Source organism: Miniopterus schreibersii (assembly GCF_964146895.1).
Source record: "Miniopterus schreibersii genome assembly, chromosome: X".
Lineage (NCBI taxonomy): Eukaryota > Metazoa > Chordata > Mammalia > Chiroptera > Miniopteridae > Miniopterus > Miniopterus schreibersii.
Window position 1 is genome coordinate 88,864,207 of NC_138104.1, and position 144,179 is coordinate 89,008,385.

Genomic DNA, 144,179 nt, shown 5'->3' on the forward strand with positions numbered 1-144,179 from the left:
TTTTTACTAAATGGCTGCAGAAAGTGTGGTGCGTGCCTACGGCAGAGTAGTATTAAGCTTTGAAAAAGGAAATCCTACCATTTTAACACGGATGGGCCCGGAATGCGTCATGCTGGGTTGTTCAGTGGGTATAAGGTTGGTTATACAGGGTGAATAGATCCTGGCGATCCCTGAACAACACAGCGCCCACAGTAACAATACGGTGCTGCGCCCTTAAAAATTTAAGAGGGTAGATCTGGGGTTAAGCATTCTTACCCCCCTCCCCCCACACACACAGCAAAGGGACTCAGGAAGCTTTGGAGGTGCTGGATGTATTTATTACCTTGATGGCACTGACGGTATGTTAGGTGTGTGCATATGTCCAAACTCATCCAATTGCACACATGAAATATATGCAGTTTCCTATAAATATCAGTTATGCTTCATTAAAGCTGTAAAAATAATTTTGGTACTTCTTTTTACTATTAGGAAGACACTATGAGGTAAGTACCACCTCCTCTACTGTCAACGTTTTAGTTTCCTTGCTGTGACACCTCTCATCTGGTGGTTTCTCCGAAACAGCTAGCATTCTTCATTCCTGCATGATATAAAACACCCATAAACCAAAGAACTGGGCCCTGGGGCACTTCAAAGAAACACACTAAGATATCATTACAGAAGCAAAGATGCGTCATTTATTTCACCGATTAGTTGGAGAGCAAAAGATTAAGGTGTTGGCTGTTGACTCCACCAACTCGGCCAGGTAGAGGAAAAAGGGAATGAGAGCAGAGGCCTCGGGGAGTCGGGCGAGGCCCTATCGCTGACGGCGCTGCCCTCGCCGGGCCTCTCCTGGATGCTGAACTAGGACAGCGCAGCCTTTCGCAATAAAACGACTGAGGTGCTCGACACTCCAGAAACGACTTTCTGGGCGAGTAAATTCTTCAGAATGTGCCCGATCAAGTGCTAACGGCCGAGCTTCCCGGTTCCTAAACATCTCTCTTAATTTAACTTAGATCTAAGTTATAGTCTGTAAATGAGCGATGCCAGTAAGAATGAGGGGTCGATTTATTTTAAGTACATTTATCATGAAATATCAATGTGTACAATTTCAAACATTTATAAATATTGCCATTGATAGAAAGTTGATGTATTCTTAGAATTTTTTGAACAGTGATTTTCACAATTCTTTACAATGAACTTACCCTACCTTTGTAGAGACATAATTATGTTGCAAAGTACCCTGCCACAAAGTAGTAATTTCACAGTACCTTTCTATAATATTTATGTCACTAAAGTGGCAGCAGCATCAATAAAACCCAGAAGATTCAACAATTTAGAAACAGCACAATGAGAACTGCAAATCCAAGTTAGCATTAACTCCAAACAAAACTTTTTATATTAACATATAAATATTTTTCCATTTTCAGCACTGATTGAATAAAATAATTAAGAGGCAATATATTGTTTGTAGTAAACAGCAATTAATTTTAAGATGCTCTTAAAATCGACATCAAGAAGCTAGATTAGGCACACGTAATACTAAATATTTTGAGAAATTCTTGGTTTCACTGGAAGCATTTCTAATAGTAAACCTTTTTTAGTTGTGATAGTAAGCAGAGGTAATTCTGTCATCCCAAATAGAAATTATAATTGCTTATCAGCAATTAATAACATATTTGGATGGAAAGTGATCTTGGCTTTATTCCTAAGGTTGTTGTTTTTTTACTTAATCTTTAACCATTTTTGACATCCTCTCAAAAGGATCCCAAATATGTTTAAAATTATGTCAAAGGAAAATAACTTTATAGGGACTAGTCCTTGTGTTTCAAAACAACACTTACTGTAGTATTCCACAAAATTTTAAATAAAAATGTAAGGTATAAAAATATAGTTGAAGTCACAATAAAGTATATTTTCTTTTATTGACATAGGACACATACTTTAAGTTTCAAATGTTGGCTCTTTAAGAAAAAATTTCTCCTGGTAAATAATATGTATAATTGTTGCCCCAAAACATATACAGCCGTCTTCCCCAAGATACTTATACACATAGCGGTCTGCTTAAGACCAGTCCCATTATACCCTAATGAATACAATGTGCTCTTAATTTATAAATGGGCTACCTTCAGCATATAAAATATATAGGCATGTATGTAATACATACAAAGTAAGAAATATAAAAAGAAAAAAAAGTGTTCTTCTCTATAAGATCTGGACACAAATTCAGTGTAATTAGTGAAGCCATGTAAAATGTACCCTTAATTTATAAATGGGCTACCCTCAGTATATAAAATATATAGGCATGTATGTTATACATATAAAGTAAAAAATTTAAAAAGGAGAGATGGGGGGAAAGGGGGGAAAATGTCCTTCCCTAGAAGATCCGGACAGCAATTCAGTGTAATTAGTGAGACGGTGTAAAATGTCTGAAGAATTTTGGTTTTGGCAAATACTTTCCAGAAAAACATCTAAGCTATGAGAATACGAAATTTTCATTTTAAGAATTTAGTAGAGGATTCCATTTAAACATTCAGTGAAGATTCTGTGGTCTCCCTCATCAGGAAAGAGAACTTTGGGGGCCTGCTCATTTTGAGGCGGTTAGCAATCCCCTTGATCGCATGTGTGTAGTGCAGGGAATCAAACCCTGGCCCATGAGCATGGGGCTGTGCTGGAGGAAAGCTGCCAATGGACAGGGCCTGGATTCTTCCTAGATCTTAGAGGAACTGGGGCGGGAGTGATGCCAAAGGAGGGCTCAGCTCCAAAGGTGGCCGGTCCAATCTTACGGTTGATGTTAAAAAACACACCAAATGTTTCTATAGCATTCTTTCTGCTGCATTTTCTTTATTTCGAGCCACAGGTCTACTTCGAGGGTCATGCAGCAAGTGGCTTATAAATAAAATCAGAGTCTATTAATAGTGTCATCAGATTAAGAGAGAATCGCTGGAGTCTCTTGTTAGGTAAAGAGCTCCCATTGCTGGAATCCGTGAGTTGGTATTATTTATGGGACACCTAAAATGGGGGGCAAAAACCAAATATGTCAATAACAACATACATGCAGTTCAGGAGTTAAAGCAATGAAGACTATTTAAGCATTTACAGAGTTAGAAATTCCATATGGTTTCTAAACATTGCTTCACGGTTAAAAATGCAACGAATATAATGGCCAGTTCCAAAATTAGCAAATAGTAACAATTTTGCTATTTGTTTACCAAGGCAAACAATTTCCACTGTTCTCAAATCTCAGCATATGGTACCAACAGAGAACCTAAGATGGTAACCATACCCATTTTGGAAGCCTAGGAATTTGGAAACTTAATGCATCTTTTGGCTTAGAGACAGGCTGCATGTCACAGTTTTCATCCTGTCTTGGTGGCAAAGGGGAAACAGAGAGTGGGAAAGAAAGTCAATGGGAACATTTAGCTGCAATGTTCTTTCCTTTCCTTTTCCAGATGATCATTGTGCAGCCAAAAACACCCGAGGATACTGAAAAGCTAATAGAACTTTCCCCAAAACGGCATATAAATTTCTTTACAAATTTAAATTCCAGTTCTTCTGGGGAATATCTGGCCTCTTCCAAGAAAACAGACATCTGCTACTTAGCTATAGATTTACATACACAGAAGCGCTTTGTAAGGTGTAAAGCACTAATACCAACGTAAAGTGTGGTTATTAGGGAAGCAGAAGATTTTAACAAATTCACCCTAAATACGGAGAATACAGAAAAAGGTAGTCTTAGTTTTAAATTTTCATGCAAGTAACCCATATTTTATCATTAATAAAAAGATAATCTAATTTCCTGTTGATGTAAATAATTTTCAGTCCATATTTATATACAGCACTAAACTGAAAATGGCAAGCTGAATTAAGGCCTGTCAGATTTCTACACACACGTTTCCCCCATATCAATAAAGTTTAAATTTTACATTTGAAAACCAGGCCATCATCTAATTAATTAAGAGAAAGAATTTAACTATCCCTAATCATGAAGATTTTTAAAATGTTTCACTCTCTTGGCAACATATGGAACAAGTTACTTCCATTTTAGCCAATCAATTTGAAGAAAAATTGAGCTATCATCAGGAACAGCTTCCAAAATGATGATTATATTTATATTAATATAGGTTATGCAACGTATTTCATCACATGCTGAGCAAGTTTACTTTCATAAGAATATTCAGTAGAAGTTAAGGTACAAAAATAATAATTCAGTTCTAATACAACCCCGATTTATTTAAGCAATAGTTTTAAAAACTTCAGTTCACAAAATGTATTCTTTTAACTAAAGCAAAAGTGATTATAAATTTCCCCCAGTTTTAGAATTTTGTAGAAACTCTGCTAACACACTCTGGCCAAAACTCTTACCAGAATTAAAATCTTAAGCCATTCATAGCAAATTTTCGTAGTATGAAAAACATCTTATGTACATTTGAAAGCCAATTTCATTAATGTCCAAAATTATACTTTTTCACCTGCCACTCTGAAAGTCCTGGCAGGTGGCATTAACAGTAGACTTTCACTTTGGCTCATGGCTGTAGCTGAGAGCAGAATGCAGCCCCTCAGATAGATTGTCTACTAAAAATAAGAGGTTGAGCAGAGCCACAGTCTTTAATTCTGACTGCCACAAAAGAGTCATTAGGCTAATTAGACCTTTAATGGATTTTCCAGGTTCCTAAGCATAGGAAAAATGAAAAAAACACTGAAAACTTCCTGCGGAGTTATATACAAATACATTCACGCTAACTAATAAAATTGTCTAATTGAAAGAGTAACTGACCTGAGATGTACCTTGCTCCGATAAACATTACCATGCTACTCATTATAAAAAAGCCCAAGGGTAGACTACAGAAGATACTAGGGTCACCTGTGGTCATCCAAGTAGAAGGGAATTCCCGTCAAGCAAACCAAAAGAGAGACACATAATTACAATATTTGTGTTAAGAATCACATGATAGCAAAACAAGTTATAAAAATAGTATATTCATAAAAGCTAGCAAAGAGTTATTACTTCCAATCAAAAATATAATCAATATTGAAGGCTTGTGACAATCAACAAACAATACAGGTAGCATGCCACAGGTAGCCAAGGACATAAAGCACACGGGCCATCCGCCTTCCGCTGCCAAAGCCGGAGGAAGCCGATGGAGAGCTTTTTGGGAGGCCGTTGACTTTAGCTTTATCCCCCCAAACACACAAAGTAAGCAACCGGACCCCTCCCCAGTTCAAAGTATAGATCCTCTGGATATCAGAAAAATTATATTAACGTACTGAAAACAGATTTCAACCCTTATTGGTTTTGTTTGCTTTTTTCAAATAGAATTTGGTATATAAGGAAATGCACCCGACTGTTCATATTACTCTCATTTGAAAACTAAGTTGTATTTTAATCTGCATTCTGAAAAATTGCCTGAGAACATGGCTGTCTTGATGCTTTCTGACTGAGTCTCAGAATAAAAGATTGAAAGAAAAAAAGATAGTGCCCTGGCCGGTTGGGCTCAGTGGTTAGAGGGTTGGCCCGCAGGCTGAAGGGTCGTGGGTTCGATTCCAGCCAAGGGCGTGGACCTCGGTTGCAGGCTCGATCCGGGCCCTGGTCGGCATGTGTGTCTCTCTCACATCGATGCCCCCCCCCCCCGTTCCACCCTCTGAAAAAGCAAGGGGAAAAAAATCCTTGGGTGAAAATTAAAAAAAAAAAAAAAAGATATTAAGCTTACTTAGGAGAAAAAACAAAAGCTTCAAGTAGGAACAGCCCGGGCTAAAAATACAGATCACAGTGACCTGTGGTAGTGGATGGTTCCAGAAGCTTCTCCTAAAAGCCAGATACATCAAAACTGGCCCTGGCCGGGTAGCCGAGTTGTTTAGAGCACCAAGGTTGCAGGTTTGATCCCCAGTCAGGGCACATATAAGAATCAACCAATGAAAGCAGAACAACAAATTGATGTCTCTCTCTCGAATCAATAAATAAAAAGATAAGAAATAAATAAAAGTGGTTCTGGAGGGGGGGAAAGTGGTTCTGCCCCCACTTTGGGATTGGAAGGCAGGTTATGCTTCAATATATTACTGGTCATTGTTCCATTCATTATGTTCCAAATCTTGCATTGAGCAAATAATTAAAATATTATGTTATATGAAAGTCCTGTTTAAATAGCACAGGCATGTTGAAGAAGCTTAAGGCCTTTTTTAACTAAATATCTACTTAAGCTGAATACTATCCTACCTAAAAGATTAGAAAAAACAGTCCTGTTTTCTTCCAAGAGCATTTCCTTACTTATTATGACACTTCTAATTTACTATGTTTGGTACCTTTCTTCCTCTCTGAGTCCAATGAATTCCCATAATATACACTTGCTAAGAACCTGGAATCAGCTTAGGAAGTTGTGAAATATATTCCGAAATCAATATAGCTTTTGGTTGGTTCAGGTCATGAAGACGGCCTCCCAAAAAGTAAAGTAAGACATTAAGAGAGAAGAAAACAACAAAGGCTGCAGTTGATTATTTTTTTTCATTAAGAAGAAACTAGACAAAAGAAGAAACTAGAAATAATTTTACTTTTAGAAAACTAAGCAATCAATCGAATAAACTAATAAGGAACGACATGGCAGGATGTATGCACATCAACCTGACAATTTACAACTCATGTTTAGAACTTTAAAGTGTTTTTAAACTGTTAGAAACTGGATATATGGCAATGCTTTCCTTCAGAGCAGCTTTGCTAAGTAGAAATGGGCAGATACTTAAATAAGCTACTTAACATACAAAGACAGTGGCAGTGACGATAAAAACATAGTTACCACTTCCCGAAGACTCGGTTGTAACCCAACCCATTGACTTCATCACCGCTTTCTTCCAGGTAGAATAACGAATTTCGCTTTCTAGAAACAGAAGGCAGGCAACACACACACATGAAAGGCAGGTTCCTGAGCTGTTCGAAGCACCGTACTTAGGTTCACTCTTGACAAATTGTTACACATGATGTGATGTGGGGCTTTACCAGGGCTCAGGGTTGAGCCAGTGTGGTTGCTGGTGACGGCCAGTGGCTGGGGGACAAGCCTGTTTGGAGGCTGGGGGGAAATCCAGCACGATCTGCAGGGTGACAGGAGAATGGGACACAGGCCGCCTGCTCAGCCCAGGCCCTTTGCAAGCAAGTGGTGACAAATGAGAAAGGGGAATCTCATTTCATCTGATTTCTCTTTTTTTTTTTTGGGGGGGGGGCGGGGTGTTGTTTGGGATACAGGGAGGGGTATGCTATAATGTGGAAAGACTAGAATTATTTTTGGTCCAGCCAAAGGATTTAACAAGCATTGATTTCTCACAGGGTTCAAATTGCATTCCTGCCAGACAGGATTTCTTTAGGCGGAAGCCCACACTAAGAGGACTAGACAGAAATGGGCACGGGCGCGTCTACACATACCCTGCACCCCTGATAGGCAACATGCATGAAGCTGCCCTTCTTTCGAGCTCCCCAGCCTTCTCACAGCACCCCGAGCCTGCAGCTCCTGCGAGGCACTGCTCAAATGTCACTCGATTCAGAAAGCTTTCCACTGGCCCACTGCTGGCCCTCATCCGACTCCCACAGCACCTCACACACACCTCAGATCAGCGTCTACACTGACTCTTCATGGTTTGTCTGCCTCTCCCAGTATCCTTGAGTCTCCTGGAGGGCAAGGACTGGTCTTTTTTCATCTCTATATTCCCACATAATGACAGTTTCTGGCCTGTAGTCAGCTCTAAACAAACATTTGCTCTAAGAACTATCTACATCTAGTGGCTGATTCCTGTGTGTGTGCATTTGTGTGTTGTCGGGAGAGAGAGGGGCTGGTGAATGGAAGGACAATTGACATAACTGATCAACTCTGGGCCAGAGCCTTAAAAACCTCAAAGATACTTCTCAGGAGACAGTGATCCTTAACTTTTTGCATAAAACTTCCTTGATTTCGGAGTGGGATTAGCATCTCAAGACCATATACTTGCTGTGAACATTATTTGCTTATTAAAAAGTTGATTTTTTTCAGAACATGAAAAAAAATTGAACTTCATGTTTGATCCAATATTGCAAAAGTGAAAAATTATTTCCAGATAGACTATTAACTTTTGAAACACATTTCTGCATCAAGGTACATGGCATACTGTCTGACTTTAAAGTCATTAGTATTACAATCCACTCTCTTGTATATGGGAAAGAATGAATTAAATTAAGAAGCGCTGGCATAGTCTTCCAGAAAATTAAAAATGCAGTTGAAGCTTATTTCCCAATAGCTCAAAATTCACTTTCATGCTATTTTTATGCATAGGTTTTTAAAGTTAGAAAACCAAATTCAGTGCACATAAAACCTTATTTTTGTACTCAAATTTGCTTCAACTTAAGAGATGCAGCACTATTTTTTTTTTTTTTTTAGCACTATACTATTATAATAAAGGTGTCAGTCAGAGCTTGGACCTTAGTTTAGTTTGTTGAAAAGTGAATATTTAATACTCATTTATTTAAACTGTTGCTGCTTTTGTCAGGCTAGCCCTGCTGTGCTTCAAATTTACCAGACTATCCCTTAGTCCAGCTAATCATGTCCTAAAACTTGTCCATTGGCACCAAAGACAATCCTGTGTAGACATTAGGGGTGGGTCACTGATATGTCTCCCTTCTCCCTTTTAAAAATGGCTATTCAGCCTGTCAGGTGTGGCTCAGCGGTTGAGCATCGACCTAGGATCCAGGAGATCGCGGTTCGATTCCCGGTCAGGGCACAGGCCCGGGTTGCGGGCTCGATCCCCAGCAGGGGGCGTGCAGGAGGCAGCCGGTCAATGACTCTCATCATTGATGTTTCTCTCCCCCCCCTAAAATTAATAAAAACACATTTAAAAAAATTCTTTAAAAGCTATTCAAACAAGCTAGAACTGATAGTGTGGCAGTGTTATCCTACACAAAAGGACTGTAACACGTGAGCAGTAAAAATGTGATCCTAGAAGTTTGTTTCTTTTAAAATAAGGAACAATTTCTCTCATCCACACTCATCCAGAGTAGCCCAACATGCTTAGTAGCCAAACCTGAAACAGTAGCATTTGCTATTGTCCCGAGTCCCTTAACTTATAAACAGAAAGGCAAGCTCTCTCTCGCCGAGGTTGTGTTCACACTATACCATGAAAAGTTTCATTTTCCCTTCCCCAGTACCTAGCACAGTGTCTGGCACATGGTCAATGGACTCAAGGGTCTCTATGGTCAATTATAAGGTCCCTGAATTAAAAATAACACCTCCCAGAACACATAAGAATGAGTGGGGTGAGAGTGCCAACCTCGACATAAAGGAAGCCTGAGAGGGGAGTCTCACGGAGTCTCGGGGCCTCACCAAACGCCTCCTAGTTCTAGAACGCAGCAGTTTTCAATGCCCACCTGCTAATACAGCCCCATGCCTCCTATTTAGACACGGCTGGATATGTGTATAAGTAATGAAGAGAAATGCTATCTTTTAAATCACGGGCTCACACCACAAATAAATAAAAAGTTTCATTTTTCAAACGTACCCTCAGCATTGATCTGGGGTTCAAAGCGCTCCATCGTGACGGCTGACAGGTCCTCGGGCTCCAGGCTCCAGACGCCAACTCCTTCTGCGGCCCCTGCTGCCATGGCAGCCCCCAGGGCGGTCGTCTCCGGCATGGAGGGCTTCACTGAGGACAGAGCGACATCAGTCAGGGCAGACCTCCGTACCTGCCTCTGTGTCTATGCTTTAACACACGCCCGACACCCAGTGCTCCCGCAGGAAACAGTGCCGGAGGGGCGGGCGAAGGCCCACTCACCCACGGGGATGTACAGAATGTCCGCCTGCAGCTGCATGAGGATCTTGTTGTTGGTCATTCCTCCATCCACCTGCAGGTGGCTCAGCGGAATCCCACAGTCGCGGTTCATGGCATCCAGGATCTTAAATAAGCCAACGCAGTGAACATAAACTACTTCACAGTAACGTTCCCCGGGAGCGGTGATCTACGAAAGGAATGCTCAAGGGCTTCCCAAAGCCTACAGGATGAAGTTTACACTCCTCACACAGGTCCTCTAAGCGCTCCTGGGCCTGCTCACAACCAGCTTTTTGTCCCCTAACACCTCGGTCCTCATACTTCTAGCCAAAAGGTCCGGTGAAACCGAACAAGTGTGTTTTATACTCGGGTTTCCCGCCCCAAGGCCTGTTGGTGCGATTCCCTTTGCCTGACGTGTCCCACTCAGCATGTCCCCAACCATAAAGTGCCCAGTGCCTGGCAGATGACAGGAACTCAGAAGGTAATGCCAGCTGGAAAAAGAACAAACCCTTACACTTCTCAGATTAGTGTTTAGGCAGGTTTAGTTTTCGATTAAGTATTTAATAGATGTATTAAGCAGTCAATAAATTTCTGACACTCATGTAATTTGTTTAAGAATGATAAAAGCAGGTGAAGTGTAAGAAAGCAAGTCCATATTTATTACCTCTCGGGTTTGGAAACAAACAGCTTCTAATGCAGCAAAAGCAATATGGCATTTATTGGTGAACTGAGTGAGCCCACAGATGATCCTAAAAATTCAAGGATTTTTGAGGTTAGAGTGATGAGAGTGATAAGAAACAAGTCATCAATCTGAAATGCCCTGAATATAGAAAGGTTCAATTTGGTAGATAGAAATGTTCAGGGGGGAAAATAGAAACAAAAAAACTAAAAAAAAAAAAAAACTAAAAAAAAAAAAAAAACACCGAAAAACTAGACATAAACGTTAAGTAGTTTAGAAAGTCCTTGTGGTCCACAATCCTGCATCCACATATGAAAAAGTTCAAGATCCATCTGAATAGATGACAAAAATATAAAACCAAATCAGCATCGATCTCGATGATGTCCCTTTGCAGATGCCTTGAAGATAAAAGATAAAACACTAATATGAATGTGGACATAGTAGGGGCTTATTGTCAGATGATTTGTAACTTCTTGGAGATAAAAGGATATGAAACTATACTCTCCAAATAGAAAAGGTTTCCTCAATACTTTAGAATCACTTGACAATAGACAGGAAAGTACTGACTTGTAAATTATTAGACCCACGAAAGCATACCTTATTTTTAATTCTTACCCTCTTGCACTGGGCTCCCAGTAAGGTGCATATAACCCTGAGAACGCTGGGACGAAATAGCAGCCATAAGAAGTACCTACTTCTTTAGCAAGCTTTTCTGACAGTGAAAAAGAAAAACAAAACTAAAAATCATTCTATATATCCCACTTACTTTAGTCAATAAACATGTCTATTTAAAAAATCTTAGGACAGGGCTTTTGGTTTCCTACTCATTAGTACAATAAAATGTTCCTAATTATAGCAGTATGCTAGGAACAACCAAAATAAATCACCCCACACTGAATACCACCACTAAAATGTAACCCAGTCCCTCAAATAAAAGAACTGGATTAGTTTCGTTAAGGTACTTTAGCTCATTTCCACTATTTTTAATGTTGCCGACTAAAATATGAAGTGGCCTCCAGTGCATCTCTAATCAGAAATGTGATTAGACAGTAGGCAAAATTAAACAAGTAGATGAAAGAGTGGGTAGGTGAGCTCAAAATAATGATCCATAAATGGAAAATAGCCACATTAATACCTAAATTATAGGTGCTGGAGTTGTAATGCTCACTCTAATCCAAGAGTTAAAGCTCTTTCTCATCAGATAAATTTAACTGGACTACATCCCCTGCAGGTTCTGGCAATCTTTGGTGTTCAATTTTACACTTGGGTAATTTTTATGCCCTACCTTGCCAGTTTATTAATAACCACCACTAAATATGTCAATTCGCTGTTTTATAAATCTTCACAAACTAGTCTTTTATGTATAAATCAAACTCGTAATAGGGATCCATAGAATTTAATGTTGCACATGGGGCAAAAGCACAAGTAACTAACGGATTGCGAAGGTAAAATACTAAAAATTTTCATTATTTAGATGAGAACCTTTCATTAGAACATACTCACCAATTTCATCTGAGCTGTTTATAATTCCCAGATTGTCTCTTAGCCAGCGGATAACAGCACCGGCTATAGCCACAGAGCCCTATGGAAAAAAGGAAGCCAAGAGAAGTATATGTTATCACTATGAAAACTTTTCCTGTGCAGTCTCCGCGTGTGGCACTACCAGATGGCTAGAATTGAAAAATTTCAGCTTTGGGACTTCTACAAATATCATGCCCTAGGTCTTCTAACACAAGCATAGTTTAATCTAGGTTCTTATAGAAGTCCTTCATGAGACATGGAAAAGAGAACCCTCCAGCGCACCCCTGGACCTGTCCCCACAGGTGGACATCAACGTGTTGAGCAGTTTGCTGCTTGTACAACTGTTCTATCTGTTGCTAGGCTACTGAGGTATATTAGCACCTGGAACACATTCCCATCTTATCCGCAAAGTTATTGAGAGAGGTCGCATTAAAAGTTCTTTTCAAGTCCATTTCCTGTATCTAACAACAGTAGGTTAAATCAAGAAACAACAACAGAAAAGTTAGCAAAGACGATAACTACGAAGTAATTATTCTGCGCAGCAGTGTCACCAAGGGATGGGCGAGGCAGCTGTGGCAATAAGGGAGGAAGCGTGTGACTCGAAGTCAGATGAACCAGGTCTGAGTGTGAGTTCTGGTTCTTCAAGGCTGTGATCTTAGACACACTGGTCAGGCTTTCTGAGCCTCTACTTCTTCACCTATAAAAAGGTGGTGGCGATAGCAACACCTACTTGAACAAACTGCTAGGAGGCCCAATATGAGAACATTTGGGAAGGTTTTTACTGAATGTAAATAGTAGCTTCATTAAGTTTTTAAATGTTAAAAAGTTTCCACTGACTGATGAATGGATACATAAAATGTAGTGTACCCACACAATGGGATATTTGGCCACGAAAAGGAATGAAGTTCTACAACACAGATGAACCCTGAGAACATGGGAAGAAAAAAAAGCCAGTCACAAAAGACCATGTATTGTATGACTCCATTTATATGAAATAGCCAGAATAAGCAAATCCGTAGAGCAAAAGAGTAAATTAGTGTCTGCTTAGGACTGTGGTGATGGTTGCATGACTTTGAATATACTCAGACCATTGAATTGTACACCTTTATTTTTAAATCTATCTTTATTGATTTCAGAGAGAGGAAGGGAGAGGGAGAGAGAGAGAAACATCAATGATGAGAGTCATTGATCGGCTGCCCCCCGCACACCCCCTGCTGGGGATGGAGCCCACAACCTGGGCATGTGCCCTGACCGGGAATCGAACCCCCATCTCCTGGATCCTAGTTCAATGCTCAACTGCTGAGTCAAGTCCAGCCAGGCAACAGACAGATTCTGAACTAAGGTGACCCCCAGAATCCCTGCCTCCTGGTGTTCATACCCTTGCGCGATCCGTGCCCCTTGAACATGGTGGGACCTCTGATGTGCTTCTAACCAAGAGCACTAGTCAAAGGCGAGGGGATGCGTGTGTTTACGTTGCTCATTAGCACACCTGTCTTCTGGACTCTGTCCCTCCCTTGCTGGCTTTGAGGACGCAAAGGGCCATGTTAGCAGTCTTCAGGTGAAAAGGGACTGCAGGTGGCCTCTGGAAACGGAGGGCGGGCTACGGCTGACAGCAAGCAGGGAACTGAAGTCCTCAGTCCTACCACCACAAGGAACTCAGTTCAGCCAGAAAGCTGCGTGAATGTGGAACAGGATGGAGCTAAACAGGAGACTGCATCCGCGGCAACACCTTGACCGCTGCCTGAGCAGAGGGCCCAGCGAGGCTGTGCCCATGGGAACTGTGGGATAATAAATAAATGGGCATGGTTTTAAGCCACTGACACTTGTGGTAATGTTGTTATATAGCAGTAGTTAACTAATACTCCTATTTTAGGTATAAGCCTGGCTTGAGAGGGATGAAAAACTCTAAAAAGAAAATCTTAACACTATAGTCATAAATCAAACAAAAGAAGAGATGGGAGAAAGGACATTTAAATAAACCAAGGTGGGGGGATACAGGGAACCCTCTTTGAAGCTCATTTAAATAGACACAGTGGCATAACATAGGATGGTGTGTAAACAATATTTATTGAGTGTTTACTGCATGTCAGCTGGCTGAGATGGAGTGGAGGAAAAGAAAGACAAGTACCCTGGCCTCAGGGTACAGTATCCTAGCAACAGAATACAGAAGTCTCAAGTCCTAAATAACCTCAAGTTCCTAATCCTATTAAAGGCCCCCAAGGGATTCTGTTTTGTGAAATAACATTTAGAAAAAGATGAACAAGGAAAGAAAAAAACCCAACTTCGGGAAGACAGTGCACTATTAATAGATGGCAGAAGGAAAGCAGAACCAACCAGCCACTCTATTTCATGTCAGTCTCTTCCAGCGCTCAGAAAAAAAATCTCAACTAGAAAGAGTGGGAAACATTTCAGCAGTGAAATGAGTTTTAAGCCTTAGAGCGAGCGAAGGATCATGTGACCCAATTCCTGTTCACTGAGAATGAAAAGGGGAACCTAGAGACGTCACCATGTCTGGTCTAGATGGGTCACATGCCAGGGCGCAGGGGGAAATGAAAGATTATTTTGGCGATGAAAAAGAAGTCGATGTTCACATCAACGGAGGTGGTGAGTTTGCACTTTAAAAAAAAAAAATCCTCTCTGTTCTAAACACAGCGGATTACAGGAAAAATGGAAAAAAGAGAAAAGTGGAATAGCACATGCTGAGTCAAAACCAGAAACGCTGGATGGAGCAGGAGTGGCAGGCCCAGCATGCCGGGCTCTGTATGTGTCGCGGGGCAGGAGCAGTGGCCTCTGGAGGAAAAGGGATCCAGAACGTTTTGGATGGAACAAGGGACAGGATGGGCCTCGGTGCTTGAAGCCGGGCCTAGGTGGCACTGTCCCACCAGCGGACGGAGGCTCGCAGCCCAGACCGGCTCCTTGCGGCCTAAGGCTGCTGCTCCCATGGAAGAGGCAGGGTGACAACCCCAACACACAGGCCGCAATCTGTTAAACCATCAGCCGGCAAAACCTGGCGGCTCGAGCAGAATTCAGCCCAGTCCGACAAAGACTTGAGAATGAGTGTGTGCTAAAAGTCATCAGAGAGAGAAATGAAATCATGATTTCCATTAAAAGAAAAAAAATCATGAAATCAGGAGTCGAAAGAGAAATAGAAATAACCAATTAAAAATCCTACAAAGGAAATTAGTGAGTGAAATGAAAAAAAAAAGCGATAGATGAGGCAAACTGTAGAAAAGAGAGACGGTGAGTAAATTAATGTTCCTGTACACTGCTGGTGGTATTTTCATACGCTAATAAAAAAGAATGAAATAATAGCTATATTTAACAGCATGGATGAATCTCACAAATACAATGTTAAGAGAAACACACCAGATCAAAGTATACATACTGTATGACTCAATCTCTCACTTTTCTTTTTCTTACATTTTTAATATATAGTGTACTGAAAACATGCAAAACTAAACTCTAGTGCTTAGGGTTGCACATGTAACTGTTATCACTATAAAGAAAAGTAAGGAAATATTTTAATAACTATATATGGTGTCAAATGGGTACGACATTTATTGGGATGATTACCTATTAAGTTATATAATGTCAAATCACTGGGGCGTACACCTGAAACTAATATAATATTGTATGTCAACTGTAATTGAAAAATAAAAAATGATTTAAATTAAAAAAAAAAAAAAGTAAGGAAATGCTTATAGTAAAAATCAGGGCAGTGGTTGCCTTAGGGGGAGGGAGGAGCATGTGATCCAGAGCAGCACATAAGGGGTTTCTGTGTGTTGACAGTGCTCTGTTTCCTGGCCCTGGGTGAGGTTACAAGGGTCTTCTCTTGATAATAATTGGTTAAGCTGTACACGATGCATTTTTCTGTATGTCTCATATTTCACAATAAAAAAGGTTTTTTTCTGTTTTATTTGTTTTAAAGAGAGAATTTGGAAAAGTAAGGTAGATACAGAGAAACTCACCAGGATTATAACATAGAGAAATAGAGATTAAAAAGGGCAGTTAAGAGACAGGGAGGGTGGGGGGAAAGGTTGCAATATCCACACAATAGCAATTTCAGAAGACAATGGCAACAATGGTAGAGAAGCAATATTGGAAGAGATAATTGCTGAGACTTTTCCAGAATTGAAGACAGACTTGTATCCAAGTCCTAACAGGATAAGTAAAAATAAATCCAAACCCAGGCACATCCTAGTAAAACTATAGAACATCAACGATAAGGAGAGAATGTTAACTCCCAGACGACAAACAAGATTATCTACAAAGGACCCACAGTTAGAACAGAGCAGCAGAGGTCTCATCAGCATCAAAAATGGCAACTAAGATAATACTGTATGTCAACTAATAGGAAAATTTTAAAAATGGTTTAAAAAAAACAAAAACAATGGTTAATCAAAGATTTTTTTTACTCGTCCCAGAGAGATTTGCCACCACAGACTCTTATAAATACGATTTACTATCGACTGAAAATAGTACTAGTTATTGCATGTTTAAGAAAAAGGGGAAATGAAAAACTAAACATTCAAGGTCCTCATCTTGGCTGGGTAGTTAAAAACAGTAAACTATAAACACTCTTAAGAAAATGTGTAATTAAATAATACCTTAAAAATGGAAAGGCACTACAAAAGAAAAAAAAAACACCCAAAACAACAACAAAAAAATTAGAAATGCATTTCTTGCTTCCAAATCAGCAGAGGAAGAATAAAAACTAAGATGGATAGCTCTAGTTTCAGTTTTTAAAAGGCGTAGAAAGTAAAATTTTAATACCGCAGATTGCCAAGCCTAACAATAATCTGTCAAATTAAAGAAATGAGTGCTGCCCGGCCGGGCGTGGCTCAGCGGTTGAGCATCGACCTAGGATCCAGGTGATTAGGGTTCGATTCCCGCTCAGGGCACAGGCCCGGGTTGGGGGCTCCATCCCCAGCAGGGGGCGTGCGGGAGGCAGCCGATCAATGACTCTCATCATTGATGTTTCTCTCTCTCTCCCTCTCCCTTCCTCTCTCTGAAATCAATAAAGACATATTTTAAAAAAGAAAAAGAAACGAGTGTTGAATATATGCTTTGTAAGCACTTACAGAAAAAAGGAAGCACTGTGACCAAGTGCAAGTAGCAGGAACTTACTGAGAAAATGTTTTAACAATCTAACTTTATTTCCTGCTTTCTGTTTGTGGTTTGGTTTAATTTTAAAAAATTGTTTGTTACTTTAAAAAAATTAGAAAAATATGGGAAAGAAAAAATCGTATACTATTGTTAACATGTGTGTGTGGTGTGGGTGAGTTGCTAGGTTAGCAGTTTAAGGAAGTGACATGAGAGATGCCGCGAAAAGAACACTGGACTTGGGCCCTGGCCAAGCAGCTCAGTTGGTTAGACCGTTGTCCCAATACACCAAGGTTGCGGGTTCAATCTCTGGTCAGGGCACATACAAGAAGCCAACCAGTGAATGAATAAATAAGTGGAACAATAAATCTCTCCTCCCCTTCCTCTCTCAATAAATAAAAAATTAAAAACCAAACAGACAAAAAGTACTGGACTTGGGAGAGTAGAGTCCTGACTATCCAGTGGGGTGGTCTAGGCATCTAGACTCTGAAGACCAATAACTTGGATATTTGCCTCCTGGATCAGCTACTTACTAGCTGTCAAAAGTTTCTTTGGCCAAGTGACTCCAATTTCACTTGTCTACTCTCACATTCCTCGTGTGTAAAACAAGGGGGGAGCAGGGGGAAGCAAAGCCTGTTGTCATAGAATCTAGTGTCCCTGCCTGCTTTTAAAAATGTTATGAATCTAAACAAAGTTATATGAATTGAAACAAAATCAGAAAGCATATGCTTGTTAAGTCTCCAGATGAGACAAAACTGGAAGAGTAGCAAAATAGAAAAAGAATTCAGTCTGCATTGGCATAGGCTGAAATCACTATCGCGGAAGGTAACAGGAAAAAAAAAAAGAACTTTATTTAGAGGAACAAAAGATCGGTGCAAACACAGAATGGAGTAGACTTGGCTTGACAATGATTCATTTGGAAAAAGCGCTAGATATTTTAACATGAGCTCCTGGAGCCAATGATGCGATGAGGTTATCAGGCTAAATGAATGAACTCTCAGGCTAGAGCAGCCGAAGCAGCGTTTACGCCCAAATCACTCTAGAGAGCACACGCCAGGCTGCATATGGAATATTCTATTTTCTTCTGGAAGACACTGGCAAATGACCGAAGTCAGAAGGATATAGACAAAGGATAGAAGAGAAGGCTTTTCATTTTGGGAGGGAAGCTAAGGCCAGGTAACCTGTATCCCTCAGACCCTTTCCAGGCCTAAGGCAGCTGTAATTCCAAATGACTGGTTGTCTCCCATACAAGGAAAAAAGAGCAGCTTCCTATTATTGTTATAGATACCACATATCTGAGTGCCTATTGCTGTACCAAGTCCTTTCTATGGGGTGGGGGGGGGCGGCGACAGAGGGAGAGAGCCTGTAAGAGTTTAAGTTCCGAGAAGTATTAGGACACCTTTAATACACAGACCAAGTGTTTCACAAATGCTCCTATTATCCATAGAAAAGGGGTTGGGGCAGAGGTTACAGTGCTTATAAGGGAGAGGGCAAGAAATAACTGAAATAAACTAAAGATCCTTATGCTCTACGCTTACTAACTAATAAAATGTTTTAACTAAAAGCAAATCTAACACTTCTGAGAAAATTATTAGGTACTCCAGGAAACAAGACTCAATAAGTTTTCAGATCATACCCTATATTTGTATATTACAAGGGAGCCATTTAAAATTCATTGTAAAGAAATGCTTTTAAGAAATGTATCTGATTTTACCAAGAGTACTGCTTCTTTGACTTTTGAAGTAAATGTTTCTAAGGTTTTTAATGCAAACTTACCATGCTCTATAGACTTAGGCTGACATATTCCTATAGGAATTTACAAACAGTTTAAAACAAATGATTTCGGCGAAATATGGCCTAAATCTCACTTCATCTCCCACATCAAAATGTAACACACACTATTTTGATGAAGAGACACATGAAGAGAGCTGCTCTGCCTTTCTGTGCCCACTGTTTCTCTTTGGAACACTGGGGTACTGTGGTCATAAAAACAGAATTTTCAAGCTGAAAGAGATATTAGAGCAAATCAATGCCTCATTATACGTTAGAAATAGAAAAACTTTACTTTGTGAAGCAGCTAGATAATAGCAATGTGGTTAAGGTCCCACAATTAATTGGTAAAAGAACTGAGGAACCAATATACTCAAGGTTTTCTGGGACCCCTGACCCCCAGCTCAGTCCCAGGCTCCTTCCACTCAACCAAATGTCAAGAAGAAAACTGAGGTTTTTCAGTCCTATATATTATGATTTGCCAGAACAGGTGTTAGAAAACGCTGTGATTTTCTTAGTTTTGAATGTTTGTCATATTTTCCATATTGATTGGGAAGTACTTACTTCCAGTGCATAATACACGGGTTTGTCTCTGCCGAGCTTGTAAGCCACTGTGGTCAGAAGGCCATGCTCAGAAAATACACACTATAGGAAAGAGAAAAAGACTTCAGTAGTCAGGAAAATAAAAAAGATAGCTCATTATTTAAAGCTAAAATAACCTAGGTGCAAAATAATTCAATAAGTATAACAATTTTAAAAATCAACCTTAGTCAAAATTACCAGTATTAGGAACAATACACTTAAACAGTACAAGGAGTTCATCCCTTGTTCCAAATTACATTTGCATTAAGAATCTAACAAGGTCGCCCGCATGGACCTAGGATCCAGGAGATCGGGGTTCGATCCCTGGTCAGGGCACAGGCCCGGGTTTCGGGCTCCATCCCCAGCAGGGGGCGTGCGGGAGGCAGCCCATCAATGACTCATCATTGATGTTTCTTTCTCTCTCCCTTCCTCTCTCTGAAATCAATAAAGACATATTAAAAAAAAAAATCTAACAAGGTAAAAGAAAAAAAATCTAACAAGGCCCTAGTTTACATATCTCTCCAGCACAATTAAAACCTATAAAATGCAAAGAATGTAGAATGGTGTAAGAACCATTCAAGTTTCGTGACATCATTGAGCTCTTAATTAGCCCCCGATAAAGATTAAATAAGAGCAACTTAATAGCAAATTATGCTAAAGCATCATTTATATGAAGTTAAAGAAGACTTTCACCAATTTTTTTTTTTTTTTTTGTCTTCACCCAAGGAGTGAGGATATTTTTTCCCACTGATTTTAGAGAGTGGAATGGAGGGAAGGGGGAAAAGAGAGAGAGAGAGAGAGAGAGAGAGAGGGAGAGAGAGAAACACTGATGTGAGAGAGACACATCAATTGCCTCCCTCATGTGCCCCACCTGGGGGAGGGGACGGGACCTGCAACCCAGGTACGTGCCCTTGACCAGGAACCAAACCCTCCTGTGCGCAGGCCGACGCTCTAACCATTGAGCCACACCAGCCAGGGAACCAATCTTTTGATTTGAAAAGACCCACCTTCCGGCCTGTATTACATAGTAAGAAGCAGCCTGTTCCATACCTATAACGGAGGGAGAATAAACAGCATGACGATTTTATTAAAAGTGGTGAAACATTAATAATACGAATTACTTAAACTGACACTTAACTTAGTACAGTAAAAGTTATTAGATTAAAATTTTAGAAAAGTTCTAAAAGCTAACCAATGTCCCATACTCCTTTTGGAGTCATGTTTTAAAGATCAGCCTAGAAGAAAATGTGCTTAGGGCAATCTTAATGGAAAAGTGCAGGTAAGGTACCCAGTGCTTAGCCAGTCATAGCTCAGGGCTGTTTTTATAAAATATCACTGAATTAAAACCAATCTACCTTTAGCTACAGTGATGTTGCTGCTCATTCATGTGAACCGAAGCACTGTGACCACGAGCCATTCACCAGTGGGGCACCAGCTTAGCTCTGTCACTAGAACAGTCACAAGCAGAGACGCCACTCTCTCCTGGCACAAAGGGAAGGCCAAGTCCAGGGTGTGGGAAAGTGGAGCTGGACCATGGGGACGAGAGTGGCACAGAGGGCAAAGCTACTTCAGGCCTAGCTTTCCTGTCCCCTCGGCAGGGCTGGGCACTGTCACAGCGCTGGGCGAGTCAGGGCCGGAATGTGACAGTTTCCATGGAAGAAGGGAATTTATTCTGTGGCAGCTTTATCAGCATAAACTTCGGACTCTGCAACAAGCCTGGCATGTGGACGTGAGTAGTTCTGACTTGTGCCAGGCAGATAAGCAGCCCAAAATGATACCAATAAGGGTCACAGGGAAACACTTTTCAACCGAGTTGGCTGTGATTGTCACCTTTGGCTTTCCACAAGCTGCCCTGCCTGAGGTCAGGATTCCCTCCCCATGAGCCCCGCTGCTATGCTCTGTGACATCCCGCAGGTGGGAGAAGGGACAGCACTCAGGCTAGGGGAGGGCAGAGGGCCCTCATGAAGCTACTGGCAGTCAGCACCCTGTCAGCAGACCCCATCCGCTGCGCCTCTGTCTCGTGGAGCAAACAGAAACTGAGGGCAATTTTTTCCGATCAACATTTTTCCAGGTACCGGTTTTAAATAAGAATTAGCCCAATACATTCTATCTCTTCTCACCCAAATATATTCTCGGCCTGCTTGATGTACAGCTGACACACTGGGGGAGCACGGGATTAATGAATACAAGTTTAAAAAGACACCAGTCAAATAACATTAGGTACAGGTAATAATATATTTACAAAGTAAAACACCTAAATTACTTATACCTTTTTACTTCTGCAACGCCGAAAAGGCTATATATTTGAAGTTATACGTTTCAGTAAATATTCATAAAATGGAAGTTAATGATTTGTTTCACACTTTTAAAAGAACTAACCTGTATCAATTTAGCACTCATATAAACATCACTCATGTGAACTGTGGTGCACAAAGTTCATGTGAACTTTGTTCCAAAGCACAAAGCTGATGCGAAGGCTCGAGGCACTTAGTCAAAGTGAGTCCTTAAGTTAGTATACTTACTAAGTAATTAATGAGCATTAGCAATGTATGAACAGACTCCCCTGCTACAGTGAGGCCACAGCTTTCAAGGCAGTACACAGGCAACTGTTTTTCTCATAAATTTTATTACTTTCTTCCCACTCATCCAACGGATCTGGTGCCTTCAGCATTTATATGGTCTGCCTCTCCTTCCTCAAACATCACAGAAAGATGTCTGGCTTTCCTAACCTCTCTGAAGGTAAAGGTTGCTTGCTGTCCTTCAGAGAGAAGTGTGCTGAAGACGGTGCAGTGGGAGGGGGGTGGCCCTGGCCGAAGCTGTGAAGGGGTAAAAGCCTCATTTATTAGTGTCTCTGGGGAGAGGAGGCACCTACCTTAGGTTCTTTTTCTTAAAAGCAAAATTAATGTTCAAATGATCCATGTGCATTCTAAAGAAATTAAAAATACAGAAAAACTAAAAGAAAAATTAGAGTCACCCATAATCTGTTCCTCCACCTAAGAACAGAGATGGGCTTTCCACAGAATTCTGAGCTGTCACTGGCTCCCCGCTGAGTTTCAGAGAGATTAACTAAATTCTCAGTCCAAATCTCTCCAAATTCTTAAGAGTTTGTTCTGCTCATCACTTATCTCCCTTTAGTTTTACAGCCTCCATCTGTTCTCTGTTCAGAGCCTTCTCTGGTCTTGCTGTGACTAAAAACACAAACAAAATTCTCCAAACTTGGTATGATCCTGTTAACCTAACAAACTACCTACTTCACTCACCATTCTGGATGGTTGATTTTTACAAAGCACGTTCTGTCTTCTTGTCTCTATTTTTTTTTTACCTACCCACAACACATATTTGACCATTTGCAACCTGGCTTTCATCTCAAGCATTCTAAAAGCTTCATTGTTGGAGGTCCCGCTGAAGACCTAATTTCTATGTACAACAATCTGTTCTCATTCTCAGCCTCCACGACCTTTTTAGTCTTTTGCACTGCTGACCAAGTCTCCCTCTTAAATCTCTCTACCCTGGATTTCCACATTCTATTTTCCTGAATTCTCTATCTCTGTGTTTCTTACTTCTCCTAAATATCCCCTCTACCTGTATATATACTTTTTTTTTTCTTGGTAATTTCATCTATTCCTATTGCTTCCAAAACATGACTTCTAAATAGGGGAAATTCAAAATTTCTACTTTTATACTAAACTCATTCCACATTTACAAATATGTGCAATATATAGCCTACCGGTATCACAAACATTTCCCAAACAGAAATTCTTCTACTTGAACCCGTTCCTTATTTTGGCTAAGCCTAACCAGTGGGTGCAGGTGAGTAGACTCCATACCTAGGCTCCTGTATCTTCTGCTTCTGCAGTGCCAAGGACATCCACCGGCAGCCTTCCTCTCTGTGCCCCAAAGGGAACCAAACCCACAGCCTTCTGGTGGATGGGAGGATGCTCCAACTGAGCCACCCGGCCAGGGCCCCATCCTTCTTGGTCCCTGATCTCATTATGAGCACACTGTCGTAGCCTCCCCATGGCCTCTTTGCCTCTAGCCTCTCCTCACTTTGACCTAGGACTGCTCTATGATTAAACAAACAGCCCCAGTCATCTCTGAACACCAGCTCACAAACCTTCAGAAGTGTCCCACTGCCTATCAAGAAAAGAAGTCCTCAGGCTCTTTCTGCCATCTCGGAGCCTGTGGAGGCTGCTGGGGACAGGACCTCTATAAGGACAACTATGTCTGCAAGGCTGTGGCCCAAGGCCACGTTTGCTGGTTATAAGCAGGGTCTCTGGAACCAGAAGGAGCACACAGATCTTAAAACTGAGGGTGATTATGCTCGAGACGAAAATGAATGCTGTCTGGGCAAGAGATGTGCTCATGTGCACAAAGCCAAGGACAACACAGTGACTTCTGGTGGCAAACCGGACAAACCCAGAGTCACCTGGGGAAAGGTAACTTGTGCGCATGGAAACAGTGGCATGGTTCCTGCCAAATTCCCAAGCAACCCTCCTGCTAAGGCCACTGGACACAGAATCTGTGTAACGCTGGCCTTAAACTTACTGAAAACTAACTAAATAAAATGGGTTTGTTCTCGTTAGAAAAAAGAAAAAGAAGAAAACTCCTCAGTCTGAAATCTAGGGCTTCACGCCATGATCCTGGCCTTCTTTCCTACCACTTTCTCCCCAAGTGTTCTCTAGAGTCTCTCAACAAAGCCTCCGTTTCCCCACCTGCATCTCTGTTCAGTGCTCTGCGCACTCGCCAATACCGCTCATTCCTCAGAGCACCTTGTTACTAATAGTCTTTTGTGATTTTTCTTCCCTCCCTTTGGAACCTAACAGCTGTACCCTAAAGTTTCTTAAGGCACCCGAAGTTCCCATTTATAATATGATTAACTGCCTATTTGTGCTCTTCCCCTCAGGACGAGGGCCAAAGACCTTCTAATTTGCTGCCCCCTCCTCCGAGCTGCAGACCTACGCCACGAGCCCTCCCTTACCTCAATCCATCATTTCAGGGCTTGCTGATAATGCTTAAGCAGAAAGAGGAACCCCAGGCAATTTTATTGGGTACCGTGTTAAGTACTTGACAAATGGGGTTAGCATCTCATAGACTAGCATTAGTGTTCCTGCCAAAGAGGAAAGAAGGAGGGGGGAAGAGCCCAGCTTTCTATCATTTGCCTTATTAAGCTGCCTGGAAGCCAGAATTCAAAGAGCATGTTTCCAGATCCATGCTGACTCAAGCTCTCTTGTTCATGGCAACCTCAGGATACCATGACCTGCAAACAATTTTTATTACCCCCTCTCCTCCCCCCCGCAAAAAAAACCTCTCATACTCTCGTAGGAGGACTGCTGACCCTGCCAGACTACAAGAACATGTACTCTAAAATGTTAGGCATTCCACAGAAGAACTTAATCACCGAAGTTAAACACTGACGAAAGATTTAGGAAATTCTCAAGAAAAGAACAATAAAATGTAGATAGTCTCTTGCCAGGCCTATGGAAATCTTTATCACACTGGGGACTATAAAAGTGCAAGAGTCTGGCTAAGTCAAAGCAGATGGATCTGGGTGCAAAGATTGCTTCTGTCACTTACTAGCTTAACCTCCCTGAGCATGTTTTTTTCACCCTGAAGTGGGAGTAATCTTAGTACTCTTAGATGTGGGGCTTGTTAAGACTCTACGCGTGTTAGTAAGGAGATGAGATTAGGAGAAAAATGCACCAAATCTCGACTTTTATCATTCCTTCTGCATCTTGTCAAAGGGGAAACTCCATGTAATGGAGAGAATGCAGTGCCAGGAGAATAGCATTGAAAGGTCCACAAAAATATGACTTTCTAGTTATAGTGAGAAAGTCTAGGGCAGGAACAATATGTCGAAAATTGTAGTTTAAAACATGGCTCTTCCTCCCCTCTGTTCAGCCCTCCCCTGCCGACCACCCCAAAAAAGGCATGGATACTGTAAACCAAAATTTAGTTTCTGGATTGGAAAAGGTATTGAATTTTATAAATGAAGGTTTTCACAAGCCTCACCAATGTGTTTCCATGTGGCATAGTGTATTTTATTTGAAGGAGCTAAAGAAAAGCAAGTGGAAAAAATGTGTATATTCCTATTGGAACTCTTAAGCTATTGATTTTCAGCCCGGATGAACATCAAAAGCTTTTCCTCATTCAAAGCACCTAAGGGAAAAACAAAGCACCATTGGTTTTTAGGCCTGTTTCTTAAACTCACGTATTTTTGGCTTGTCCATCTCGGAAGCACATTTGTCCCACCAATGCCGCAGACTGGTCCCCCAAACACTGGAAGTGTAAATGACAATAAAGAACACTGAGACAATATTACTAATTTCCTTTTGAGACGAGCCATAGGACTTCATTTTCCTTTTCTATTTATCAAGGAATGAATTGGTCTATGTTTTTTGCATTGCCTCCATTTGGCCAGTTTCTTATTTGTTAATACCCCATGAGATGATAGGTATGTGAAGGGAGTGTCAGAATTAACTTCTTCAAAAGATTCTCAACCCACGTAAGAAAGAAAATGCGCCGATTTTGCTGCTCTTACGTCTTTCCCAGGGTTTGAAAAGGGGCAGGTTGATTGAGATCTAGAAGGAAAGCCTTCCCGTGGAAGGGGTGAGGGCGGGGAGGCAGCAGGGAGAGGTCAGGTGGGGAGACTTACCCCAGATATTGGCACACCTTCCAAGGCCCCAGCTTTCTAATAAAAATGTAAAAAAGAATGATGAATACCCGCAAATGGGTGGCTCTACTCACATAACTGCAATAGGAACGAGCGTGAATGGCGACATGCCAGAGCATGTGGGGCAGACAAGACAAAGCCAGTGTTTCAACTACATGAGGGGCTCAGAGACAGATATTAGAAGTAGCCCTAAAATGACAAGAAGAGACATGGCGCTGGAGAATGGACACGAGACATCGGACTGGGGCTCTATTCCTGGTTAGTCAGAATTAAGCCACTGAGCAGGCCGCTGCAACTTCTCTGTGCCTTGATCTATTTATCTGCGAAATGGGGCCTGGGTTCTACGAAGACCGTTAATTCTTTGCTATTATCGCCATTACTGAGAAAAGACTAACACGTTCTTTAAAATGAACATATTAATCATAGCTATCAAGCCAGCATGGAACTGATTTCTTTTGGAAGGCTGCATTTTACCAACCCTTCCTCCTACCCGAACTGCTCTTCAGATGAGAAACACGACAGTGTTCAGGTATTGGGTAGTATTTGTTCATAGCTAACGTCATTCTTCAAGTTTAGATAAGCAAGAGTGAATTTATGTCACGAGGAGTGGTTTTTATTTTGATCAAGTATGGCCAGCATTCCAGGGAGAAAAGCAAGATTTAAGTGGCTGACTGTGTACTTCAACAGACTTATTTTTTTAAAGAAACATACACTGACACAAAGCAATCTGTACTAGTATTAAGGGATTAAGGGGAAGGTAGGTGATCCCTGAGCTGGGTGTGATGTACCAGGAAGCGCCCCAAACAAAAGCCGTGGACCCACCCGCAGCCTGTTATCTGTGGGCCAGGCTCCTGGCCTCTGGGAGCTGTAGGCCCCCTTGCCCGTCAGAGCGAGGGCAGGAATAGAAGCCACCTCGCTGGCTCTGATGATACAGAAATCATAGCATGTGCGTGGGAACCCTTTAAAAGAAGCCTTTTCTTAGACCATTGACGCTGTTATCAAACTACCGGCAGGATCTACTGTGTGAGGTCAGGCAGGGAAAGAGTTCCTTTCTCTTCACAGGGAGGGGTCTCTGGAAGATTCCTGGGAACATCCTCCGATGAAGCATGCAGAAAAAGTGACAGTGCATTTCCAGCTAACTGGTCTCCAAGGCTGGTCAAGGTAGATGTTTGGAACACTTGAAAGTCACGTCTGATTTCCCTACTATGCTAAAGCCCAAAGCACATCACAACTGTACTTTGTAACTGGGACATCAGAAGTCCTCAGGCCAGGAAACTTAGCGCAGTCTTTCGTTTGGAAACATCACTTAAAAGAAACCCTAAAGCTTGACTAGAGCTTATCATAATTTGAAGAGAGTCACGATTCTAAAGAAATCTGTTTGGTAAATGGACTTCTGCTTATTTAAAACTAAATGGAAATGCACTGTATCTTTTCCGAATGAATGGGTAGAATAATTGGTGGGCAACCTACTCACCAGGCTATGAGAGATTTTCTATAGTCAGCAAGGGGGAAAAAGGGGGACAGAAGCATAATATTTTAAACGCAAGAGAAAACTAAGCCAGTTAAATGTTTTTTTCAAGCATCCTCTGAAACGGTTTCTCAAGAGTAGTTTTTTCTCTCTGACATGACTCAGTTTGTAGAGAGCTATAAAATCATCTACACGCTTTCACTATAGATAAGCAGTGACTACCCCTTAAACAACTCCCTGTTGCCTTAAAAGGCTTTATTATGAACAAAACATTTAAGAATTCTTGCTCAAGCTTTATCCAGAGCACTTAGTGTTCAACTTGATTACTGCTAACACTATAGAGTTTCTAATATTCGCCATGAAATGTCTAAATAATTTTCTTGCAATTTTTTCTTAGATGTACTTTTAAGTTTTATCATTAATTCCAGATTTTCGTGTTCAAACATCAGTACAAGTCCTCCTAGAGCTTTTCATCCCTGATGTGTAATCAAATACTCAATGATGCTAAGCACATTTTTTGCTAAAACTACTTTTTCTCTGAGTTTCAGTGAAAGCAACAGTAAAAATGTCCATTATGGAACCCAGTTTAATGAGCAATCACATATCAGAAATAGACTCTTTGCTTTCAGTTTTTTTTTACTAGAGTTTTGCTCAGGCTGACAAAGAATGTAATCTAAAACATGGTTTGACCATTAAAAGAGGCTGTATACCAACAGTATTTAAATAAAAAATAAATTTAAAAAGGTTAGATTATCCCAGTAATACTTCAAAAATATAATACTCACAGAAAAGCCAATTAAAGTTTAAAAAATATAAAATGAATTGGTAAGGACTCTACAATTTTTAAGTTATAAAACGATTTAAATACTAAAATCTTATTTTATATACTACCAACATTCACAGAGAAGTCACAAACCTCAAACTATCAAATGTAACACAACTGATTTTTAAATTCTGAACAGTAAAGTTCTTAAAATGAAAATTTGTATTTACCATTAAGCCATAGATCTCAGAAGAACTCCGGACATTTGGAAGAATTTTCATTGGAATTTCAAAAAATCTGAAAACAATAAGATTGTGTATTTAACACTTTGAAATAAATACCTAGAAAATTTACATGCACTTAAAGGTAAAAAAATGTAAATAGCAATTAGTAAATGGATGTACTTGAGTATAAAATTAAATAGTAACAAATAAAGAAAGCAGCAGAACACAGTTGTATGACTAGATATTTAACATTAGAATTTTATACAAACCAATCAATAAAAAATAAAAAGCACACAGAAACCAAAGTACTTTTCTATAGGAACCTAATCTTCCTTGGAGAATAACTGAGGCAATTGCGTAATTTGGCATGTTTATTGTATACGCAACAATAGTCTCTCTTAAAAGATTACACAACAGCCCTGCAGGACGTGGCTCAAAGGTTGAGCTTCGACCTAGGATCTGGGAGATGGAGGTTCGATCCCCGGGCAGCTGATCAATGACTCTCTCACCATTGATGTTTCTGTCTCTCTCTCCCTCTCTCTGAAATCAATAGACATATCTAAAAAAATAAATAAATAAAAAATAATAAAAAAATTACACAGCACAGGCCTGTGTGTCGTAGCTGAAATACCAGCATTTAAAGTTTGGTGCTCCACTGACTTTGGAAAAAAAATACAATTTTGGTCACAAATAGGTAACATATTTGGAAAACTGTTTTTAGGGGAAATACGACTCACTCGCAGAGCTCCTTATCCCATTCCAAAGAATGAATGTTGAAAAGCATCGTCCTGCTTGCGTTCGTTACATCCGTACAGTGGACGCCTCCATTGGTTCCTCCTGTCAAACACTGGACAGAATAAATAGGACATGCGAAATTCGTACTGGTTTGCAATTTAATTTACATTTCGCCAAGGGCCATAATCAGCAGCAGAGCATATAAAGCAGAGCGGCACCTTTCCACTACTTAATTTGCTAGTTTTCAGCAGTGTTCAATAGAAATGCAAAGCGAGCTACATTTGGAATTGAAAATTTTCTAGTAGCTACATTTAAAAAGCATCAAGAAGCAGGTAAAATTAATTCTAATAATACTACATATTTCATTTAACCCAATATATCCAAATATCCTTTCAACATAGAAATGACTAGAGACATTTTACCCTTTTTTGGATACTAACTCTTTGAAATTCAGTGTGTGTTCTACACCCACCACATGCCTCGATTCAGACTAGGCGCATTTCAAGGCTAAGCGGCTACCGTATTAGACAGCACGGCTCTAGTTAACTGATAGCTGAACAAAAAACCAGCCTTGTTTTCACCCTCTAATCTTTGGAAAGTGCAGTGTCTTACTAAATCTGGCAAAGTGGAAAACATTGAAATGTCTGCCTCTTCAGGATCTTCCTCAACCTTGTCTTGCTGTTCTTTTCGGTTTGCTTTGGAATAATTCTCCCTGGGCTGTGCCTGCACTGACCCAAGCTCAATCTTGAAAGCAGAGTTTTAAAATCTCTGATGTTAATGTCCCTAGACTGGAACTGAAAGCACCGATGCCTTCTTCTATAAAAGAAAATTTTTTTAATTACTTAATTTATTATCATCGTTATTACTAATTTTTAGTGCTGCTTTCTTTTATGTGGAAGCAATGAGGTAAGAAAGGAAGAAAAGTGGAGAAAGACATCACAGGGGGCACACAGGGAATGCGCGCCCTTGGGTTCCCTGCAGCTCCCAGCTCCCACATCCTGCCTGACTCTGGTTCCAGGTCACTGTCAAAGTGTCAGAACTAGTTCCACTGCGGCTGACACGTGTGAAAACTGCTGGCCATGACCACAGGGCACGGCCTGCTAACATGGTGTGTGTAAGGTGAGCCTCTGGACCCTGGTTTTCAAGGCCAGCTGTGGGGATCTGGCTGGTAGTAGGGACAATATTCCCTTGAAGCTCCCTGGATGTTGAAAACTGCTGAAGTATTTACAAGTGAAATTCTGTGTCTGGGATTTGCTTTACAGTGATCTGTGGGGAGAAAGAGTGTGTGAGTCTAGTTGAAACAAGATTGGCCATAGTCGATTGCTGTAGCTGTAGCTGGCTCACTGCTGCTTTGGGTATGTTTGAAAATACTTATAATAAAAATGAGACAGAGACAGAGACAGAGAGAGAGCATGTACTTTAAAGACATATCTGGGAAATGTTTGAAATGTTACTTTTACTTATTCATGTCCAGCTTAGGCAAAAAGATTATATATCAGAAATTTCCACTACAATTTTTCATTCTATAGCTTAATTAAATAAGAGACAGCTGTGTACTGTTGAAAGCAAATGATAAAAGTTAGCCCAGGCGTTTTAGCATGATAAATAGTGTTTCTTCTAAGAAATAGCTAGTGGAAAACTTTATGAAAGGCAAGAGAGAAAGACGACCTAAATTACCAATTACTAATTACTGAAATTACTTAAAGATAATACATGAGATGTGGTTTTGGTAATCATACTCCATTTTTACTGAAATAAGGCAAGAAAAATGGAGGCCGAACTCTTAGTAAACAGATAGTAGGCATGGCAGTCCAAAACTGTTCTTTAAAAAATTTCTCCATAAATGCATTCTATTTAAACGTACCCAAATAAGCCATGAATCAATAGTCCCAAAAAGAGCTCGATCTTCTTCAACAGCCTTTTGAACTTTTTTCACGTTGTCAAGAAGCCAACGAAGTTTCACAGCACTGAAGTAAGTGCTAAGTGGGAGGCCTGTTTTGGACTAAAAAGAATTGCAAATTAAATTCATGACAGTTGTAAATAATACAAGACACCAAACAAAAAACCTCCACAAATCACAAAATATTCAGTGGCCCTAAAGGCACGGTATTATGGATAAAAATACCTTACCTATCTCATGGCACAGGAAGGCATGTTCATGAACAAAGATCAGAGGAACACGTTTGCAGTTCAAAGAGCATCCACGTAGCATAGTAAAAAGGAAATCAAATGGCACGATGCCCTGTAATCTAGATTTTTGCGATGACTTGGATTAACCTAGTCCAAAGCTCTGCTTTTTTATTTTATATTCCATGAAAGTGATAAACTACTGACAATCGGAGAGTATATGAAATTATAAACTAATGACCAAAACCAGAAAAGTTTGTTTTAAAACATAGGACTTAACACTACATTCATGTGTATAAAAACAAGTACAATATAAATATATATTGACACACATTCATATTCAAATAATTTAAAATCAATGGAGAATTAAACTTGATTTTTATTGTTGACACTATTACAGATGTCCCCATCCCCCCCCTTTCCCTCTGGCCATCACCACACTGTTGACCGTATCTATGGGTTACGCATATATGTTCTTTGGCGAATTGCCTCGCCTTCTGTTATCCAGTCCCCCCCTCCCCTCCCCGCCGACAGCTATCAGTCAGTTCCATATATCCTGTAATAAATACGATTTGAACACCAGTTTCAAAACCAAGAACCACAAAAAATTGTCCTAAGAGTCCCACTGAAAAATATAAGGGAGATGACAATACCTTGCCTGTTTCAAAAATTCCCTCTCCCTTCATTTATCTGAAGAGGCCTCCAAACCAGGCAATTCTTTATTAGCTGTATTCAGATCAAGAGAGCGGGAGTGTTTAATAAAGAGGTCGATGAAATGGCCCTGGCCGCTGTGGCTCAGCTGGTTGGAGCCTTGTCCAGCGCACCAGAAGGTGGTGGGTTCGAGTCCTGGTCGGGACATGTGTGGGAGGCAATCGATGTTTCTCACACCGATGTTTCTCTCTCACTCCCTTCCTCTTTCTAAAGTCAATAAAGACAGAGGTCAATAAAATGTCTCCTACTTCCTTTCCCTGAATCCCGGGGCCGAAACACTCAAAAGCACCCAGAACTTTCTTTGATGGATAGTAGAAAACAAGAGAAATGGATTTGAAAGTCAGGGTTCAGTGACAAGAAGCACCCCCTGGGGAAGACGGCTGAAACCATGGGGATACTTTATAATCCCCTCCAGCCAACCAACCTTAGGATATTATTCCTCCAAGTAGGGCAAGGAAGACAGAAAAGACTTGAGATGTCCTCAGTTACCTGTGCAGAAACGCTTTACAAATTGTATGACATGACTATTGTGCAATAACATGTAAGGCCTGAATAGTCTTTCCGGTGAAACCTCTGCATTTTTAAACAAGCATTCACATAGTGTTACTTTTGAAGAGTTCTCTTACCTTGACAAAGTTATTATTTCCTGGGATTCTTTTACTAAGATGCTCAACGGTAGACTGGGTTCTTAGATCAAGCCACACTATAGACCAAAATATAACAACATATATATATGAAAAACTTCATTAAAAACAAATCAGATCTTAATGAAATCACTGCCAAGGATAGGAGACTGATTAGTTTCCATAAGCAATTAAAATGCTTTAGCTTTCAAAAGACAGAAATTAGAAAATTAGAAATGAATGGGCATACTGTTAGAGGAGAATAAATTTATGAGGGAGAATTTAAAGTTTTATGCAAAATCACAAACCAAGTTAGGAGAGCAATACAAACCTTACGGTGTTTATTTTGTATCCATTTTAGAGAGAGAGAAAAAAAACCAAAGGTGTTTTGGATATGGATTTTCTAAGCATACATGAATGCAGAGAAAATCTAAATGCTAGCCAGGCTAGTGGCCAGGGCAGAATGCACAGCCCAGAATCACCATACAGTGTATAAAGCACGTATGTTTGAAAACCTGGGAGCAATCTGTTACAAAGTAGAGATCCTGATACTATTATTGAGGGGGAAAACAAGATTCAGTCTCTCATGTATGAAATGCTTATTTACATTAAATTCTTTCAAAGTAGATAAGAACCTGGAATCATTAAAAGAATTATTTCACCATTATTCTCCATGCTGGATTATAAAAAAAAAAACACCTCCATTTTTAACAGATCAACATTATTTTTAACTAAATAATTATTGTCCACTTTCTAATCCCCTAGTAGAAAGTATTTCTGTTCTGCTTCATGAAAGGCTTGAGAAAGAGAAAGCATGAAATGGTACATAGAGCAATTGTGAAAGGTAACCAATAGATCAACCGAGCTTTATTTGCCAGATTTAAGTTTTATACCTAACTTTTATAACTTTTAATGTGTTAGTGGTCACTAGGTATTTTTAGGCACTGACTGCGCTCAAATTACTCCTGAAAAGACTCAGGCCTATTTGAAAAGTCTATTCAAAGGACACCAGGGAAAATTACACAGGCTGGTCCACTATCCTTGTGAATACCAACAGTTATTGTCTAGTTTGGGTCACCATAAGTATACTTCTTCCTCTTCATTTATAAACCAGTAAAATGCTGGTAGTGAATTTAAACCAATTATTTCAAATTACTTAAACTGTCATTTCCCTTGTGCTTGATTTTGACAGTGGCTACTGCACATGAGATTTAAATCAGGAACTTCGGGACACTCTACTGGCTTCCACAGGTGTGAAAAGCCGCAAGAAAAGGCTTGTCACAACCAAGGAAATGGGAGGCAAAGAGGAAGCCCATGGACATGCATGGCCCATAGAGGACATCTGCTGCCCAGCATCCATTAATCTTGCTCCTGGGGCAGTATCTCAAATTCTCCTTAGGTAATCATCCTTCTCAACCTTAGCCATGAGGTGTGCCTGAGATTTGACCCTAGTTACAGCTCCAGTAGCCCGTCCTGACCCCAGTGGTAAATTCAGGAGAGAGCATGTGGTCTAATCAGCCCAACTAGATCCGCGCTCAGTATGCAGGAGTCGTTCTCAGCTCAGATGGCAGCGTGTAGCTGGGGCCTGCTGCCCTCATGAAGAGAGAACTTAATTGGCCATATTCGGAGCCACCCCAGGAAAGAGAGATTTGTGGGGATCCAGGTGGCTGTCTGAGTCTGGAATAAATCAGCACCTGAACTAAGCTACTCTTGGATGGCTGGTTCCATGAACAAAATAATGTCTTTTTTCAAAAATTTCTTTTACTGTAGCTGAGTTTTCTATTACTTGCACCGTGATTGATACAAGCCATTAGCAGCAGCATTGTGGAGTTGGCAAGATGTCCCATGTCCAGGGAACAAGGGCAGTCCACTTTTTACACAGTGGAAGTATTGTATGACTGTGACAAAAGTGGGTTTTCCTCACGAGGCAAGTAGGTATTAATGCTTAACAGGAGTAATTGGGAAAAGTAGAGCAATTTGAGAGAAAAGTTTTAAATCTCTGATAGTTAGAATTAACAAGCACATCTCACCCCTCAGTTTTTCAAACTACAGTGGGGGTTAGGGGTTTAAAAGCAATTTAATGAGTTTTGATGACCTACTTTTAAAAAATGAAATAGGATGGATTAGAATGGAAAATATCAGAGGTCACTGAACTTGGTAAGAAGCCATTGCTCTAGGTCTTTTGTTGAACGACTCAAAACCTTCTAGATCAGCATTCTTCTACATTTTAATGGACATAACAATCACTAAGGAGCTTAAAGATGACCTCATTCCCAGAAATTCTAGGATAATAGGTCTGGGGAGGGGGCCCAGAAATACACCTTTTAAATACACCTCTTTTAAGAAACACTGCTAGACTCCATGGCAGTTGTTCTTACCCAGAAAGCACACCAGAACCACCAGGAAAACTTTGAAATCACACATCTCAGGCCCTACCTTGCAGGATTCTGGTTGCAGGTCTAGGCAAGGAAGGCCTGAGTCTTTCTACTTTAGTTATAAGCATCCCAGGTTCTTCAGTATTATACTAGAACTTGAGGACCTCTTTTCTAGGGCATGTTCTTTAGGATACTGGATTTGTTTCAATCATTTATTAAAAAAACAAAACTAAAGACAAACTGATGATCAGGTAATTTTCCCCGAGTCCCAGTGGCTCTGTTGCTCCTTGAAAAGGACCACTCAAGTAACTGGGCACTTTACTCCTCATTTGAAAGCTTCCAAGTATCCACAGTGGTATCCGCAGAAGTAACCCCTCACCAGAAAGAGTCAAAACACTGGGTGTGAAACCATCAGGCCAAAGTTCTATGTCTTCTGGCTTTGCCACCAAGAAGCTATGTGACTCCAGCAAGTCATGTTACCCTTTGTGGCCTGGATTTCCTGAATAAAAATAAGGCAGTTGAACTACATGCTCTCTAAGGTCCCTCTCCTCCCATTATTCCATGACCACAGAGGACTGGCCTAATATTTACTCTGTTTTTTTACGGTCCACAAGTTTAAGACAATTAGAATACATACAATGAATTAGTAAGACTGCCAAAGAGGGGGGGGAAATGTAAGTGGCTGGTACACTACCAAGCAATTCACAAATGCTCAAAATTAATTCAATTAAGAGCACACAAAAAATTAGAAAACTCATTAAAGAAGCTAAGATGGCAGAATTAGATTTGCAGAGTAAGAGACCAAAAGCCAAAGAGAAGACCCCAAGCTGGAAGACTAAGCCCCTTGTGGAGGTAATTTCTGAGAACAATCAGAAGGAGTGTGAGATCCAGATCCAGCGGCAGTGGTCATTTCCCCCAGCACGTCTGAGTGGGAAGGCCGGGCAGTGAGCAAGAGCCAGTGCACCAATACCTGAGGAAGGGCCAGCAGCTGGAACTGAAGAGCCAGAGGGAACAACGGCAACTGGATCTGAAGGGCCAGGAGAAACTGGAGCAGCTGGAGCATTAGGAGAAATAATGGCAATTCATGCTAGAGATGGCCAGGTTTAAGGTCTGTGTTCCCTTGTTGACCACTTAGGAAATGGGAGCTTACTCACTTGGGCAAGTTCATCACAGTGAACATTGTTTTTTCTACACAATTAAGCGTAGAGAGACATGGAGCAGAAGGGGAACAAAAGCAGTCCAGTCAGTCTCCGGTTCAAGAATGTGTCCATTTGAACAAGGCCAGGTGGAGGCCTGTATTTTGTTCGGGGTGACTCTTCCCTACCTTGCCACATATCTGTGACCTCTTTAGAAAAGTGACTGCGTTGGGCCCTGGCGCTCACCCAAGCACTGAAATGGAAAGGCTGCGTGATGCAGGGAGTGAGCGCACCCACAGGGGACGCTGGAAAGGGTGCTAAGGAAGCGGCCCGGTCTCTGTCGGGGCACCTGCGGGAAGGCGGGAAAGGGCTGCTGCGGGAAGGCGTGGAGGCGAAGGCCAGGGCCACAGAAAGGCACAGCCCGTCCAGAGGGACAGGGAAGAGCGAAGTTCCAAAGTGATCGTTCAAAAAAGACGCTAGGGAGTCCAGAATATCATCCGGCCTGCTTCTGGAAGGCATTTCCCTTGTTTAGACCAAGTAAATTGGATTTCAATGGCTCAGACCACCGAATTAATAGGTTACAAAAACAACCTGGATGATCTGAAACTTTCATTTGTATTAAATAAAGCGACTTCCAGGGTATCTGGTAGATTTTGGTTTGTGCTGCAAAACAAAGTGTTAAGAGTGAAGAGAAATGCAGTTGCCTAAGTGCCCGTGGACCAGGGTTAGTTTAGTGGCGCAGTAACAGCACAGAGGAAAAAAATTAATTTAGAAGACACTTAAGAAATTTGTGTTATTTTCGGTTAGCCATAATAGAAGGGGAAAGTACGTAAGGAAAAAATACACTAGAGATCATCTAAATTATTTTTAGCTGACTAGAAGCCAAGGGAAGTAATGTGTCATCTCTGAGATGGTTTGTTACGAGGAGCCAGTGGCCTGACAAAGGAAGTGAGATGAATGGGAGGCTCCAGGTTATGGGGCACACCCTAGGCAAGGGCTGCTGACAGCTACACAAAGTGTCATCCAGTCTCCCTCACAAGCGACACAACAGTAAACCAGATTTAATTGCCGTGTGTTACCACTGCCAAATGTTAAGCTATTAATTAAGCTGGGCAAGAGGTCATGTGGAAAGAGGAAGAGATTATATTTGATGACTGTCCCTGATGACATTTTCAGAAATCAGGTGGGGGCCAGAGGAAATATGGAGTGGGGGGGGGGAGATGAATTAAAATACATATATGTTTATGCCAAAACATGGGGGCTGAGACCTATTGCAGCTGTTAGGTGTATAAATGCCAAAATGCCAATGACTGGGACGAGTGTGTGGCCCCGGGTAGGCTCTGCATTTCCCCTAAGAACATCTGTCGTGTATAAATCAATCTTTCCATCTGGCATTCCTGGATTAAGAATGCCACCAGCCAGTTCAGAAGAGTGGCCGTGGCCAACACTCACCGAAGCCTCGCAGCTGGCCGCACTGTTATACGCCCTATATGTTAACACATGATCTTCGCTCCCCTCAAGCCTATGAGGGCCACACTTTAAATTGCTCTCCTTTAACTGCCGAGGAGACAGGCGCAGAATGGTAGCAAGTGGAAAAGCCCAGATTCGAACCCAGAGTCGGAATCTAGAATTAAACCTCTATGACATAGGTATAGCCAAGGTGACCTCACAGTCTTAAAGAGAACATAGGGAAATACTGAAGATCGGAGACCTCAAAGTTGAGATCTAATTTGGTTATTTTACTTCACATTTTTTAATTTAAATTTTATTTTTCAATTACAGTTTATATTCAGTATTATTTTAATTCAGTCACTTTAAATGTAAACTGGCCAGAGTTAAAGAAGCCAATCATTGCAAAATACGGCAGTATTTCTTTATCCAGGATTGGGAGACATCAAGCATTCAAAGAACTGTGCCATAAAAGACCCAAAACAATGAAAAGTAAGTAGATTTTGATAAAGCTGGATATTCTACATTTTACAAAAGTAAAGAATCTGCAAAACAATAAAAATAAAATCACACTTTTGTTGTTTAAGGCCAAGTGTACTTAGGAGTTTTAGGTCATTTGTCATCTACGGTTCTTTCATGCCAACACTTTGAAACACAACCTAATCCAGGAAAGATTTAAAAAACCTGAGCTCAAGTTTCTTTCAGATCTCAACAGATGATTACACAGGTTTAATCATTGGCCCAGGGCTAACCAATATGTAAAAATTTAAAAAGGCAAAGAGGATGAGCCATGTTTAAAATTGCGCACTCCACCTAAAAAGTTATGTGTCATAGGGAACTTTAAATGCAACACCTTATGAAAAAATGTTTGCAATACAATTTAAATAAGGAAAATTGTTTCAGAGACAAATGTTTTTGTTGGTGGTTCTCTTTAATACACTGAAGGTCTCATATCAGTGGCTCTTGCCTCCCTGGACATGAGTCCTGACTATGTTCTATCCTAGTTAGACCAGGACATTTCACTGGTGGCATCAGTGAAACGTGCATATGAACACGCTACAGTCATTGATTCCAGCCTTCCCCCACTCGACACTGGAACCACTTGGGTAATTTTGTACTTCTTTATCAGTTTAGTCTGTGGTGTATTTATAAACCCAAACCTTTTCTCAATACTACTTAGATACCGAGGTATGTAGACCGCTAATAAAGTTGGTTTTGGAGGAAAGGGGCTTAGAAAAGTGGCAGAGTGGGGGTGGTGGGAACACTTTGGAAAAGAAAATTGATGAAAATAATGCTGAGAGGGAGAGAGGAAAGTACCAGCCAAGGGTAACTGAGAGGCCTGCTTCAGATCTGGGGCCACAAAGCTCCGGCAATGCACCTGCGAGGTCATAATCGGAAACGGCAGCATCATGGCACAGCGACTGGGAAGCAGGGATGCAAAGCGACACTTCTTTGTTTCAGATACCACACCAGTGTTTACCTTGCTCAGGGGATTAACACACACATTTTAAGACTAAAACTACTAACGGGGGCCATCTGTGCCTCAGTGGGCCCATTTCAACTTTTGCCTATGCTTTGAAATGTATCTGTTATAAAAGATGTCAGTGCACAAACACCTTCATCGCAAGCAAAACCAAATAAATAGCCTTTCTCAGTCTTCAGCTTCTTCAAGTGTATCTCATGTCCACTAAGAGTGCTCTGAAATTCCCCTACTTGAAAATGCCTTTTTACCTTCAGGTTTCAGCACATGTTCAGGTATGGCTTTCTGCATTCACCTTGCCTGGGGATCAAAGTGCTTCTTGATTTTGTGACTTGTTATCTTTCATCTCTTTTCAAAAATTTTTACCATCCCTCTTTCCTTTTCTTCTGGAAATAGGGCCCCCTCTACCCTCATCGGCCCTCATCTATCCAAATTAGAACACAGGCTTTGGGGTTGGAGAATTTCATGTTCAAACTCTAGTTACAAGTATGTTGAACTTCCTCACCTTACTCCATATTTCTCTTAGTTTTTTTCCTATATTTTCTAAACCTTTGTCTCTCTGTGCATCACTCTGGATATTTACCTATATGTCTCTTCTGGTTCACGAATTCATCTTTAGCTCTGCCTAATGTGATGTAAAATTCATCAACTGAGTTTTTAATACGGTTCTAGAATTTCCACTTTTAAATTTCTAAATTTTTTTTGCTAAGGTTATCAAGCTTGTCAATGAATTGCCTGAACATGCTGATTGTGATTATTTTAAAGTCTGATAACTCTAATATCAGGGTTTCCTATGGGTCTGTTTCTAGTGCCACTTGTTTCTGTTGGTTTTTAGCCATGGCTTGTTTTATATGCCCGACTGTTCTTTTACAGAAAGCTAGAAATTGTGTATGAAAACTCTAAAAGGAAGTTACACTAGGAGCGTTAGCAATCTCAGAACATCTGAATCGAACTGCGGTTTAAAATGATCTGAATCTGGGCTTCAGTTCCTGGGGAGGTTGGAATAGTTTCAGTTTACCCTGCTCCTAGGATTGACCCTTCACGGTCCCAATCAAAAGTCTGTGATTTGACCAATTGTCACCCCCATCCTTGGCAGCCCCTGACTCCATCTTTTGCCTTCCTCTCTTCATAACCTCTGAGAGCGCTGCTTGGCCTCTCAGAATCTACAGATACCTCTAGGAAATCACCACCACCAAATGCCAGGCCCACCGCCCTGGCCTGCCTTCCCTCCTAGACATTGGTCCCACCATTCCTCACTGCTTTGGTAGCCTTCTGGTCCTTCAGGTAGCTTCTGTTCTTGTCATTGCTCCACTTCTCTAGCTGTTCTCAGCAGACAGGTGCATTTGAAAGAACCCATTCCACCCGCTTCGGTCCCATTTTGCCCCATGTTACCCAGGGCATGGTTTCCAGGGCCCTCTCTATCTTCATCAGCCCCCATGTATCCAAATTAGGACGCAGGCTTTGGGGTTGGAGAGGTTCATGTTCAAACTGGCTTTACCTCTACTTATAGCTATAGGGCATGTATAGCTTTTCCATAATTAATCTAGAAAACAAGGCTAGTAAAACCTACTTCAGGGTCACTGAGATGAAATAATATGGGTAAAGTGCTTATTGAGCATTATTATCACTGCTAGTCCTATTAAAACCCTTAAATAAGTCACCCTGTGCTCGATTTGGACCCATCTCTTCACTCTTTGGTGAAATAAGTGTATACATTTTCGCCTTCATAGCTTGTTTACATTTTCCTCCAATTCGCTCTTCTCCTAATGTAATTCAATACATTCTTCAAGGCCTAAAGTGAAGTCTAACCTTCCCCAAAGGCATGCCAAAAATTCAAAATCCACACTAAACTGTACTTATTCTAATTCTTCAACTTAGCAACACACAATTTATCAACTATTCCCTACTTTTGTGTTAGTCTCTTTCCAAAACTAGATTATAAAGTGTTTTAGAAAACAGCCAATAATTCCTATCCTCCATAACACACCCAGTATAGCACAAGACATGCAAGGAGTTCTCAAAACATGCATTTGGTTCAGTTTGGAGAAGAAGTTCTTCATATAGGTATGGGTGGAATTAATACTCCAAAGCCCAGAGAATGGGGAGGGGTGCAGGGGGACACAGGTAGAAGACAAGGGATTGCATACAGAAGTGCGTAACAAACAGAAACTTCTCCTGGTAAAATATTGACTTGATATTCTTCAGTATAAGTATAATTTCAACTGACTTCGTTACATTATTTTAAAATGACAACTCAAAGTCCAAAGTTGCACTTTTACAATTAGACTTTAGAGTTTAACAGGAACTTTCTGGTTCCTTTGAGTAGGCTCTTCTTTTCACTAGAAAAAAATAGGACCTTTGGTTGCAGTTTTTTGACAGTTTTGGAGTCCTTTTAAATCATAAATAACAGAAGACATACTAAATGCTATCTTATAACACAATAACATTAAATGCCTTATTTTTTATAAAGATGATTTCCAAAGGATTCATGCTACTCTTATAAGGCACGTTTTTAGTATATTTTCTGCTCAAATATCACTTTCTTCCAATTAATACTAAAGTAACTAGATTATTCAAGTCACTGTAAAGTAAAAAGACTTCACTCTATAAATCATCCCATTTCTGACAATTTCTGCCTCCATTCCCCTCCCCACACTGTTATTTTATTGACAAAAATTGTGCTTTGCTATTTGTGACAGAATAATGCCTTTTGTGATTATATATTTAGAATGAAATTTTCCTTTTAGCAAGTGACAGTATCATTCGGTGCTCAAATGTCACGTGTTAAGAGTGATGCTAAAATATATCCACGGTCATTTACATTTAATAAGCTGTGATATCTAATGGTGGTATATTTGAGACTTTGGGTGAGTTTTTGAACTCCTTTTGAAACAGCCTAATTTGTAGCAGAAGGAGCTGAAATTGTGAGATTTTCATAACCTCAGAAGAATCGATTCAAATTCCTAGGTGGGAAGACCAGGTACACAAGTGCTTTACAGAGAGATGACTACGAACATTTGTAATTTTGATTTCTGAGGGGAGGAGGAATGGAGATCTCTTTTAGGTATCAGAAACAGCAGGGATTATAAAACAGTTCTGGCAACATCAACTCGCTTGTATAATAGAAATCATCAGAAAAAGGGGAGAGCATGGGAAAGAGTGAATTCAAGATGTGAATAAATTGCTAAAAAATGGGGCATATATAACAATGATTTTCTTAGAGGACCCTTCTGTCCATCCCATCGAATTGCAGGAATCACGACCACGTGCTGTCTTAGCCAGGTATTTTAGTATGACAGCATTTGCAAGCGGAGAAAGGCCTTGCATTTGACATCCATGCACAACAGCTTACCTACAGCATTATAGAGAGGCTCTCCAGTTATCTTGTCCCAGACCACAGTGGTTTCCCTCTGGTTACTGACGCCAATAGCTTTAAAGAGAAAGTTAAACAGAAGGGAACAGAAAATTAAACAAGAAGGAAACTACTTCAGAATAGTTCTCATTTTTCTCACAGGCACAGCTAAACATAACAATTCAAAAGAATATCTGCAACATTTGTAGTGGTATTGAGTTTATTTTCCTTAAGTGGCCCCAGGAAAAGGGAACACTCAATGTCAAGTGTTTCTTTTTATTGCTACATACCCCTTCCTGCTTCCTTCTCAGCATACAATGACAAGAACCCAGACTGATATCCACATGAAAGGCTCCAAGGATGCCTTATAAAAACGGGATGCATTACCTTTCCAAATCTATACTACCCAATTTATTATTCTAAGGAGACCAACAATCGCCTCATTCATTTATTTACTAGCTGCTCCAAGAAATTTCCTTTGGTGTGTGCACTTGTGTGTGTGTGTACCTGCATTTTAGGAAAATAGCCACAGATAAGATCCCTCATGCTGGGCAAATGCATTTTATGGTCAGTTAGAAATTCAGTTTCATTTCTGTATTTTAATAATACGACATAAGACGTATGCATTTAGATCAGGCATAAGTACAATATGTGATGGTACTTACATTATACTGACCGACATACAACTCAAGTGCTACAGTTACAGTAAGTTACTGTAAGTAAAATACGAATCCATATCATCTTATGTAATTCAGCTTGTTTCAGCTAAATTAGTTCTCAGATTTGGTTGTACATCAGAATCGGCTGCAGGGCTTTTTAAGAAATACCAATGCCCAGGCCCTGGCCCAAACATTCTGATTTAACTGATCTAGGGTGGGATCTGAGCATTAATATTTTTTCTTAAAATTCCCCAGGTGATTCTACTGTACAGCCCAGGTTGAACACACTGGGCTAAAAAAAAAATGGAGCTCATCCAGAATTTAAGACCAGACAGACGTCAGAGGCTATGTATAATCAACAAAGTATCTAATGCTCAAATCTCCTCTAGAATCGCCTGTCATGTGACCTTCCAGACAGCACTTCTAGTGACAAGGTACTCACTACCTCTCTCCAGGCAGACAATCTCTATTGCATAGCTTTGCTATTAAAAATAAAATCCTTAAAAGAAAATAAACAAGCCCGGCCGGGCGTGGCTCAGCGGTTGAGCATTGACCCAGGATCCAGGAGATCGAGGTTCGATTCCCGGTCAGGGCACAGGCCCGGGTTGTGGGCTCGATCCCCAGTCAGGGGGCGTGCAGGAGGCAGCCGATCAATCACTCATCACTGATGTTTCTCTCTCCCTTTCCCTGCCTCTCTGAAATCAATAAAAATATATTAAGAAATAAAAAATTAAAAAAAAATAAAGTAACCAATATTTAAAATAAATAAAATACACAAAAACTAAAATAAAAATAAAATCTTTTTCCTTGTAGCTTCCACCTTTAGATCTTAGCTAGTCTTTGGAGATACACAGGAGAAGGTTAATTCTTCTTCCACATGTCACTCTTTCATACTTGAAGCAGCTCTTTTGTCCCTCAAGTCTTCTCTTCCCTTGTCTAGGCTAAATGATCCAACTTCCTTCCACTGCCTCCATATGGAATATTCCTCCTCTCCTAGGAACATGCAATTATCTGTATTACTCAAATTGTACACCCAGAATAAAACACAATAGGAACATCTGACCAACACAGACCTGAGGGGGACCAGCACTCCCCTTGTTCTAAATAATCTTTATCCAATGCAGATTTATTTACTTTATTTAACACCTTTTCTAGAGGTACAAAGATGATTGAGATTCTACTCCAAGGAAACTTAGAGGACATTTGGGGGGAGTGTTTTTCAAAAAAAATAGAAGGCACAAATGTTTGTAGGACTAAAGAGAAAGGAGAATTGGGGGGGGGTGAGGCTGGGAATCAATGGGACATGGTAGTGACAGGAGGGGATGAGATCAATACACAGGCGGAGGAAGGAACCTCAAGTAGGACAGAAAGCTACAGCTTCCCTTGTGATGGGAGGAAGGTGGCAAGAGGTCCAGACATTAAGTAACGAAACAAGAAGTTGGGGAATTAAGGCCCCAGAGCTTCAACTTACTCTGTGAAGCACACAAGGTTATTTGCTGAAATGGGGCCTAGAAAAAGTTGAACCGCAAGTTTGGGGCACTATTTAGTAGAGCTCAGAAGCCAGACTGCTGGGGTTCAAATGCTAATTCCTCTGCTTCCTAGCAGCTCGACTCTGGGTCTAAGTTTTACCTTCTGTAAAATGGGCATAAGAGTTCTCACCTTACAGGGTTACAGTGAGGAATCCCTAAGATCATGCAGATTAAAACAGTGCCTGGCACACAGTAAGCACTCAGGAAATGTTACTTACTGCTGCCTCTGAATTTTTCCAGTGTTCTAACATCTTGTCATTTTTACCCTGAAACCCTGTTTTGTTTTTTTCTTTTAAGTTTTCTGATTGCTAATCCCAGCACATGTGCCTCTCTTAATAGTTATTTTCTCTTTCTCAGAATAACACATTCAGGTTTTGTAATCTCCACCCTAGTCCATCTACCATTTAAGAACATGTGAGCCCTAGCTGGTTTGGCTCAGTGGCCCCAGACTGAAGGTCTCGGGTTCTATACAGGTCAAGGGCATGTACCCCGGGTGCAGGCTCAATCCCCACCCCAGCTGGGGTGCGTGCGGGAGGCAACCAATCCATGTGTCTCTCTCACATCTCTCTCTCTCTCTCACATCTCTCTCCTCTCTCTCTCTCTCCCACTCTCTGAAAAGCAATGGAAAACATGTCCTCTGGTGCAGGTTAAAAAAAAAAAATAGAGCATATGAAAGTTATAGGCATAAACTCTATTATTTCCTGGCCCCAAAGAGACTTTTGTATCTAGCAGGTTCATGCTTCACCTACATATTCTTTCTCAGGGGGTATTTTTCTTAACATTGAGTATCTCAGTGAAATAACTAGTTAAATGCTACATTCAACCCCTCTGGTTCAATTTTGCTTAAAAGTGCCTGTGAAAAGTTATCACCACCATCATAGTTAAGGAAACAAGGCTTAGAAAAAAGCCTTTGGAAATACTCCAGGATGTTATAATTGTTGTCTTGGAAGAATTATGGATAACATGCATCCTTAGTTAAAAAGAAAATCATAATTTATAACTGGAATACATTTAAAAAAAAAACACCCAGAGCAAAATAATCAAAGTGCCCTGTGGGAGGAGGTATAAAGCTTTTTAAGGAAACTGTGTCTGCAAGGTGTGTGCTTGAGCAAGGTTGTAACAATCGCAAATGAGATGGTGGCCACTGCTGGGAAGTTCTTTAGGGGAATGAGGTGCCCGAGACCCCCAAGAGTCGCAGGTGGTGGAAATGCATGTGACTAAGTAGGGCAGGGCGAGGCAGTAGAGGAATGCATGCAGCGCTTTCCCTTTTCTCCAACACTGAGACAACTATTTTTTTTTTAAAAAAAAAAAATGTTTTTATTGATTTCAGAGAAAGGAAGGAGAAGGAGAGAGATAGAAACATCAGTGATGAGAGTCATTGATGGGCCACCTCCTACATGCCCCCTGCTGGGGGTCAAGCCCGCAACCCGGGCCTGTGCCCTGACCCGGAATCGAACCGCGATCTCCTGGATCCTAGGTCGATGCTCAACCGCTGAGCCACACTGGCCGGGTGAGTACTACTTTTGATATAAGAGAATCTAATTGCTGAGAATGCTATGCCCTTAACTTTTAGACAGTCTATACTGTGTTGATTATATCACATGAGAGAGGATGAGTGAAGAGTATCTGGCACTGTAGTTTTTGTTCTTCTGAAGAATAAGTATTTAAAATTATCTAGATCAGTGACTCCCCGATTCAAACACTACTATAATTTAATCATGCCATATGGGCCTAATGGTTAGAAACGCTACTTTAGATGCAAAAATTATAAATTAAGAATATCAACATAATGTAAATGTAAATTTTAGTTTATTTTCTTTTGAATCTGGCATCATTTTCTCATGGATAATATTATAAGCTTTGATTAGCGTAATTATGTACTCTCTCTTCAAATAAAGTGAATAATTTCCTTATACAGGGGTGGGCAAAAGTAGATTCACAGTTGTTCTTAATGGAAAAATAATAAATGAATAATAATACAGTAAATTGTGTTTCATGTACTGACAATTGGAAACCTACCAAAAAAGCCCACCCTTGTACTTCACAGTTCCTTGGGCCCAATGAGAGGCAAACAGAGCTGGCCGACCCTCTAAGTCAGGGAGGAAAGCAGGAGCCTATTTACTTGTCTTGTGCTTACACGTGCTGCTCAGCTAGAAAGTGAACTTTCATTTTGGAGGCATTGTTCCTAGAAACCTGAAGTCAACCAACTTTCTAACAAACAAGGACAACTAAAACCAATGGAGCTGGAATTTGCAAAAGAAATCCAAGCAGCTCTAATGAACTCTTAATGATTATAGGTTAAGACTATATAAATAACAAATCGCTTTCCTGCAGGGGCGGTGGGAATCATTATTTGCAACATTGGAACTGAAAACTGGTTTGTGAGGTTATCATCAGTGTCACAGGATCAGCAGACAGGAGAGCTGTGCTTGAATGTCACCTACCACTGCGCGGCTCTCTGACCTGCACTAAGGCTCTTCCCCTCATTTGCAGCTAGGCCTAGGTGACCAAAGGTCGCTTACAGCATTAGCGTTCAGTGACGCAGAGGTCTATACAGGCAAGCAAAAGCTTGGCCCTTGGCACAGACAATAAATTACCTGCGGGGGGGGGGGGGGGGCAATTTGGCACAGCTGGCAAACCGCATCTGAACCTTGGTGAACGCAACTCTAAAAGAAGTTTGAGATGCTCCCACTTAGGTGGAGGGGTAAAACGAGGGCAGGGTATGAAAAAATTGTCAACAAATATCCAATCTACACATGGCTGTTTGTTACTCTCAAAAATCTGCAATAACAGAAAGAACTGTATTATTGTTACCATTCTCCATTAATTTGCAGTTATTGTGGTTATTGGGTTAACATCGGTCTTCCACTTTGTTAGCTGCACAACCTTATCTGTGCTCCACTGTTTCCCAGCACACAGTAGGCACTCAGGTTTGCTGGTTTTGATTATGCTTAGTCTTTTATTAAGTGATTTATACAAATAGGGGAAAGTCTCAAAAAAATCAAAGCTTCATCTCAGGAGGGTGGGTAAATCTCAGAGCCAAGAAAGATGATGTGAATCTCAAGGCACTGCCATCACCAATCTATGGTTTCCCCCTACCCTGAGTCAAACTACCTAATGAAGAAAAAAACAGCCCTCGAATGATGTACTTGAAAAGCTTAAACTATAAAGATATGGCGATTACCACATCATGCTTCTACCTCTTACACCACCTTATCAGTTTTGGATGGCTAGGTTATTTTTTCTCTCCTTGTATAAATAAATGATACAAAGCCAAACTTAGGTAGATATTCCATTAAAAGTACTAGGAATTAACAGAGAGATTCATAATAGTCTAACACTCTCAAACATTTATTTCCAGGGAGATTTTACTAGTGAAGTGTCTTGATTTCGAACAGCCTCCTCTCCCCTGCTGTCCCTTATTCTAGCCTTTCTGCCCTCAGGGAAAGGCACCCCTGCCTACCCAGGAACTCCAGCAAAACCCCAAGCAGCACCTTTCACCCATCCTGTCTTTACTACTCCCACATCCAATCCACCAGGACATTCTTGCCCTTTCTCCCCACCCTCACTGCCATCGTCATTCCACTCTCCACAGGGCTCCACACTGCAGTCAGGAAGCTGTCTTTAAAACACAAGTCAGATCCTGTCATCCCTTGTTGTCTGGCTTATAACCGTTTCACGGCTCTCTGTGATACTGAGAACAACATTCAGACTCCTACCTACTTCCCTGGCTCCAGCTCCTATTGAACCCTCTTACCTACCTACCCACTCTCACCCCGTGCCCTTCTTTTACTCTACTTTTGACACGCTTGCTTGCTTTCTGATCCAAGCTCACTCCTACCTCAGGACCTTTGCACATGCTGCTTCCTTTTCTTCAAATACTCTTTCCCCAGATACCCGTATGGCTGGTGCCTTTGAGACCTCAGGAACAGTGTCACCTCCTCAAAGAGGCCTTTTCTGGCCACCCAATCTAAAGCAAGCCTGTCTAGGCACACCCTACCATATAACTCAGTTTCATTTTCTGCATGGAACTTAGCGATATCTGAAATTAGCCTGTATTTGTCTACTCTTATTGTTGGTCTCAAACCTACCAAAATAAAAGCTTCATGAGAATAGGGACCCGATCTTCCTGTTTATTATCATATCCTCAATTCTCACGGAAATGCTTGGTGCTGCACAGGCACTCAATTATGTGCTGAATGACTGAATGACATTGATTGAGATAATTGTACCATGGACAAAAATATTCTATTAAAAATACCTTTTATGTTGGAAATGTCAATATTGAGTTGTTCGAGTTTCTCACATGTTTTCTCTATACACTCATAGACAGACATCAGAATTTCCTTAGGGTCTTGTTCCACCCATCTTTGAACAAAAAAAATGCATTTGGTTAGTCCACAAGAAAGCAATACAACTGTAATTTATAGCTCTAGAAATGTTCACTCATGAGGCTGCGGCTGTCATATAAACTAAAATCAGATGAGCAAAGCAAAGCATATTCAATACTCTAAAGAAATGATTGAAAGGAAAGCCTATTTTATTTCCCTTACATTATTATTCTTCATACAGTAATCGATCGTTTGAATGGAGGCAAGTAATAACAGGTCACAAAACAGCAAATAGTCTATTTTTAAACCCAGTAAGAAATTAGTTCCCAGAGTCTTTATATCCCATGGATTTGATAAATTGATAAACTATCTGATGTTTCACTAGTCACTATTTATTTATTTCTAAGTAGACCGATATCTATCTAACTATCTAGCAAAAGGAATTCTGAAAAGTCAAAAAGCATACTAATCTATTTTGCCATTTTTCTCAAAATGTTTTGTTAGTATTTAGGGGGTAATTTAAATTTGTTCTAATAACTATTTCAAGTAGACAAGCAATTGGTCCCAAGTTTTCAGACCCAGTCCCAGTGCAATTTGGTAAGATACCAGGGCCTCAGAAAGAAGGCTGAAAGGCTCATAAATGATGACACAGAGAAACCTGGGGAAACTGAGGAAACCCCCAAACCAGAAATGACACAAGCTAAGAGAATCCTACCCTCGGATCTGCAAGTATTGAGAGAATTCCAAATGCCTTTCTCCTCTGCCTTCCTCAGGCCTGCCTGGCTCTCCGGAGCTTTGAGTTCTGTCTCTAAACTCCCTTTTTCCAAAAACCCAATCTCCCTCCACATATTTCTCATTTTCATCCTTCCAAGCCACAGGTATCCTCTCTCCAAATTGCACTGGGATCTGGCCTGTGGACAGTTATTCTAATGCTGCTAACATATCAATAGCTTTTATTACTAAACAAATGAATTCTTTAAAACAGAACATTTTTCCTAGAAAGAAATTATAAAATTTGGTAGGACACCAATCCTTTTCTTAAATCGAAGTGAACTTTACAGTGAAATGAACAGATCTAAAGTGCACAATTTGTTGAGTGTTAACAAATGTATATACTCATGGAACCAACACCCCGGTCAAATTATGGAATATTTCCATCATTCTAGAAAGTTCGTTGATGCCTCTCTCATGTCAATCACATACTCCACGGCAACCAATTTTTGGATCTGTCATTCTAAATCAGTTTAGCCTCCTGAATTTCAGATAGAGCCATGCAGTATGCATTCTTTCGTGTCCAGTCTCTTCCACTTTCCATGATATCGAGGAGATTTATCTATGTTGCTGAATGTACCAGTTCAGTTTAAAAATTGCTGAACAGTATTTCATTGTTACCCACTCTACTGGTGACAGCCATTTGGGTTGTTTCCAGTTGGGTTATTATGAATAAAGCTGCTATAAACATTCATGTATAAGTCTTTCTTTAGACATATGATTTCACTGCCCTTGGATTAATTCCTAAGGGTGCAATGCTACAGAAGTATGGTTAATTTTATAAGAAACTGCCACACAGTTTTGCAAAGTGCTTGTATCATACATGTCATTAAATTTTAAATCAGTGATTTTCAACCTTTTGCATCTCACGGCGCATATAAACTAATTACTAAAATTCCGCAGCACACCAAAAAAGAATATATTTTTGGCCGATCTGACAAAAAAATTAGGTATAATTTTCACTCACTTACACCCGACGGCTATTATTGTGCCGGCTGTTGTCACTTTTTAATTTGACAATCTAAGGGAAAAGAGGTCCGTGGCCCTGACTAGTCAGGTATTGCATGCTTTAATAACTTTTGCAGCACACAGGTTGAAAATGGCTCTTTTAAATAATATACTTAACATTCTATTTTAATCACAATTACTACATATAAACATTATTGTCAAAAAAGATGATTTCAGCATTAGATGATAGGTGAATGCTTTTTAGGAAAACGTATCTTTGAGAAAGAAGAGCACACTCAAATCATCAAACAGTTAATGTAGAATTTCTGATATTTAATACATCTGTGCTTTATTACTTTATCATTGCCTTCTTTTCTGGCACTGAATTCTTAAGCCATCAAATACCCAGATATTTTGCGGAGCTACCAAGCTACTGCTCCTTTTCTTGACTAATAAACACCTATCCCATCCCTCAAGTCTTCTCAGGAGGGTGTTTGATCAAGTTTATTTTAAAAAGCCCCTGAGCAGGTGGGGTGAGACAGCCTCATAAATGTAATATGTTTACATATTAAATTAGGAAACATACCCTTCTCTTGGAAACTCTTGTTTTATTTCCACTTGATGGTGACTAAGTAGTTCAGCTGTTTTTGAATTGAAAACCTGAAAAATATATTGCAATACCGTGGTCAAAATGCAGGCCGAGAGCAAAGATGTTTAATTTCTTTAAAGTCATTCAGCAACTGAAGTTCTTATTTACTGATAGAATAAGTCCAATCGGATGAAATGCCATAAGATGTAGTACCTTCTCTGCAGATAGAAACGTAAAAGTTATAAGGTAGCTTCAGAAATAATAAGTTTCCTTTAGATTAAAAAAACCCACAAACCTATTGAAGAGAAAGCTACAGAAGCAATCCCTTAATCTTTAAAAAACCAAAATGGCTCCAGATGTAGGAGCCAGCCAATTAATAGTATAGATTTCTTTTTGAGAATAGGAAAGATCAAGAATAAAAGAGGGCTGGCAAGACGCTGAGAGTGGTGGCACAGTGCCCCTTCCCCCTGGCATCGGCCTTGGAGTGGAGACAGGCCCGGTGCCTAAGCAGGGAAGCGCGCGGTGGGCATTCCCTTAGCGGGAAACGCAGCAACGCCACGAGCTCGCAGGAGAGGCAACTGGGAGAAGTGTCCCCTGGCACCCAGCTCCGGGCTCTGTGACACTTGTCAGGAATTGCTGACCCTTGATATAAAACTTTAAAACCCAGGGGGTGAAAGCTAACGAAGAAGGGCTTTACAATCCCCCACACATTGAATACTACTAAAACAGCACTTTTCAAAACTTATCAACCTCTTTTCAAATTCTGTGGATCCTTGAATAACGTTCCCCCCACCCCCATCGAAAACCCACGGAGAACTACTCCCACATACTCGGATTTTGCAACCACGGAGTTGACCGTTGAACAACGTGGGTTTGAATAGCACCGGCCAATTGAACTCCTGCCCCCTTACAAAAAAAATCCGTGTTGCTCAAGAGTCAACAGTATATTGTTTTTCACCCGGGAGCACCTATACTCGAGGACCAAAGTACATAGTCTTTCAGAGTCTGTAATTGCGTCTGGCTGGCGTTGGCTCAGTGGTTGAGCATCCAAGAGATCCAGGTTCGATCCCCGGTCAGGGTACATGCCCAGGTTGTGGGTTCGATCCCCATGTCAGGGGTGTGCAGGAGGCAGCCGATCATTGTCTCTCTCATTATTGATGTTTCTCTCTCTCTCCCTCTCCCTGAAATCAACAGAAACATATATATAAAAAACAAAACTAAATCGGTGCAATTGCAGCGGTGGAGTCACATCCAATCAGGCAAGGCCGTGTTTCCATGCCTAGGCTTCCAGTGGGAGCCAGTTACCTGCTCAGTGGAGACTAAGAAAGGGAAAGAAATAGGAGAAAACACACTGTGCGTTGCTGCCCCGCTCCCTAACCACACACACACCTCTCCTTTTGGGGAGGAAGTGATAACACAGTGAAAGCACGAAGGCAAATTCTCAAGCCCTTTGAGGAGATAAAATATCTTACAAGTCAAAGGTTAACTTAACACAACGTAAGTAAAGGGCACTTGGCAGAAAGCCATGTAATTCACAACTTAGCATTAGGTTCCTCGGTATATCTGCTCCATTTGTCCTATTTTATTTGCTGAAGCATCTCTAGGGCCTAGACTAGTGCCTAGCAGAGCCCTAGCACACTCTGCCTGGGAAGCCCAGGTAGAATGAAAGATGATACTCTTGCCCGGCCGGTGTGGCTCAGCGGTTGAGCATCGACCTAGGATCCAGGAGATTGGGGTTCGATTCCGGGTCAGGGCACAGGCCCGGGTTGCGGGCTCCATCCCCAGCAGGGGGTGTGCAGGAGACAGCCGATGTTTCTCTCTCTCTCTCCCTTCCTCTCTCTAATAGATATATATATATAGATATATATATTTTTAAAAAAGATACTTTTTTCCCTCTCCATGTGATTTCCCCCCTAGCCGACTCTTTTTATGCCACACTCAAGGCTACCAGGTAGCCCACTGAGCAATGGGCAGCTCAATAAATATTTGTTGTATGTCTGAAAAAATATGGTCTATCAGGTACTTATTAGGAGAAAAATTATCAAATAAAATGAGAAATGGTGATGTGGCCTAAACCCTAATAGGAAACCAGCTGTATTCCTTTATTATATCACTGCTGCTCCCAGGGTCTACTCTCAGATCCCAAGGGACACTGGTGTCATAACAATGTGTTCCTTTTTGCTGCCTGGATTTATGAAAACCTTGATGGCAGACCTATAGGGCTATGAATGGAGTGCAACCGTTCTTCCATCACCTAGTTTTAACTAGGCTAACTTTAGGACCCTCACACTAAAAATGGATTTATAGGCCTTTGAAATAGGCAGAGAAAAGGGAAAGATTTTGATAAATTCTGTTTGTTACATCAGAGCATGATTCCATCTGATCACACAGCATTTGGATATAACAGGATGGAGCCTGGGTCTCCCCTACTTCTTCAGAGCGCTAAATCGAAGCAGAAAGCAGACACCATCTTTAGCTGTTTAGGATTTGACCCTGTGCCCCACTCCTAGGCTTGTCGACACGGTTTAGATTTAATGTTTTTAGAATCTGTGACTTTTTTAGTGCAGCACCATCCAATAGCAATATAATAATGCAAATCACAAATGCAAGTCACATGTAATTTTAAATGTTCTCATTAAAAAAAAAAAAACAGTTAAAAGGAACAGGTGAAATTAATTTTAATAACACATTTTATTTAAGCCAATATAAAATTATTTCAACATGTGATTAATATAAAAATTATTAATGAGAGCTTTTACATTTTTGTTTAGTACTAAGTCTTTGAAGTCTGGTCACAGAATGGGTTCAATTGACATCTGGTCACCCACTAATCTCAAGAAAAATTTCTGTGCATCCAGGAATGCTGTTATATGGCACACAATCCCCAAACCCAAGGCACATCCCCCTTAGGTATTAGTGTGGCTCCAAGAGACCCAAGGCCTAGCTAAACCTGCTAATGTGCATGTAAAAAACAAAAACAAGTGTTATTTTCTCATCCCGAGAGTTGACTTTTTGATCCCTGCAATCAAACTACTTGGGGCTTTTATTGTCATTCCTTTTGTTTATTTGGGGTCCCCTGACAGCTTTCAGGGGAATTTGTCTTTAACATGGGATCTTCACCCTCTAAAAGTTCCCCAAAAGTTCCTTCCATGGGAACTCTAGCTAGTTATACGTACAAACATTTTGGTCCCTCCTCTTTTGCCTTTTTAAGGAAAATGGACCAATTTAGCCAAAATAATTGAAAACTTAAAGGAAAACCTCTAAGTTGACCTCAAGGCACTTCCCCCCCACCCCCAAAGAGGATTCCAAACCTCTAAGGGACAATAGACTGTATTCTTTGATTGATATGCAGAAGCTTCTCAGAGACATGATGGCTTTAAAAAACAAAACAGCTCTAAAAGAATCCCAAAAGAAAAGTTTAGCATCTGAGCTGGTACTTTAAAATTTTCTTACTGTTTCACCTGCCCCAAACCTGACAAGATATTTGAGAGGACTTAATAACTTTTAATCAGAAACTTGTCAAAATTGGAAGCTAAAGATTCAGAGCCTAATAGAAATTTTTTTTACAAAGCCTCCTCCCCTAAGGTAAAATAAATTATGTGTCCAGAGGGAAAGGAGCAAATTTGGAATGACGCAGTTGGGACGTCAGGTCAACCTACGATGTCACATAACTTACAACCAAATTCTTTGGGGAATAGAGAGCAGTTGTCACAAATCTTACAAGTCTTTGTGAAACCAGAAATGCAACTCAAAGGAGTCCAAAGCCCACCTATTGTTACCATCCTCAAGTCCTAAGGCTGAAAAGAAAAAAATAGCAAAGGATGGTTATTTGTGTGTTTGTTTTTGAAAGCCCAAACTGCTGCTCTGGCCCCAAGGCTCCTTGCCAAGAACAAATACAAATCTTAATCATCTTCTCCACAAATATTAATAAGAAAAAGCCATCTGAACGAATAAACTTAACTTACTCCAACTGCTATAAATTAGTGGCGTTTCCCCCTTGTTGTACTTGTCTCATGGCTAAAATTGTATTTATGGCTAAAATGATAAAAACAAAACTATCAGGTTTCTGGTTACATCTAGTATTAGTGTATGTATGTCTACTTGCAGAGAATATTACCAGAATTGGTTTGTAAATGTTATAGCATGGTATGAAGCTAGGAAAATGGCAGGACAAGCGGAACAGGGAAACTAAGACAGTGAAACAGCAGTTTGCAGCCGCCCTAAACCAAGGGCACTCGAGAGGAAATGGTTTGCACGTCTCCTCCCCAGCCAGAGGGTAAATAGCTTGAATCACTCTACTCAGGGAGACAGAAAACAGAAATAACAGAAATCCAGTTAGTGCCATTTGCCAACCACACCCAAAGACAGACAAATTAAGAATAAATCTCATTTTAAGTACATCAGCATAAAGCTGATGATTATTCTACTGATCCACCCCTAAGACCTCCCCTCCCCTAAATGCCTAGCCTTTAAAACCTTTGAAAATAAAGGTCCCAATGAGCTCCCCCCTAGGGGAGCATGCCAGCACCATCTCCTTCCCCTTCTTCCCTCCGAGGGGACCCTCGAGACTTGCAACCAGGGGAGCAGTGGGCAGCGGCAGCTCGTCCTGGGTTAACCCCTGAACCTGTCTCTGGGCCCCCTTTTCTTTGGCTTCTCAGTGAGCCAGGGCAGCCCAGCCTGGGCTCTTCTGTCGCTCCTTCTGTGCCCTTCCTTGTTTCCCTGTCCTAAGTGTGTTTTTGCTGCGATCAGTTCTATACTTTGTCTCTCTCTCTTTTTTTGATACACAAATATGTATCTGTACTTTGTCTCTTGACTGAAATCTTTCCTTCAAGAAGACCAGACCTGAGGTCTCCTCGTCTCCCTGTAACATAAAGAGCTCTGTTTAATTGGCTTAAAGGAATTAAGTGCTTACATAAAAATCCTCAAAAATATAACAGAAAACTAAACCAAACGCTATTTCAGGATGATGTGATATGAGAAAAAATATATATATAGAATTTAACCCTCACTCAAGGATATGCTTATTGATTTTAGAGAGAGTAGGAGAGAGAGAAACACATTGACATGAGAGAGAAACATCTATCTGTTGACTCCCGTAAACTCCCCGATCAGGATTGAACCCGAAATGTAGGTGTGTGCCCTGGTAAGGAATCGAACCCACAACCTTCTGATATATGGGACAATGCTCTGACCAATTGAGCCACACCGGCCAGGTTGAGAAAATATTTGATATTAAAACTGGTTTGAGTTTGCTTTGGTTAAATAGGCATGTCTTCAGTGTATCATCTTTTATTCTACCTGGGCTTACTGGTCAAATAAGTCCATGTTTTCTCTGTTGCAAAATTTGTCAGCAGGAAGAAAAAAAAAACTCAGCATGATGAAATTTCATAAGTAACCTAAACATAATTACTGAGAACAAGTAAAATAAATAGACGTGGATGGGCTAAAACGTTTTTTTAGGTAAACTCAACAATGTTTATGTCTTATGGTAAGTCTACTTAAAATAGTTTCCCAAACTCTTTTGGTAACTTGAAACCTTAGAGTTTTGCCAAGTTTAATGATGAGTCAAGTTAAATTCACTGAATGTGTGGATCATTTCCAAATATGATAAAATACTCAGACATTGTTAAAGAAAGAAGGAAAATTATTTTTATAAAAGGTTGTTTAAAAAGAACTTTCTGAAACAACACATGTCCTCTGTCTTAGAAGAGCAGTGGAGAGACAAAAAAAAAAAGTGGTCCTTACCAAGTAACTGTTCTTTAGGCTTGCCTCGCTCATCCTAAACCGAATTCAGCTACCCCCCCATAAACATGCACGTTCATTTCCCTCTGCATGTGATTTCCCCAACTAGCACACTCTTTTTCATGCCACACTCAACTTTAGGTGCGATAAGACAATTCTCAGGAATGTAAATTCCCTCTCTAGGACACTATATTACATAAATTTAAATGACCAAAAATAAAAGTATGTTATATTGCAAATTTCACCACAAAAGGGGTAACAGCATCTTCCAACCAACCACAGAAAACATAGCAAACAGCACTGTAGTTTTCTTCAATATGAAAGTTATCAAATAGCTTATATATACATCCAATGCATCTATAGTTGCCGAATTTCAGTCTTTCCAAGACCCCACAAGGTTCACCCTTCCTAGCCTTCCAAACCAGGAGGTCTAGTCATCACCTCTGAGCCCTGTAGGCCCGTCTCTGCTGAGGTCTATTCATGTGATGAGCACCTACCACGAGTCAGATGCTGTATTAGGCTTTGGGGAGGGGGGGAAAAAGGCACCATTCTGCCACTCAAGGAGCTCAAAATGGAAAGCTCTTGACACTTCTGCTTGTGAGAAACAAGAGGACAAAAGAGGGTGGCAGCTCTCTGGTGAGAAAGTGCTCTTGCGATTTGTGTAATGTGCCGGGCAAGTAAACAAACCAACTCAGTGGGGGAAAAGATCCCACAAAAGAATCCCATCTATAGTTGTCACAAGAGTGGCCTCATTCCAGCTAGGAATCAAATGAATTTTCACCAAATTTACTTGCCCCTAAAGGGTGCTTAATAAATGTGTTGAATAAATAAATGAAAGAAAGAAGCAGATATTTGTCCCTGAGCCTCATGAGGTCTCTAAGTATAATGAGATAACTGGGGCCAAGGCAGTCTTTCCTGCCAAAACAAGCAGGGAACTACAATTCTACTCCTTCTTCCTAGATGCTGGCTATTGTAGTGAAGTGGTTACACAACCATTATCCATGGTGACTACACCTGAGGCCAGCCCAGGGCCCGATGAGTCACAAGAAGGTCAAACCAGCAGTGCTTATTCAAAGGCAAATTTTGGGACAGATTGCAAAACCAACCTGTGAGTATATATTTCTTGGTGAAGATTCGTTTATGGCCACAACTAGAGCCGACACTTGAGTGAAAGCTGGGCAAGTGGCCTTTTCCAGCCTCCCATCTTCCCTTCAACGTACTCCAGGCAGTGAGGGAGCCAAGGCAGGAGTTAGGACAGGCTTCTGAGTGCTACACACCTGGACTTGAATCCTAGTTCCACCAGTTACTCTGTGACCTTCGGCACAATCTCCAGCGCAGTCTAATTACCTGTGTAAAGGAGCTTAATAATACTCCCAGCATCAGAGTTGTTATAAAGATTAAATGAGCCAGGCCGGGCGTGGCCCAGCGGTTGAGCATCGACCTAGGATCCAGGAGATCGCTGTTCGATTCGGGGTCAGGGTGCAGGAGCAGGTTGTGGGCTCCATCCCCGGCAGGGGGTACGCAGGAGGCAGCCGATCAATGACTCATCATTGATGTTCCTCTCTCTCTCTCTCTCTTCCTCTCTCTCTCTCTCCTCCTTCCTCTCTCTGAAATCAATACGTATGTTTAAAAAAAAAAGATTAAATGAGATAATGCTGGAAAAGTCCTCTACATAGTACCAGACTCATTTCAAGTCACAACACATTCTAAGCCTCTGTTTTTTCTTTAACATTCAACTTAACGGGGGGAAAAACAAAGCTACCAAATGAGAGAAGGAAGTTGACTGTTTAAGCTGCAACTTTTGTCTTATAAAGAAATGGCCCCTCCTTAAAACCTGTTACAGTAATTACCTTTCCAAGAAGTTGTTACTCTGCAATCTGAGTAACCATGTGCCAACCACAGTTCACTTTCCTATGGGACAAGTTGGAAATTTCCCTTTAGCACAAAGCATATTCATTCATAGGTTGCCAAGAGTAATTCTTTTGACAACTGGAGGAAGAAATGAATATGTTCTTAAAATTTCAGATCTACTACTACTAAAATAAAAGAAATTAAGAAATTAAACATACCCAAGTTAGAAAGTTTTAAGATTTTCCTACTAGGTAAAAAAGATAACCAGAATTAAATTCAGCTGCCCTATTAAAGGTCAATCTGTATAAAATGCTCCCTGTAGACAAAACACGTGTTCATTTGTTATGTTGAGCAAGACGTTTTAAAGAATACAATGAACTAGACTTGAAAGGAGGTCCCTGCCCTCAAGTATAGCAGGAATAGAATTATAATACAAAGTAGCTCATAATCAGAAAAGTGCTATAGGAAGTGGGAGAAATCCTGACAAAGGGGTTGAGGAAGACTTCTCCTAAGAGTTGGCAGTTGAGCCACTATTTGGAGGCAGAGTAGAATTTCAAGAAGGTATGGGGAATAAGGGAGGAGGCATTTCCTTTGGATGAAAGACCATGAGTTAATATCACTAGCAGAGAAAAGGAGAGAAGAAAGCTTGGAGAGGTTATTGGTCTTGTGAAAGTTGAACTGGATATGCAAATTGAATGAATAATGTCCAGGAAATCATTTAAATACCTTCAACTTTATAAGCTTCCTTATGACAGTTCTTATCCACTGAAATCTTTGTGAGAAAGTAAGCAATTATTTTTGAGTCATAATTACAACGTGGAACAATATGACTGGAACAACTCCTGGGAATCACCTTGTGATTGAAGCACTTATTCAGCACATCTACTATCTGCATTTTGCAGGAAGTGGCTTAACAAGCTCTTTCCTTGTAACCAAGGGAAAAAAGACTTTGCTAAACCATTCCTAAGTTGTGGTGTTTGTTTTTTTGACTTTGCACAGGACCTCTAAGTCCTTTATTTCCCTCTGAAGCATTCTCTCCTAGTTTCTCAAGGATAGGAAAGCTGTATTGATCGACTTTCACACATCAGCCTATAAGCAGGACGGGTATCTGCTGAATTTGTACCTTAGCTTACTCATGGAGATCATGCCATACAGAGATCAATAAACAGAAACTAATTTTCAAAGGCTCATGCTGTTCATGTCACATACTGAACAAATGACCGAGAATGTGAAGTTGACTTAATTATTCCTTCCCCAGCAGAGCAGAAAGATGTCCCCTGGGCAGCAGAATCTGAGGGACCAGGTACAACCTGTAGTGGATAAAGATCGCTGGGCTACATGGAGAGCAAGAGTGAAGAGATGGAAGGAAGAGCACAGTCAGGCTGGCTCCTAAAAAGCCTATGAAGTTATGAAATATTTTACCGACTTCCCTAGAAGGCAATGGCTGGAAAACAATCTCCACGTTTGATTTGTCCCCCACGGTGCTTTATGAACTAGTTGTCAACATTCAAGAACAGGAAGATTACAGAAGATTACACTGAAAACTTGAGAGGACCACCTTTTTAAAAAAAAGTTGAAGATCTGGCAACACTGGTCTTGTGTTCTTGCTTGGCAGCTATAGACTATCCCCTTGGCTGGTCCGGGTCTGCTGTCTCCATTCCACCCTCAAACCTCTCTATCTGCCTGGCCCCTGGAGGCATTCATGGGGGCAGTTTTTTGTTTTTTAAATATGTCTTTATTGATTTCAGAGAGAGGAAGGGAAAGAGAGAAACATCAATGATGAGAGTCATTGATCAGCTGCCTCCTGCAAGCCCCCAATTGGGGATTGAGCCCGAAACCTGGGCATGTGCCCTGACCGGAAATCGAACTGGGATCTACTGGATCCTAGGTCAATGCTCAACAGCTGAGCCACTCCGGCAGGGCTTCATGCACTTTGGTCAGGACGTGTGTCTTAATGGTCTTCATTTTAAATATACAATGATGATTGTATATTTCATATGTTAATGAAATCCAGTTAGGCAGACTTTCTTAATGATTCAGGATTACTTTATGAAAATAAGACAAAGTGAAACCTGTTTTGGGTGATCAAAAGATAAACAATGTAAGAGATTGGAGAACCATGTCTTGGCAGCTGAAACTGAAATCAGATTCAAACTAAAACTGCACCGAAAGCTTTCCAGTGCAGACAACAGAGAGGAGCATCCAAATGAAGGCACAAATGAAGGTTTTAGTCCAGTGGTCAGCTAAACAGAAGTTTGGAATAACATATATTCTGCATGTACAATATATATATAAAGTATATTCCCACATACGTATGCATGCTAAATAATGCATGAAAAAATGATTTGAGGTAAAGCAGTGAAGATGGAGCTAAATAATCATCAAATATTTACATCAACTTGTCAGGTTAGTCAAATGTCCAATTGTTTATTTAAATTATTTCTAAATTACCTTAATGAGCTCAGTGCTAGATCACTTTAAGAGCAGATTCCTCGCAGAGAGTCACTTTAAATAGGACTGTTACGATAAGTAAAAAGAGAAACAGAATTTCCCTGTCACTTTTCTCCGTGAAGCACGAAGTGTTTGTAATAGGCAAAGTAGCAGAACTGAAATTAGCTAGTGCTCGACATCAAGCAAAGGTTCTGCTGGTAAAGGCAGAGCACCGTCTTTTTCCTAATGTGTTCTGCGCCCCCCGCCCCCCGCCGTCGCATTCTACCTTCTACAATTTCTGTGGGAGAGGATGACAACGCATCATCGCTAATACTATATTTGTTCTACTGCTCCAAAGGACGTTGTGTTAGGCTATCACAGCCGTGACACAGCTTTCCCCCCATCCAAGGACGTCCTGAGCCCCGCAGGCCAAACGATCCGGGGGAAGACCGCAGCAGCGGTCAATGTGACCACCTGTCCCTGGCTGCAGGCGGAAGGCTCAGCACGGATGCTCGCCGGTTCCTAGTTCCCTTTGGAGAAGGAGTTCCCCCCTTAGTAGGTGACCCGGCTGCACCACCGAGGCCGGGGCTCCGAGCTCGGCCGCCGGGGTCTCGAGAGGCCGAGGTTCCCCAAGTCCGGGCGGGACAGCTCCAGCGTGGCAGGTCCTGCTCTGGGGGGCCTTGGCCTCCTTCCCTTGTCTAGAGGGGCCGGGGGAGGCGCGGGATGGGGACGCGACAACCAGCGCCAGCTCCCGCCCTGGCTCAGCTCCTCAAATGTCACCCCGGGCTCACCAAAAAGCGCGTCGAGCTGGTGCCCTGGTCCACTGCCCCAACCAATGGCCCCAACACTGCTTTCTTCGTGGCTGCCATGAAACCAGCTTCGGGTCGGCTGGAGATCGCGGTCGGTTTCCCGGGTGACGGCGGCCAGCGGAGGAGGCGCAGACACCCAGTGCAAAGACTAGGCGGCGTGTGACCGCAAAACGATCGCACGGTGCTCCAGGCAGCCCCTTTACCCGCGCGGAGTCTTCTCGCTCCGCCCCTTCGGCCCGAGCCCGCCCCCAATCGCGTTCCCCAGGACTCCGGAGGCGTGGCGGGAGGGGCGCTGTCTGCCGGGCCGGCCAATGGGCGAGCGCAGAAAGACGCCGAGAGGCCAGACAATCCCAGGGCTCTGTGACGTCACGGGGCGGGGCCTGGGCGCGGCGGGGGCGGTGGCCGGCGCGGTAGGTCACGTGGGGCCTGGCGACCCGGCGGCGGAGCCAACCTGAAGCAGCGCCGGCGGCGGAGGCGGGTGCTGCCCGCTGGCAGGGAGGGCCCGCGGCCCCGGGCAAGGGCACATCCCCACCCGCGTCCTGGGCGCCGGGGTTTACTGCCTGCGGATGCGTGCCACAGAGCAGAGCCGCGCGTTCCTCCGAGCGCTCCCGGGCCGACGGGGCCCCGCCTTCCCGCGCTCCCTGCGCCCCGCCCACCTTCCCAGCTCCCCGCCCTACAGAATAATAATAACGACCCCCTCTGCGGGAACCGACCCCCACGGAGTGTCACCTCCAGAAGCAACGCGAACCCCTCACCTTGTAGGCTTTTCTGGGACGAGGAACGCGGAAGTTCTTTCGATTTCGCATTTAAAGGAAACGCTCCAAATGAACTTCTCCATGTCCCTGAATTTACTGTCCAGCAGAAAGCACCTCCCAGCCCGGATGCGCCGTCCCTTGTCGCTGGACCTCGCTGCGCGGCGCCCTCCCTCACGCCCCATTTCCTCTCCCTCCCTTCACTTCTCTTGGCGGCCAACGGAGAGAAAAGGGGCTTTCTCATCTGACCTTGAATTTACCTTCCCTGGATCCTTCCCGGTCCAGTGTTTCAGGGGCTTTCAAACTTTGCAACAAGACCCACTACGTAGGAAATAGTTTACAAAACAGTCCCAGGCATGGATGTGCACGTTCACTTATTTATAACATATATTACAGTTACATATATAAAAATACATTTTATATATAGCTATGTGGGTGACAAAGAAACTTTACTCTTGTAGGTTCTTTCGGCTGATCTTATAATTAAATCCACAAGAAAGATTAACAAGAGAAAATTTAATTTAGTTACATGTGTATTAATAGGAACCCCCCACACATGAGAGGGTTCAAAGACAGAAAGAGAAAATGAGGTATATATGGCATTTTGAGCTAAGGATGAGATAACGTGCTGGAGGCTTCAAAGGGAGGCCAAACTTTGCCCTGCCTTAGAGATAGTCATTAAAAGTTATTTCTGATAACTCATAATGGGCAAGACCCCCCAATTTGAATTCTTGAAGGGAAGGGAGAGGTAAAAGTTTCTCCTGCACTGGCAGGGTCTCCTTCAGGCAAAAATAATTCACATGTCAGGTAAAGACAAATGCCATATGGTTTCATTTATATATGTGAAATCTAAAACAAACAAATGAACAAACAAAATGAAACAAAACGAGACTCATAGAAACAGAGATCCTGTTGAGGGTTGCCAGGGAGAAAGGTGATTGGGGGGTGGGTGAAAAGAGTGAAGAGGAGTGTAGTCAATAATATTGTGACAGATTTGCAGTGACAGATGGTTACCAGACTGAGTGTGGTAATTACACTGTAAGGTATATAAGTGTCAAATTACTATATTTTACACCTGAAACTAATATAATATTGTATACCACCTATACTTAAAAATAGGTAAATAAAATTTTAAAAATTAAGGTAAAAAGTAATGCACGGGCCAAAGTGGCAAACCTTGTGGAAGACTGGTCTGAACCCCTTAATTGACATATATTGAAAAATGTTTCCAAAACAATATTTATTCTTCCATGCTATGCATTTTACATTGTTTTATTCCATTACTTAGCATTTTTATTTTAAAAATTATTTCTCCCCCTCTCTCCTCTTGTTTTTCTTTTTCTTTTTTTTTAAAAAAGATCCCTCCCCCTTTTTATTTCATGTAGCATTTTAAAAATATGCTGGTTGAAAACCACTAAACTGGTTTTGTAAACCTCCATGCTCTCTATCAATTTCTAAAGCAGTCTACTATTCCCACTCTGTCACTTTTTTCATTCCTTTGCCCAATCTTTCCATGTTCTGAAATATCAATTCTGTCTTTCCCTCCTCTAGCCTTACTCTATAGTACCCCACTTATTCATTTCTGTGTTTATAGTTTTACCACATTTGCTCTGGAAATAAATTTTCCTGTATTATGTTTAGAAATCAGATTCTGGTGTTTCATATGAGGCCTGCTTATGGAGATGCTGGATTTGATAACTACAGATAAACTGGCTTGCTTTAGGACAGGGATGCAGATGAATCAGTATTTCTAAATTTCCTGGAAGAGGAAAAGACACAGGCAGGCATACAGATAAATGTAAAGGAACTAGGCGAGCGTGCCTCTCAACACCGTGAAAGGCATTAATTGAGTGAAAACACATAAGGATTTCTGAGACTCCGCAGGCAGGAAAAAGAAAGCCACCAAACTTACCACATTGATTCATTTAAAAATATTCCTGCCCTGGCCAGTTTGGCTCAGTGGTTAGAGCATTGGCCTGGGGACTGAAGGGTCCTGGGTTCGGTTCTGACCCAGGGCATGTAGCTCCATTACAGACTCCATCCCCGGCCCTGGTCAGGGAGAGTTCAGGAGGCAACCAATCACTGTGTCTCTCTCACATCAAGGTTCCTCTCTCTCTCTCTCTCTCCCCCTCCTTCCACTCTCTCTGAAAAGCAATGGAAAAAATATCCTTGGGTGAGGATTGGAAAAAAAAAAATCCTGACCATGTTTGACCTTTTACATACTTTTGACTCTCAGATTCTAACAGGACAGCAAATTATTTGTTTGGAAGTAGAGTGAGATTGGAATTCAGACATTTCAGAACAAGTAGGGCTAGATATGCATGAGAGATTCTCAAATGTATTGGTCCTGTGGTCTGTACTCCACATCTTCATTTCTTTCACAGAAACAAAATTGAAAGACTGAAATATTTGAGCTTTCAGGAATTGCACACATCTAAGCTTTGTTTTAGAGATCAGGGAAAGTCAAAGGGAAGAGTCTTAAATGTAAGAGTCTAGCTCAGCCTGTGAGGACCCACCAAGACAGAGGCAGGCCCCTAGGCCCCGGGGCAGGGCAAAAGGCTTACATGAGTGACTCAGTAAACTGCAGAGGGTGGAGGCAGTTCCAGGAATTAACTTAAACCGGTGCGTTTGACAAATACCAGGTTCACCCAAGCCTCAGGCGCCTGTGGTTGAGGAACACCCTGAGCCCACCCTTCCTGCAGAATTTACAACCCTTGCAAGGACAATGATTGCTTGCTCACTGTAACCCTATATAAGCTTGTTGTAAATTTAGATCAGGGTTCGAGTCAGAATTCCACTGCGTTGGATACGACCGAACCCCAGCGAGCTGGAATAAAAGTCCCTTTTGCTGTTACATTATCGACTCTGGAGTGATTGTCTTTCCGCCGCATTGGGGATCTGATTCTCGGACATAACAAGCCTATCTTAACTTCACACCATATATATATATATTTATATATATATATATGATATATATATGTGTATACACACACACACACACACACATGTGTATATATATGTGTATATATTTTTAATTCTCACCGGAGGATATTTCCCCCATTGCTTTTCAGAAAGAGTGGAAGGGAGGAGGGAAAGGGGGAGAGAGAGGGAAACACCAGCTTGAGAGAGACACACCAAATGGTTGCCTCCTGCACGCACCCACACCAGCACCAGGGCCAAGGAGCCTGTAACCGAGGTACTTGCCCTTGGCCGCAGTGGAACCTGGGACCCTTCAGTCCACAGGTCGACACTCAACCACTGAGTTCAACCAGCTAGTGCCACACTTTAAATATTTACTCTGACTCTCATAGACCTACAGTGTATTTTTTCTTTTTCTTCTGGAATTACTCCCATTTGTCTGCTCTTATCATTCTAGCCACAGCTGCAGTCTGAAAATTCAAATTTAAATAAATGCAAAAACCAGTCAATCGATATTCTGACTTCATTTATCATACCCCCATTGAGACTGAGTTGGAAGTAACAATAGGGCCCCCCGAGGCCCAGAGAGCCTGAATGACTTGTCTAAGACCGGCCAGTCCTCTGTGGCAGAACCAGGATTAGAATTTCAATCTCCTGACATCAAGCCTAGTGCCCTTTTACAGCTGCCTGAGGGAATGGAAGCTGAGGAGAATTAAGAAGGACAATGAATAAAAACAAAGAAAGCAGGGTGCTGGCCCACCTTCATCTCCCCACCACCCGCTCTAGACCTGAAGGCAAAGCAGTGGAAGAAACACTGGATCTGAAAGCTAAGGCCATTGGTCTGATCTTGGCCCTGCCTTTCACCACTTGATCTTCCTGACCTTAAGTAACTGATTTGCTCCCATGGCTTCCTTTTGCTTATTTGTAAAATAGGGAAAATGTCACTGACGTGGATGGGTTAATGTGAGGCAAGTGATGTAATGCCTGTGAAAGCACTCTACAAGCAGCATGGCTAATCATGAAAGGCAAGATGCAGTCTCACTGGCAAGTCTGTTTCCACCAAAGAAACTCAATGGTGAAGACCAAGGTCTTTCATGCAACTGATTTAAGGAGCTTGAGTCATCTGAAGCTCACTGTGATGATTTCCGACTGGTAGAGCAAGAAAGTAATGTTAACCCCCATTTATTTCTCCTCTGGTTTTTCCTGCTCTTTGTTAATTTACAGAGAATTTATATAAGCAGGAAGACTGACTACATTTCCCTAGAGAATCTTTAGAGAATTTTTTTGTCTTGTCCAGTAATGCTTCTTGGTCTTCTTATACTTGCCTGACTTATTCTCTCTAGTCTAGACTATTTGGAAAGTTAGCCTTTCCTAATCTCTCCTTGCTATTATAATGACAACTTGGCTATGGATTGACATGGATGTGAAAAGCATAACATGGTGCTGGAAAAGATTACAGTAAATAGCACAGGCACTCCTTTATTTTATGGGATTGGGATGATTTAGGCAGATATAAGAAGTGATTTGCCAAGGTAGCAGAGGGAGCTAAAGACAGATTAAGAATTTAAGCATACTTGATGAAAATAGCCAAGTTGGGAGCTTCCCCTCCTGGTATGCAAACTGGAGAGCCCACTCACATGTATGTTAAAAATCTCACAGTAACTACCTAGAATTATGTGTCACTTTATGTAATGTTGCAGTTGTAATCGAGTTAGAATACAGCAATGATTCCCAAACTTTACCTACATCAGAACCACCTAGAGGATTTGTTAAAACCCAGGTTGCTGGGCCCCAGCTCCAGAATTTTTATTTAGTAGGTGAGATCTGAGAATGTGCATTTCTAACAAGTTCCCGAGTGATGCTGATAACTGCTGGTAGAGGGATTGCACTTCGAGAACCACTGGGCTATGGGTCTGCTGGAATCTGTTTCTAGGAGTTAACAAAATTGCGTGGTGAGAGATCTGTCTTATGATTTGTGTTAGTGCTCTTTTCTTGAAAATGTATTTCTCTAACAATCAAGTGATCCATTTAGAATACTGATGGAGAAAAGCTTAAGGCAGAGGCTCTCAAACAGTCTATATCAGAACCACCTAGGGTACTTATTAAGGATGCAGATTCTTTCTCCCTTCTTCCTACCCCAGCCCCTCAAATGCAAGGAGTTAGGCTCCTTGATGCCAAGGATTTTGTCCCATTATTATTATATCCCTAGGGTGTGGGTGTCCTGTAAGTGATTGTTGAATAAATGAATGAGTGAATGTGACAGACTGTTACACAGGTGGTTCCTGGTGAATTATGCCTTCTGGTAACAATGCCCTTGTGTTGTACCTTCCCACATTTTAAAAAATTGTTTTAAAGTTTTATTGTAGGCTTTGCTGCTGGATACAAAAGGAAGGCATACGACTGTCACAAGCAGGGCAGTAGCTACAAAGTCTAAGCTGTAAAAACCATTTCAAAACATAAACTTGATTTTTTGGAAATACATTGTGTCATAGGCTGCCTCTAGGAATATTTTTGGTACAAAACAGTAACATTTCCCTTGGTAAACAGACAAAACCCATCCATTACTTTACACACATTCCCATCTCCTTGTAACTACTCTACCTGGTCTAGTCTCAACCACCCTTCTTAGTCAAAACTCACTGCTGTCCCTTTACAGGCACAGATAGGACTGGGCTTGTGCTACATGACTTGCGCGGCCAATAGGATGTTAGCAAACATGATGCAAGCAGAGACTTGATAGGTGCGTGTGCAAAAGTGGCTCTTTTTTTTAAAAAAAAAATTATCTTTATTGTTGAAAGCATTACAGATGCCTCTTTCCCCCCTCATTGACTGCCCCCCCCCCCAGCCCAGGCCTACCACACTATTGTTTATGTCCATGGGTTATGCATATATGCATTTAAATTCTTAGGTTAATCTCTCCCTACCCACCCATCCATCCACCCCCACCTTCCCTCTGAGATCCCTCAGTCTGTGCCACGCTTCCATATCTCTGGATCTATTTTGTTTTTCAGTTTACTTTGTTCATTAGATTCCACATATAAGTGAGATCATGTGCTACTTTCTCTGATTGGCTTATTTCGCTTAGCATAATACTCCCCAGGTCCCTCCATGCCCAAAGTGGGTCTTTACCCCTTGGAGACAGCTGCCATGCTGTAAGAAAGTCGATCTAATCTGCTGGCAAACGAGAAGCCATGCGAAGGAGAACAATGGCACTCTAGCTGACCGACAGGCGCTTCCAGATCTGTGAATGAAACCATCTGGGGTGTTTCAGCCCCAGCAGAGCTCCTGGTTGATTATAGCTGCTAAATGAGTAACTTAGTTAAATGAGTGACCTTAGGCAGTATTACCTAGAGCGCTGCAAAATCACTCAGCTGACTGAGCCCAGCTTGTGCACAGAGTCAAGAGAAATAATAAATGGTTGTTGTTTCTGGCCACTTGGTTTTGGAGTGGCTTGTTATTCAGCAACAGATAAATGACACAATGAGCACATTCTGCTGTGATCTCTAGTCTTTTTTAAAAAAATATATTTTTATTGACTTCAGAGAGAGAGGAAGGGAGGGGGAGAGAGAGAAACTTCAATGATGAGAGTCAGTGATCGGATGCCTCCTGCACGCCCCCTACTAAGGATCGAGCCCCCAACCCGGGCATGTGCCCTGACCGGGAATCTAACCGGTGACCTTCTGAGCCACACTGGCCAGGCTATGTTTCTTTTTATTTTCTGCATTTTGCCACTGTATATAAAGATATAAAAAATATGAATACTAACAAAAATGAAGTCAAAGTAACCACAATTATGTTCAAAATTATGTTCATCCAGGCCAACATGACTCAGTGGTTGGGAGTAGGCCTATGAACCATGAGGTCATGGTTCAGTTCCCAAGCAGGGCACACACCCGGGTTGTGGGCTCGATCCACAGTAGGGGGTGTGCAGGAGGCAGCTGATGGATGATTTTCTCTCATCATTGATGTTTCTCTCTCTCTCTCCCTATCCCTGAAATCAATAAAAACATATTTAAAAAATAAAAAAAAATATGTTCAATTATGTGTGATTTCATTTATAATCTTAGGGCACTGACCTTTCAAGTGCTCCATTCACACATTATATCATACAAAAATTATTTAGTGCCTTCTCTGACAAGTCACAGAATAGGCACAAAATGTATGTTGAATGTGTGAAGGAAATTCACTAATCTCAATGAGATTACAATCATTCATTTGCTGATTCCTTAAAAAAATGGGTGTTCTTTAGGCTCCATACTTAAACTTGATTAGAAAAAATTGGAAGAAAATCTATCATTTATCATTCAGTAATGGCATGTAAGGAGAGAAGAACAATGATCTTAATTGAACTATATTCATTGTCTTCTTAATGGGAAACTCTACTCATTTTTGAAACACTTCACTAAAATCACATGTATCTTTGGGGGCACTTTTTATTTGTGAAGGAACCTGTAGATTTCATATTTTAAATTAAAGCATTGGAAAGAACATTACAGATTGTCTAGCTCAAAGTCACTTATTAGAGCTGAAGAAAATAAAGGCAAGAATAGGTAACTTGTCCAAGGTCACTCAAATGTATGACATTGCTCACGAAGCGCTGAGATGTTAATGTGTTATGAATTTATCGCTATTTATGAAAAGAAGACCTCAGAGTAAAATCCAATCTACAATGAATCAATAGTATTCTTTTAGCAAAGATACTGTAAACATATAAACATTATATGTATAAACAATTAAGCCATCACTGAAACCTCAAATACTAGTGAGAACGTTGAACAACAGGAACTCTCATTCATTGCTGGTGGGAATGCAAAACGATGCAGCCCCTTTGGAAGACACTCTGGCAGTTTCTTACAAAGCTAAACATATTCTTACCATACAACCCAGTAATTGCACTACTTGGTATTTACCCAAAGGACTTGAAAACTTATGTTTACACAGAAAACGTGCACCAGATGTTTATAGTACCTTTTTCCATAATTGCCGAAGCTGGAAGCAACCAGGATGTCTTTCAGTAGATAAATGGATAAACTAACTGGGGTGCATCCAGACAATGGAGTATTATTCAGTGCTAAAAAGAAATGAACTATCAAGCCATGAAAAGACATGGAGGAATCTTAAAGTGCATATGACTAAGTGAAAGAAGGTAATCTGGAAAGGCTGCATACTGTCTGATTCCAACTATATGACATTCTGGGAAAGGCAAAACTATTGGGAACAGTAAAAAGACCAGTGCTTGCCAGGGGTTGTTTTGCGGTGAGGGTGGGGGTGAATAGGTGGAGCACGGAGGAGTTTTAGGACAGTGAAACTACTCTGTGTTGATACTACAAAGGTGGGTCTGTATCTCCTTATGCATTTGCCTAAGCCCATAGAATGCCAGCGCGAAGAATGGACTCCAGCGCTGGCTGTGGACTCTGGGTGGTAATGAAGTGTCAGTGTGCAGGTTCATGAGCTGTGACAAATGCGCGGCCCTGGGAGAGGATGCTGATAGCGGCGGAGGCGTCTGTACGGGGGTTGGGGTCATGTGGGAATTCTCTGACATTTCCATTCAACTTTGCTGGGAACCTAAAATGGCTCTAAAAAAATAAAATCTATTTTAAAAAACTATCAAGATAGTTTTGATAGATTTGGATGGGTCTGTCCTGTACTTACTCTCTCCAGCTGACTGCACGTTACGGGGCCTTCATTACCTTGGTGGAGATAACACCGCCCTTTCCCTTCCATGGCCATTTCAATGGTCTGCTCTCAACCTCCTTTACTTTTCACCACACTGCTTTTATTGGTATATGTCCTTTCACTGCGAGAAAATAAACTTCATTAGAATTCTTTTGAGTTGTACTTATATAAGCTTATAAATTTAATGATTTTTTAAAGCTAAGCTTCTTTTAAATATTTTGTAAAATACTGGCACAGCATGAAAGCACTAACTTATGGAGAATAGAATTTTTTCTCTTTTTAAAAACAGTTGGCCCCAAAATTCCTGCTCTTCAGTAAAATTTCACGTACACCTTGTGCTAACATTTTCAAATATACCTTAACTTCTCTACTCTCCTTCATGTCCTTTCCCCTAATTGCTGGTTAACGACACTACAGTTTACGAATGGAAATTTTTTCTTTGTAGTTTGTGTCTGCCTGGCTGCTTGGAAATGATGGTAGTGTCACAATCGTTGGTTGGCAGTTAGGCAACACAGCAAGAGGAACCTTGTTAAAGGGGAAGTAACTTCTACTGGTAAATTAGTGTTTGTACAGTGAAGAAACCATAAGTTTGTATGACTCTTCTCATGACTCCATCTTCTTCTGGATGGGGTAATATGACATCTCTGCCTATTAAAGAGAATTGGCTTTGATTTAGTGCCTATGTCTAGACACTTTGGGATGCCTGCATATCCCACAGGTGTGACAAAGTCCATATTGCTTTGACCTATGGAGATCTCTAGTCTGCCAATTTTGCATATATGGGCACCCAAACTGGCACACTCATTCAGGAAAAGGGGACAGAGTGATTACTTTCAACTTATCATTCACAAGTCTGTGATTTTGAAGCTTAAAGGAACAAGCCCCATTTCAAGTAAGGGTTTTGTGCCTTCTGTGGTACCCCCAGTGAAATGTTTTGCAGCAGAATAGTTTTTCCCCCCTATAATTATGTTTACTATTTGGGAACTTTTTCTGTTATCAAGTATAAGAGAGCTTGTTATGAGGATTATATTCAGGAAATACTCTATTTTCATTCTTTTGCTATTTTCCCCCCGTTAATTCTACTGAAATTCTTTTTTTTCTAAAAGTGGAAAAGCATATTATATATTCCAACAAGAGTGAAAATACTACAGATACTTATTGTATATTTTATAACTATTTAGCCCAGTATTTCTACGGCTTTAGAGTCATGAGTCCCTGAATTAAAGTCTGTACTCTTTCAAAGGTAGGTAGGTCAAGCTAAAGCAAATTAAAGGTTTTCTTAGACTCACTTCCTTAAAAATACCACTCCTCTGCCCAGCCAGGGATGGCCTAGAGGTTGAGCATCGACCTGTGATCCAGGAGATCGCGGTTTGCTTCCCGGTCAGGGCACAGGCCCGGGTTGCGGGCTGGATCCCCAGCAGGGGGCGTGCAGGAGGCAGCCGATCAATGACTCTCATCATTGATGTTTCTCTCTCCCTCCCTCCCCCTCCCTCCCCCTCTCTGAAATCAATAAAGATAGATTTAAAAAAAATCTCAAAACTTGATGTAAAATAAAATGTATAATTTGAAATCTATTTAAAAAAAAGAAAAAAAAGAAAAAAAAGAAAAAGCAACCATGGACTGATCCTGCTAGCTCACAGTGCCTGTTCTGTCTTGAAAACCCATTGCCTCCCACCCCTATGCCGTCACACCACTTGTCTAAATGACTCAGTTGGCAATTCATCATGTTTCCCCTTATCTGTTTCCTTAATTTGTCATATGTGGATCATCTGGAAAATCACATAACTATTACTAAAAATAAAATTCAGAGGAGGCCCATGTCCATATAGTCGATTCTGATGGTTTAAGGAGTAGAAGTCAGGGTGACAAGGTGAGAAGACCGAATGGGTGTAAACTGATGGTGGGGGGAGAGGCCTGAAATGCAAGCTGGTTACTGATGGTAGGAAAGGAGGCGGGGGCCTGCCCGTAAGTGTTGGGGAAGCGGGGGAGGCGCTCGTTCCAAGCTCTTAGGGGAAGAACTCTGTAAACTTCCTCATGCCTGAATTCAGAGTAAGCGCTTGTTTACCTTGCCAGGCCCATCTCTGGCAACTTCCCTGTCTGTATTGTACGTGTTGCCGAGCGAGCGTGCTTTTCATTCTCCAAAGTCATCCTGCTCTTTCCCCATTCTGTGCCTGTCACTGTGCTGTTCCCGCCGCCTGAGATGGCGTCTTTTCCATTGCCGCCTGTCAGATTAGACTTGTCCTTCCAGGCCGATCTCCAGATCCACTCCTTCCATAAAGTGGATTACTCAAGCAAACGTGACCTGTTCCTACTCGAACTCCCATCATCCATTTCACAGTCTGCTTTGTGTTATCATTTTACCTGTGCTTGTTTTATCCGTCCTTTCCTTCCTCTCCCCTCTGTTATCTATTGGACACCATCCTATATTTTATCTAGGCCTATAAAAATGCATGTCCTCAGGGCCTCTTCTCTCAAAAGACTAGTTGGTCTAAAGGGAGATGCGGACAGGTAAATGGGAATTGTAACATGTGGTAATCTGAGCCTCTAAACAGCAAAATCTCCTTCAAAATTTTTATTTATTGATTTGAGAGAGAGATTTGTTGTTCTACTTATTTATGCATTCATTGGCTGATTCTTGTATATGCCCTGACCGGGAATCGGACCCACAACCTTGGCATATTGGGACAGCGTGCCAACCAACTGAGCTACCCGGCCAGGGCCAAGAAGGGAAATGTTAACCAGCTGTTTAGCGTCAGGATCCTGAGGGTAAAGGGAAGAAGTCATCCCAGCAGAGTCAGTAGCACAAGCAAAGACACTGGGTTATTCACAGATTGCTGGAAGGAGCAACATATTAAACATGTATGTTTAGATCTTGGGTAAATTAATAACCTAAATGTATATATTCCATGAATGCTTGCCTATTTGTTATAGCTTCTGACAACCTTCAAAAAGCTATCATTCATCCCAATTTATAAATGAGGAAACCAGGCTCGGGGCTTAATCATTAATCTGGAGTCAATGAAATTCGAAGTAGAAGAAGAAGGGTGACAACATAGGTTCCCTGATGCCAAAGCCATGCTCTTTCCTCTACATTCTGCTTCTCAGATCTGGCTCCTCCTGGTGGGAGAGAACTGGGCAAAAGGTCAAGGACAGGTTATAAAAGAAAAGTTAGGAGCTGGAGGGTAAATGACATAACCCTCACAGTTTTTGCCCAAGACGAGCTCTGCTTAGTCAAGTACACAAAATTCAATGTCCAGCGGGGAGACCACAGTGCATTAGTTCCTGCCCATGGATTCTCCTCTACTTTCAATGGTTGGCATTGCCATTAACAGAGGTAATAAAAAGGGGGACATGCAGGGTGACCTCTAACCTACCTAAAGAACTGATGCGTATGCAGTGATGGGAGCCCACAAGGATTTCATAACATTCAAGTGTAAAGGATTGGTTTGGAGTTGCACAAATCACCAGAGTGAAATTCTGACCTCAGTGACATCCCAATGATGCACCATTTAAAAAAAAAAAAGCTAGTACTATATTCTAATTTAAAGCAAAGTTTCACTTAATTTCCACTTAAAAATATGCATGTGCTATATATCACATTTAGGAGAATTAATAAGAGTTTTGTAAAAGCAAAGATCACTGGAACTCTAAAAATTTTGCTTTCTACAGAGACCAGCACTGCCACCCTCAGTAAAAGGTGGAAATTGCATAATCAAGTACGACTATTGGATCCTTAAATTAAGTGTAAGTCGCTCCCTTAAATTAACAGCCTTGGATGGTGGAATATTTGTGTTGGAAGAAAGCTTGGAGGTCACTCCTTATTTTCTACATTAAAAATTAAATTAAGGGAAACGTGGTGACTTTGCCAAGTAACATTTCTTTGGGATTTTCATGTACTTGATGCCATTTTATCTTTGAAACTTTGTGAAGTAGACATGATAGGTGGGATTCCAATTTTACAAGAAAACCAAGCTCAAAGAGTTTAAGCCTTGGTCATTAGCATAAGGGCAGTAAGTGATCATGCCAGGATTTTTGTGGTTTTTCCTGTACCACGTGACACTTCATGAATTTTTAATCTGAAGGAAATGATAGCAAGGAACAATAACAAAAAAGCACTTGGCATTTCACTGTTTTCTCATGTAACCCAATAAGGACGTGGAAAGTGTTTTAGATCGGAGCTTGAGGCTTACTTCCAGCAGCGACTGGCTGAGTGACCTTGGGCTACCTTCTTACATGTGTTCATCTCTGAAGTCACAAGCCTGAAACTTGACCTGTCTTACAGGGTTGGTGTGAGGCTCAAATGAGATAATGGTTGGGAAGGTGCTGTGTGAACAATAAAATGCTAAGTGATTATACGGTGAAAGCAAATTCTGGACCATCCAAGCTTTAGGAATGCAGGGTGCTAATCTAATGAGGGACACCTCTAACCTATAAGGGAGGATTCGACAACTTCAACAGCAGAAACGATAATCCTGAACACAAGAAGAGGCATTTAGGCTCTTGTTCAGGAAGACAATATAATAAGGAAGGCATTTCACAAGGGAATTTACAGATTCAATACATTACCAGTTAAAATCCCAACAGAGTACTTAACAGAACTTGACTATCTGTAAACTTTTTATGGAAAAACACTCAACCAAGCAATATTTTTAGCAAATACGATAACAGCAGAGTATTAACTCTGCCAAACTTTGAAATGATTTTCTCATTTTTCTGGTACTATTTTTTTTTTTAAATATCTTTATTGATTTCAGAGAGAGGAAGGGAGAGGGAGAGAGAGAGAAACATCAATGATGAGAGTCATTGATCGGCTGCCTCCCGCACGCCCCTGCTGGGGATTGAGACCCAAACCCGGGCCTGTGTCCTGACCGGGAATTGAACCCCGATCTCCTAAATCCTAGGTCGATGCTCAACCGCTGAGCCACGCCCGGCTGGGCTCTGGTACTATTTTAAGTAGAGAACATAGAATGATGAAGTAGAATAGATATAAAAAAAGACTAATAACATTTTAAAAGATCAATATATGGCAAGTCAAATGACACAAAGTAATACAATTAAGTCACTGGTAAATGTGTTAAAGAAAACATATGAATATGGAGAAAAAGAAATTTACAGCAATATCTTGTATCACATTCTAAATATAATTCAAATTAGTTATAGAGTTAAATGTTAAAAAGCCATCTACAAACAAATCTAGAAGAAAGTGGAATCGTAGATCTTAAGTAGGTTGCAGAAGGGAGATAATTTCTTGATAATTAGAGAAATAAAAATATTTGTGGTAAAATGGAGATAATAAGAAATGCAATGTTTTCCCACAACGATGAATAATAAAATCAAAACAAATGAGTGAGGAAGATATTTGTAATTCCTATGTAGGAACAGAAATTTTAGCCCTAAAATATGTAAGCAAGAGCGATATGGGTTTATAAAAGCAGTAACTACTTTTGATAGAAGCATAGTCAAAGAATGTAAATGTACATTTATGTAAGAAGAAATGTATGGAGTAATCAAATGTTATTCAAGAGTTTAGCTTTGAGAAGAATTAAAAATTTTGTGAATTAGAGCAACTATAAGGTGTCATCTTAACTATATTTAATTAGTGAAAATAAATCAATTCGAGTAGATCATTGTTGACAGGGTTGTGGGGAAAAAAGATGTTCTTATATATTGCTGGTAGAATGTGAGCAATCATTAGCAAGGAAATACTTCAAAAGAAAGGAAAAAGACCCACTTGTACAAAGACATACAAAGACACTTACATTTGTGTATTGTATTCCAGAAGGAACTAGAAAGTATCTGAAATGCCACTGTGGAGAAATTACTAAGCAAATTGTGATGTGTTTGGGCAATGCATTAATATTCCGATTATAAATGACAAATGGTAGGAGCATATAAATATGTGGAAAGAAATATATAAAAGGATAGTAAGTAAAATAAATAAACAATGTACATACGTTGATGCCAGCCTTATAAAATTTATAGCATAAACAGTAGGGTTGGAAGGGACCCTATTGCTAAATAGGAAATAATGTTTAAACAAAGGCTTGCCCCCTCATTTAAATATTTTGGTTTGACTTTATTTTATACTATGTACCTAAAAAGTTAAAACATAAAAATAGGAAAGTACATTAAAGTCCTGCCCAGGTGTGGCTCAGCGGTTGAGCATCGACCTAGGATCCAGGAGATCGCGGTTCGATCCCCGGTCAGGGCACATGCCCGGGTTGCGGGCTCCATCCCCAGCAGGGGGCGTGCGGGAGGCAGCCGATCAATGACTCTCATCATTGATGTTTCTCTCTCTCTCCCTCTTCCTTCCTCTCTCTGAAATCAATAAACATATTTTTTTAAAAAAAGAAAATACATTAAAAAGTCAGAGATAAATAAAATTCTCCCCGGGGCTGTGCATTATTATCTTTAATTTTTTTTCACATCTGCACATTGTGATTTATTTACTGCTATAGATTGAATATTTGTGTACCCCCAAATTCACGTGCTGAAACCTAATCCCCAAAGTGGTGGTGTTTGGAGATGGTGTTTGCCAAGTGATTAGGTTGTAAGGGGAGAGCTTTCACGAATGGGATCAGTGACCTTATAAAAGTCCCCGGAGAGCTCCTGTCCCTTCTTCCATATATGGCTATAGTGAGAAGACAGCTATATGAACCAGGAAAGGGGCCTTCACCAGCCATCAAATCTGCTGGTGCCTTGGTCTTCCCAGCCTCCAGAACTCTGAGAAATTTGTGTTGTGCAAAAGCCACCCAGTCTATGGGATTTTGTTATAGCAGCCCAACTGGACTAAGACATTCACTATTTATAATTGTGATACCTTTTGATACTTTTTTTTTGGAAAATATGGTTTTTTATTGATTTCAGAGAGGAAGAGAGAGGGCAAGAGAGATAGAAACATCAATGATGAATTATCGATGGGCTGCCTTCTGCATGCCCCCTACTGGGGATCGAGCTCACAACACAAGCATGTGCCCTGAACAGTAACCTCTTGGTTCATAGGTCGACACTCAACCACTGAGCCACGTCGGCCGGGCCATGGGTCACATTTTTATGGCATTCTTGAATGTGCATTTGGATCAAACTTGGACATTTTCTCCTGTTAATCTGTCTCTGTTCATTTCATTATTAACCCAGCTTGAATAACTCAGAATTTGAAAGCCAGGTCAGAAAAAAAAAATCACCATCTGAAATGCAGCTAAAATGAATCAAAATGAGGGAGATTAATCATGAACAAGAGGGAGATTAATCATACCTAGAGAGGTGGTTTGGGTTATGAGGGTTATGAGGGTTATGAGGGAACTAAGCCAGAACTTAAGTGCAGGTCTTCTGACTTTCAGTTCTAGAAGTTTTACTCATTAAAGTGGAGATAAAATGCTGATTTGTTGAATTTTGGAGGGATGGGCAAAACTTCAAGGCTGAGGTGGCTTTCCAAATAGGAGAATCTGTCATTGTGGGCACAGGACCCGGTTAGTGTCCTGTTTGGCAGGGCACTTCTTGTATTTGCTCTACCTGGTGTTGGGTAAAGGTGTGGGCCCAGAGCAGGCTCTCAGCAAGGGTTTGCTTGCTGCTCCACATGGCCTCTTCTCCAGTGTAATGTTCTTTTTAACCTGGTTGAAAAGTGCACACTATTAGAAACCAGGTGACAGCCTCCACAATGGTCGGCTCACAAGGAAATGTAAGGAGAGAGCGAGATGAAGAGGCGTTTGGGTGGGGTAAGAAGAGGAAATGATGCATCACTTTGGGCTTGTAAATACAGGTAAAGGCAGCTGAGAGACACAGTTGCTGTGCCATTTTCAAGGCATTATAAAGAGCTTCATTCAGCTGCATGGGCTCCTTATGTACTGTGGGGGGGTGTGTGTGCTGGGTTGGGGGGACAAATAGGGAACACAGGAGTGCCCTTCTCCAAGCAAGCTTATAAAACATTCCTGTCACCCTGCTTCTCTATCTCTACTCACCAAGAGGAAAGACAGGAACATGGAAGCCCACTTCAACTACATCAACTAAAAAGCCAAGTGCCATTGTGTAGTTAGCATATGTTATTCAACTACGTTGTTGCTTCTGATGACATATTCTGAAAAGGTTATGAAATCTGCTTGAGAAATGTACAACGAAGAAAGGTAATATCTTCACTGGCAATTGGACGTTGCACGCCCATCCTTTCCCCCCTTCACTCTGAGTGTGTATCAACTTGCCCATCAACTTTGGAATCCAGAAAAAAAGGCACGTCAACTGAAAGACAGAACAGTTTTTATTCTGTTAAAATTCAAAAAAGGTCAACCCTAGTGACTTTTACAAAGCTCTGTTTCCTGAGTTAATGGGGGGGAAAAATCACTAGCATTAGACATTTCATGGTGCCATGATTTATTTTCTCTCTTCCAAATAAGGTTTATGTCATGGCTTATCTTTCCTGTCTGTATGTCTCTATTGTTGGAAATTTAAAGTTTGCACTATGTTTATCCTGACTATAGATCAAAAGTAGTTAAATGACCTTCAGCAAGGAAGAACATATTGCAAAATCACAGATCATTGCTCTGTTTACATTTTTATTAAATATTTGTTTTAAGTGAAAGGGTATTCTTTTTAGTCACCTCTTTTAATGAAAGTTAGCAAAGCCACTTCAGAGCTATCAGAACATAAATATTTGTTTTCTTATTGTGTTTTATAGCAGGAGTCAGAGCTCAGTCAACACTCTAACTTGTAGAGACCCCTAACTTAATAAAGAACTAGATTTTATTGGTGTATTTTTTCTTTGTTGAGCAATATTTAATGACTTTGTTAATTGTTTTCTGGAAAGTAATAGGTAGTTATAGGAGACCAAGTGGGGGATGAAGAAAACAATTACTTAGGTAAGAAAGTCCAAAAACTTAGTTTTAAGGCCATAACTTATTAACTGAAACCTTGAGAAACAGGTTGATCTGAATCATATGAGTTGCACATGAATTGAGGAAATGGTAGCTGTAAAAGCCTAACGTGGAATAATTAGTATACTAATTAGGTCTTGAGAAAGGGCTCTGGAGTTAGACTGCGTAGGTTCAAATCCCAGCTCAGTTGCTTATTGCACTGTAACTTGGAGTAAGTTACTTAACTTTTCTGTATATCACTTGGCCATATATAAACTGTGGATGAAAACAGCCCCTACCTCACAGTTATGATGATTAAATGAGCTAGTATGTGACGAACACATAAAAAGAACTATGTAAAAGTTAGTTATTATGTTAAGAGTGGTGGTCTCAATATTGAAACTTGTGAATGATCAATTCATTAAGAATTTGTCACATATCATGCTTGAACTCGATCAAGAAGAAAAATAAACGTATGGATGACAACCAGAAGCATCTATACCCACAGAGCTCACTGTCTATAATCATTAGTGTCACTTTATTACTCTATTTCCCACTGTCTTCATCACCATAACTACTAATCTCAGCAGACTCTTGCCCAAGAAGATAACAGTCGCAAGTAACTTTATTATTCATTCTGAAAACTTTCTGAAAGACACACTACACCCCCAGGCTCTTTGAATTCCTTGCCTTAAAAATCCTCACCTTGCTCTGTTCACCACCAATCCTAAATTATTATATCACTGTCCCTGCCTAATCCTAACCAAGGTTACTTACTGAACGGCCTTCCGTAACCCAGCTTTCAAAAGACTGTATCCTGACTTTCCCCTCCCTATGCAAGATTCTTTCCAGGTCATTCTCTGAGTAAGAATGAACTCAGCTTTGTCTTATCAACAAATGGTTTTGGTGATATTTATCGGGGGAGGGAGCAGTATTGCATAGGAATTAGTCGACTGAACTCTAGAACTCGAGTTAGAAGGTATGAGTTGAAGTCACAGCTCTGTCACTAGGCCAAGTCACTAATTTTCAGATGCCTTTTCTGCAAAATGTATGCATATATATATACACACATATATATTTAAAATCCTCACTTGAGGGTATTTTTTCCATTGCTTTTCAGAGAGAGTGGAAGGGAGAGAGAGAAGCATCGATGTGAGAGCGACACATCCATTGGGTGCCTCCTGCACATGCCCCAAGCAGGGCAGGGGATCGAGCCTGCAACCGAGGTATGTGCCCTTGGCTAGAATTGAACCCGGGACCCTTCAGTTCGCAGGCTGACGCTCTAACCACTGAACCAAACCAGCCAGGGCTACATATGGCATATATAAAAGTACCTATATAGTGTGTGGTATAGAGTGCTTAATAAATGTTTCTTATATTACCCTTCTTTTTCTTTTTGGTTGCCTATAATAGGTTACCTGTAACTGGGGAAGGGTAAGCTGGAGAAATGACAATATTATTAGTCTGCTGAAACCATCATCTTTGGGTAAATGTTCCTTGGCCCTCAGTAACACCTTGTAAATGCAGCCAGTGCAAGTTGAAGACCCTGGAGAACGAGGGTACATCTTTCTTCATGAGACACCCTAGTTTTCTGAAGGAAATGCACATAGACCCAGAGCAAATATTAAAGTGTTTTTATCTGCAGAGATCTAGTAGCTGATCCCAAACCTTATGGGTGGAGGGCTGAGGAGGGCCAGCAGTCAGCTCCTTTGATCCTCAGATCCTTGTGGGTATGTGAGAGGTGTCCTATGTGGCCATTCCTAGGCCTTCATCACCTTGCTCACTGAGTCCTCTCCTTTCTCACCTCCTGTGCCCATTATGGGTTTATTGACTCTCTTTACCCTTTTGGCCTACTATGGGAAAATGGGTCAAGACCCTTTAAATCTTGTTTTGCTAGCTGCACAATGCTAACCTTTGTCAGTAGAAGGTGTCGGAGAGACATTGCAGGAGGGAAGGATACATATGGTCTGATGTGCTCGCTCCGCAGGCTCCTTTGGGATGCTGGGCTTCACCAGTGCAGCTTCTTCAGTGTCCAGGTTCCACAGTGCACAGAAGGCAGCAGCTTCTATCGTCCAGAAGCTTCCCCTGGCACCCACCTTGAGTGGTTTTATAGCAGAGCGCCTCTCAGGAGACACCTGTCTGAACAGCTCCTCAGGAATTCCAGAGGACTGATTTTTCTCAGCAAGATACTGTTGCTAACTCTTTTATTTGAACAACAAACTAAATATATTTTATAAGGAAAGCAGAAATAGCTTGTCTTTCATTGGTATGATCCATGTTTCTATTCTAAGAGAAGATATTGGTGAGTGTGTATACACACACACACACACACACACACACACACAGAGGAATGGGAAAGTGCAGTGAAAGTAAAATAAGAAAAAATCTTTATGTCAGTTGGTATACCTCATGCTGAAATCCTTTAAATTGAACCAAGGGCCTCCAAAAAAGTCAATCAAGGGTGGTATCTTCTTATAGGTTAAAAGGACATTTCATATTCATAGACTTGCTCATCCACAAAATTTCAACTTTTTAAAAAATATATCTTTATTGATTTCAGAGAGGGGAAGGGAGAGGGAGAGAGAGGGGAACATCAATGATGAGAGTCATTGATCGGCTGCCTCCCGCACACCCCCTGCTGGGGATCGAGCCCGCAACCCGGGCCTGTGCCCTGACCGGGAATCGAACCTCAGTCTCCTGGATCCTAGGTTGATGCTCAACCGCTGAGCCACGCCCGGCTGGGAATAGACTATTCATTTTCTTTTCCCAGGGATCTTTAGTTTAATTTTAATTTTCAATGGTTTCTTTGTTAACTGACATAATGGTTCTTTTAGAATGGTCTTGATATACTGTCTCTGACTCTGTTTGAAGGCTCAGGCCCAACAGGAAAAAGACACGATTACAATTGCTTCCTCTAGACACATCTCTTTTCATTTCTGCAGTAATGCAGTTTTAACAATGTGAACCGAGCACCCTCTGGGGGAAGTGTGTGAATGAACTCTCTTTGCTTCAGTCATACTCGACAGTTTTATTAGACACAGATCCAAGTGTAGGCTATGATTATTTCTTTTTTTAAAATTGATTTTAGAAACAGAGTGGAAGAGATAGATAGAGAGCTTTGTTGTTCCACTTATTTATGCATTCATTGGTTGCTTCTTGTATGTGCCCTGATTGAAGATCGAACCCGAACCTTGATGTATTGAGACAGCACTCTAATCAACTGAGCTACCCAGCCAGAGCCTGATTATGATTTCTTAAAAATCTTAAATTCTATCTCCGAATAGAATGGAATCTCAGCTACCAGAGCACATTAATTGATACAGCACTTTATATGCATGACAGTTGCCTGTATCAATCTGAGCTCTTCTGCCTCACATTTTCCTTAATGGACTTTCCATTTTTCCAGAATTTAATATTTATGAAGCAGCTAAATTTCTCTGCTCAAAAGACTATTAGTAGAATGACAATATAGTTTATAGAGGTATTAACAAGATAGCATACTTTGAACTCTGGTTTTAAATTGACCTGAATTTAAATCTTGGTTTTATTATTTGCCTCAGTTTCCTCATTAAAAAAAAAAAAAAAAAGGGCTATGACTAGTATCTAACTCATGGGGCCATGCAAATTAATAACTCAGATGACACACGTAAAGGGCTTAGTAGTATGTCCAACACATGGCAAGTGCTTAAGGAATTATATTTTTGCCTCATGTTAAAACTAGAACACTGGGGATGTTTTCAAGGGAATGTAGAACTATCAAAAGGACAGAAAATTTCTGAATTTCCTGAGGAAATAAAAAATTCAAGTGGGCTATTGTTTGGTGACCTTGGACCTCTGAGGATGACTGTCTTCTCTTAAACCATAGTCTCCCTTGCTCCCTTTTGAGGCCCTATCCAGCATGGCCTTTGCTCATGCCTTAAGCACAGCATACTTTCTCTCTCGCAGCTTTGAGCTGGTGAGCATCTAGTAATTCTCGGTTAGTTTCTTCACTCCCAAGCCTTTGCCTGGCAAAACGCTTCTCATTCAAGCTACAGTTGAAAAGTCATTTCTGGGGAGGCCCTGCCTCACCCGGATGAGGTCAAGTTCCCTCTTATTATCCACTTCTGCATCATCTGTATTTCTTCTTTTCTTACATTTGTCATATTTGTTTAGGGTCTGGCTTTCATATGACTCCAGAAGATCCCTGATGCTAGGGACCTACAGCTCTACTTCTCATACCTAGCACAGGACCTACACAAGAATAGATGCTCAAAAGTATTTGTTGAAATTATTGGGGAGAGGCCCCATGATTAATAGTGCAACTGGCACATCGAGTGTACAAGTTTTCTACACAAAGTGTATATTTCTACAAAGTGTATATTGGTTTAAAGCAATAGTCATTTTACTTGCTCACTATTTGGTGTGTCAGCAACTTGGGGTCGGTTCAGCTGGCTTTCACTAATTCATATTCACCTATGAGCAGTCCTGAATAATTTATGATGTAGACCGTGAGAGAAATAGCATTCCTTCAGTAGTTCAGTATAATAATCTGTACTTGGTAGAGCTCTTCCCAATATCTATCCATTCTTTTTTCATCCCTAAATTTCAAAGTTCAGACTCCTTGAATTGTAGCTGAGTAAATAGACACCAAAGTAGACTTTTTTCAGGTTCCATTATAACTGTGCCTATGTAACTAAATTTTAGACCATGTGTATAAGACATGTGAAACTTCCAGGAAGTACCTTTAAAGTGAGCTAGATGCTGTTCTCCTTTCCTCCCCCCTCTTCCTGCAAACTTGAATGAGATTGTGATAGCTCAGGCTGAAACAGTCATCTTGGGACATGAGGCAGAAGCTATGTGTTGAGGACAGTGGAGAAACAACCTAGAATGGGCCTGAACCCATCATCTGACTGTTGGGTTGGGTGGAATGGAGAACTGGTGTCCTGGGTGCTCATGCCCAGATGCCCACCATCAGGATCTTAAGGGAGTTTTCGAGACCCTGTCACAGTTGTACACCAAGGGGCAGGCCTTCTCCACCTTGGCCTGTGTAGCTGGATCTTAGCATCAGGAATTTGCTAGCTAGTGGAATATGTCTTGTCCTTGACCCAAATAGCAGTCTATGCTTTAGGACTATTTCTATCACCTCTCTTTGTTATGAAGAGACTACTTAAAAACAAACAAAAACCACTTCTCTTATATGATGTATTCCACATCCATAATTATCAATATTTGGAGCTTTGCCTCACTGTGTTTGTGCCACCCTCAAACTCCTTTTGTTACAGGGCTTTGATTACCTTTATCTGTCTAGACTCCAGTACTCTGTTATACGCAGCATCATCATCTAGTCTTCTGTTAGCATTGGTTTCTGCCACATAAATGCCTTAATTATTCCTCACTCAACACTGAGTGGAATAGTCTTCCTCACTACGCCATCCCTAAAACTAATTATGCACCCATCACACTAAATCTCTTATTCTCTGGGTATCTCGCTCTTTGGTATCCCTCCTGGGACTATCTGTGTGTTTTTTCTTGTATATACATGTTTCTAATTACTGTAATATCTCCTAAGCAGAATGTCTTTTGCAGGGGAAATCTGGGTTTTAGCTTGTTTAATCTTAGGTATAATTGTCACCCTTGTTTGTCAGGCCATTCATGCCATGGGTAAGAGGTTAAGGGCCATCTCTTGAAAATCGTATTTGGAACAAGCCTGCAACAGTTTCTAAAATTAAGTTTTTTTTTGGTAATAGTTAATATAGACACATGTTACAAAAGGGTAGAATGTTACCAAAATTATGTTTCATGTAAATTCTTCCAGAGACGTACTAGCATTTAAAAGAGAGATTGCATACATATTATGCAAGTACTTTTTTTACTTAATATATCTTTAATATTGTTTTATATCAGTATACATACTGCAACTTCATTCTTTTAAATAGATGCATTATTTATTTATCAAGTTCCTTACTGGGTAATTTCTAATCTCTTACTATAATAATAAAAATGCTGCAATGAATATCCTTATGCATACATCATTTCACACACATGTGATAATATCTCTGTGATAAATAACTAAGAATAAAACTGCTTAGTCAGAGGGTTTGTCTAATTAATTTTTTTGTAGATATCTTTGACCATTTGTGTGAGGGAAAAATGAAATCATTTTCTAGTTCCAATTTACACTTCTCTGATTACAGTGAAGTTGAACATCTCTCAGCAAATTTTACAATGACTGTATGTCGACTGTTTCATCTGATATTCAGCTGCAGTCATTACCACTCTGAACACACTCTCCAACGTTCTAGATCAGCAATTTTCAACTGGTGTGCCACAAAAAATTTTAAAACATGCAATACCTGACTATTTACTCTGGGGCACTTACCTCTTTTCCATTAGATTGTCAAATAAAAACATGACAACAGCCTAGCCGGGCGTGGCTCAGCGGTTGAGCATCGACCTAGGATCCAGGAGATCGCGGTTCGATTCCCAGTCAGGGCACAGGCCCGGGTTTCGGGCTCGATCCCCAGCAGGGGGTGTGCGGGAGGCAGCCGATCAATGACTCTCATCATTGATGTTCCTCTCTCTCCCTCTTCCTTCCTCTCTTTGAAATCAATAAGGATATTAAAAAAAAAACAAAAACATGACAACAGCCAATGCAACAATAGTGCAAATGAATCAAATTATACCTATTTTTTTTGTTGGATCAGCAAAAAAGATATTTTTTTTTGTGTGCCACAGAATTTTACTAATTAGCTTATGTGTGTCATGAGATGAAAAAGGTTGAAAATCGCTATTCTAGAATATCTTTCTCCCTGCAATGTCCACTTAGGGAAGTGCGAAGAGGCTGGTTGTTCTTAGGCTGAAGGGTCCCTCGGAGTGAGACCCTAGATGGTACAGCACCACGACTGCTTGTGTTCTCTGTATTTCCTCTTCTGATTCACTGATAATTATCTCAGTTTTTCCACTCGGGGGCTATGGTATTTTCAGCTTCCTGTGGAAGGAAGCCACTCGAAGTTCCTTGTACTCATCTTGGCTGGCCAAGGTCTTCAGTGTCTTACTGAAGGTTCCAGGAGGCAGTTGGGAAGAAAAAACACATGAAGGGGGAGAAACAAGAATAAGCTGGAACGCGCGGGGCTGAGCTGGAATCCAGGAAGGTGGACTGGAACCGGTGTCAGTTTCTCACACCCTTTAGCTTCTGACTTTGATGATGGGGTTGTCCCTTTGGCACAGAGTTAAAGGCACTTGGCCTGGGAGTCAGAGGAGCTGGAAGAGCTGTCGCCCTGCTGCCACGCGCCAACCAGGGAATCCAGCAGATAGGTGACACACGCATGAGCTGCAAAAGCACTTCACATCCCCCTCCAACCTTCTGAATTAAAGAAAAATGCCTGCTATTCTATTTCCACCTTCTGAATGACGTGCGGAATGTCCTATGATTCCAGCTAAACTGGAACTATGCCGGGAAGGAAGTTCTGGGAAATGTAGTTTCAGCTTAGCTAAGTTAGACACCATACAAATCCTCCACACCCTTCGAAGTGTCCTTGTCATTCAGGTTTATGCTCCCTGCATTTGGAGACCTGGACCAAGCTGTTGACCATATTTGAATAGCTTTCCCCACCAATTCTCATCCTGGGCCTTTATAAGTTTTTATTGTATAACAAGACATTTCAACACTTAGTGGTTTAAAGCAACAAATATTTATTGTTTATAAGTTCTCATGATTCGATGTGCTTGTTGGGCAGTTGTTCTTTCTCTGGCCAGGATCTGCTGGAAGCTGAGTGGTCTAGGATGTCTTCACTTACTGGTAGTGGGCAGGCTTTTGTTCAAGTGGCCTCTCAGCTGGGATGGCTTGTCTCTGCTCTATTATGCATTACCTCATTAATTCAAATTGCACTGACTCTGCCCTTTCCCACATAGCAAAGGCCTCTAGCACCCTTCCATAATCTTAAGTGTACATCCACTTATTCACTTTTTGAGCCTTGGTTGGGGTCTCACATCAGCTCATCACTTGTCCTCTCAAGTTCTTCCTCTTCAGTACTCTTGTGGATATCTGTTCCCACAAAGGCCACTGCAGGTTGGCGTCTACACCTTAACACAGACGGTGACATCCCCACTCCATGAGAACACTGCTGTTTGCATCGAGGGAACTCTCTTCTCAGGCTCTTAATGCTGCAAGCCCTGAAGGTATCAATACCCCTTCTCACTCCTTGGAGTCCTTGACACACCGAAGAGAGGTGCTTTTTACATGCAGAAGTGGCGAGAATGTCCACCCTCCTCCACTCAGTGTTGTACTTTATCTCCTGGGCATTGACCCAGGCCTGTTTGTGCCTCTGTGCCAACATTTCCTTTTTTAAAATACTGATTTTAGAGAGAGAGTAGGGAAGAGAGAGAGAGAGAAACATCGATGTGAGAAACACTGATCAGAGGCCTCCCTTACGTACCCCAACGGGGAATAGAACTGCAACTTGGGTAAGTGTCCTGACCCGGAATTGAGCCCATGACCTTTTGGTGTATGGGACAATGCTCCAACCGAGTCACCTGGCCAAGGTCAACATTTCCTTTTAAAATTAACTCCTCAGCTCCTGTCTGCCAGCCACATTCCCAATGGTAAGTCAGGAGTCCAGGGGTAGGAAAGTCATATGTGGGACAGACGTCAGGCTGTCCTTTTCAATGACCAAAGGTATTCTTGTACAAAGAGTGTCTTCGTGACCTTACTCACCAGTATGTGAGGTCAGCCTGAATCCCAGGTCAGGTGAGGCTGGGGTCATGCGTCCACAAGGCATGCTAGGTCATTCCCAGTGGGGGCCCCTACCCCTCTTTCCTGGCTCTTCTCCTGTTCCCTTTACATTCACCCCCCCACCTTACCCTGGCCCCTACAGTGAATTATTAGCTATTCCCTCAGTGTGCATTAGCTTTCACATCTTTTTAACTTTACCCACGCTGGTCTCTCTCCAATTTCTACTTGGAGATAGCTTCTTCATTCTTCCTAACTCAGTTCCAATGTTTCTCAAGACTTTTGGTCATAATTACTCCAGTAGCACCTTTTAAATAAGTCCCCTACTAAAGTATTTACGATATTCTGACTTGAAACTATTTATGACTCAGTCTGGGCAGACACTAACCAGGAAGTCAAACGCAGACAATTGCTTGATGGTAGGAGCTATCTCCCAGACTCTGGCACAGAAGGTAAGGTAAAAAACCTCTTATGATTTGACTGAATGATGAAATGACTGAACAGATAAAGAAAGAATGGTGTAAAGGACAAGACGGCATGTGGGAGGTAAATGGCAATGCCACAGCTGAGGGCTTGTGGAAATAAGTGTTGCTCTAGTTCTGGGAGTAGCAGGCTATTTCAGAAGATGAAGAAGGGGTTCTGCTGGAATCCTTGACTTCTTGGTCAAGGCGCTTTGATTAAGGTGCATTCAAGGGGAGGAGGCGCAGTTCCTAAAATTGGAACTTGTCCCAGTCTGCGCATGGGCTGAAGGTATTTGTATACTAGCCACTCAGAAGGGACTATCCTAGGTGGTCCTGAATTGAGACTATCCTGAGGAGGGGGCTCTCAGGTCTTGGATCTCTTGGAGTTTTGAGGATGTCTGGATGGACACAGAGCTATGCTGTGTGGGTGTATATTTATAATAACAAATGAGGCGCTCAGTATATTAAGTGGATCAATAATAGAAAATGGTTTTAACTTTAAACTGGGCAGCTATTAGGAGTATATGTATGGAACTGTGTATGGTACATTTCTGTAAACAGTCTCTTTCCCTGTCTTTTTCCTCATTCCTTGATTTCTATAATTTGTCTTTTATATATGGCAATATTCCAATCATTTTCCAGACTTTGTTTTTTAGGGTAGTTCCAGGTTTACAGCAAAATCAAGCAGAAAGTGCAGAGACTCCCCATTTACTCTCTGCCCTCATACATGCTCATTTTGTTTTCCACTTTATTATTTTTAATATACAAGCAAAACACTAATTAAAATCCCCAACTAAGCAAAAAGAGAGGGGAAGGAAATTCTTTTCAAATAACATCTTTTAAAGATAACTACTGTTAATTTTTGGTGGCTACCCTAATATAAACAAACATTTTTCTTAATAATCTTGCTTAGAATGTAACTGAGTGGAAAATAACTTTTCTCACACACTATAATTTTATTTTTTAAAGACTTGCTTTTTTTGTAGGCAAGGTAATAAATAAATACACACAATACATGTTCTGAAAATTACCAAAGGGTATACAGCTTCTTCCATACACTCCCAGAGACAAACATTATTTAATATCTTGTTTTTCGGTTACAATATCTTGGAGATCTATTACATTTCCGTTCACTGAAATTTTATATACTTTTGGTAGGTGGTAAGAACTATTAAAGTTGAAGTTATCTTTTTTCAAGTAAGACTAATTTAAACAATTAAACATTTAAAGGGAAGCTAATACCTTTTTATTTTTATTTTTGTTAATCCTCCCACTAGGATATTTTTTCCATTGATTTTTTTTAGACAGAGTGGAAAGGGGGGAGGGAGGGAGGGAGGGAGGGAGGGAGGGAGGGAGGGAGGGAGGGAGAGAGAGAGAGAGAGAAACATCGATATGAGAGACACATCGATTGGTTGCCTCCTGCACATGCCCCGACCAGGCTGGGGATTGAATCCGCCATCAGGTACGTGTCCTTGATGGGGAATCAAACCCGTGACCCTTCAGTCCATGAGCCAACACTCTAACCACTGAGCAACACTGGCCAGGGCAAGCTAATGCCTTTTCAGTGATATTCAGAACTGCTAATATCAGGAGGCACAGAGAATAGGCATTAGGCAAAGAGCAAGAACTGTGGAGCAGATGCTAGGGAACTGGCAGAGCCTGAGGGCCGGCGTGGAAGGAGTTGCTCAGTTCTAGCTGGTCAGAGGAATGGGAGTGGCCAAGGTCCTTGACTAGAGATAGGAAGGGAAAGAGAAATTCATGGAGAGGAATGAGAAAAAAGCTACTGAAATGCTGAAGAATCACTGGTTTTGTTCTACTTTGTACGTGGAAAGGGGAACTTTCTGTCTAGTGGCAATCCCTAGTTTGTGCCTCAGAGCACATCCTCATGGCACACCCACAAAGCCTATCTCTTCCAGCTGCTCTCCTCGTTGGTAATCTCTCTTGCAATTCTCCTTCCCACCTCAGACTGCTCTGATGTGAGGGGACTCTCAAGGCCCATCGGGAACTGCTTTGCGTGGTTCTGCTTGAGATGACTTCTTTACCATGGCTGGGACACATGCCAGAAGGGCATCAACTTCCCTTCCCCCGAGAGTCTTTCTTGCTCTCCCATGGGTTCCAGAACCCTCATTCAGCACCTTTCGCAGCACAGCACCAGAACTTCTGCTTTTCAGAGATCCTCTGCTCTTTGCTGAGTTAAGAAGTCTTGAGAATTAATGGCTGCTCCCCACTTTCTATGGGAACAGGTTCTCTGTCGACCTTCTGAGGCGCCCAGGTGATGCTTTGAGTTATAATTGTTGGGCTTGGGAGAGGATTACTGCGTGGCCCCAGTGACAGCCATCAAGTTGAGTTGGATCAATGGATTGGTCTCCTTTATCAAAGTAGAGATTTTGTTTTGTACAATGCTTAAAACAGTTCTTAGGCTCTGAGTTCAAAAACTATATTGAGTAGATAGAAATAACAAGTAGAAACAATAAATGAACAGATAGAAATGTAAAGAGGTTCCCAGGCTAGCACAGAAAGGTTAATTTAAGCAGAATGGAGGTGGAATCCATGTTAAGAGAACTATAGATGAGAACCACTAGGTGTAGCAATACTTCCAGGGGAAATGTCTTCAGAGGTTCCTGACTCCTTGAGGCAGGTTTAAATGACACAGTAGATCCTTCCAGTGCCAAGCTCTAGGTGGAGTCCATTTGGGCAGGGACTGGAATTCTAAGATTGGGGAATAGAGACTAATGGGGAGTGGAAAGGCCTTAAGAGGGAGCAATCCAGATTGGGTTTGGAGCTTAGGGGCTGACCTGGGCATGAGGGAGCTGAGACCTGGTAAAGGAAGCTTCCTGTGGAGAGGAGAGGTTGACTGTCTTCCTTTCTCGTCTGTGTCACTGGGGAGGCCCCTGCGTAAGATAAGTAGACACTGAAACCTCAGGTCGGGGAGGGGATGGAGAGGGGAGTAGGAACAGCAGCTAAAAAGTTTGGAGTCCTTAGTTACTGAATGGGATTTTCTCTTCCCTTCTTTCTTGCTGGTAAATGCTGTTCCCCGCAGAGGGAGGTTTGTCTCGCCCTAAAGTCCCTTCCCTTCTTGCAGAGGCCTTCTACTCTGCTTTGATCCGAGAAAGGCAGTCAGAACTTGGGAAGGCAGACCAAGGAAAGATGGAGGTGTGGCAGGAAAGTGGAGTTAGTCGGACAGCAGGGGTGCAGTCGGTGGTGGGAGGGGACAGGAAAGGAATTCCATGGCCCAGAGGGAGGCAGTTTCTTGAACTCACAAGGAAAGATCAAGTGGGGAGCTTGTTTGCATTTTTGTCACAGGTAAACATGAGAAACATTTCTCTCTAGATGAGAAGTGTCCCATTGGCTGGAGAAATGGAGTTCCACTTAGAAAAAAGAGCTCTCACCTTGGAAGTTAACCTATAAACTCATTTTAGTGAATTGAGTAACAGTACCACTGCCATTATTTTTAGAAAAAGAAACTATTCCCCAAGATGACTAATGCCTGTGGTAACGGAAATGGTCCTATTGTCACACTCATGACTGTTTCAGTGCCCTGGTCTTCTCCAGGAACAGGTGTGCTCTTCGGCGGGTGTCTGCCATATGCTCAGTATGACACAGACCACATCATGTTCCCATCTGCAGACTTGGCCACCACATCCTGATCTTGAAAATCTGAAATGTAAACTGAACTGTGCTCCTTTTAGGACTCTATTCTTAGTGACTTATGTGAATTAACTTCCTACCTAAATTTCCACATACTGAAGAAGGTTTTTCCACACATGCTTCTGCCTCTCCTTGAGGAAATGAAACAAATAAACCAAGACCTTTTGATCACATGATATTTTGTATGCAAATTGGCAAAAGTATCTGTTTCATGTATTTAAGTAGTTCTCTTATTCAAGTAGTGGTTACAAGTATGCCATATATATATATAATTTTAGGTTTCTCATTAGTGTTTTAAATTAGGGGATGTTCTAGCAAAATGGTTTTGAGCCCGGCTGGTGTGGCTCAGCGGTTGAGCATCGACCTAGGATCCAGGAGATCGGGGTTCGATTCCCGGTCAGGGCACAGGCCCGGGTTGCGGGTTTGATCCCCAGTAGGGGGTGTGCAGGAGGCAGCCGGTCAATGACTCTCATCATTGATGTTTCTGTCTCTCTCTCTCCCTCTCCTTTCCTCTCTCTGAAATCAATAAAGATATATTTAAAAAAAAAAGAGATATTTTTAAAAAAATGGTTTTGAAGTCAGTCTTCTTGGGTTAAAATCTTAGCTCCCTAGTTATTAGCTCTGTGTCCTTCGGAAAGCTAAGTAACCTCTCTGTGTCTCTGTTTCCTCATGTTCAAAATAGGGCTAACATGGGCCCTGTTGAGAGGATTAAATGAGTTAATACATTTAAGATCCTAAGAATAGTTTCTGGTGTAGAATAAGTGTTCATTAAGTCTTAGTAGCTGTTATTGAAACTCAAAACTGTTCAATACAAGGAAAATTATTTGGTGTAATGGCAATAGAACAAGCTTAACATCAGGAAGAGCCAGACTGGCATCTTTAAGTCCCAGTCCTTGCCTGAGCTAGAAAATTATTTAACTTTGCTGAGCTTTAGTTTTCTTATTTGTAAAATAGAAATAATGATATGTATTTTATAAAATTTTTTTTAATAATTTATCTTTATTGTTGAAAGTATTACAGATGTCCCCTTTCCCCCCCATTGATCCCCTCCACCATGAATTCACCCCACTCCCAGGCCTTCCCCAGACCAATGTCTGTGTCTGTAGGTTATGCATACATGCAAGTAAATTCTTTGGTTAATCTCTCCCCCTTGCACACCCCCACCTTCCCCCTGAGATCCCTCAGTCTGTCCCATGCTTCTATGTCTCTGGATCTATACTTTGTAAATGTTACCGTGAGGCTTAAGTAGGGTAATAATAAGTCATAACTCACACGTGGTAGATATTCTAGTCGCAGCAACACATACGTAACTGAATGCTAAACTTGTCCCACCCAACTCCCCTAATAAGGCCGTTTCTCTGTTCATTTAGGTCAGCAGTTTTCAAAGTATGGTTCCTAAGACCTTTTCAGGAAGTCTATGTGGTCAAAACGATTTTCTTTTCTTTTTTTCTTCTTTTTCCTCTGAAGTCACTAACTGATACACTCCCAGCACTTACTAACATATTTTCTGAACAGAAATAGCTCACACAGAAGAACTCTGGATCAAATGTTAGGATAATATTTTCTAACTGTATTATGTTATGTCTGTATTTGAATGAGACAAATCGGGGGTGGTCATGTTGAAAATCATTCGGTTGGAACAAATAACTTCTCACAAGTTTATATCTCTTAATTTTAGCAAGTGTAGTGGAGGAAAAACTTTTCCATTACCCTCTTAGCCTCAGTGACTGGAAACCTGTTAATTAAACTAACTAAACACAGATTAAGAAAAAAGGCATACAATTTTTATTGATGCTAATATTTTTACAAGCATGGGGTGGTGGTGGGGATTCACAGAAAAGTGAAAAACAAAAAACAAAAACCCAAACAAACAAAGAAGGGGTTAGACTCAGAGGTTTATATACCATTTTAACAGGGGCTGACAAATTGTGGAGAAGTGACTAGACAAAGGAAAGGAGGTTTGGGCTTCTAAGGCTGAAAAATTATGTGAAAGTGACTAGGAAATATATAGAGGAAACGAATACAGATTAGGGTGACCCGAGTAAGGTTTGCTTATGTGGACTCATCTGGGTGCCAGCCCTCCCTCTCTGGTGATAAAGGTTGCTCTCCTCACCTTGGTACAGGCGAAGAGAAAATTGATGCCCTGCTTTTAGGTAGAAAGGGCAGGGCAAAGGGCTCTTCCTGCACTTTCTGTTTCTCAATTGCCTTCAGCTCAAAATAATCAATATGCCAAAGTGACATATTTTGGGGTAGCATGTCCTAATCCCTGTCACAAACAAGTGAGGCATCTTTGTCCCCACTTTATAGATGAGGGCTCTCAGGCAATAAAATGTTAGGAAACTTTTCCATGATGACTCTGGAAGGAAGGGGTGAAGCCTGTAAAAACGCTTAGTTCTATTGACTTCTACTCACACATCAAAACCATTTTCATAATAACACCAAGAGGCTATTTGCCTTTTTCACTGCACTGACGTTTGCACTGATGGTGAAAAACAATAAAAAAAAATTCTGGCTGCTTAGCACAAATAAAGGCAGTGGCACAAACCCTCCTAGTAATCATTTTACTCTTCATCACCACACAATCACAATAAAAAATGCCTATGTAATTTAAGAATGTCCTTGATGAAACAGCAAAAAATATTAATTTTATTAAATCTTAACCCTTGAGTACACTTTTAAAAATATTCTCTGTAATAAAATGTAAAGTATGCCTAAAGCACTTTTGCTGCATATAGAAGTAGAATTGATGCCTCCAGGAAAAGCACTTGGATGACTGAGCTGTGAGTGGAACTAGCAGATTTTCTCATGAAACACAATTTCTACTTGAAAGGACAACCGACAGACATACTATGGCTATTCAGACTTGCAATTTTGGCAGATATCTTGGAAAGGAAGGGAGTTTGTCACTCTGATGAAAACAATTGACAGTATATACGTATTGCTGATGATAAAATAAGTTTTCAAATTAAAATTAAAATTTGGAAAAACTTGATCTACTCTTATGATCCTGAAGGCCTCCCAACACTTAAAGACTTTTCTGATAACATTGGTTGTTACACTAACAAATGTGAGTTTTTGATAATAAAATAGGAAATGTGCCAGCATTTGCAAGGGCTGCATAACTCAGTGAACCAGGATTTTTTCAAATGACCAAAGCATAGTGTTACAATATCATGAATGAGTAAAAGATACATCAAAGCCTGGTGGCTCAGCGGTTGACCACTGACCTAGGATCCAGGAGATCAAGGTTCGATTCCCGGTCAGGGCACAGGCCCGGGTTTTGGCTCCCTCCCCAGCAGGGGGCGTGTGGGAGGCAGCCGGTCAATGACTCATCATTGATGTTTCTCTCTCTCTCCCTGGGGCTCTCCCTTCCTCTCTCTGAAATCAATAAAGACATATTTTTAAAAAGATACAAAGTATAAGGTAGATCAATGGATTTTAATGTAACAGACTATGTAAGCTCATTGATATGGTTTCAGATTCCACATTACATCCTTTAAGAAATTATCATTTTTTGAGTTTTGGTGTCGGGTCAAAGAAGATCCACAATTACCTAATAAGTCTATTAAAATACAGTACTCTTCCCTTTTCCAGCTGCATATTTCTGAGAGGCTGGATTTTCTTCATATACTTCAAGTTGAAATTTTTAGTCCAAACAACATATTCCAATAGATTAAATGCAGAATCTAGCTCTCTTCTATAAGCTAACATTACAGATTTGTAAAAATAGGAAATGATTCTACTCTTCTCATTAGTGTTTTTGGAAAATAATTTTTCTTTAAAGCTATGTTACTTACATTACTATTTAATGGGTCTATCATTGTGATTATTAAATGAGTTTAAAATATTAAAAATTTCTTAGTTTTAATTTCTATTTTGGAAAATATCATCATAACCTACCAAAAAAAAAGTTCTTTGGCATCCACCATAATTTTTACATTTATAAAGGGATCCTGACACCAATATATTTGACACCTACTGCTTTGGACCATTACTCCTGTACACTAGAAGAGCTGAACACTAGAATCACCTGAGGAGCTTTTAAAAAATATGAATGCTTGAAAAAACAAACAAACTCCCAAAATACCAATGCCTGGCCCCACCCTAGATAAATCAGAATCTCTGGGTTTGGAGCCTCGGTATTAATATATATGTATGTATATTTTCTAACTCTCCAGGTAATACTAATGTACATTCAGGGTTAGAAAACTATTGCCCTACTATAGTATTTTCCCACCTTGCCCAACCATAAGAATCATCTGAAACATTTGTTAAATGTAGCAGTCCCAGTTACCTCCCTAGACCTAATGAACCAAATTTCCAGGGCAAGTGGCTGGAAAATCTACTTGTTTAATAAGCATCTCAGGTGATTCTTAAAATGAGACAACTTTTGGGAAACATTGCACCATTCTCTTCCCAACCTCTTCATTCTCGATGGCAGGCTATCTAAGGCATTAATCGATAACGAGGTCATTACTCCACTAAGCTAAACCCACGAAGTTTGGAGTACACACCTTAAAACTACCCCTGGGAAATTACTTTTTAATGTGAGATTTTGCATGCAGAAATGACTTTAAAATTTAAAAGAATAAAGACAAAGTGGTTAATTACTTGACAAGGTACTATTCTCACATTTTTAAAAAAAATTGATTTGAGAGAGAGAGAGAGGAGGGAGGAGAGAGAGAGAAAAAGAAAGAAAGGAAAATGGATTTTTGTTGCTCTGCTTATTTCTGCATCATTGGTTGACCCTTGTATGTGCCCTGACCAGAGATCTAACCCGCAACCTTGGCGTATTGGGACAATGCTCTAACCAGCTGAGCTACCCGGTCAGGGCAAGTACGTACAATTCTTCTATGGAGGGATTTTTCTCCCAGGCCACTCAAATTTTGTGGGAAGTACTAACTCTATACATTGGGATGGAGTGAGCGAATTTCCCATAGGCAGCTAACTCCTCAGCCCAAGTGTTCAGAGGGCCCTATGCCAAAGGACTGGCAATAACCAGTTTTTCTTGATTGTCTTGTACCCAGGATAAAAGCTTTGTAAATACAATTTCATTTCCTCATGAATTGTAAGAAGGCAAACAGATCCAGGGACTGACTCAAATGGGTTACCTTAGAGTGCAGACCAGAAAGTGGTTTATGGGGATCACAGTGAAGTGAAACTTGACTTAAGAGAACACACCCTCAAATTCCGACTTTTTATCTTTGGGTAAAACAGGAAGAAGGCTCTGCCAGTATTAAACAGTAATTTCCTGTCTGCAGAGCTACAATCATTCTTTTTCCTGGTCTGAGAAACAAAGAAATCACTCAACTATGAGTGAGTGGAGGTAGAGATTGAGCCTTAGTAGTTTTTATGTGCTCACTGCTTAATGCCTGGCTCATAATAATTGCTCAATAATATATATATCCATGAGCAATTAGTTTATAGACTTTTTAAAATGACAAGTTTAAATTTTGAATTACATAATCATACAAGTGGAGACCTTGAAGGTACCTTGGAGGCCCCTCTCTCCTCATCAACACCAACTCTCAGAATAGTTCCAACTTCCTTTTCATTGTTATTCACAAGTGGTAGTTGTTGGAATGCCTACAATTCTAGTCTTCTATCAAGAGGTAGAATTTTTAAAAGATTTTTTTATTGATGTTTTTTAGAAAGAGAAACAGAAACATTGATCGGCTGCCTCCTGCATGCCCCCTACCAGGGATTGAGCCTGCAACATGGGCATGTGCCCTGACTGGGAATCAAACCAGTGACCTCTCAGTACGCAGGATGATGTCCATCCAACTGAGTGACACCAACCAAGGTTAGAGGTAGAATCTTTTGAACATGGGTTGGCCATGTGACTTGCTTTGATCAATGGGATGTTAGCAAATGTGATACAAGCAGAGGCTTGAAAAACACTGGTTCGCTGGGGCCTTCCACCTTGATGCCCTTATCACTTGCCTAGCCTGTTGATGATAGAGAACGTCCCATTCATCTTCATTGCCCTAGCCAACCACTAGACATGTTAGCAAGGCCACCAGGGGCCAGTCAGCCCACATCTGACTCTCCAACTGACTACAGACACATGAGCAATCCCAGATGAGATCAAATACAGCCTGGCCCAGACCAGAAGAGCCCTCCTGCAGAACTGTGAACTAAATAAATGGTTGTTATTTTAAACCACAAAGTTTTGGTATGGCTTATTATGCAGCAATTGGTAACTTGATACAGTCTCAAAATTAGGAAATCTCTGCTCCAGTCAAATAAGTCCAATCAATCTCCATGACAAATTATTGTTCATACCCCTATGTTTATACCTTTTTCCTAAATGAACTACACTCCTTTCTCTTTACCCTACACTCTATTCTCTTTACCCAACACCTATCTCTTTTCTTTGAATGTCTCTTCATTTTTCCACCTCTCCATGACCAAGAACTTTCTTTTCTAAACTCTTGAAATACGCGTTATATCTGTTAACTAGGCCAGTGCTAAGTTTTAAATTTTATTATAAATATTTCTGTAGTTTAACAGAACAGAAATTAATGACAGTTAATCCAAAGTAATTTTACAGAAATATGTTGTTGATTAATTTTTCCTTCCCAATTTTATTACTATTTAACCCATTAGTCTACACTTCTTTGAAATTTGTGTTATCAGTGGGGTGTCCTACTGATAGGGCCATATGGTTATGATGGGAATATAGGCAAGTGCAAGAAAGCAGGAGCAAAGCCGGAGGAACAAGAGAGCAAATCCTTTTGTCTGGGGACTTTAATCTTCTAAGATTTTGCACGCTTGCAGTGGCTCCACCCACTCTAGCCAATCATCTTCCCTATGTCACTATGACTTACTGTGTATGTGCCATTTTTCCCTTTGTCTAGTCTCTTCCCCCAGTCATCTGCAGGGAATGGACTGGTAGTTCCTTGGGGAGTGTGAAATTGCAGTTTCCTGGTGAAGCTGCCCAGATGGGCATGCTTATAATGCCTGGCCTCCCTTTTGCTCCTTTTCTATTAATATTAATAATTAGCTTTTAATAATTACAATGGTAACAATTGTACAACACTTAAAAACTGTTATTTGATTGGAAAGATACAGAGAAGATTAGCATCGCCCCTGCACAGGAATGACACAGAAATTAGTGAAGCATTTCATATTTTTAGAAAAAACAAAAACAAACTTAAAAGTTGTTATTTATCTTTTCTATGTACAGGGGTGAGCAAAGGTAGGTTTACAGTTGTGAGTATGCCAAACAGAGTTTATTCTTGTATTATTATTTTTTAATTATTGTATTATTTGTTTGTATTACAACTGTAAACCTACTTTTGCCTATAGCTGTATATGTCCAATTCCTGCCATTTTACTACTATTGACTTCCAAAGGGTAGAAATTTTCCTCATCTCTCAAAGTGTTTTGCACAGGAACCTTGTATATAATACATAAAAAATAGCGTTGTAAGTTTTTTGGGGGTCCAAATCCCTAGCACTAACTGTGTGACATTGGGCAAAAGAATAAACTTTTCTGAAAGCCAAACTTTCCTTATTTAAAAAAAACACATACTTTATAGGCTTATTTTGAGGATTAAATGAGATAAATCAAACATTCTAATCAGTACTGCATCCATAGTACGTATGCTCTACATAAAAACTTTTGATGTGAATAAAGCCTTGCATTAAAATACAAAATACAGGTACATTTAACCTGGCTACTTAAAGTGTGGTCTTGTGCAGATGTGCAGCATTGTTATCCCTGGGAGACTGCTGGAGAACTGGAATGTTAGGCCCCACCCCAGACCTATTGAATCTGGATTTTAACAATATTCCCAGGTGATTCATACGCATGTCAAAGTTTGAGAAGCACTGCCTTAAAAGACAAAGTAAAGCCAAGAGATCTGTAAATTGATTTATATGATATCTGGGCAATTAAGCATTCCTATCTGATGGATTAGACTCTCATCTAGCCTCCTTATTTGATGGGAATTTCTGATAATGAGCCCCCAAAAGAAAGTTTGCATCATTATATGCATCATAGTAATTCCTCCAAGGGAGTTAATAGAAGAGACTTCTTTCTTCTCTAAACTTCAAAACCAATGAATTGATTTCTACTAAATGTGAATACAGAGGAACTTGTAGGTTTAAACCTTATCTTGAAAAGTTTTGCTTTTCATTAGCCTCAAAATGTTGTGTTTTTTTTTTTCATCCCTAGGAGTTAAAGAGCAAGAAAAAGAGTTACAGAGAATAGAAATTACTTTGTTGTTGTAAATGGTACCTGTAAATAGAAGTTGCTTAAACACAGCTAGAGTCTATAATACAATATATACATCGCTAGAAGTTTACTCTACAGGGACAGAAACCAAAGGAGCGTTTAATGTGGCCAGTAGGAGATAGAGGTGAAAAATTTCTATCCTAGAAGCCTCTCCACAAAGGGAAGAAATCTGGAGACTTAAGGGCTCAACAACACTATTTTCACTTCCCTGTTGATTTGTGAAATAATGTCATTTGGACTTAAGTTTTAGTTTCTTCTCCCTAGGTCTCATGAGTCCCTGGTTGCTTTTATAAACATGAGTCAGTACAATGGCATGATAAAAATAGAATTAAGGGGAAAAAGCTAAGAGGAAACATTCCAAAGAGAATGTCAATTTTTAAAAATCTGGAATTTTCTCTGGGGTGGTAGGAACTTCTACTTGGCTTCAGAGTATGTAGTTCTTTCCTCACAAATCTACCCAAATCGCACAGTCTGGTGGAATTAGAGCTCACAAAGATTATGTAGGTTTAATTTTTCTAGGCCTTTTCACCTTTCAGTCAGGATCTAAGAGCTAGCTGTTCGGTTGGCTCTCATGAAGGATCCTATGAACTTCTAATCACTGCTTGGTGACAGAAACCAAAGTTTTCATTAATAGCATGGGTGTAGGGCAGTATTTAAAGTGCTTGGGGCTTTTGCCCTCCAAAACCACTGTCCTAAATAAGTCAGGCTAGGAGAGAAAGATGAATTTGGGGAGTCCACTATCACCTTTGGATTTGAAGTTTTACTATGCTCTTTTTTTTGTATTATAGCTCAGATTACTGAAAATGCAGAAATAGCTAAGGAAGATGGAATCCATCTGATATCAAAGTCCAATTTTACCCTATTAATTAATATATCCTTTTCATTTAATTCAGTCTAAGAGATCCAACTTTCTCTTTGTCTTCTTTCTTTTAAAAGTCTGAAAGACAAGCAAGATAGGCTTGGGTTTGGGGTAAAAACTGATGCATGAAAATTGAGATTCTCTACAGATTTGGTTGAGTCTTTGGCCTCCTGGTCTTAACAAAATGAATTATTATGAGGCTAAAGCAGAGTTCATACAAATACTCATTTGTGTGAACTGCAAAGTACAGGTAAACAAACACCACCAGTAAAATGAAAATTCTCAGTTGCTCAACTAAGGAACAGAACAAGTTTTTTTCTCTTTCAAGAGCAATTTATGACAGAGGAAGTGAAGCATTATCTTGACTTGAGGAGGAAGTGTCTCTGTTCCTAAGACCCGAACATCAGATTGGGGGGAGAGAAAATGGGTTAACAGAGAAAAAGATGAAAACTGGGAAAGAGGGGCAGAAGTGTGCAAAAATGGGCAAAAAGAAGCAAGGACTTGTGCCAGAACTCTGTCAAGCATTTCCAGGGCTAATTTATTTTAGAGTTAATAATAGAGATTTGAATTTTGGTGTTAGAGATTTTTGCTAGATTATTATGGCAGAGAATGTCAAGTAGTAGCAAAGACTGACAATTAGAAAACAGAAACCAAAATAGTTCATGGGATTGTTAATTCCTCAGATATTCAGGTACTTGCTTTGCTACCTCTGATTAATGCCAACTACAGGGTAATGGCCAACAAGGATGAGCTATTCTGCACACTATACATGGCCTTAAAATGAAACATATGGGATTAAATTCAATTTGCCCCTTTAATTTATATCATATTTCAATTTTGAGTTACTTTTCAACTGACAATTTTTCAAAATGCTTCAGAAACTTTATGAATGCTGTAATCATATTATTTGATGCTGAAATGAAAATCTCTGAAGTAGAAAATGGGAGTTATTCAAGAGCAAACAGTATATATTACAATCAATTATATTCTAAGTAACAGAATCTCTAGTGCACAGCAAGCCATTACAGCTTCATAGGAAATCAGAATGTTGTAGTTAATAAAGCAATTATAATCTGTCATCCCATCCTCAAGATAAGCAGTACTGCCCTGGAGCTTACGTTATGGATTTCTTTGGTATAAATTAGACCTACTGAAGTATAACCAAGAATTTTAAATGTCATATTAATTTTACTCTATGGAATATGTAACATGCTCCTAAGCTCCAATATGTTCAAGTTAATTTTTATAGAATATCAATTAAGATTAATCTTCTGCAGAGGAAATGCATTAAAACTTCATATATAATACTGTAATTGTGTCTGCAGGAAATAGTGATTGTAAAAATGACTGAGATAAACTGTGAAAAATGAATATGGGAAATGGAATTGTGTTTTTAAAGATGTTATAAGTTACACATTATTGTGAAAAAAGTTGATTTCTCTACCATTATGTACTGTTATGTGGGCGCTAGGGTTTTTGCTTTGCTCATTTTTCCTAGAGGTACGGATCAAATTCAGTTATAAACAATTCTGATCTATTGAGTCAACTTGGCAGGCACTGGTGACTAATTATTTGTAGAGATCAGGGCTAAGGTGAAATTAGAGAGGACTTCGACATACTGAGCTTGGACAATGCTATAAAGATAAGTAAGGATGTGAATTTTGGGGTCAAAAGATTAAATTTTTAAAAAGAAATTATGTGAACCTTATTATGTGAAGCAGTCAAATATCCACAAATGAGAATCCAGAGATAATAGGAGAGAGATGCTGATCCTGGAGGTGCGGAGTCACAGATCATCCAAAGAAGATAATGGAAGGTAGGGCAAATGATGGGTTCACTAATAAGATACCAGTGGGGAGGCAAGAATTTCAGTTCTAGGAAATAGATGGTTGCTAGGAAACCATTGAAAGAGCTTAGAAAGGAGATAGTGGGGAGGCCAGGAGAAAAACTAGCAGTGTACAATGACACCAAATCCACTGGGTGGTGGTAGGGACACCTTCCTGAAGGAAGGGCTACGTCAACAGAAAACTGGATAAACACATTATCACTGCATGAGATGTCTATGTAGCTGTTAAAAAGGATGAGGTCAATCTGCATGTAATAAAATTGGAAAATTTTTTTCATTTTGTAATTTAATTTATTAGGGTGACATTGGTTAATAAAATTATATAGGTTTCAGGTGTACAATTCTATAATGCATCATCTCTATATTGTATTGTGTGTTCACCACCCCAAGTCCAGTCTCCTTCCACCACCATTTATCCCCCTTTCCCCTCTTCTACCCCCCCACCCCCTTCCCCTCTGATAATCACCATGCTGTTGTCTGTGTCTATGAGTGTGTTTCTTTCCCTAATCCTTTCACTCTTTTCCCTCAGCTCGCCAAACCCTTACCCTCTAACGGCCTGGCACTGAAAACTTTATACAAAAAGATAAAGGACAAAATAGCATATGCAATATCTTAACATTTGAATACAAAATAAGATAGATATACTCTTTGGATACATAAGAAGCTGACAATTGTAATTGCTTCTGGGGAGAGGACCTGAGAGCTGGAGATCAGATAGGGAGAGAGGTTTAATTTTCACCGCATACCTATTTGTACCATTTAAACTTTTTACCTGGACACAAATTTTAAAAAATAAACTATTAGATTAACTTAAGAACTTAAATGCATATATGCATAACACATGGATACAGACAATAGTGTGGTGAAGTCCTGGAGGGAGGGGTGCAGGGTGGAGGGGATCAATGGGGGAAAAGGGGGACATTTGTAATACTTTCAACAATAAAGATAAATTTAAATAAAAAAATAAACTAATAAAAAAGAGAAGAGATTAGTGAACACTGTCAAATATTGTAGAAATGTCAAAGAAGTTATTAACTTAACGAATAAGGGGCCTTAGTATCTTTCAGAAAGTAGGTTCAGTTGAGTCATTTGATATTGAGAGAGAAAACTATATTGTAAGTGGCTTGAGAGCATACTTTAGGAAGACAAAGAATTTATCCTGAAATAGTTGAGATTTGATGGAATAAATTTGTGAACCGATCAATTGTGTGCATATACATATATATGTATACATATATATTTAATAAATACATATATACCTTTCCCTAGATATGGGAAAGACAATAATGGATTTTATCTGGAACTGGCAATTGGCAAGTAGGATGTGACAGAAACAGAAACTGTTGAGGAATTTGAGAGTGCTGGTAAGAACACTTGAAAGCGAGTAGAGGGTAGACAGGGTGGAGAAAATATGGTGAGGATTGGGGGTAAACTAAGTATGGGTGACATCATAATGGAAATAGCTTGAAGAAATTTTGACATCAGGAAAGGTAACTGAATAATAGGAATTACTTCCATTTAGAGGCACAGAAATCAAGGCACTAACTCTTTACCTACCATCCAGCAGATTGATAGAAAATCATATTACAAGAGTTCAGCTACAAAGAATATAATTCGGTTTTATTATAGTCAGCAAAAAGAAAGCAGTTTAAAGCCAATTTCATAAGCTCAGGTCTTATCAAAAGAGAAATGGCAAGCCAACTTGACATAGTGCCACTACATCAAAATAAAAAGCTTCTGCACAGCAAAAGAAACCAGCATCAAAATGGAGAGAACCCACTGTATGGAAGAACATATTTTCCAATGATATATCTGATAAGGGGTTAATTTCCAAAATGTAAAAAGAATCCTGAAACACCAACCCAAAAGAATATATGCACCCCTATGTTCATAGCAACATATTTACAATAGCTAAGATCTGGAAACAGCCCAAATGTCCATCAGCAGATGAACGGATAAAAAAACTGTTGTACATTTACACAATGGAATACTATGCAGCTGTAAAAAAGAAGGATCTCTTACCCTTTGAAGCGACATGGATGTACCAGAAGATGATTACGCTAGGTGAAATAAGCCAGTCAGAGAAAGACAAATATCACATGATCTCACTCATATGTGGAATCTAATGAACAAAATAAACTGATGAATAAAATAGAACCAGAGGCATGGAAACCTGGAACAAACTGATGAATCTCAGAGGGAAGGGGTAAGGGGGGCGGGAAGAGATTAACCAAAGAATTTATATGCATATATTCATTTTCCATGGACACAGACAATAGGCGGTAAAGGCCTGGGCTGGGGCAGGAACTGGGTGGAGGGGGGCAATGGAGGCAAAAAAGGGGGGAACATCTGTAATACTCTCAACAATAAAGATAAAAAAATTAAAATTAAAAAGAGATTTTTAAATTGATTTTTAGAAAGAGAAGAAGGGAGAGGGAGAGAGAGAAACATAGATGTGAGAGCAAGACATCAATTGACTGCCTCCTGCATACCTCCCTCACCCTTGCACTGGGGATGGAGCCCACAACCCGGGCATATGCCCTGACAAAGAATTGAACCAACGACCTCTTGGTGCATAGGATGATGCTCAATCCACTGAGTCACACAGGCTGAGCCCAAGCTCATATCATGAGGTCAGAATTACCTTGATTCCAAAACTAGACAAAGACATTACCAAAAAAAGAAAAAGAAAATTATGGGCCAATATCACTGATGAACCGTAAATGCAAAAATCTTCAGCCCTGGCCAGTAGAATATTGTCCCGATATGCCAAGGTTGCAGCTTCAATCCCTGGTTGGACACATGCAAGAGTCAACCAATGAATGCATAAATAAGTGGAACAACAAGTTGATGTTTCTCTCTCTCTATCTTCTTCTCTCTCTAAAATCAATTAAGAAAATCCTCAACAAAGTATTATCAAACCAAATTCAGCAATACATTAAAAAGATCATATATCACAATCAAGTGGGGTTTATTCTCAGGATGTAAGGTTGGTTCAATATCTGCAAATCAATTAACTTGATATGTCACATAAACAAAATGAAGAATAAAAATCATATGATTATATCAATAGATGTAGAAAAGCATTTGACAAAATTCAGCAATCATTTATGATAAAAACTCTCAGCAAAGTGGGAATAGAGGGATCATACCTCAACATAATAAAGTCCATATATGACAAACCGACAGCTAACATACTCAATGGTGAAAAGCTAAAAACATTTTCCTTAAGATCAGGAACAAGACGAGGATGTCCACTTTCACCACTTATTCAACATAGTACTGGAAGTCCTAGCCACAGTGCTCAGAGAAGAAAAAGAAATAAAAGGCATCCAAATTGGAAAGGAAGAAGTAAAATTGTCATTTGCAGATGATATGATACTATATATAGAGAACCCTAAAGATTCCTCCAAAACATTATTAGAACTGATAAATGAATTCATTAAAGCAGCAGATACAAAATTAATATTCAGAAATGGGTGTATTTTTATACACCAATAATGAACTCCCAGAAAAAAAAATTAAGAAAACAATCTCATTTACAACAGCATAAAATAAACTAGTAATAAATGTAACCAAGGAGGTGAAAGACCTGTACTTGGAAAACTATAAGACACTGAAGGAAAAAACTGAAGATACAAATAAATGGAAGCATATACCATGCTCATGGATAAAAAGAACTAACATTGTTAAAATGTCCATGCTACTCAAAGCAATCTATACATTCAATGCAATTCCTATCAAAATACCAATGGTATATTTCACTGAACTAGAACAAATAATCTTAGAACTTATGTGGAACCTCAAAAGACCCCAAATAGCCAAAGCAATCTTGAGAAAGAACAAAAAAGTTGGAGACATTATGCTACCTAATATCAAACTATACTACAAGGCTATAGTAATCGAAACATCATGGTACTAGCATAAAAAGAGACACATAGATCAGTGGAACACAATAAAGAGCCCAGAAATAAACTAATATATGACAAAGGCGGTAAGAATGCACAATGGGATAAAGACAGTCTATTCAACAAATGGTGGTGGGAAAATTGGACAGATACATGCAAAAATTTGAAACTAGACCACTTTCTTACATCATATACAAGAATAAACTTAAAATAAAGAGTTAAATGTAGGACTTGAAATCATAAAACTCCTAGAAGAAAACATAGGCAGTAAACACTCTGATATTGCTCTTAGTAATATTTTTTCTGATATATCTCCTTGGGCAAGGGAAACAAAAGGAAAAATAAACAAACGGGACTACATCAAACTGAAAAGTTTTTGCACAGCAAAGGAAACCATCAACAAAATGAAAATACAACCTACTGAATGGTAGAACATATTCACCAATGATACACCTGATAAAGGGTTAATACCCAAAATATATAAAGAAGTCATACAACTTAACACCAAAAAACCCCCAAACAATCTGATTAAAAAGTGGGGAAAGGACATGAACAGACATTTCTCCAAAGAGGACATACAGATGGCCAGTAGACACATGAAAAGATGCTCAACGTCACTAATTATCAGAGAAATGCAAATTAAAATTAGAATGAGATATCACCTAACACCTGTTAGAATGGTCACCATCAATAAATCAACAAACGACAAGTGTTGGCGAGGATGTGGAAAAAGGGAACCCTTATGCACTGTTGGTGAGAATGCAAATTGGTACAACCACTATGGAAAACAGTATGGAGGTTCCTCAAAAAATTAAAAATAGAACTATCATATGACCCAGCAATGCCACTTCTGGGTATTTATCTGAAAAAGTCCAAAACACTAATTCGAAAACACATATCCACCCCTACGTTCATTGCAACATTATTTACAATAGCCAAGATATGGAATCAACCCAAGTGCCCATCAAGAGACTAGCAGATAAACAAGTGAAGGTACATATATACAATGGAATATTACTTGCCCATGAAAAATAATGAAATCTTACCATTTGCAACAACATGGATGGACCTAGAGGGTATTATGCTAAGTGTAATGTCAGACAGAAAGACAAATATCTTATGATTTCATTTATATGTGGAAACTAAAAATCTATATAAATGAACAAACAAAACAGAAACAAACTGATGGTTGCCAGATGGGAGGGGGTTTGGGGGGCTGGGTAAAAAAATGAAGGGATTAAGAAGTACAAGTTGGTACTTACAAAGTTGTAATGGGGATATAAAGTACAGCATAGGGAATATAGTCAGTAATATTATAATAACTATGTATGGGGCCAGGTGGGTACTAGACATAACTTCTTAAGTTATATAAATGTCTAACCATTGTGCCGTACACCTGCAACTAATATAAAGTCGAATGTCAACTGTAATTGAAAAATAAAAAAGGGAATAAAAATATGACTTAAAATACTAGTTTTCAAGTAGAAATTTCAAAATGTATAGAGTAAAATGTAAGATTCATTCTCAAAAGTCAATTGCTTATTTCTAGTTTTCTGTGTATCCCTTTAGAAACATTCTATGTATAAGCAAATATATATGTGTGTGTGTGTGTATATATATATACACACACACACACACACACATATGTATACATATGCCTTTAAAAATACAAATTGGAACATGTTATGTTTTTGTTAAAGAATGGATTTTGGAGATCTTTCCCTATTATTAGACATTAAACTACCTCACTCCAACAATTGCATAGTATTCTAAGATAGGAATCTCTTCCCATTTTTTTAGCCAATATCTTATTTGTGAATTTTTTCCATGAGTTTACTTCCTTCATCAATGCTGCAACAAATATCTTTTCACATGTCTGTGCACAGGTGCAAATATATCACATGGATAAGTTTATAGAAGTGAAATTGTTGGGCCAAAGGATATAAATATAAAAAACACACAACTTTGACAGGTACTGGGAAATTGCCCTAAAAATATTTATAAACTCATCAATAGTACATGAGAGTGCCTGTTTCTACAAAACCTTGCCACTAAGTGTTTTCATGAATTTTTTACCTATGTTAATTTGAGAGAGAAAATGGTTTTAAGTTGCATTTTTTAAAACTATGAGTACAGTTAAGAAACATTACTTCTTAAAAATTATAATTAGTGATAAGACTGAGAATTTCCTAAATCGTATCTGACTTTGGCTCTCTTCTGGGAGAGAGGTCCTATAATTTAGTTATAGGAGTAAATTGATAGGGGTCTTACATAATGCGTAATGATAAACTGTTTTAACAAGAGACAGTTTCATAGATAGGTTTCACTTTTTGAAAAAGGGGAAGAAACACCATTCTGTGGCTCGATGTGGGTTTGTCAGTTATTGCCTCCCCCCTTTCCGGGACTTCCCACTGTTGTTCTTTAGAACAAATCAGACGAGCAAAACAACTCTTTTTCCATTGGATTACTTATAAGAAAAATGGAAATGCAACAAGCAGCTTAGTTTCTTGTTTTTGAGTAGTGGAAGTTACACTCACCAAAGGCTTGCGAACATTTCTGGATAAAGCACTGGCTGGCTTGTTCATCCCTGTATGGTCAATCGTGTTTCTGCAGGACCAAAGGAGCAGAGTGGTTAGTGAAGGTAAGAAAATGAGGCAACAGGCCCTATAACTGCTGACTTTTTCTGCCATTTCTCTTCTCATGCTCATTTAGTTCCTTTAACCTCAGAACTCAGATCCAACCTTATGACTCGTAAAATGCTTTTCTAGTTTACCAAAGCAGAGGCGAGTGGGAGTTTAAATATTCAATGGAGTTGGTCAATAAAGACAAATTAGGTCAAACACTTCCTTCTCTTACCTCCTCATGTTCACATTTGGGGCTTTTCTAAAATATTGTTTTACCCCCCAAAATTGACTGGTCTGATCAAATATTTGTTGCGTAATTTATTCAGTCCTCGTTCGCTAATTTCTATACAGGTTTAGCTTCTGTATTTTTAAAAGAAAGCCAACTAACTGTACTTTCATTTTTTTTTTTTTAAAAAGGCCGAAAACCCTAAGCAGAATTTTGCACAGAGAGCAGAACTCTTGAATTGTGACAGTGATGTAGTTTTAGAGAGGAATACAATCACAATAAATTCCAACTGGATTTACTCTCAATTATTCATTCAGTGAGCTTGTGATAAGTGTTTTCTGAGTAGCAGGACATGTTCAAAGTAAATGTGATCTGCAGTGATGATGCTTTTCGAATTGCCATCTGGGTTATTTGGGGAGAATCTACTTTGTGGGCTTTTGTTTGGATCATCTTTACACTTGATTTTCACCAAAAAACCGAGAAGCAGTTGTTGGAATTATCTTTAGACCTGTTCAAACATTCTTCTTCTTGGGCACATGTACCTGTGCTTGAATATAGGCCTTGTTTGGCCAGTATATTTATATGGATATTTTTAGAACATTGCTTGCATTGGTCAGTATAAGAACCTTGTGTTTCTGAACTTGAGAAGCTTCTTGAGGAAGTAGAGAATATTTAAAATGTGGGTAAAACATTCATATTACAATGGTAATGCTGGAGATATACAAAGGTAGTGCGCTAATTCTAATATCATTTTGATGCAATGTTTCAGTAGTGATTTCAAGTTACTGAACCATTTCCAATCACATACCTAAAGATTATCTTAGATATCTGATACTGTCCCTCTATGCTCTTCACAAACATGATAGAGTGCAAATTTATCTTCAGTGGTTATTTACACCCCCCAATTTTTGTTGTGCAAAGTTTCAAACCTATATTAAAATAAAAATGCCAAGAATAGTACAATGAACGCCCATATTTCCATCACATAGATTAGTTGTAGCTATTTGCCACATTTATGTTCTCTCTCTGTCTCTCTCTCTCTGTATATATACGTACACACAAATATACACAGCTTTTTCCTGAACTGTTCGAAAGTATATTATTGACTTTAGGGCACATGACACTTCCAAATTCTTGAGCATGTATTCTCTATGAAAAAGGGCAGACTTCTACATAATTATAATGCAAAGTAAATTTAACATCAATAGAATCTTGTTATAGAACAAATAATTCATATTTAAATTTCCCTAATTATCCACGTGTACTTTAGACAGTTTTTATTTTTTAAATCCAGGATCCAATGACTTATCTTGCATTGCATTTGGTTTAAATGCTTACAATTATGTAAAGGTTAACATTAATTGACATAACTGAAGATATAATCAACAATGATTAACAATAATAACACCAAAGAAATTTAACACCAGTCAATACTACTATGATCACTTTTTAAATTTTTTTAGTGCTCTCATTTTGTGTCAGGATAATTTAAAAATAATTTTTATTAGCTTTACTTTTTCTATTTGTGAGATGTAAAGACAATATGAAAAAATCCAAACTATAAAAAAATATATTTACTAATATTTCTGTACCAAAATTTACATTTTCTGAAATAAGGAAATTTACATATCCAGATAAAGCCCTTGGAAGTAGTTACCTTTGGTCATAAGGATCTAAGAAAATTTACTTACTTGGTGATGTTAACATGGAAAACAGAGGCCTTTTGACTTACTACCTTAGCCATCAAATTAGACTTTCAGAAGTTAATTTGTTAAGAAAGAATCACTTCACATTTTATAGAATAGATAATCCCAAATTATATGTTTTGTGACAAGAATTGAAGCATGGATGAGTGATACTTTAGAGCATCTGTAAACAAATGCCACATAAGATGAAATAATAGGGATATAAGACAAGGTATATGATTAAGTGAATAGTTATTTCCAGCTCTAAAGAACGTGCACTTTCAAAGATAACATGTTTTAATATACAAGGAGATCCTTCCTAAAGGAATCCCTTGTTTTGGGTAAAGTTCTTATATCATTTGCTAAAAAAATTTAAAACATAATACAGATTTGGTTATAGTATTGTAACTAGGTAGTGAGCAAAATAATATTCAAGTTTTTCAATGATAGCCTTTCATTGGTTTATCTGCAAAGCTCCCAAATCAATAAGCTCTTAAAAAAACATAGGTTGGAATTATGGAATCTAGAATTTAGATTATAGGGGAAATAGAGAAGTGGAGAGATGAAATAGAGTATTTTGAGCATGTGGGGGTATTACAAATAACATCCTTGATATATCACCTACACATAATCTTGACAAGAGAGTTTGATTCACCCTCAGTTTTTAAAAAAAATATCTTTATTGATTTCAGAGAAAGGAAAGGAGAGGGGGAGAGAGAGAGAGAGAGAGAGAAACATCAATGATGAGAGAGCCATTAATCAGCTGCCTCCCACAAGCCCCACACTGGGGATCGAGCCCGCAACCCAGGCATGTGCCCTGACCGGGAATCGAACCGCGATCTCCTGGATCCCAGGTCGATGCTCACCGCTGAGCCACGCTTGGCCGGGCACATCCTCAAACTTGAGGCAAAAAGTAAATTTGCTCACCCGATTAGAAAGGTAAAAAAATAATAATGTGTTGAAGAATGTCAGTGGGAACAGTTAATCTCAAACATTGCTGGTGAGAGACTAAATGGGCCCAAGCTACTTGAAAGGCAATTTGCAATAGCTATGATCTAGTAGTTCAGCTTTTCCAAATCAGGCCTAAGGAAGCATTCATGGAAGCATGTGCAGTGATTACACGTAACAGAGAAGCAAGAGACACCCGAACGGCTGCTGTGAGAGATGATTTGCTACCATGAGCTGTGCCTGTAGACATACGATTCCGTAACTGTGAAAAGGCAGATCTATATAAGCAGACATGCTGACAGGTGGGAACCAAATTGCACCCCAGCTAGCTAGGCCTAAGATCTTCTATGGAGCAGCAGATGCTGTCTTCCTGTCTTTAGCTCCAGAACGTTACATCCTGTGATGTGGGAGGCAGCCCCATCCCACTGCCTCCATTTTTATGTGGCTGTGGTCTTCTCTGCACCCTTTCTCACCCCAGACCCTCAGATGTCTTAGTTTGCATGCACACAAATTGTTCTTCTAGGGACAGGATCTGTTCTGCTGCCTTATTGCTTCCAACTCCCCCACTTGCTACTAATCCCCAAACTTCCTGCTTTCCTTTATTTTTTTATGTTTATTTTTTAATTTTTTCAAATTTTTATTTAAAATATTACAAATGTCCCTTTATCTCCCCAATGACCCATTCCACCCCATCCCACCCCCCTCCCCAGTCTCCCCTCCCCACCATTGTCCATCTCCTTGGATTGTGCATATATGCTCCTTTTAAAAAATATATGGTTTTATTTTTAAAATGTTATTGATTTTAAAAATTTTATTTATTTTTAAAATATCTTTATTGATTTCAGAGAGGAAAGGAGAGGGAGAGAGATAGAAACATCCATGATGAGAGAGTCACTGATTGGCTGCCCCCTGCTGGGGATGGAGCCCAAAACCCAGGCATGTGCCCTGACAGGGAATGGAACCTTGATCTCCTGGATCTTAGGTCGATGCTCAGTCGCTGAGCCACGCCATCCCGGGCCCTGTTTTCCTTTTGCCATTGCCAGTTACTCCTTCATTCAAAAGATGCCCCAATGATTTATTTCACTGTTTAAGGTAGCAGCTGATTTTGCTAAAGTTTCACCCAATCCTGATAAATGCTATATTGGGGTAAAGGAGAGAAGACCTAGAATCTCTTTCTGAGGGACATGGATTCTGCATGGATGGTTAGGGCTCTGAAATGCTGATATATGAGATGAGATTTGAAGGGTATGGATGGTGGGCCAGGGGACAGATAGGGAACCGGGGCTCTCAGGACAAGAAAAAATACACAAGTACCTGGGATGGGCATGGAGCTTGGGAGAAAGTGGAAATTCAGCATGCTTGGGTCCTGTGTCCTGTGGGGCATAGGTAGAGATGAGATTGGGAAGGCAGAGAAGGACCACCTGTCTCGAGGGCCTAATGTGTATGGACTTTATCCTGGAGGTGATAGGGAACTGTTAATATTTAAACAGGGCATCTGTAATATTAAATTACTTTGCTTGTAAAATTAAGGGTGAGATGGTATCAGACTATAGCAGTGGAAATGGTTAAGGAAAGTATTCACATGGTTAGATTAAAAGACCAGAGGATAGCCCGGCCGGGCGTGGCTCAGCGGTTGAGCATCAAGCTAGGATCCAGGAGATTAAGGTTCGATTCCCGGTCAAGGCACAGGCCCGGGTTGTGGGCTCCATCCCCAGCAGGGGGCGTGCAGGAGGCAGCTGATCAAGGACTTTTTCATCATTGATGTTTCTATCTCTCTCTTTCCCTTCCTCTCTCTGAAATCAATAAAGATATAATAAAAAATAAAGACCAGAGGATAATTGTATATACCAAAGACATGAGCACTGCTACACAATTGGGACATATATGTAGTCCTCTGGGGTGGGCATTGGCTGTCTTCCTGGAGCTTTTCTTTCTGAACTTCATTGTACCTTCCTTCCTTTATGCAGCAATGCTGTTGTTATTAAATGGAGCCAAGATTGATAACTCTTTTCCTGGAAGGACTAATTGCTTGTCATGGCTGTGATATTAATTGCTCTCCACTGTGCAGTAATGTGATATGCTTTAAGATCATACCACATGCTTTGGAGTTTGTAAACTTGGACTTGGACCTTTCCTCTAGTACTTAGTTGCTTTGTGACCTTGGGAAGGTCAGTTTTCATATCCAAATCTCAATTTTTCTCATTTGGAAAACCCAGATTATATTACAGGGTGGGGCAAAAGTAGGTTTACAGATGTGAGTACGTGAAACAGTTTATTCTTGTATTATTATTTATTAATTATTGTATTATTTTCTTTTTAAAATATATTTTTATTGATTTCAGAGAGAGGAAGGGAGAGGGAGAGAGAGGCAGAAACATCAATGATGAGAGAGTCATTGATCGGCTGCCTTCTGTACGCCCCCTGCTGGGGATCGAGCCTTCAACCCAGATATGTGCCCTGATGGGGAATAGAACTGAGATCTCCTGGATCCTAGGTAGATGCTTAACCGCTGAGCTATGCTGGCTGGGCTATTGTATTATTTTCTATATGGACAACTATAAACCTACTTTTGCCTAACCCTATGTATATAACATGAAGTATTATTATAAGATTAGGGGTAATTTGTGGAAAGCACCTGACACAATTGCTATTATTATTATGCCCTATCCAACTTATTGCATCTGCTTTTTGACTTAGGTCAAGGGTAGGGAAGCCATGGCCAATGGACCAAATTGGTCCTCTGCTTGTTTTTGTAAATAAAGTTTTATTAGAACACAGCCACATCCATTTGTTTATGTATTGTCTCTGGTATCTTTCCTGCTATGATGGCAGAGTAGTTTTAACAGAGACCTAAAATATTAAATACTTGGCCTTTTATTAAAAAAAGTTTGCTGATCCTTAACTTAGGTTTTTCCAAATGTTCCCTCTTATAAAGTTCTTCCTTCTTTAGATTTTCTCTTTGAATCCATGCTTGTGTTGTTTGTGTTGAGTGTAAATTAAAAGTGTGTTTATGTACAGAAGTTAAAACAACAGCTTTCTGAGAAACTATGTAAATGCTAGTGTGGAAGGAAAACTTTGTTGCAATTTCTTCTGAAATCCAAGTAAATGATTTACCAAAGTGCTGTACTTCAGCACATATTTCTAAGTTGTGAATTTGCACATAAGGTTAATTTTGGTATTCCCCTGTCTGGTAATTATTAATGTAGGCTAAATTTGCCTAAAACATTTCATCTGCAACTGTCCTTGGGTGTCTCTTTCTTCACACTTAACCACTCATGGGAAATTCTAAAAATATTTAGATATTATATATATACTCCAAATATACATATACGGCTTCTCTATGATGAGAAATAAAAATTCAAGTGATAAAATATCTTTGAACAATTGAAGTAATCCATTGGGTCAAGTTTTAGTGTCTCAGAGGAAATGAAGTCTAATAATGTAAACATTTGTTTGAAGTATACATTTTGTAGTACCTTGAAGAGACTGAGTGATATCATAAGAATTTCACTGGTAACCACTTAAAGGTATTAAGAAAAAATGCCAACAACTAATCAAAATAAACCCAAATAACTTTCCCTCTTTATTTTTAAATTGTAGAATGTCATGATGTACAGCACTGTTTTCATTCTAAAGATACATGAAAGAGTTTTAATGAAGATTAAATTAGTCAGCATATGTATAATTTTTGTTTATGAGTTTCATCCAATACTCTGCAGAGCTTTAGAACAATCTTTGAAAAGCTGCTTTAGCATGCTTTCTGCTGCCCTCTGCTGCTAACTTTTCAGAAATGAATTTCCAATTCTGAGTAATGCTCACTAACCCTCTTTCTCTTCTCTTAATATAGTCATTTAACCCCTGCAATATTAAAGTTTGAAGGGACTCTATAGGTAATTTAATACCACAGATGAGAAGTTAATTTAATTTACAGATAAAAACTTGAGTCTCTGAGAGGTTAAGCAACAAATGAAAGTGGGCTCTGTTTCTGACTGCCAGTGTTTGACTTCTTGGTGCCTGTGGGCACACTACTTAATTTTCATATCTATAAAATGGATATAATAATAGTACCTACATCTTAAAGTCTTTGTGGGGATCCATTGATTTATTACATCAAAAGCACTTAGGATAGTATCTGGGTTGTAGCTAGTACTAATGTTAGCTATTTTATAAACTTGTCACTAACTAGACTAAAACCACAGCTAGTGACAAGGTCAGTACTAGAATTCTGGTCCCTTGACTACCAGTTCAATAATTTTCTTTTACCTTAGAGAGTCTCAATACATAACTAAATTTTAACCTGTAAATGTGAATTTTTAAAATGTTACCTGTTTAATACATTTGAAGCTCTTGTAGTCTTTACAAAGCTACATAATACCGCAACTCTTGCTGTCACTCAACTGTTCAAGGCAGGCTCCCCAAGGAAATTATTACAAATACTCACAGGCTCCTCAAGCTCCCAATATAAAGTCCTACTGCTCACAGTTGAGAGATGGTTTTACTGTTGATTTTAAGTAACCTCTCTAATGAGCTCCCTGCCTGAATCTCCAATAGAGAATGTACCTCATGTCGGACTCAGGAGAAACTAAACTAAACCCAACAGCTCCCTTTCCAGTTCCTTCTCCTGATCTCCCCATTTTGGTCAATGCTGGTGCCATTTTCCAGCATCCAGACTCAAAGTTACTTTTGCTTTGCTCCCTTCTCTCATGTACTTTGATGTCCGAGAGTCTTGGTCTCTTAAATTCATTCCTTCTCTTCCTTTTTTGATACCTCCCTCCTGGTTCCTGACCCAATCACCTCATGAGGCTGCTGGATTCATCCCCACCTAACATGGGTCCTTAACTCCAATATTACTTTGGTGAAATTCATCTGGCACTTTACCAATCGATTACATCATGCCATGAATCAGCTTAGTCATCCGCCAAAGCTTAGTATTGTCTGCAGGGTAAGTAGAATAGCCTCAGCCTTCCATGACCCAATTTACCTCTCTAACCTTATCTCCCACTCCTCCCTCACAGGAATCTTGTCCTAGACATTAGGACACACTTTCTGCCTTTCCATCACTGGACCTACCTTGAGCTCCACACATCAGAATGGTAGCGTTCTTTTTCCACCAGAATAAAAGTACTAACAAAGTTCTCAGTCAATGGCAAATAGGGGAAAAGGTCCATTACTCAAAACAAATCCTAGACTCTCTTCCTTCATCGTTATGAAGGAGTGGAGATTATATGGACTACTCATAAACATCATCCACATAAAGTAAAAAAGAATCCATTAAGGTTGATTATTTATTATGAAAAGAAATAGGATAAAGAGTGGGAGATTTGGGATATGTCTGAAGGAGAACAAGGCAGAATAAAGAGTGATTCTGAAAATTGTAACATTTTAGTAAAGGCTCTTAGGTGACCATGGCAGAGAAATAACACTTGTATCCCACCTAGACTGGTCTCTATTACTGACCCACATAAGAATGACAGCACAGGCCTCTCTACTTTCATTGGCCTTCTCACCTCTCTCTCCTTCCTCACTGCGTGTTCAAATTCTTCTTGTTCTTTAGGGCCAAATAAAGATTTACCGTTTACTCAGTGATCTCTCTTTCTCTTCTTTCCCCTTAGACTGCGCAATATCTTTAATCACAAACTCAGCTGTGCAGGAAATGTCCCCTTCTCTTCCCATCTTAGTTACTTGAAAAATATTTATCTGTAATTCTTATTTTAATTAAAACATTAATTATATAATTTGGGTCAAATAATTCTAAGATGTTTGCTATGAAAAAAAACCACATCCCTTTTCCAGAAGCAACTACTTTAATTATTTGATATTAACTACCACTTCTTTAAATAGCATGTATATGTTGCAACTTTTGTTTTTTTCCGTTTGGGACATTATTTATTGACTTGTCACTGTGAAAATAAGGATTTAGTTACCTTTCTTGCCCTGGCTTTCACCAAGTATATACATTTTTTTCCTGTTCCTCTTACTATATGGACTGGCTACCAAGTCTGGACACATAGGCAAATGCCCAAGACAAGTTTTATTGATATCACATTACTAGAAATGATAAAACATTGCCCAGCTGATTCCTGGTCAGGGCACATGCCTGGGTTGTGGGCTTGATCCCCAGTAGGGGGCATGCAGGAGGCAGCAAATCAATGGCTCATCATTGATGTTTCTATCTCTCTCTCCCTCTCTCTAAAATCAATAAAGACATACTTAAAAAAAAAAAAGCAAAAAATAGAAATGATAAAACATTACCTGTTTCCTGACTTTATTGTCATCTTGTGGTTATACTTTAAATTTGGTTCGATCAATTTTCAGTGACATATATTATTATGACTATGCAGAAACTATTTACAACTCAGCCATGTAGCGAACCAGTTTTTTGCTGTACAACTTTTTCTTAAATTATGAGCTGGAATTTATAATCTTCTAGATCTGTGGTGTGTAATATGGTACCCAAATGTGGCAATTTAAATTAAGATTTCAGTCACACTAATCACATTTCAAGTACTCACTAGTCACACGTGCTTTCGGATATCACATTGGGCAGCACAAATATTGAACATTTCATCACCACAGAAAATTCTGTTGGACAGCACTTTCATCACCTCAGAGACAACCTACGAGACTACACAATTAAAACAAAACATGTTTGGGAACTATTCACATAGGCATTCTAGACTTCTCCCAATAAAAACAATGAAAATGTTGAAAGGAAGTTCTATATAGATACTATTTCAAAACAGCAAAAAAAAAATCTCAGCTAAGGCTCCCATTTTGTTACCCCACATCTAAAAGTTTATGCTTGTGGTTCATCAACTTTTGATATTCCTTGAAAAGAGTACAGAAATGAATGAATTAATCAGATATCACTCTAAAATTATTGCTATGACAGTGATCATCCTGTGAACTTTAAATTGCCATTATAATGACCAGTCTTCAGTATTTTAAAATTTTATGTTATCACCTTTACTATCTTCTAAGTCTGTGCTCTTCAATGTAGTGCTATGTGGTGTTTCAAATTAATTTATATTAAATAAAATTAAAATTTAGTTTTATTAGCCACATTTCAAGTGCTCAGTAGCCATATGTGGCTATTGGTTAATATTTGGGACAGCACAGATATAGATCATTCCATCATTCCAGAAAGTTCTGTCAGACAGTGTTGGTTTAGATTTTTCATTTCCTTAGCTTTTCCTAATTCACCCCTAAAGTCTATAGCCAATTATATAAATATTATTTTGTGATGGGCAGACTTACTCTCTTCAGTTTCATCTTTATCTCCAGAAGATGTCTGATTTGTTCTAAAGAGTCAGGCTGCTTTTTGAGCCTGTTACACAGCTTTCATCCTGGAATGTTCTTTTACTTTCATTATGGGTAGGACTCTCTGACACTTCCTGGGCCAAGGACAAAAAATGGGGAGCCTCAGTCTGCAGCCCTTTTATCTTCTCTTCCTAGTCCTGGCTCCCATACCCAGTTTTAGTGCACAGACCCAACAAAAAGCCACTCCTTTGTCACTATTGGGCCTGGGCATGTGTGCATGTCCAGTCCCTAAGTTGGCTCTAGTCATGATGGATTTGGAGAGAAGCCTGTGCGAACCCTGAGATGGGGTCTGGGTGATTTGAGCAGGGAATTCGGAGGTCCCGAGTACCAGGAATGTGGTTTAGAAGGCAAGAGTGTAGAGACTGGGTGAGTTCCATCATGTTGGCTTCTAGGGCTCCTCACCCCATTGGGGGAGGGGCGCAGCTGCAGGAGAGCCAGAGTGGGGGGCCCTTTCCAGCGCGAGGTTTGGAAGAGGGTGTCAGGCTCTCTTAGTCTGAAGGCTCCTTTGTTTCTCTCCTGTGCTGGATTTCCCATCTCCTGTATCTGTTTTCTCCTTTTTATTGATTTTCTTACTCCTTTCAGAGGAACACCTCTTCCATTCACTTTCTAAGAAAGTTGCCCAGGAGATGAACTATTTGAGACTTTGACTTTAAAATATCTCTATTCTATCCTCATACTTAATTGATAATTTGGTCATTCAAGTCTAGGTTGAAAGAATTTTTGTTCAAGAATTTTTAGACATTGTTGCATGGTCATCTTGCTTCTCATGTGGTTGAGAAGTCTGCAGATTCTGGTTCTTGGACTTGTTTCCTGTCTTTTTCTCTCTCTAGAAACTTATAGTATTTTTTCTTTGATCTGAGTGTTCTACCATTTCACAATAATAATAAGAGGTGTAATCTATTTTTACCCAGTATTTTTAGAGCTCATGTCCTTCAGGTCTGGGAAATATTGTTGAATTCTTTGAATTTCTCCTGTTTACTCTGTCCTCTTCCTGAACCTTCTACTATTCAGATACTGGATCCCCTGGACTGGTTTTCTAATTTTCCCTTTATCTCTACTATTTCCCATCTTATATTTTTGTTCTACTTTCAAAGTGGGAACTTGCCTCAACTTTACCTTTCAATCATTCTATTGAGTTTTAAAATTCTATATCTTTTTTAATTTTCAAAAGCTTCAGAATGTTTTTAAATATGTTTTTAATTCAAGGTTGCAATGTTATCCTTATTGCCTTGAGAATATTGATGGTACTTTCTCCTACCCCTACCCCAAATTTGTTTCCTCTAAGTGGCTATTTCGGTCTCTCTCATTCAGAGCTTTCCACAGATATTTCAGAATTCTACAACTTATATTTAAGGATTGGGGATCCAAAAAGCTAAATGGACTGTATTGATTGTGAACTTGAATGAAGGGTGATCTGGTTGCCTCATTTAGTTGGGGGAACCTCTGATGTCAGTTACTCTTCTCAGACTAGTCTCATTCCCCAGAACAGTCTTCCAATAGCCTGCCTGGAAGGTGGATGTCCCTTCACCAGCATTCTGAGAGTTAAAGGGAGAGGTCATGGATCTCAGCATCTAAATGCATATGTTTATTTAATCCATCTGTTATAGGTTCAGTAATTCAACTCTCAGCTGGTATCTCATAGCCTAGAGATCCTATATTTTATTTTTCAGAAAATAAATCTCAAGTGTTCCTTTGGGGATGAAGATGGGAGATGGTCACCTGGCTGCCTGGAATGAGGAGGATCTGGGTTTCTTACTGCCTTTTAAATAAACTTTCAATCAATCTTTCTTATTTTAGATACATTCCCTTTACCCTACTTCCAAAGGGTACATGGTGCTACCAGTTCCTGAACATTTAGTAAAATTAAAATCAGATTGGCTCTTGGGTTTTCCCATGGGTCTTGTAAGATTTAGCCTTTTCAGGTCTCCTAAGTCATTAACCCCTGGCCTCCTACTTTCCAGTTCTAAAATGTTATTGCTTTAGTCTCTTCTCTTGTTCTCCCCCCTTTTGTGGATTATATCTTAAAAAATCACTTACTGCTGTTTTAGTGAAGTTTAGGGAATGGAAAATATGTGCACATGCTTAACCAGCTATTTTTCCTGGAAATCTTTGCTTTTCTCTACCTCAGTTTGATTTTGCTTTTGAGCTCAGCTCACATTCTCCCGAGTAATCTCTGTCAATCAGGATTTCCTCAGTCACTTCAGGGCTCCATCTTCCTTGGGTTTGCCTGTAAGTTCCAGCTTCCTTACCTAGAGCCATAACGTCAGTTGGAGATGTGGGGATGGGGGCATCTCTGATTGTCATGTAGTCACACTGGCATCCATGGTAACTTCTCAACCTTCACTTGGCCCTTGGTTAACATCTGCAGAGATCATGTCTGCAGTCTTCCCATTCCAAATCTAGGTCTTCTCCAGTTTGGCAGGCCCTGGACAGCATGCTGGTGTGTGAGCAGACTTGTTGAGGCAGCCTTTGATCTGTCCTCCTGGGCAATCCACATGGCTGGTTTTCTTCCTGCTCTTGCACCATGCTGGGCAGGAGACAATTTTGTGAGACTTCCTGCTTCCTCAGATTCTACCTGGGATATAGGGCACAAATGTCTTCTATTTTTGGCTCCCAAACCTATCTGGAGCCATACTGTTTCAGTCCATGGGAGATTCCATCCACTGAGTATATTGCTGATGCATAAATATTATGCCTTAAGTTTTGTAGGGCTCCGGATTCTGAAGCTTAAAAGCTCAGGTTATGATATCTCAAAAGCCATTTCTCTAAAACTATGGTTTCTGCTGAGAGTTTCTGAAGCCAGTTTAGAAACTCAAAAGCTGAAAGTTGCACTTCTGCTCTGGGTTTCTACAATGATGTTCTGAGGCCTTGAAAGGGGAAGGCCTTAGCTGCAGCCTGGGTGGGGTGGAGTGGGAAGCTCAGGAAATAACTGCCTCCCTATGAAGCCTTTATTGTAAACCTTTTTGCTCTGTTAATTATCTTCTCATGTATCTAAAGATTTGCCTTTTCACCTGGATGTTCAGTTTGCTGAGATCAGAACCACACTTAGACAATTTTTTTCAGGAAAGGAAAACATTTTCTTTATCCTTATAACTGTCCAGCATACAAAACCACTTCATGGATTTGTTGAAAATCTTTAATTTTGTATCTTTATGGCACATGACTATACCTAGAATATAAACATTTAAATAATTGATAAATTTGCTGAATATATCTTGGAACAGTTCCAAAAAGAGAAAATAAACTTTGAAAATATTCTTATACAATTAAAACAATTACATTAATTATATTTATAATATTTACTTTATACAATTAAAAATTTTACTTGGGCAATAACTGCATGAATAGAAAAGAGATGCTAATATTTAAAAAAGGACCCTTATGTATGGTTAAAATAATCCTATTCTAATTTGACTTTTCAATTCAGCTTCATGTTGACAGGTCTGTTTTAGAAGCCCAGCTTTCAAGGACAAAGAGGACCAGTTTTCCTTGTTGTCTCTTGCCCAGTGCCAAGAATGTCAGTGTGTTCCTTTTTTAGAAAATGCAGCTGCTGGTTTCTAGCCTATTCTAGACACTCCAGACTCAGGTGACAACTGCTGAGGGCGGGGAGGGGAGGCAGGTGTATAGAAAGCCCATGGTCAGGAAAGCTGTTGGGTAACTAGGGTAGAGGTAAATACATTAGTTGGGTGCAGAAACATTACCAGGACTTATTGTGAGAAGTAGGTGGGATAGAGCAAGCAGGAAACTCGTCCTGTGCTGCAAAGGTTGGTGAGGCCTCATGGTCCTTCATGATGGGTTGATAGTAAATTAATTTCATACCATGCCATTGTTGTCCATTATTTAATTCGAATTAAGAAATATCTTTTGAGTCCCTCTTAAATGCAACAACTGTGCCAGTTCCGAGGGATAAAATCCAAAGATGGGTAAAATATTGCTCTATTTTCAGTAGAACTTGCCTCATTATTATTCTCATAACCCACCAGGTATGTTGCTTCCCCAATGCGCAGCTTCTCAATCACTCTCCACTTCCTCTGGGGCAGGATGCAAATGCCTTTGCCTGACTCCTAAGGCTCTTCACAAGCCAATTGCAGCCTATTTTCCCAGCCCCTTCTGCTTGCAGTCGGCATCGTGATATACGGTGACTAGGCCATGCCACCACATTCTCTTATAACTCTGTGCCTGTGGCTGGAACTCCTAGTCTTCACAATTTAGCTGAAACGTCATCTTCTCTGCGACACATCCTGAAACTCCTCCTTCTTCTACCCAAGTGGAGTTAGGGGCTCCTCTTCTTTACTTCGTTTGTGCCTATCACTATTCGAACCCTCGGCGATATATCGGAATTGTTTGTATGTAGTTTGTTTTCTCCCATAGTGGACATTTCTTGAAGGATGGAACTGTGTCCTGTTTATCTTTATATCTCCAGCACATGCCATAGTTTTGGTACACAGCAGGCACAGAATTAGCAACGGTTTGGCGAATGATTGAAAAATGACTTCATTTATTTCCTTTACTTTTTTGATATGTCATCTGCCAGTTTAAAAAATTCTGTCTTCACTTGCCCCATCGTTACTCACCAACTCTCTTTGCAGAATGCTGTCGGAAGGGTACCTCAGTGGACTTGCCTACCGGAACAACATCCCCTGGAGCTGCGCATCTTATAATGAGAGCGTGGTGGAGGAAAGGGAGGAAGAGACAGACTCTGCCGCTCTCTCCTGCTCCTCTGTGGACGAAACACAAGTCGGAAGTCTCTACCTGAGCTGCAAATCCTCTGGCAAGTTCATTTCTCCAGTGCATTCGAGAGAGAGCCAACACAGTAGAGATCAGAGACTCACCGTGCTGCAGACAAACCCCAACCCTGTGTTTGAAAGCCCAAACTTGGCTGCAGTTGAAATATGTAGAGACCTCAGCAGAGAGACCTACTTGGTTCCACCTTCCTGCAAAAGTATTTGTAAGAATTACAATGACCTACACATTGCAGGGGGCCAGGTGATGGCCATTAATTCCGTGACAACAGATTTTCCTTCCGAGGGCAGTTTTGAATACGGCCCTTTGCTGAAGTCATCGGAGATTCCTTTGTCGATGCAGGATTCCATCTCTACTCAGCTCAATGACTTTCCCCCAAAACCTATCCAGCGGTATTCGTCCTACTGGAGAGTAACCAGCATTAAGGACAAAAGCAGCCTGCAAATGCAGAAGCCGATTTCTAATGCTGTGCTGAACGAGTACCTGGAACAGAAGGTGGTGGAGTTGTACAAGCAGTACATTATGGACACTGTGTTTCACGACAGTTCCCCTACCCAGATTCTGGCATCTGAACTCATCATGACAAGTGTGGACCAAATTAGCCTCCAAGTGTCTAGAGAGAAGAACCTGGAGACCTCAAAAGCCAGGGATATAGTCATTAGCCGCCTGTTACAGTTGGTGTCCACTGAAATCAGCACTCCTAGCCTCCATATTTCACAGTATAGCAACGTGAATCCGTAATAGAGAGGCTGCTTCCATTCCCCTTGCTCGACTACTCACAACTGAAACACTTCATTCATTTTTGCTGAGAACGTGGAGGAGGGGTTGTGGAGGAGTCAAGAACTAGAGGAGTAAACATTGGCCGGAGGTGAGGTGTGAATTAAGAGGAAATCTCATAATATTACACATGATGAAGAAATGCGGGAAGAGGAGCTATAAAGAATGATTTAAGAGGGCTGTATAGCAACAAAGCAAAAATAAAAATAATTTAAAAAAGCAAAGGTAGGATTCATTTCAAGGTCTGTAGAAATTGGAAAAGAAGCCAAAGGTTTCATTGTAAAGAGTTAAGAATATGTTTGCTACTCATAAATTCCTCCAAGTTGTTTTTTTTCTTGAAGGAAACAAACTGTAGAAGGCTGCTATATTTGGGTAGAGATACAGGTTCAAACAGTTTCAAAATATGTTTATCTCTCTTTTCTATTCTGTATCAGTATATCACTTTAAAATATACTCTTTATAACCATGAAGACAGTAGCAAATTGCAACTGTATTTTTATTTTTGAATGATTACTCAGCTATAGCTACAGCTACAAAACAGTCACTCAAATCTCCTAATTCTGTTTTCTAGTGGAGATGAAATTTTCTAAATGGAAAATACCACATAGTGAATATTAAACTATTTTGTGTTGCTATGTATGATTTTCTTGGTGACACAAAATTATGAATCTTATTTTTCCTCATATTTTTCTCTTCCTTCTCTCCATGCTCTCTTGACCCTTCTGGACTGAGGAAGGGGTCTTCTGTACCTTGAAAACAAGGTCACAAGGTGTAGGGTCCCATGATATCAAATTCTGTAAATTCACACACCAGAATGGTGCCGTTATGAGGGCTGCACTGCTCTACCCCCTTCCTCTAGTTCAGGGATTGGCAAACTAGGGACAGTGGCCAACTATAGCTTGCCAACTGTTGTTATTTTTTGAGATATAATTGACATATAACATCATATTAGCTTCAGGTGGACAACACGATTTGATACTTGTATATATTACAAAATGATCACCACAGTAAATCTAGTTACATCATTTTTTAAAATCCTCACTGATGGATATTTTTTCCATTGCTTTTTAGAGAGAGTGGAAGGGAAAAAGAGAGAGAGAGAAACATTGATGTGAAAGAAACACATCGATTGATTGCCTCCCGCACGTGCCCAAACTGGGGCCGGGGATCTAGCCTGCAGCCAAGGCATGTGCCCTTGGCTGGAATTGAACCTGGGACCCTTCAGTCTGTGGGCCGATGCTCTAACCACTGAGCAAACTGTCTAGCGTTAGTTACATCATTTTTAAGTTCTCATGAGTTAAGAATTTTTAAAACTATTTAAAAATGGAAAAGCCAATCAAAATATTTTGTGACATGGGCAAATTATGATATTAAAAATCAGTGTCCATAAAATAAGGCTGTATTAGAATATAGCCACAGCCATTCATTTATGTATTGTCTATGGCTCCTTTCACACTAGAATGGCAGAGTTGAATAAATGTGACAGAGAACAGATGGCCCACCAAAACCTAATACACTATCTGTCCCTTGAAGGAAGTTTGCCAAAAGTGCAGTACAGTACTGCCTTGCCTATATAATGCTTGCTTGACTTAATTCAGCTTCTCTGGCGAAGATGGCTCTGAGATGGAGACTCAGGGAACTCTGGAGTTGGGGCAGCCCTTCAAAATAGATCTAAATTAAAATTTGAAGGTTGGCTTTGGTTCTCCAGCCAGACAGGAAGGGGGCATAACCTTAGTTGAGGCAATTTAGTTGAGGGCAAAATTCCCAAAGGGGGAATCAAGTGTGAGCCTTCAGCAGCCAAACTCTGAAAGCTGCTGGAGGAATGAACTAATCATCCAGAAGGAGGGATATGTGGAGTGAAATAGCATCCTCTACATTTCTCAGTATTTGTATCTGTAGAATGAATAATTTTTTTTACAACATATAATATTGTATAAGGAAACTTGGTTAAATAATTATTCAAAAATGTTATTCATTGTTTTAAATGTCATAATAATAGCTGCTATGTATTAATAACTTGCTGTGTATTTGGCATCATGTTAAGCATTTTGTATAGATTATCTTATATAATTCTCAAAAAAACCTCTGAGAGAGTGCCTTTTTTTTTTTTAAACAGAGGAGCCAACTGGACTCAGGGAAGTTCAATAATTTGTCCAAGGGCACACAATGGGTGGAGGAACTGGTGGAACTGTATTTGAATCCTGTTCCATTTAACTTGAAAATCCTGGTTCTTAACCACTACCACCTACTCTCATGTTGACCACTATGATTGCCTCATTAAAGACTGGTTTTCTACTCCCAGGGAAAACAACTCAATCTCTTAACTATTATGTTACTTCATTTTTGTAGTGTTTTGCTTGATAATATTTATTTGCATATCTTCCCCCCTCCAGAAGATCAGCTTCAATTTGTTCGTTTCTCCACATGTCAAACAGCACTTGCACATAGTAGGTACCCAATCAATATATGTCAGAGGGATGAATAAGTTTTGGTTGCGTTGGGTACTACATCTGGTGGTCAAAGGGAAAGACCAAAATATGAAAATCAGATGATTGTGACTAGAAAGAAGTGCTATTGAGAGTTCTCAAGGAGAAAATTGACTGAATAAATGAGCTTAATTTCTTACAGCAAGTTAGTAAATAGCATAATAAAATGCACTATAATAAAATGTTATCATGGATATTTTTCCTTTTGCTTACTAAGAAATAATTTGTTACAAAGTACAGATATACCTCAGAGATATTGCAGGTTCAGTCCCAGACTACCACAATAAAGCGATATTACAATAAAGTGAGTCATAATCTTTTTGCTGGTGGAGGGTCTTGCCTTCAATTTGTAAAAAAATGCAACATCTGTGAAGCACAATAAAGCAAAATTCGATGAAATGAGGTATGCCTGTAGACTGGTTCATTTTTTCCAATGAGCATTTATTTGATGCTGTGTTTTTTGGCAGGGTGTTGGAACACTGTGTATTAAACATATGTAGGGAAGACACATCTGTTCTCTGCAAGTTTACTATGTTGGAGAGACTTAGCAAATAACCAGGGAACTAGTACCAATGCCACTTATTAAGCAAGAACTTGGCAAAGTGGTACAAACAGGAATACAATGATTAGTGATTGAACTCAAGTCTGGTAAGTGCTGAAAAGGAGACATGTCAGGAAGTACTGGACAGTGGAAGAACCCAGTGCAGGCAAAGATTCCAAGGAGAAGTGATGGGTATAATTACTTTTGAAGAACAAGACTGGATCTAGGCAGATGGATGGGAGAGATGTTCTAGGCAGAGGCACGGCACAGTTTGGTGTGACAGTTGGATGACTATAATCGGAGCTGAATGAATGCATGATTGGTCAGTATATTAGTTTGCTATTGCTATTGTAACCAGTTAACACAAAATTAATGGCTTAAAACAACACAAACATTATCTTACTGTTATGGTTGCCAGAAGTCCAAAATCATTTTCACTGGGCTAAAATCAAGGTGTTGGCAAGGCTGCATTCCTTGTGGAAGTTTTAGTTTTCAATATCATCTTCATAACAAACATTTTATAGATCACTCATTCCGTCTTTTAAAAATACTTTAAAATATTTACAGCTTTCATTTCAATTGGTAAACTATTACTCCTTGTTTGGATATAGTTATGAATTTTGTGTTCACTATGACCTATTCTGAATATCTTTTTGCTTTATAAGTTTCTTAATTTAGTGAGAAAATTATTTTTACCATGATGCTGTGCTCTACCAAAATTAGTAATAAGTTTACCCTCTCAAAAGTAAAACTTTGTCTTCAAAGTTTAACTTTTTGGCAGCTCTCTCTAGGAAGAATGCCTGCCCTCTTCCCCACCTCCTCCCCCAGGCATGTTTGCTTTGCCTCTCTCTTTCTCCTAAGTTCCAAGGGCCCTTCTTTTGTCTCTGTAACTTGTTTCCTGAGCCCAAGCCTATGTCGTCTACAACTCATTTCTTCTACCTCTGTGAGTTTCTAAATAAACTTTCTCTTATGGTTTGAGTCTTGGCTCTGAATTCTTCCTGAGCCAGAACTCAAGTACTGAGGTTGCAGGACCAAGGCCCACTCTGACTCCTCTGGTCTAACACTTGGTGCTGTTTCCGCCACCAATACTTTTATCATTAAATGAGGCCAGAGAGCTAGGGGTTCTCATGGGCACAGCTTGAGCTCCTGGCTCTTACCCGAGTCGGTCTGTCTGCTTTCCCTGTGACCCAGTCTGCAGGCAGCCCCAGAGGTGCCTCTCATGCGTGCAAGCCCCAGAGCTCCCTTGGATTGGCTGGTGAGTCTCACCCTTTAGGCTGGGAAGCAATGACTGAGGTAAACCACAAACTCTTTAGCCATAAATTTCACTTACATCTAGTAGAACACAGGCATCCAATTAAACCCATAATCCTATAAAGTTGCCAGCAATCAAGCAAAAAAAAAAGTTTAACTTTTTAATTGAATTTGTAATAGCATTGATATTAATGTCAGATGCTTTATCTTCAACAGAATGAACATTCAAAGCTTTATTTTAATTACATAAATTGAATGGGGAAAAATGAACCATTATTGGAATTAACCGATTTTCTATTTGAAGCATCTGGGGTCATTTAACTTCATGAAATTCCTCTTTTGTTCACGGCACAAGCATATTTATAATAATTACATTAGCTTTTTTAAACATGCACAACTGGAACTGAAAATTAGCAAAATTAATTTAGAATGGGTATTTGATCTCAATGAAAAGTGAAGTATCATGTACCTTTGATCTTTCTCAGGTACAGTTTTAAAATAACTATAAAACTTTGTCATAGATGTTGGTGCTTTTTAAGCAGATTTGTATTTTCATGTAGTTCGTAATGTCACTGTGATATTGTGGCTGATGACAGATGTTGACAAATTTTTTTTTCTAATGTTACACATTAACCATTTTTTCTTGACAAATGAAAATTTATTTCTTATTTATGCTTAATATTCTTCCATTTTTACATACAAAAAGATTTAGTACAAAATAAAATACATTACCATACAATAAAATAAATGGTAGTAGATTCATAGTAGTCAATAAATGACAAAACTGTGTAGCAAGAGTGTTAAGACATCTCTCTGAAGACTTCTCAGCCTTTTTCCCCCATACAAGTTACATATACACATCACTGATAATTTTCTAGGTTTCCCACTGACCTCACTAACTGTCAGCCTGGTGGCATTATATGTGTGTGTGTCAGTCTCATAGTACCATGTGTGCGTAACTGAGCTTCTTTGGGTACACACCTAGGAGTCCAATTGCTAGATTATAGGCTATGTGAGTTTTCAAATTAAGGAGATAAACCCATTTTCATCAGTAATATGCATGACAGCTTGTCAATCCATGTCCTTGCCAAATCTTGATACTGTGAAACATTAAAATTTTGTGCCAATGGAGTATATAAAAATGGTATTTCTTTTTGGCTTTGATTTATATTTTCTAGACCACTAATGAAGCTGAAAATCTCTACATATGTTTAATGGTTATAGGTGTTTCCTCTTCTGTAAAATGTTTGTACATGCCTTTAACCGATTTTTTCCTTTTAAAATAGAGTAGTTTTAGGTACACATAAAAATTGAGCAGAAAAGACAGAGTTCCCATATATCACCTGGCCCCATATACACTCAATTTCCCCCACTATCAATATCTAGCACCTGAGTGGTACATTTGTTACAACCTATGAACCTGCATTGACACATTGCTATCACCCAAAGTCCACAGTATATTTTAGGGTTTACTCTTGGTGTTGCACATTCTGTGGACTTTGACTAAAATATAATGACATGTATCCATCCTTATAGTATCATGCAGAGTGTTTCACTGCCCTAAAACTCCTCTGCGCTCTGCCTATTCATTCCTCTAATCCCTGGCAATCACTGATCTTTTAACACTCTCCACAGCTTTGCCTTTTCCAGAATGTCATATAGTTGGAATCACACAGTACCTACCCTTTTCAGATTGGCTGCTTTCTCTTAGTAATATGCATGGGGATTATCTTGCGTATAGCCTGTGGAATCATACTTTCTTCAAACAGGCTACTGCCCAGCAATGGCTATGGGGAAAGGGTCAGTAGCCAGGTCTCAATCTGGGCCAGCTCTAATGAGTTCTAGGAGTCACTATAGAGGAAATAAACCCCCTAGAGTGGGGAGCCCCATGTTTAATCACTCCTCACGCCACCAAGCTATTTCTTCATGTCAAGGCTTTCTCCTTAACAACTCCTTCCCCCAACTGCAGAACATTCAGAAAAGGTACCAGCTCTAGAGGTTGGGGGTGGATTGGGGAAGTGACTGCCAGAGATCAGTCCATCTGCACCCATTTCCCTCAGATCTGCAGCACTGTTTATGCACTGCCCTGACTTAACTTCTGAAAATACCCATACTAGGGGGCTGCACATCTCAAGGGTTTCTCACAGTTTTCTTCATTCCTTAAAATGGTCTCTCAGAGAGCGTTCTCAGCTGAGGGAGATAGTTGTCCTAGTTCGGCACATTGGTTGATACGGAAACTGGAACTTGAGGAGTCATTTTGTAAGAATAAGTTTTATAATCACTGTGCTGTATTTATTCACATTCTCTCTGGTGTTATGAGTGTTTGAAATGTTCAGACTGCTGATAAGGTGTCTGAAGTGTTCAAAAGCATTAGTTAAACTAAATTTGTTATTGAAGCTTAATTTAAGGAAATTTCATTAAGACAGCATCTAATCTCTATATCTTTAAGAAAAAGTGACTTCCCCGGTTTAATTAATTATACATATATATTTGATAAATTGAGCATTAAAGCAAAGTCCAGGTGGTGGTGATTTTTTACTCTACACACAAAAGTGTCTCAGGCTTTAAAGACTCTATTAACAAATAGAAATCCATTTAGTCAAATAGATATTGTAAAGGGTTCAAGTATCCCAGTGACCAAAAATGCAGATTGAGGCAACAAGAGACCATCACTTATTAATCAATTTGGCAAAAAAACTCAAACCTTTGTTAGGATTCTTATTTGGGGGACATGCACAATGGATGAATGCTTGAAAGGAATCTTACATTGTGAAAGGAAAATACATTGGTGCAAAACTTAAAGAAATGATATGAAATAGGTATTCAGAGTAAAAAATGTCCATGATGCAATTTCTTTTCTGGGAATGTATCCTAAAGAAATTGTTTTAAAGTGTAGATAACAGAAAGAATACTTTAAAAATATATCTATGTGATTTTACTTTAAAAAATTTTTATTTATTGATTTTAGAGAGAGAAAGGAAGGGAGGGAGAGAGTGCTCAAGAGAAACATCAATTTGTTGTTCCACTTATTTATGCACTCATTGGTTGCTTCTTGTATGTGCCCTGACTGGAGATTGAACCCTCAACCTTGGTGTATCAGGACGATGCTCTAATGGTTTTACTTTTTGTGTTGATATGTATACAACTTTTTTAGTTAGCCTGGCGCATCCATATGTGCAGTGATGAGGATGGGGACCTAAGGCTGTTACAGCAAGAATGCAGAGATTTAAAAAAAAATCAATCTTCAAGTTTTGACTACTAAAATAGAATTTTGAGTTGAGAAAAATTTTCAGTTGGTTTGGTCATCAGGCCAACTAAAGCAAAACTCACACAATATAAATACCAAAAAAAATGAGAACACATTGATATTTTTGAAAGAGAAAAAAAATTTTAAGTTCTTATAATTTCCTTTCGTGTATTGTGTAGGTCAGGGTTCAGTTGTACAAAACAGGCTGCTCTTGAACTAGTTCAAGCAGGAAGAGGTTATAGAACTGTGGGGAGAGCTGAAGAAAAAGACTCTAGTTTGAGCTTTCAGGAACAAGTTCCACAGACTCACCACTGAACCTGGTTATCAAGATAGCTGCTGTCTCTTACATGGTCAGAAGGCTCCTGGCTCCAGAATTTGCTGCTATTGCCACAATCACGATCAGGAAATTGCTGCTGTGAGCTCCAGAGCTGTGTCATTCCTGCTATGATCCACACAAGCAAAACGAATGCCCTACATCCTGTCTTTCAACATTATGACAGAATCCTGAGACCTCTGTTAATGCTGCCACAGGAAACCAAGTGCCTGCAAAACCATGCTTGCCACCAAAAATGGCATAAGCAACAGAAGCTCGGCCTCTGTCTCACTTCCACTTTCTAATTTTGCATGGATGCATCTGCTGGCCTGATTTCAAATCACACCCAGGATTCTAATAGTAAGGAAGCTTAGGCTTTGTTTTCTGGCCGCTGCAAAACAGGAGGAGGGTGAAGTGGATGTTGAATGCCAAGCCGCTACACCATAACACACATTAAAACCCAGGCCCAGGGGACTGCATGATACGGACAATGAGAAATCTTAACCTCCAAGGTGACGGTATTAAGAAGTAGGACTCTGGGAGGTGAGTAGGTCATGAGAGTGGAGCCCCCATGAATAAAATCAGTGTCCTTATAAAAAAAGACTCCTGGGGGCTTTCTCATCCTTCCTGCCATGGGAGGACACAGCAAGAAGATAGCTGTCTACGACTTAGGAAGCGGGCCCTCATCAGTTACCAAATCTGCTGGGGCTTTGATCTTGGACTTCCCAGCCTCCAAAGCTGTGAGAAATAAGCATTTGTTGTTTAATCCGTCCAGTCTATGGTATTTTTGTTATAGCAGCCCAAAAGGACTAAGACACAGCTCTTAGCCAATAGCTGAAGAATGCACTAGTATGAAAGCCCAGCCTCCTTGTCTCTAATTGGGAGGGCACACACTTCAGTTGGATTGTGGGATCACGCTGCAGCTGGCTTCCTAAAAATTTTGCCTCCAATTACAATCTTGCTTGCCTTTTCCTGCTTCCTTCTCCTGCTGTTCTGTTCCCACTTTTTCTTTTTTCTTTTTTTTTAACAGTTTATCCCAAAAGTACTTCGTCATAAATCATTTGCACATGGATCTTTGCCTCAGGGTATGCTTCTAGAGAACTCAACCCCAAATGCCTCATCCACCATTAAAGTTCAGTGCCCCTATGTGGAGATCGAATACACAAGAAAGATAGAGAGCCATTCCCTTCAAGCTCATGAGGTTGTAGGGATGGTAGGAAAGGTGGATATAAGGGAAGCATGTAGTCAGTCATGCATCCTGATCTCCCCTCTCTAAACTTGGAGTTTAGAATAGGAAGCTACAATGGACACCATAGATTAGATCACTTAGCATGCTTTGCAACCACCTTCTAGCTTACTTTCCTGTACAATCAAAGCTGGAAATTTAGAAACAACATTTGTCAGAGTTCCTTGTCTCTGGAGTTCTGCATGTGACCCAGTTTCTTAAGTCAGTGTTCAACTTGGAGGCAGCAACATGAGTTAATGGTTTCATGTGGGAAGAGTCGATAATCTGCAAAGTTCAGGGCTTGATGCATTTGGTCTTCACCTGTGGTGGAGTTTTGGCATCAGTGTCAAAGATCTGAGTGGTGGGTCTGGGGTAGAATTGTGTATTTTCCTAGGCTTTATTAACTCTTGATACTTTGATCCTGAGAATTTAAATCTAGGTCCAATCTTTGGCCCTTTCGGAATATCTAACATATTTTAATACTTACTTTGTGCCAAATTAGTTTGTGAATCCGGTTCTCTATGACTAAGGATCCTGGCAGGCACAGGAGGTATTTAAGAGAGGTTGAACATAAAGCTGAGATAAAGTCATTTTCCCATTTGCCCCCAAAACAGGGACAATGGACTGGTTAGACAGAGATAACTAGAGCTAGTACTCCAAAGCTGCCCTTGGTTCTGAAAGGGCACCAGGAAGTTTCCGCATGCCTCCAATGGGTTGCCTAGAGTCTAACTGGGTAGTATACCAGAGTGGGTTGCTATAGCACTGGTGTCTGAACTGAATGGCAATCACAGCATGTTGTAGATTAAGAAAATGGCCACAAAATATTTCTTTCCCCCATCAATGCCCTTTGGTAGTATACTCTTACACTTGCTTTAGGCAATGGGACACTAGCAAACATTATGAAAAAATTGGCTTGAAATTTTTCAAGCCAATTGAATTGGCTTTTGGAATTCAGCTGCCATATGAAAAAGTCTGGCTTAGGCTGCTGGATAACAAGGGATATGTGGGCTAATAACCCCCATTGCCCCTGCCCACCACCAGACATATGAATGGGGTCCTGTGAAGCCACCCAACTTTCGGCTGACCTGCCAACTGACCATAATGCATGAGCAAGCCTAGTTGAAATCACCTGAGCCCAGCAGAATCATGAGCTAATAGTTGTTTTAAATCACTAAATTTTAGGTTGGTTTATTATGCAGCTAAAGCTAACTCACATATCAGGACTTCAGAGGTTTCTCAGGCACTGCTGGGAACTAAGATTGGGCCAGGTTGTCAGGAAAACAGGTCACAAATTGCATCAGACAAAATTTCAGCAGCAGATGCCAGCAGAACACACAGGGATGGAATTAGATCAATACTATCTATGGAATCCATCTTCTTCCCCTAGTGCCATGAGGTGGAGTAAAGCCCTACAGGCTTCTTAGAAACAATATGAGATGCAAAGAAAATCTGAAACCTGGGCTCACCCAAATAAAACTCAGTTTAAATCATTAGACTTAATGCAAAAGATTTCCAGGTTGGACTAAAACTTAATTTTTATTCTATCTTGTGGAGTGAAGAAGAATATACCAGTTATTAAAAATGAAGGAGTTAGTGCTAAGTGACACAGCATAGACAAGATAATATTTTCACAAATCATTAATTTCAGTGTGATTTATGGTCATGTACATTAATGTACAAATTAAATATTAATTAAAAAGAATGTTTAAGTAATCTATGGTATAGCATTTGATGAATTATTTTGCAAAACTATCTAAAATACCATTTGTGAAGATTATGTAATAGAGTAGAAAAACCTACTCTGTAATATTAAGTGCTAACTCACGAGACAATATTGTATATCCAGTATGACTTACAGTTATGTTTTTATAAAGCAAGTCACCTTTGCATAGAAAGTAGGCTGGAAGAAAGGACACACTATTTAGAGTGATTTTATGTAATGGGTAATGGGACTAGACATGACTTTTTGTCTTTCTATATTTTCCAAATTATCTTTAATGATAATGAATTATGTTTATGATGTTGGTTTTGAAAATTTTACATTGTACTGTATGACTTTTAAAGTCTTTTATAGGTGTAAGATTCAAGGATTATAAGAACTCAAAGCCATTTACTAAAAATAGTTTAATGACATGATGCTTGTGCAATAATTTTAATTATTTTTGTTTATTACAACCAGTGCCTAAAATCTGAGTGGTTTATTCACAAATAACAATTTATTGCTGGCTAGAAGAATTTACATTCTTACTCTTCTATTTCTGAGTCATAAGTAATAATCATCAATTCTTGTCTGGCACTGTGGGATATAAGTGAAGACTAAAAAACTTCAAGACAAAATGGGAACATAGCAATTTTACGGTCTTGCCCTTGCTGAATATATGTAGACCCACAATGGGGATATGCTCGAGTAGAGAGGAGAGAAACTGTCTTCTAGAAACCCAAGCCAGAGAAGAGAAGTTTCAGTTTTCCAAGAACCAAAGGCTTTTTGGTAGGCTTTGTGGAAATTTTTGCTATAAGATAATTTTGAAAAAACAATGTGATACTATATGCATGAATTTATTTTTATTTTTAAGAATCATAACACTTTTCTTGTTATTTACAAAATTTAAGAAGGCTCTCAAGGAAAATGGAGTAATAGAAAAAGCTAGTTCCTTTTCCTTATCTCACTAAGAATGGAAGGTATTTTAGATATAAACACCTAGAAACTTCAGCTTAGCAATACAGAAAAGTTCATAGGAGAGGAATGTGTGTGTGTGTGTGTGCATGCGTGTGTGTGAACAGGAATTACTTATTCTCAAATTCATAGCTGCTCAAATTGTGATCTACAAACCTCTGCTGGTCTGCAAATTATTTTGAGTCCCCAAATAGTTCCTAGTTCAGGCACTTGGTATAGGTTTGCCTTAATTGGTTTGTGTTTATTTGTTCTAAATATTTCTTGAATGTAAATGCTATTCCCAAGCTAAAGTATATACTTGTTATTTCAGGGACTCTCTCTTACCCATCTTTGTATGCTCCCCGGATTACTTCCCCCAAATCCCCCAATATCCCTGGAGCCCTTAATGTACCAATACTTCTTGGCATTTTGCAGTCTCAGCCATGTGTGTTGCCTTCCATTAGACTGGATACAATAAGAACAGTGCAAGTGGCCCAATGTTTTCTAAGATTAAAAATAATCATTTAGATTTTCATTACAGCCACTTTTTCTCCTAATGATCCAAGAATCCTTCAGATGGGGGGTAAGTTCAAATGACTGCCACCACACTGTACTCAGAATTACTACTGCCTCTCAGTGACCAAGGCTTTTTTATCAGTTTCCGATCTTTATGATTGAGATTAGGTTTCTATGGTCTCCAGCTGCTGCACCATTAATTAATCATCTTCAGTAGCTTTGTTACTGTGTCAAATTCACTGTGCTTCTTCCTGTCCTCAAAATGAGGTAATTCCCAGGAGCATCTGAGTCTCTTATGCAAATAAACTTCTGACCACCTGTTCCAACAATTAGCCAGACAAAACCAGACAGGTTTGTATTCCTGATGGGTTTTAACTGGTGCCAGGAATATTATTACTGCTGCTGCTATGGCTACCATCCGTACAAGCATTTTTCAGTTTACAAGGGAATTTCCAGTCAATGAGCTCACCTGATATTTTTTAAAACTTGTGAGGTATTATCATCACTTCTATGAGAACTTTTGGTTTCCTCTTTCAAGACTGTTTTGATAATCATAGATATAAAGAAAATATAAGCAAGATGAGAAAAAGAGAGGGGGAGAGAGAGGCACTGATTTTCTAATAAGCAGAATCTGAGAGAAGTTGAAGAAATAATGAGGTTAAAGAAAAGGTGTGCTGGTAGAAGATCTGTGATCTGGCACTGCTAGACATTGGAGAGGTTTAGGAAAGTGAGATGGAAATTGTTTCAATGGTACAGGAGCGGTTTTTTTCCTTCTGCCATTGAGCTTCCTAAAAATTGTCACACTAGAAAGCAGAGGTGATGGAGGTACAAATATGATATTTCATTTTTAAAATTGGTGAAGGGAAAGATAATTACTTAAATATGGCATCTTACTGTAATGCAATGAAAGTGAAATCTTTGTGGCACTGGAGAAAAAGAATTAAGAGAAATAAGCCAGGCAGCGAAAGACAAATATCACAGGATCTCGCTTATATGTGGAATCTAAAGAACTTAATAAACTGATGAACAGAATAGATTCAATGACATGGAAGCATAGATGAGAGTGACAAATGTCAGGGGGATGGAGGAGGGCGGGTGGGTGGAGGGGGAGAGAGTAACCAAAGAATTTATATGCATATGTGCACAACCCAAGGACACGGACAATGGTGGGGAGAGGGACTGGGGAGGGGGAGGGGACGGGGTAGAACGGGTCATTGGGGAGAAAAAGGGACATATGTAATATCTTAAACAATAATAAAATTAAAAACAAAAAAGAGTATCTGAAAGAAGAATGGGCATAACCAAAGAGTAATTAAAACTGTCAGCTTTTAATAAATGACTCAGAGAGGTTAATTGATTTGCTGCATATCCTATAGCTACTAAGAGCTGAAGCTGAGCTGTGAACCAAAGTGTATTTGGTACCAAAGCTGATCATCCCATAATATAATAGTCTGTCTCATCTGACAGGTACAGAATCATAATATTTAGAGACAGAACCAAGAGAGCTAAGGCATTTTACCTTTACTTCCTCATAGGACTGACATTCCAGGACACACAGACAACAGAACCAGAGTCTTGGCCTTTGATTTAAAAAACAAAGCTGAAGTGATGGATTAAGATAAAAGATTTGGAAGATTATATCAGTAATAGACAGTTGTTTTCACCCCTGAGCCTAGATAGAGATTTGCAGACTGATGAAAAGGGAGATAAGGTGAGAAAACAAGAAGGAGCTTGAACATCAATGCAGTTCCCGAAAAGAGGCCCTTTGCCCTGTCCATTCCTGCCAAAATTGGGACAAGTCATTGTGGGAGAGGGAGACTTGGATCTAGTATACTTCTATACATTCTTTGAGTTAGTGTTGCAAGAAGTTAGACCATGAGTGAGATCTTCAGACATCTCTGAGATGGGGAAACTTATAATCCACTTATTAATGGGACAGAGGCAGATGTGTCTGAGACATCTCTGTAGCATTCAAGTAGGACCTACTTGTAGCCAAGAAGACTTGGCAGAGAGCCAACCCACTTGAAAAGGCCTTGCCATTGGCCAAAGAAGATGTAGCAGTGGCCTGAAACTGATGACTAAAAAGAAGAGAGTGTCCTGACCAGTGTGGCTCAGTTGGTTGGGCATCGTCCCATGCACCAAGAGGTCGCTGGGTTCAATTGCCAGTCAGGGCACATGCCTGGGTTGTTGGCTTGATCCCCAGTAGGGAATGTGCAGGAGGTAGCTGATCAATGTTTCTCATAGATGTTTCTCTCTCCCTCCCTCTCCTTTTCTTTCTCTCTAAAATCAATAAGAAAAGTTAAAAAAAAAAATTTTTTTTTTTTCCTAAGGAGAAGAGTGAAATGAAGAGGAGAAGGAGAAGATGCCAGAATGGATAAAAAACAGCTATCCATTGAGGATGCTCCTGACCTCACATGCTTAAAATTATGAAATCTTATTTGCTTAATCTATAGATGTATCCCCAATAGGAAAACTTGATGTATCTAAGAGTTAGTTTCAGTCATTTGGTGGGTTGTTGGGTTGTGATAGATTGAAATTATTGGCCTCAATGATTTACTTTCCATCTATCCATGATCTTTGCAATATAATTTGTAGTTTCTCACACAGAAGGCTGACAGTATACTTCTCCACACTTTGACTATGGACCTGGAAATATAACTTGCTTTGGACAATGGTGTGTGGGTGGAAATGCCAGTTTGCCAGTTTCAAGCCTAGGCCCTGAGAGGCCTGCATGTTTCCACACCCTTTTGAGCCTCTACCATCACCATGCAAAGAGATTCCTCAAGAGAGCTGATGCTCCTTTTATTTGAACTCCAAAATGCACACACAAGGGGTGGAGCTACCCCAGCCATGCCCAGTCAGACTGCAGCTTTAAGTAAAGCCACCCAGCCAAACCCTATGTATATCAGTCTATAAAAATGCCTATTATTGTATTCTATTGAGAGTCTGAATTTGTTTCTTATGCTGAATTATTTTGGCAGTCTCCTAGAAGACTCCAGCAAGGTTGGGAACATGTAAGCCTCTGGAGGCCTGGGCTTGAAGCTGGCAAATTGTCAATGTCACCCACATAACACTGTCCAGAGCAGTGATCTGCTCATTAATGCACCTTGTATTGGCTGCCATCCCTTCCTTGCCTCGGTTTACCAGTCTCATATCAGTGTTTCTTAGGATCACTCCCAAATAAATGACATGCCCTGGTATCCATATCTTAGAGTCTATTTCTGAGGGAACCCAATCTATGATGGTGACTAGACATTTTACCAAGAATTCAAAAAAATATATGAAAAGAAATTGCCACTCTGAAGAAAAGCCACTAAGATGGAATGTAAGAACTCAGGAAAAAAGGTGACAAGACATCAGGAAGATAATCAAATGAGCTGTCAGAACATGGTAGAGTATTAGAAGAAAAATGTCAGAATCATAGGAGTAAAGATGAAATTGGAAGGAAAATGGGAGATTATAGATGGAATCATAGACATTGTAGTAAGCAAGTAACAGAGAAATAGAAACTAGAAATGAAAAATAGCAATAGAAGCAGAAGTGTTAAAAGAGATTAGAGAGAAAATAATAGTTACAGAAGACAGCTGAAGAACATCCAATACACATAGAAGTGAAGTCCCAGGAGAAGAAAAATAAAACATGGAAAGAGACAAATATTTAAATATGTAATAAAAAACCTTCCCTTAATCAAAAGATAATCTACCCTGTGTGCTAGGAAAACCTTCCCTAGAATGGTCCACATTAAAACATGACCTGATAAGTTATTGTACCTTAAAGATAAATAATCTGAATTTGAATACTTTTACTAATACACTCGTGTCCCAAATACCTTTTCAAGTGAAAATTCACAAGTACATTGTGAAAATTCTCTTTCAGTACACTAGTTACATAAAAAAAAAAGAATGTATTGGGCAACCAGGCAAAAAGATTAAGTCACTCAGCCTGGCCTCAAATTTCTCTGTAGTATCAGTCCAGGCCAAAAGACAATGGTGAACTCCCTACAATATACTCAAGGAACTAACAAGCGAGACAAGGATTTTATATCTAGCCAAGCTGTCCTTCAAGCATAAAGGCAACAGAAAATAATTATGAATATGCAAGAACTTAAAGGGGTATTGTTATTATGAGATCTTTTTGAGAAAACTACGAGAGGATGAACTTCAGCCAACCAATAGATGACTAGGGAAAGGACTAATGGTAAGCACCAAATATATTTTAACTGCAAAGATAAAACTAAAACACATGTGGGGATTAGGATGACAGACGAAAAAATAAATGTCATATGTCCAGACAATGTTTGAAATAATGCACTTAAAAAATATTGTGAGAAGGGAGAAAAGTAAATTTTTTGGATTACTTTAACTGGGAGTCACAATACATCATTTTGGACTTTCAAATAAAATCTTAGAAATGTATACATAAATAATAGTGTACAAAGATAAGCATTAAGAAAGAATGTCAACTGTAAAATAAAATTAAAAGAAGAAAAAGAAAGATAACATTATTTAAGAGTTAACTGGTCAAAGACAAGAAAGAAAGGGAGAAGAGAAAAAGAATGAATTTGGGTTATTTGCAAATGTCATATGGATTATTGCTTTGAACGATCAACTTTTCAAAAGTTAAAATGTATCAGAATCTTCTTTAACACAAAACTAACTGCAACTTGTTGGAGAGGAGAATGTAGCGGTCTAAGCATTACAGTGTAATTGAGACATAGTATGATTTTATGAAGAGATTGGAGTTTGCCATTTATGTAGCATTATATGGGATTTAAACCACAGGGCTCCACATTGCTGAAAGAATATATGATTAAAATGGGCTTTATCATGGAAGTATTTATTTTTAAAAAACACACGTATGCAGCTTTTAACGAAGATGGCCCCAAAGCAAAGAAGGAAGCCCCTGCCCCTCCCAAAGCCAAAGCCAAAGCCAAAGCCAAAGCCAAAGCCAAAGCCAAAGCCAAAGCCAAAGCCAAAGCCAAAGCAAAGGCTTTGAAGGCAAAGAAAGCAGTGCTGAAAGGCGTCCACAGCCATAAAAAAAAGATCTGCACGTCACCCACCTTCCGACGGCTGAAGACACTGAGGCTCCGAAGGCAGCCTAAATATTCTCGGAAGAGGACACCCAGGAGAAACAAGCTTGACCACTATGCCATCATCAAATTCCCCCTGACTGCCGAGTCAGCCATGAAGAAGATAGAAGACAACAATACTCTTGTGTTATTGTGGATGTCAAGGCCAACAAGCACCAGATCAAACAGGCTGTGAAGAAGCTCTACGACATTGACGTGGCCAAGGTCAACACCCTGATCAGGCCTGATGGAGAGAAGGCATATGTTCAGCTGGCTCCTGACGATGATGTTTTGGATGTTGCCAACAAAATTGGGATCATCTAAACTGAGTCCAGCTGGCTAATTCTAAATATAAAAATCTTACACTGTAACAAACAAACAAAAACAAACAAACTTATGCATAAAGTAATTGTGTAGTCTGTTATGACACTATAAGAGTTCCTTCCAAGGAAGGATGAACATCCAGGTAGCTAGAAGGGAACACAAGTGGAAGGGGTGCACTTGCCACTTATGAGTATA

At 40.0% G+C, this 144,179-nt stretch overlaps 2 protein-coding genes and 1 pseudogene across 11 annotated transcripts; 2 read left to right on the top strand and 1 right to left on the bottom strand.

The window, feature by feature from the left end:
• Nucleotides 1-647: 647 nt before the first annotated feature.
• On the bottom strand, nt 648-62,409 carry GK (glycerol kinase; the record flags this gene model as incomplete). 9 transcript variants are annotated; one of them, XM_081126646.1, is made up of 22 exons in its annotated part: nt 62,160-62,404; nt 51,343-51,416; nt 48,968-49,074; nt 42,519-42,596; nt 36,072-36,155; nt 32,730-32,806; nt 31,130-31,267; nt 29,268-29,377; nt 28,537-28,603; nt 27,550-27,567; nt 26,058-26,093; nt 25,614-25,681; nt 20,413-20,455; nt 19,388-19,468; nt 11,933-12,011; nt 11,045-11,141; nt 10,415-10,499; nt 9,757-9,877; nt 9,484-9,627; nt 6,765-6,845; nt 4,754-4,840; nt 648-2,988 (listed from the first exon to the last, which is right to left on the bottom strand). In XM_081126646.1, exons 1-22 carry the CDS (start codon nt 62,235-62,237, stop codon nt 2,978-2,980), a joined length of 1,764 nt encoding a protein of 587 aa, XP_080982772.1. In that variant the 5' UTR covers nt 62,238-62,404. The 9 variants fall into 9 exon arrangements, with proteins under 9 accessions (XP_080982772.1, XP_080982775.1, XP_080982778.1 ...); XM_081126649.1 differs by lacking the exon at nt 4,754-4,840; XM_081126648.1 differs by lacking the exon at nt 36,072-36,155 and having other exon boundaries at nt 650-2,988; nt 62,160-62,409.
• Nucleotides 62,410-110,447: 48,038 nt separating this feature from the next.
• Nucleotides 110,448-129,242, top strand: TASL (TLR adaptor interacting with endolysosomal SLC15A4). The gene is made up of 2 exons (XM_081126485.1): nt 110,448-110,678; nt 125,430-129,242. The coding sequence occupies exon 2, from the start codon at nt 125,431-125,433 to the stop codon at nt 126,322-126,324; it is 894 nt and encodes a 297-aa protein (XP_080982611.1). The 5' UTR covers nt 110,448-110,678; nt 125,430; the 3' UTR covers nt 126,325-129,242.
• Nucleotides 129,243-143,418: 14,176 nt separating this feature from the next.
• On the top strand, nt 143,419-144,025 carry LOC308551062 (large ribosomal subunit protein uL23 pseudogene; annotated as a pseudogene). The gene has a single exon. The product of its transcript is annotated as a large ribosomal subunit protein uL23 pseudogene (transcript).
• Nucleotides 144,026-144,179: the final 154 nt, after the last annotated feature.

Coding starts and splice junctions, on each gene's coding strand:
- TASL (XM_081126485.1), top strand. CDS start 125,431: ATGCTGTCGGAAGGGTACCTCAGTGGACTTGCCTACCGGAACAACATC.